Source organism: Salvelinus alpinus, chromosome 10 (assembly GCF_045679555.1).
Source record: "Salvelinus alpinus chromosome 10, SLU_Salpinus.1, whole genome shotgun sequence".
In the NCBI taxonomy this organism is placed as follows: Eukaryota; Metazoa; Chordata; class Actinopteri; order Salmoniformes; family Salmonidae; genus Salvelinus; species Salvelinus alpinus.
The window spans coordinates 54,716,280-54,860,458 of NC_092095.1; the positions used below are offsets into that span (position 1 = coordinate 54,716,280).

General features: G+C 43.5%; 2 protein-coding genes across 6 annotated transcripts; one reads left to right on the forward strand and one right to left on the reverse strand.

Moving 5' to 3' along the window:
• The first annotated feature begins 5,519 nt into the window (after positions 1-5,519).
• On the forward strand, positions 5,520-12,257 carry LOC139532266 (grancalcin-like). Its single transcript, XM_071329670.1, has 8 exons — positions 5,520-5,707; positions 8,283-8,465; positions 9,116-9,185; positions 9,366-9,409; positions 10,089-10,236; positions 10,619-10,732; positions 11,057-11,115; positions 11,369-12,257. The coding sequence occupies exons 1-8, from the start codon at positions 5,684-5,686 to the stop codon at positions 11,393-11,395; spliced, it is 669 nt and encodes a 222-aa protein (XP_071185771.1). The 5' UTR covers positions 5,520-5,683; the 3' UTR covers positions 11,396-12,257.
• LOC139532265 (voltage-gated inwardly rectifying potassium channel KCNH7-like) lies at positions 12,249-108,211 on the reverse strand. 5 transcript variants are annotated; one of them, XM_071329667.1, is made up of 17 exons: positions 107,715-108,210; positions 106,788-107,018; positions 79,523-79,678; positions 61,166-61,636; positions 59,163-59,186; positions 58,063-58,277; positions 50,414-50,839; positions 46,164-46,402; positions 45,512-45,672; positions 45,072-45,271; positions 42,178-42,421; positions 23,286-23,491; positions 23,072-23,171; positions 21,759-22,037; positions 19,094-19,259; positions 16,434-16,632; positions 12,249-15,555 (listed from the first exon to the last, which is right to left on the reverse strand). In XM_071329667.1, the coding sequence occupies exons 1-17, from the start codon at positions 107,788-107,790 to the stop codon at positions 15,277-15,279; spliced, it is 3,672 nt and encodes a 1,223-aa protein (XP_071185768.1). In that variant the 5' UTR covers positions 107,791-108,210; the 3' UTR covers positions 12,249-15,276. The 5 variants fall into 5 exon arrangements, with proteins under 5 accessions (XP_071185768.1, XP_071185766.1, XP_071185767.1 ...); XM_071329665.1 differs by having other exon boundaries at positions 42,178-42,430; XM_071329666.1 differs by lacking the exon at positions 59,163-59,186 and adding an exon at positions 60,554-60,574 and having other exon boundaries at positions 42,178-42,430.
• Positions 108,212-144,179: the final 35,968 nt, after the last annotated feature.

A 144,179-nucleotide genomic window follows, 5' to 3' on the forward strand; every position in this document is an offset into this window, starting at 1 on the left:
AGCTCTAGGAAGAGTCTTGGTGGTTCCAAACTTCTTCCATTTAAGAATGATGGAGGCCACTGTGTTCTTGGGGAACTTCAAGGCTATTGAAATGTGTTGGTACCTTTCCCCATATCTAAGCCTCGACACAATCCCGTCTCGGAGCTCTACGGACAATTCCTTCAACCTCATGGCTTGGTTTTTGCTCTGACATGCACTGTCAACTGTAGGACCTTATATAGACAGGTGTGTGCCTTTCCAATCATGTGCAATCAATTGAATTTACCACAGGTAAATTGTAGATCAAGTTGTAGAAACATCTCAAGGATGATCAATGGAAACATGATGCACCTGAGCTCAATTTCTAGTCTCATAGCAAAAGGTTCGTCTTTTATTTTTAATAAGGCTGAAACGTAACAAAAGGTGGAAAAAGTCAATGGGTCTGATTACTTTCCGAATGCACTGTATATATCAATACTGGTTGTTCGATCATAAACATTCCTCTCATCATTTGGTTTTGAAGGAATGCTTATCTTATTTTTCAACAGTCTAATTGTACACCCATCGTATGTATTGTGTTTTTGCTCATCTGAGACATTGGGATGTTGGATCACTAGGATAAAGACATATTTGGCTAGAGATTTATCTGAGGGTAAATAGAGCTGAATATATTGATTAAAGTCACCTTGTCCTAGAGAGATTTACACGGTTATAAAAACGTCACACCAGGGTAAGCCTACATGAAATGGCCTTAAAAGCTGCATCTTGGGTACCCTCTTGTGGTGACTATTGACTATTGTGTGAAGAAGATAGTGGTCTTTTTGACTCTGTGTAGTTCTTATTGGGGAATGTAAATGCTTATTCATAATAGGCCAGTAAGTTTTAGATCAGATTGTTGTGCAGGAAAAAAACAAGCATCCGATAGCTTTTCCTATTGTAATGACTTGACTAGATCATAAAGGAACAATTGTCCAGACAGAGGTTTGAGTTTACGAATTTACGGTTTATTAACCCAACTCCACACAGGCTACTGTTTGGCCGTAGCCCACGCCAAATAAATGAAGGATACCCTATAAAACAACCGTGACCTTCTCTTGTGAAGCCCAGACGTAAGAGAGAGAACAATGGCTAAACCTGGTCTTAACTTCCAATGCTCCATCCCCCTGCCCAACCCCCCTCCACGCCACTCCGCCAACCACCAGGATGCCCGGCATCCGAACATTCCAGGCATTCCCATGATTGGCAGATAGCAGGTTGATTGGCATGTCGTACCCCGCGAACACTGGTACTGGTAAGTACAACACAATCATAACACACAGCTGTCTGTGCAGGTCGCTACACAGCCCCCCCACCACAAAGTCCCTCATCCCTGAGGGAACAAACAAAGTCTCTGAAGCAACCCGGAGGTCTCCTTTGCTTGCGTGGCCGTGATGGTCGCAGAGTGTCCAGATGTGAAACAGAGGGCTCCATCCATGGCATTGGGCTGCCCCTCTGGGACCCATGGGATGAAGGCAGGGATATGGGGGACAAGGAAGCGGGAACGGGGAATACAGTCCGTGGCTCCGGGGAACCACGCGGTGACACAGGGAGGGAGACAGGGGGAGTGGGCTGTCTGGAGCCTTGTCTGCGGCTCCTGGGGTTGGTGCCTGGAGAATGTCATTGCCAGAGAGGGGAATTGTGGGGGTACCTGGGGTTTGGGGAGAAGAGGCCACTCTGTATGGGGCTAACCTGTCCCGGTGCAGTGCCACCTTTCTCCCCCTGGGAGCAAGCTGCACCCGGTAAACAACCTCCCCTACCCTCTCCAGGACGCTGCAGGGTCCCACCCAGTGACTGTCCAACTTGGGGCATCTGCCTTTTTTTCTTAGGGGGCTGTAGACCCAGACCAGCTCCCCAGCCACAAAGTGCCTTCCCCGGGTGTGCACGTCATAGTTCCTCTTCTGCCTCACACCTGCATTCACCAGCTGCTCTCTGGCAAAGGTGTGGGCTGGAGTCTCCGGGCATACTCCGGCCCCGGGGGAACATGAGGGCTATCCAGAGGCCGACCAAACGCCATCTCCGCAGGAGTGCGGATCTCTCGCCCCAGCATGAAGAGCGCAGGCGTGCAGGAGGTGAAGTCTTGGACAGCAGAGCGGCATGCCATGAGGACCATAGGCAGGTGCTTGTCCCAGTCACGCTGGTGTTTGGAAGAGACGATGGCCAGCAGCTGTCCAAGCGTTTTGTTGAAGCGCTCCACAAGGCCATCACTTTGAGGATAGAGAGGAGTAGTGCGGGTCTTGTGCATACCCAGCCTCTCACACATGGTGGCGAACACACGGGACTCAAAGTTTCTGCCTTGGTCGCTGTGGATGGACTCTGCAGCTCCAAACCTGCTGAACATCCCCGCTGTCAGGGCGTCGACGATGGTCTCTGCCTCCTGGTCAGGCAGAGCATAGGCCTCGGGCCATTTTGTGAAATAGTCCATGGCCGTGAGCACCCAGCGGTTTCCACTGTGTGGTGGGGAACGGCCCAACTACATCCACTCCCACCCTCTCCATGGGAGCCCCCACTGGGAACTATTGGAGCTGAGCATGAGAGCGGCCTGGGGGGCCCTTTCTCGCTGTGCAGTTGTCACAGCGGCGGCAAAACTCCTCCACATCCCTCTTGTGCTGCCCCCAGTAAAAGCCCTGATGGAGGCGGCGCAGTGTTTTTGTGACCCCAAAGTGTCCAGTCCCCACCCCCCCATGAGTACTCTGGAGCACAGCCTCCCGCAATGCTTTTGGGATCACCACCTGCCACCTCTCCTCTCCCGTAGCTGACTCCTTCCATGCCCGCTGTAGCACGCCATCAGCCAGCAGCAGTCTCTCAAACTTTGATCACAACTCTTTGGTCGCGAGTGAGAGCGCTGTCACCTCTTCCCACGGTGGCCTCACCTGCGCCTCTACCCACTGTAGCACTGGCTGTAGGTCTGTGTCCCGTCCCTGCTGCTGCCCCCATTTAGCCACGTCGACAGTCTGCAGCTCACAGCAGACAGGCCCACTCGCCCGACACACTGTGGCACAGACCCCCTCCTCTGCAGACAGCTATCTCTCACATCCCTCTCTCCGCTCACAGTGGCAGCAGCCCTGCAGTACAGGGCCGACGGGACTTGGCGTTGGAGTGGCGTGCCCCTGCCCTGTGCACCACTGTGAAGTCATGCGGCTGAAGCTCCTCCAACCAGCGAGCCACCTGCCCCTCTAGCTCTTTGAAAGACATGAGCCACTGGAGAGCAGAGTGGTCAGTCCTTACAGTAAAGGGCAGGCTACCCAGGTAGTACTTGAAGTGTTTGTCCGCAGCCACAACAGCCAAGAGCTCCCGGGCCAGCACCTGGTCCCACCTGGGCCAGCACCCCACCCATGCCCACATTGCTCGCGTCTGTGTCCAGAATAAAGGGCAAGGTGAGGTCAGGGGGCGAGCACGGGGGCCTCGATCGGTGCACGTTTCAGGGTGTTGAAGGCCTCCTCACACTACACTGTCCAAGTGAAGGCCTTGTCCTTCGGCAGCAGGCGGTTCAGGGGAGCAGCGACGCTTGAGAAGCCCCGTACAAACCTCCTGTAGTACGAGGCCAGGACCAGGAAGCTCTTCAGCTGACGCTGGTTGTGGGGGTGGGCCAGTCTCGGACAGCCCCCAACTTGTCCTCCATGGTGCTGATCCCCTCCTTCCCCACTCGGTGGCCCAAGAAGGACACCTCTCTCCTCATGAAGTGGCACTTCTCGGGGTGGAGCTTCAGACCTGCGGCAGCCACCCGCTCCAGCACACGCCGTAGCACCCCCAGGGCTGACTGGAAGGAGCTGCCATAGGCCAGGATGTCATCGAGGTATACCAGACACTGCTGTCGGGGGATGCCATCCAGCACCCTGTCCATCAAATGCTCAAAAGTAGCTGGAGCGTTGCACAGGTCGAAGCACAGGACCTTGAACTGCCAGTGTCCTCTGTTAGTGGAGAATGCAGTTTTGACTCTGGCCTCTGGGGAGAGGGGCACCTGCCAGTAGCCACTGAGGAGGTCTAGTGAGGAGAACCAGGAGGACCCCCTAACCAGGTCCAGCGACTCATCGATATGTGGTATGGGGTATGAGTCCTTCCTGGTTACCTCATTCAGCCGCCTGTAGTCTGCACAGAAACTCAGCTTGCCCCCCTTCTTAGGAACCATGACGACTGGCGCCGCCCAGGGGCTGTCTGAGGGTTCGATGAAGTCTGCCCGCTGCATCTCCAACACAGCCTTGTCTGCCGCCTCCTGGCGTGCCAGCGGGATACGGCGGGGACGCATCTTGATGGGTCGAGCATCACCTGTGTCGATCTCATGCTGCACCAGATGAGTCTGACCCACCTCTTCCTCACTCAGCGCAAAGCTGTCTCTGAATTCAAACAGCAACTGCCACAACCGTTCCTGCTGCTCGGGGTCAAGACCAACACAGTTCCTCCCCCATATCTCCCTCACTGCAGACAGTGTCCTCTCCTCTCCCATCTGGGGTAGCTGGGCTGGGGGGGCGCGGCCCGAGCTCACGGAGGGATGTGTCATGGAGGTAGCTGGGGGAATGCAACACACAGCCGTAGGTGACAGGGGGGCTGGGGAAAAGTCACACACATATGTGGGTGGTGGGGGGGGGCAGCCATGAGTCTCTGCTGCTTTAACTGTTGGAGTAAAGGGTTTGTTGGGTTGAGTGAATGTGACATTACGGGGGGCCATGGTGACTGCCGGCCCTCCCTGGAAGCTCAGTGTGCTCCCATTTAGGTCTAACTGGCAGCCTGTGCTCCTAAGAAAGTCCAACCCCAGGATACAAGGGTCCTGCACAGCCGCCACCCACACAGGATGACGCACAGTCCTGCCCCCTACTGTCAGAGTCATTATTCTCTTCCCTTTCATGGGTGCCAGCTCACCTGTGACTGTGCGAAGCTGCACAGTTGTGGGCTCAAACTGAGTCCAACCTGGCACAATATCCGGCCTCACCAGGGTTACTGTGGACCCAGTGTCCACCAGGGCAGAGCAGAGCAGAGCAGGGCAGGGCACCCCCCGCTTGCCCTTGTCTGCTTCTGGGGGAAGTGGAGCCTTGCTTCCCTGTCTGTGCCGGTGGGCTCCTCCTGAAGATGATGGTGGTTGGGAAAGAAAGCCAGGGGTCCACACTTGAACATTCCTCTTTGGATGACTTCTATTCTATTCTATTCTATTTGAATGGCCAGCAGGCCTATCTTCTAGTCAGCGGAGTACCAAGAATGCTGCTGAAGCTAATTGAATGCTGTGAGCTTCCTCATTGGCTATCTTCACTATCAGTCGATTAGCCAATTCGAACTTCCGCCTTCTCGCAACAGTTTCTTGGAAATTATGTTTTCCACTAGATAGCACAGCCACAAAGTCAAAGTTGACTATATCGTAAAAATTTATAAAAATACAAAATAGATTTTTGGTCTTAATTTAAGGTTAGGGTTATGCATAATGTTAGCAATGTGTTTAAGATTAGGGTTAAGATAACGTTTAGGTTTAAAATCACATTTTAAGAAGATAAATTGTAGAAATAGGCGGGGTTTATGATATTGTGGCTGTAGTAACTAGGGACGACCGGAAATTATGTACACATGCCGTTGTCGCAGTGTATTTCAAGTAACAGGTTCGGTTTTGCGTTTACTGACTTTTTTTACATCGAAAAATTTCAGTGCATAGAATCGTTTTGTGGCAATTCTTTATAGTGTACATATGGCGTATCCAGGATATGGCGGGGTGAGTAAACGTGTGTTCTTTTGACTGTGATTTTACAGTAGTCTACATAAGTCAGGAGTTTGGCCTATTTCATTTCCGACAAGGGGAGTGCTCAGATAAGACTCCTAAAATGTATCTTTGTTATGATGAAACATTGTAACACGGTAGGTTGTAAGCACAATCGTTTCAAAGTATCGACATTGAAAGGTTTCGCATCTTTCTAGGCAAGTAACTGTTAGGCTATATCTTGGTTATGAAAAAAGTTGATATTGCCCTCAGTTCTAGCTACTTAGTTTAGACACTAGTTTCAGTATTCATATAAATTGTTATTGTCCCCTTTGGTGAATTCGGAGGGGACAATAACTGTGGATCTGTCTCCCCGTACGTTCTTTCGTACATTAGTCACACACGATATCTCAGACAGCATTGGGCCGATTTTGATGAAACTTGGTTGAATGAATCGTCTTGTCATTGTGATCCGGGAATGTAGAAAATTACGCTGATTGGCCCAAGGTGGGAGCTAAAGTAATTAACTGAAAAAACTCTCACGTGCGAGGCATATTTGCATTTAGATAGAACATTTGGACAGCGTCGGAGCGTCTTGTCATTTTCCTCACAAGGTTAAAGGGGATGTCCTGTGGCTCAATGTAATGCAATGTAATGCAATGGAATTGGAGTCATAGACTAGTCCACACCCTGCTAATATTGTCAGTGAAAATAAATATCCTCACTACATCTAGAAATAGGTCCACAACCTGCTAATTTTGCTTATATTGACAGTGAAAATATTTAGAAATAGGAAACTGGAAAGAATGCACATGACTCAATTATAAACAATCCACCGACTACATCAGATACGTATGACTACTCTGAGGAAGACGTCATGTGATGTTCAAACGTCAGTAATAGTATACCTGTTTGCTTCCCATCAAGGCATCAAGCCTTAGTGTAAGAACAACTACAGTGTCTTCAGAAAGTATTCATGCCCCTTGACTTATTCCACATGTTGGTGTTACAGCCTGAATGCAAAATGGGTGAAAAAAGTATAATTAATTCCATCTACACACAATAACGACTAAGTAAAAACCTGTCTCTAGACTTATTAGCACATTTATTGAAAATGAAATACAGAAATATCTCATTTGTGTAAGTATTCGCACTCGAGTCAATACTTTGTAGAAGCACATTTGGCAGCGACTACAGCTGTGAGTCTTTTGGGGTAAGTCTCTAAGAGCTTTGCACATCTGGCTTGTACAATATTTGCCCCTTTATTCTTAAAAAAAAAATGATTCAAGCTCTTTTCAAGTCTTGCCATAGATTTTCAAGGCAATTTTATGTCTAAACTGTAAGTAGGCCACTCAGGAATATTCAATGTCATCTTGGTAAGAAACTTCAGTGTAGATTTGGCCTTGTGTTTTAGGTTATTGTCCTGCTGAAAGGTGAATTTGCCTCCCGGTGTCTGTTTGAAAGCAGATTGATCTAGCTTTTCCTCTTAAGATTTACCTGTACTTATAGCTGTTTATTTGTATCCTAAAAAACACCCATGTCGATGACAAGCATACCCATAACCTGATGCAACCACCACCATGCTTGAAAATATGAAGAGTGGTACTCGGCCTTGTGTTGGATTTGCCCTATAACACTTTGTATTCATGACAAAAGTGAATTGCTTTGCCATTTTTTTTACAGTATTACTTTAGTGCCTTGTTGCAAACAGGATGCATGTTTTAGAATATTTTTAATCTGTACAGTCTTCCTTTCACTCTGTCATTTAGGTTAATATTGTGGAGTAACTACAATGTTGTTGATCCATCCTCAACCATTAAACTCTGTAACTGCTTTAAAATCACCATTGTCCTCATGGTGAAATCTCTGATCAGTTTCCTTCCTCTCTGGCAATTGAGTTAGGACAGCCACCTGTATATTTGTAGTGACTGGGTGTATTGATACACCATCGAAAGCCTAATTAATTACTTCACCTTGCTCAAAGGTATATTCAGCGTCTGCTTTGTTTATTTTTACACATCTACCGATCGGTGCCCTTTGTGAGTCATTGGAAAAACCTCCCTGGTCTTTGTTGTTGAATATGTGCTTAATTCATTACTTGATTTGAGGTACCTTACAGATACTTGCATGTGTGGGATGCAGATATGGGGTAGTTATTTAGAAATCAAGTTAACCACTATTATTGAACAAGGAATGAGTCCATGCAACTTATTATGTGATTTTTAAGCACGTTTTTACTTCTGAACTTATTTAGGCTTGCCATAACAAAGTTGTTGAATACCTATTGACTCAAGACATTTCATCTTTACATATTTAATTTCAACATTTTCTACAAACAAAATTTCACTGTTATTAAGAGGTATTGTGTGTTGTATCAGTGACACAAAATCAAAATTTAATCGATGTTAAATTCAGACTGTAACACAATTTTTTTGGGGGAAAAGTCGAGGGGTGTGAGTACTTTCTTTAGGCACTGTATATAGCTGCTTGTTTTTTGAGTGCTCCAATCTGTTTTATGTTGAATTAGTCATTTTGGGAAGTTTTCCTTAAGTCCAGTTACTTGATGACTGTATTCTCCTTTTCTTATCAGTATGGAGGACCAATGCAAGGCATGCAACTCCAGGGTATGCCCATGCAGGGTGGACCCATGGGAGGCCCACCCCAGGCAGGCTACCCCCAGAATGGTGGAGGCTACCCTGGGACCTTTGCTGCTCCTCCTCAGCAGCCTGTTAATGACCCCATGTGGGGGTACTTTACTACCATAGCAGGACAGGTGAGTGATCAATGCTTTCATTTAAATTCATGATCATTGGTACAGTAAATATTCCTCTTTGGATAGAATGCAACATTACTGGCTTCCTGAGTGGTGTAGTGGTCTAAGGCACTGCATCACAGTGCTTGAGGTGTCACTACAGACCCAGGTTCGATCCCACAACCGGCTGTGACCGGGTGTCCCATAGGGCGGTGCACAATTTGGCCCTGCGTCGTCCGGGTTAGGCTGGGGGGGCTTTACTTGGCTCATCGCGCTCTAGCGACGCCTTTTGGCGGGCCGGGCGCCTGACTTCGGTCGTCAGTTGAAAGGTGTTTCCTCCAACACATTGGTGCAGCTGGCGTCCGGGTTAAGCGTGTTTTGGAGGACGCATGACTCAACCTTTGCCTCTCCTGAGCCCGTTGGGGAGTTGCAGCGACGAGATCGCAATTGGATATCATAAAATTGGGGAGAAAAAGTGGGTTAAAAATACAACAACAAAAAATAATGCAACATTACTGGTACATGCTTTATGTGATGATGTCATGGTTACCCCACAAAGTGATCTCAAGACATTCAAGTCACTTAAAAAAAAGAAATGTATATATTAAATTCACCGCACAGTAATAAGTTGTTGTTGGAGAGTAATCTTACAGGGATATTCCTCTGTGCAGGATGGTGAGATTGATGCAGAGGAGCTTCAAAGTTGTCTTACACAGACTGGTATCAGTGGCACCTATACTCGTAAGTTCACACCCAGTCCCACCATCCAAGGTTCACTCTGTGGTTCATAAATGATCCAATTATATGATGTGTGTTTTATGATTTGAGTATCCCGCATTAACATAGCCTTTGCAAAGACTTGTCACAGGTTTTCTGATTGGTATTGTCATTGTGTGATCGTGGTTTCTCTTCTCCCAACAGCCTTCAGTTTGGAGACATGTAGAATCATGATCGCAATGCTGGATGTATCCTTTCTATGTCAATGCATCTCTTGGACTGGGCCTCTGTCCAGTGTCATTGAAGTTTGTTTGGTATTGCACTTTGCTACGTTGACTTGCTGGTGAAAAATGAATAGAAGTCATAAATGTTAATTAATAAACCCACTGTGTCAGTGCTGAGTTCATCCTTCTCTTTTAACAGTTGTAGAGGTGGGAAAGCTTTGAGCAGTAGGTGGCCGGCTGCAGTATATTTGACTCTTATACAAGGCCTAGTTTACTGGGTCCCATTCAGTATGTATTTGCCAATGAATTTGCAAGACGGAACTTCGCTCATGCTCCATTTGCATCATGCTTGTAGCTCCATTTTCAGAGGTAGAGGCACATTCATGTCCTGTTTCGCTCTGAACATGTTCATCCTCCTTATGGACAGTAATAGACTTTACAACAAGGATGTACAACAGTCAGCATTTGCAGTTTGGGATGTCCTATAACATGTATTCTCTTCAGGTTAAACCCATGATACGCGTGTAAGTGGGCCATATTGAGACAGGATTACTTATGGAATTGATTCAGTCGCAGAAAGGTCTGGTTCTCCCACAACATTTACCACAACTCATCATATCCTGTGTGAGACCAGTTCACATGGCCGTTTTTAGTTTCTCTTTAGCTAAGGAACAGAGTTAACCCTTAACTAACCGCCCACCAGAGAGACATGACCGGAAAGCTGGGCTTCAATGAGTTCAAGGAGCTTTTTGCTGCCTTGAGTGGCTGGAAGCAGAACTTCATGATGTTCGACCAGGACCGGAGTGGCACGGTGGAACCCCATGAGATGACCCAGTCCATCTCCGCTATGGGTGAGTCAGTGCTCTGCCAGGCTAATGATATGGGATAGTCCATTTTGATAGGATGATGACATGGGATAGTCCATTCTGCCATCCAAAGAGGGGCAGCGTTCCAGAGCCTGGTTCAGATGCAGCATCCGAAATGGGTTGGGAGGCTTGACTTCCTTAAATGATTTAAACCATTGATGATAGACTCCTACAATAATCCTAATTTTAGTGTAGCTGGAGATAATTTCAAGGTATTGGTCTGAGAGACCCTTCTTGATACAAAGTAGCTGGACAATTAGGCAAAGGCTGGTGTTTATGATCATTGTCAACTAAATGCAGTGGTGTCGATCCTAATACTATGTTGGCGTATGAATAATTGAATGCATGTTGTGATCTCTTACTACAGGCTACAGGATCAGCCCGCAAGCTCTGAACGCTGTTATCAAACGCTACAGCAAGGCTGGCCGGATCTACTTTGACGACTATGTGGCATGTGCTGTGAAGCTTCGCGCCCTCACAGGTAAGATGCTGACTTGGAGGCGGCACGTGACGATGTTTAACTTCAGTGTTTAAAAAAAAAAAAACTCAACAGCATTTCACATTTCCTCACAATCCAGAGCTATGGGTTTCGTTATAAAATAACACAAATTCTGTCATTCACTGACATTTGACTCATTCAAAGCCATTATCTTTTGTGGTGTAATCTGTCTTGTTTTGTCCTGGTCTCTTTTGTGCATGTACATTCGTAGGCTCATTAGCACAGTGTCTCGCTGGGTATTGTAGTCCAATGAATGGCATTTAAATTTCACCTCTACACTGCCATCTTTACTATGTGTCTCCACAGAGAGCTTCAGGAGGAGAGACCAGATGCAGCAGGGGGCTGTCAACTTCCAATACGATGACGTAAGTGCAATTCAGGGCCGTGTTTAGTAGGCACACAACGGAAGAAAGTACCTCCCCGTTCCAGTGTTATCTGAACATGCATTTTTTAAATTTTCTGTTTCATTTTAAAACAGTGTGGCCTGATGAACACAACCCAGTTTTCCTCTCTCTCATTCCCCAGCCTGTAATGGGATTCCAAATAGCCTGTCCTGACATGCAAGTTATAGTAATTACATCAAAATGAGCTCATTTTCTCTTGATTTTCCTCCTGCAGTTTATCCTGTGTACAATGGCCATCTGAGTGGTGTGGCCTGGCCCGGCCCATCCCGTGCTGGAGTCAGAGGGAGGGGCACTTCAACCGGCAGTCTGGGGCTCGCTGACCACTTCCCCTAAATAATGGGATGGCACCAATCAATATTAGCCAAAAATTCTTAGGTTGAGTCCCATGACCAACTTAAAACGGGGAAGGAGGTTACAACAGAAACTGCTTGCTTGCCATAATGTCTGCCTTTCTTGTACAATGTGCAGATTTGCCAGATATCATATGGCGTGTTTCTAAATGTATCTGCTTGTTGTAAATTCTGTTGCTAACTGACAGTGGTAGATTTGAACAAAGAAAGGGAGAGCAAAGATGTTACTGATCTTTACGATGGTTACTTTTGTGCCATTTACAATCTCTGATCATACGGTTTCCATATTCTTCCCCATCACTGTATATGTTCTGTTTTTATAACCACTATTGTTTTATAACCATTATTTAGGTGTGAACTACATTAAACACTCCGTACATTTAAGTATAGATGTATAATAATATTTTTATTACAAATATACAGTTATGCTGGCTTTGCCTTTTTTAAGGTAACTATATGCATCTCTTGATTTGAATGAAATGTGGCCTAATGCAATACACAAGTTAAACATTAGGGCATCCACAAATATATGAATAACCTGCACTGTGTTGTAAACATGCACTGTTATTCCTTCGCAAAGAAAAGCATGCATTAACTACCACCAACAATTATGTCTACAACTTTTTTTGTGATAACCTGCATTTTCATAGTTCAGGGTGAAATATTTCTCAGACATGTAGTTAAGTGCTTTGTGACCATTGGGGCATTCATCAGTGATATCGGTGTTATTCACAATAAACTCAGTTTGTAGTCCGTATGCATTCTGTTTATTAATTTATACAATTACACAAATGGTTTTCATCAATATATGTACACAATATATTACATTTCTTTAAATACAGTATATTCAAGGACAAACATTCATATCAGCTGTTAAGTGTTGCATTGTATAAAATACAGTGGCAAACATTTTAAAAAATGCATAAAAACAATTGTGAACAGCACTAGATTTAAAAAGTTAAATTTCTCTAGTAAAGCACACATTTTTTTGTTTAATTTCTGTGCAAAAGTGTGACCTTTGAAAAGTTCATTGGGGCACTCTTCAGGTATTGGACATGTCATGTTTCAGCTACTTTGTATAGCATCTGTGCTCTGGAAAGATTATACTCGAAACACCGTAGCTTGTTTTGCCAGGGTTATGTGTGTTTCAGCCCAGCCGTGGTGGGTTTTAAAACAGATCGAGTAGTCGTGGCCACTTAACTGGCATTACAATGACATGGAGCGAAGGACCTGTGCCCTCCGAAAAGGCTTATAGCTGTGTATGGGCACAACTCATAGGATAGGGCCGGTACGATCTGAAATTAAAGGTAGACTCCGCAATATGTCGTATTGCTGAGTCTGCCTTTAATTCAAACCCAACTAAGTACTGCTACAAAACATGCATAGCTATAGTATTCCTAATGAATATGACTTCCCTAGATTCCATTTGCCCTGACAAAGTTATTAGTACATCTGTTAATTGCTACATATGGGAGCATGATATGTGTTTTTCATAATGTATCTCACTCACTTTGTGGGCTGATACACAATTGAACCAAAACACATAAAAAAATTATGGAAAATCAAGTGTTCTCTTATAGAAATAATGGGTCTATTTATTCATGATAAATCACAAACACGTTTTGAAATCTGTTTAAACAAATTGCCAGCTGATGTCGATCCATGCAATACCACATATCTGACTATGTTTGTGTTTGTGTAAAATAAGTCATAAAACTAAAATGACTTAATTTGTGACATGCAGAATCTGTCCATATTCAATACATTTACATTGCTGACTGTTGAATGCATATTATTCAGCTGAATAAATCTGTTTAGGACATTTGTGAAGGCTAATGTAGGTTAGAAAAAACTAAGGCTAACGAGGGTTAAGCTGCTAGCTCGGCCTGAATCTCTACGTTGTCGGTTTCTGACACCGTCTCAGCATTGATTTTGTCACTTGGTTAGACAGTAATAAAATCTGCATTCTTGGAATATAAATGGAAGCCCCTAAACATGCATGGAAAGAAGAGTTGAAGCTTAAAGATTGTGGGGTACAGTACTTATGAAAGGTATTAATTAAAGGTAGACTCAGCGGGTTTACTTCCTGCTTATAGACAACAACAGAATCAAATCTGTCAAACTGCTACTATTGGCTCTTCCTTTGCATGATTGGCAATAGACAATAGTGGCAGATTACAATGTTGTAGTTGATTTCTGAAACGAGGATGTTTGTATGAGGATATACTGCTATGTCTACTGTACCTTTAAATAATTGGTTACATGTAACTACTCAATAACTAGTAAGGAAAATGAAATAGAATTTGGCCTGATTCCTCTTATTACAATTCAAAAAAGATATCTGAGCAATTCATCTTTTGAGAGTTGCTATTCATTGTAGTTTTCTACATCTGAACAGGTAATGTTGCTTTACAACTCCTGTTATACAATGATATGCATTTCGTTAAGTGCAGGCCCTTTCAAGAGAGAAGTGATCCTGCACATCGATTACATATATGAAAAATAATCATTAGTCCACCCTGTTCATGCCTCTTTGTGTGTGTAGTTACAGTAATAAATAGTTTTTAATACAATACCAAAAAACGTACTTTTGTATAGCTCATAAATATGCATACACTTCCCATTAAATTCTTTTTTGACAATATTTTCAATAGTAAAACATATTCAGGGATTCAGGGAGGAAAGTAGCTATATTAAGTGGATAAGTATCTCTTTTGTAAATTCAAATATACAGTAGAGTCCATTTGCATGTATATTTTTTTTTACAAGAATACAGAACTTGAAGTACAGTCTTTTAGTTTCTGTTTTAGTTCATGCCGTACAAGTTTTAAAGACTTTTGGGTATGTACCCGTGCTAATTTCTAGTCATTAATCAAATATGTATATTATTCATGTGTGTAAATTAATGTTTTAATGTTATCGTTATTGCTTTCATGGCCCCATGAAAGAGACTTGTGGTGCAAAGTGATTACAAATAATCTCTCTCAGGAATACTTTAGCAGTGTAAGGGATACTTCGTATAAGAGCTTTCCCAACCATTTAAATCATATTCATTTGCATATCTGTGTATTTATAATCTAATAGAAGATGCATTTTACATAGTGGTTCTTTGTCTCTTCTGATCAGATTACTTTTTGAAAGACAAGTTGACGGTAGGTACTTAGGCACAATATATGATGAAATATTTGTATATATAATGTCGGACGTAGAGATTGTTAATTAGCCAAATACATTACATGGTGTCTGTTTGATAAGGTCATTAATGCGATGAGTTTAAAACTGCACACTTATTTTCAGATTGAAAATGCCTTTGAAAGAGAGTTCCAAGTGGCTTTGTCCCCATCGATTGGGAATAACTATAGAACGGATACTCATTACTCTGAAAGCATGCCGACCTCACACCATGACTGTGCAGTGCATGAGATGGGTTGTGTTTTGACCATGCAACAGAAAACACTTCCAAGACATGCATTTTTCTTGGAAGAACAAACATGTTAGGTGCCTTTGTGTTGCTGGCAGTATGACATCTGAAATATGTACATGGTAGATAATTACAGATAGTAGTAATATACAGTATAAATACCGCTATATAAATGTACTTTATAACACATCTGAATCAGAGATCGGCAGAAAATATTGGAAAAAGAATGGATGGAAGGAAGTCGACAGTATTCTTTGCATATACAGTCTCCTTCTAAGACCCTGAGTCAAACTTCGAGAGAAGCCCTAGTTTTCCGTAGTGAGAAAGAGAGGCGCACGCAGGCGAAAGGGCCTACTTTCCCAGAAGCCCAGGGTCGGATACCGGCCTGTGGAGTCCTGACATTTCTGAATGTTCAGGTGATGCGTCGGGGAGCGAGGCTTGTCTGGCGGAGGGGAAGAGAGCTCTAGGTTGTTGTTTCTCCGGAGAGTCAATTTTGTTTTGTATGTGTCTGGGCTCTGTGTCCTTCTCTAGCAGTCCCGCCTTGAGGTCCTCTTCCAGGGCCATTTCCGTGGGAACCTGGCCTGACATGGATTCTTTGGATTTGTTCAGGTGCTTCTCCATGTCAGGATTCTGTGAAGCAGTAAGCACAACCTGGTCTCAGAGCAAAATGTATTATATTCAAAAAAATCTGTGCCACTCCATTTAGTATGATATGTTACTTTAAGTTAGGTTACATTACATTGGCCGACCAATGTAATATTGGTCGTACAATATAATAAGAATTGTATGACGTATAGTATCCTACATCTTGTTCGCATTTAACCCGTTTGGTATGATATATTATGTTTGCCTGCTTTAGTATGATATGCTACGTTAGGTTCAGGTTAGGAGTTAGGTTATAGGATTAGGGGAAGGGTTATGCTAATTAGTGACAAAGTCTCTAAAAAGTAGTAAATAGTTGCAAAGTTACTAAAATACTAAAGTTGTCTGTGATGAGATTTAAATACGCAATATTTAGGTTGCTAGACTTCCTATGTGCCCAGCCATCCACCCCGACCAACCACCCTCCTTTCGTTTTTGTCAGTTACTGTCCGTACCAAACGTAACATATCATACTAATTTTAGTGTCCCGGATTTACGTTTACTATGTTATGTCTAGTCAATGTAATGTACCTTAACATAAAGTAACATATCACACTAAATGGAGTGGCACGGATTTTAGTAAAATATTATATGTTTTGCTCTGAGACCAGGCTGGTCAGCAAACTGAGAACAAACAACTTCAGGCAGGGATATTGACTTCTGTAGTGTCCAAAACTCACACAGGGAGGATGTAACCATCCGTCAGTATACAGAACAGACAGTGATAATGCACCTATAGACCAGTATATAGACAGGGGAGTGTAATGTGCCTAGCCAGTATATACAGAGCCATTATGTATAACACAGTATATAGCTCTGAGGGCTAGTGTAGACCGTATTCGTTCACCTGGGCTGGTTCAGTATACCTGGGCCAGTGGTGAAGCAGGGTTGAGGCTGTGTTGAGGCTCTCTGATCCTGATGGCAGAAACAGGCTGCACCCTGATGGCAGGCCTCTGGTACTTTGGGCTGGAGGTGACGATGCTGTAGGCCGGGGGAACCACGATGGTCTGCCTCTGCAGCAGCTGGAGGATGGCCTTGATGTCTGACGTCATCTGGGACTCCAGCCTGGATGGTGGGTGGGGAGAGCCAGGGAGACAGCGTCAGGGGTGGGTCCTCGCTTGCGATCCACATAGCGTCACTCACATTTTTTAAATAAATCCGCCACTAACGTCAATGCAGGATTTATGTAAAAGTCTGAGCACCTTAAAATAGGTCCTCAGTGTATTAGCTATGTATGTGCTTTAGCTACTGTAGGTTTTGTTTTATGCATGTGTCTGGGGTTGTATTGGGAGGGCGCAGTCAGTAATACTCAATGCAAACACTAGAGGGAGCCCCAACCCATACAATTCATGTGTGCTTCTCTATTTTGTGAATGATAATTTCTTGATTTTTCTCCAGTTTTGCACACAACACCTTCAAGGTATTGAAAAGACAATATTGAATAATATCACTTTAATTTATTTATTTCCAATGACAAACACACAGACCTGTGTGTACTGTATCTAGACATGACACACCCATACTGCCTTCAGAGCACTGCGGACAGAGAACAAGTCGGTGTTTGTCACAGTTGCTGTTGAGCTGTAAGACAATCTGAGCCGATCAACACCCCCGGCAGGCGTGCTCCAGCTAGATGAGGCAGGGTAGTGTGGCTGCCATGTCTGTTGAGTGGCCAGGCGTCTGCCCATTACCTCCCTAAAGCAGGAGAAATGAGAGCGACGTACGCCTGCAAAGAGCCTGAGGTGGCCAGTCTGTAACCGCCACTTCCAGTGGAAGAAGGGATATGGAGAGGGAAGATACAGTAGAGAGAGAGAGAGAGAAAAAGTGAAAGAGAGCATAGGCTATATGTAGACGGAACACACACACACACACACACACACAGAGAGACAGAGACAGAGAGAGAGAGAAAAAAATAAAAGAGAAAGAATCGGACTGACTCAGAGGCCTCCACCCACGTTTTGGCTGAAGTGACCCCTCCCTCAGTCTGCTGTTGCCCCGCACCACCTCCCAACCCTCCCCTCCAAACTTTACCGTGGCGTCTGCTGTCTGTGTTGCGATTACGTCGCACGGGCGTCAGCTACAAATAGGCGATCCCTTCCATGCAGAACGTATGCAGAAGTCAACTCTCTGTGTTATATAGTGAGCCTTACTTTACAAGCAATGATTCAGTGGACTGTGGATGCGTACGGTAAACCCAGTTGTATTCTGATGGATGTTGTACTGGAAAAACCTTGCTGTGTATCTAGTCTACAGTGCAGTGGGATGTAGTGATAGTTGGGCTGGGGTTATTTGAAGATGGTGTAGTCCAGTGGTCACCAACAGGTCGATCGCCACATTTCTGTAAAAAAAACAACGATAAAGCCTTGTGTTCCAATTTGTTTTTATTAGTCTCTGGCTGTTGGTGGTAGGTGCAGCCAATTCAGCTGCCCTGCGCGCTGGGAAGGCAAACTGTTGCCATTTCATGTGTCTGAAGATATAAACTCTGCCTTCCCGGTGGGCCTGGAGAGGAAATCAAGTGCACTATAGGCATACCGCTGGCCAATCAGATTGCTCAGATGACCGAGTCTGCAGTAATTTAGCAGGCATGAAAGAAAGCTACGGAAAAATTTATACAGTCAGATTTCAAAACGTTTAAAACCATGACTAGAGGGAGACTGTCAACGAATATAGGAAAGAGCTTCTGTTTTTATGAGTGAGTTCATGTTTAATAAATTCTTACTTAGCACTGTCAACACTTTGTATTCAAGACTTTTATAAGCCATAAAATGCGCGTTCTTCCTATTTCTACTCAGCGCTACAACAAGCAGTGCAGCAGTAATGAATGAGTAGGAAAGTGTATCTATAGGCTTGCGTTGTTGTTATTATAAACGGCTTGGGTCTTTTTTAATATCGAGGAATATTTCACTTTCTCTGTTCATAGGAGTAACAACATGAATTTGTGCACGAGGCAGTAATAATGTGGTGCGACTCGAGTTTCGCCATCAGCTGGAAGACTGTGTCCCTTTTTGGTCAGTGTCAGTGGAGGAAAGGGAGAGACTGACCATCAAATGCAGGCACCATCAGCCCAGTAAAATAAAAAGCAAATTATTTAAATGTATGCTCACTCAGCTGTGCCTCACAAGTAATACAACAATGGATCTATTACCGGTGTGATCATATAGCATACCTCAAATTTGGAAATATATATATTTTTAAATGTCCAGAACAACAATGCATTGGCAGGTAAATTCAAGCAAAGCCAGTATGCGGTGATAATGTATTGGTCATAAAGCTTACTGCACAGCCTCATTTCTACAGTACTGTTTTTAATTGGTTATTGTTGCATAGGCTTACATTTTTTAAGTCATGTTAATAAAAAATCAGAGCGTTAGATCTCAGCATGCATTTTGACTCAGAAAGTGATCTTGACTCAGAAAAGGTTGGTGACCACTGGTGTAGTCTGTTTGCCACCAGAACGGCTTGGTTAAAGTTGTGCTTTTTTTATGGCGATTTACTATCAGAAATTCCCCTCGCCCCTTCCACTCACCTGTTTAGGTGCTCTTGCAGCAGGTCCAGACGTTGCTCCACCTCTCCGTAGGTGATGTCCGGCTCACTGTCCTCCTCTACGACCCCACTTCGGGAGTCCTGGGCCTGGGCCGACTCCTCCAGGACCTCTCTGGGCTGCACGCACCCCCACTCCTCCCCACGCAGGTCTAGACACACACATGCAAAAACACATTTATGTACCATTATCAACCTATGAAACAACTGAATCACAGCACCAATCATTTCCCACAGAACATTGAATCCTTTTTAGTTAAGAATGATTCACAGGCCTTTGCCAACAATATTGTCTGATAACCGTAGTGTTTTGAGAAGGTACAGAGCACTATCCACTAACACTGACTAGATAGCGGTCCCTCATCCACACCAGTCCTGTCAAAGGCTACCATTTTATTGATCAATGGCCACATTTGGCCCCACTATATAACCAGCAGTTATAGCATCAGTCAGTCTCTCACTCACATTATTCCCTGGCTGTTAGAAACTGTAATAGCAGCACTGTGTCCAGAATCATTTCTCCCTCAGGCACAAAAAAGTTGGTCTAGTCTTTTACTGCTACTGAGTGGGTGTCGATAGGAATAGAACACACCTGACAGATGCCTGCCACAGTGTTATATCGCTATAATGCCAACAATGTTCTTCAGTCCTAGTACTGTGGACCCACAGGGGTGTACCGTTTTGTTCTAGCCCAGCACTGATATAGAAATAAATACCGCAATCATCCAGTCCTTGATTCTTAAATCAGGTGTGTTAGTGCAGGGCTAGAAGTAAAACCTGCACCTTTGTTGGTTCAAATTCCAGTCCTCGGGTACCCCAAAAGGTTGCACATGTTTGTTGTAGCCCAGCAGTAAAACAACCAATTCAACTAACCAACGGCTAGATATGTAGATGTGCTACTGCTGGCCTAGAACAAATATGTACTCTAACCTTAACCCAGTGCAAGGCTAGAGAAACACTGGATTGCCACTAGAAACCTCAGCCACAATGTCAACATTGGCTATGTCGTAACAATTAATGAAAACAAAAATTTGCTTTTTGGTCTTAATTTAAGGTTAGGGTTAGGCATTTGTTTGAGCAGTGTGGTTAGGGTTAAGGTTAGGTTTAACATCAGATTTTAAGTAGAGAAATTGTAGAAATAGGCGGGGGTTTATGAATTTGTGGCTGTGGTAACTAGTGACGACCGAAGCACTGCACTAGACTCAGTGATTGAGTTGATCATGCTTGGAAGATAGCTTTTACAGTAATGAAAGACGTCAAGAACAGAAGCCACCATTTATATTGCCTCCATGCTGGGGTGATTACAGGAATCAATATCCAGCGGGCCACACCGCCTGCCTCCTACTCAAACCAGGAATCATCATCATCCGCTTAAGAACTGAATTACAGCATATTACTCTCAAATCACCACATGCCGACAGGAATGTTCATTGCGGAGCGCAATACTCTGGAGACGCGAATAGAAACGTGTCATTTAATTTAGCCTATTGTTACAGTGGCTACGGGCATGTCGAGGCAGTTTGAATATTTTTTACCACATCATTGATGTTAACATGTTAGAAAAGTAGTTGAGGATTTTACAATGAAAGTAGTTATGTTAGGGATAATTATTTGTGAAAGTCGTGTTTGGGGGAGTAGAGAGAACGAGGCTGTGTGTGTGTGTGTGTGTGTCTGTGTATCTGTGTGTGTGTCGTAGGTGTGTAGGGCTGATAAACAAAGCATAAACAAACAAGCTAAGCTCGTGATCTCTTTCACAAGCTGGTCACCATAGGTCATGCCATCTCTAATGCCAATCAGGCATCAACAAGATACTGAGCTGGCATCTGCTGGCAAATTGGCAAGGGATAAAACAGAGGATTATCCAACAAACATGTAAGAGTGCCAGGTCTTAAATTAACCTATGGCCTGTAAGAAGCCAGCCTCACCAGTCCTTCTGTCTTCTTACTCACTGGAAAAAAATGGTTTGGGATCAGTGCTAGGATTTACCATGTAGGGCCTGAGGTTTTCCTGACCATGTTTCCTAACCAGGGAAAACTCCTGGCCCCAGGCACTTTATTCTATTTTCATAGCTCGTTTACCTCCTGTTTTGCTTGGTTTTAGATGATGCCTTAACACTGTGCTAGAACAGTACAACAATAGATACTGTGTCCGTCGAGGCACTCTGCTTTAATATTAGCATTGGTGCATTTTCTACCACTGAATAACAGCATATACACCGTAAATGAAAACATCTAACAGAGTTTGTTCGAAACCCTGCATTTCCAGACCAATGACCCTGGTTGGTTGTCGGATATAAATAATCCTTTTATAATGGTAGTTGCCGTGGCGATGAGCCCTAATCCTTGTTTGGATTTTTAATATGTGTAACATCCTGCTCCAGTGGCCCAGGGTAATTTCCTTTTTCCCAAATTAATTACAGTACACTTACTCAATATTCTGTAGAAAATGGCTTGAAAAGACATGTCTTGTCGTGTGACCATTGGTTGTTTTGTGCTCTCTGGCTTCCGTGCTGTGCTACCCATACACTGTTATGTTGATATTTTAATGCATATGGAGCTCATTTGAATTGGTGTGTCAGCTTTTGGTCCAGCCAAAATGGCCTAGTCATTAAAAGCATTGTTGTAGGGATCTTTAGAGGCTTCTAACTGTACCTTTATAAGACTGGTTCCTCTCCACATTGTCTCCTCCTCCCGACGCGTCCGGAACAACGTCCCCCGGCCTAAATCCCAAGGTGTGGTCCCTCACTAAGGGGTAACCCTGCCCCCCCGAGCACAGAGGCCTCTGCTCCTCCCCCACCCCTCCCTCCTCCTCTTCTTCCTCTTCCCTCTCCTCTGAGTCTCTCCTCTCCTCCACCACGGTGGCTACAGCCTGGGAGGAGGGGTAGAGCTCACCACCATCGCAGAACACCGACGTCTCTTTGATCTGGGTCCCTGTGGGGAAGGAGGAGGGCAATCAGGGTGGATGTGTCTGTGTGTGCGTGTGGGTATGCATGCATGTGTGTGTAGGATCTTATGTGTGTGTGTGTGTGCGTGCGTGGGGGCATCCATCCGTGTCTGTGTGTGTGTGCGTGCATGAGCGTGTGTTGGAGGAACACTGGGTTCTTTGTTACAGACAGCTCCTCTGGGAGGCAGCAGCTCGGCAGATCAAACAATAGGAAGGTGTCGCGCTCTAAACGGTCCCCACCAGATCTGCTGCTGCCTCAGAGCCTTGCTGCCGTAAAAATACTTCATACATTTCATTGTGTGCTTGCAACTTTGCCTTTACAGAAGCAGAGGGAAGGTAAGCAGAGAGGGAAACTGTCAGTAAATGTGAAGGAAAATAGAAAGTACAGGAGAGATAACATCCAACGGCATGCTTTGAAGGATATGATATGGCTTAAAATGTATAACATCAATTGCCATACTTTTAATGTGGTATAATCTGTCTGAATTAGACAAAAACACATTTGGACAATCTACAGTACAGGTCAACATGACATGGTGGGAGAGGGGCTTATTTTAGGAGATGGAACTGTATTCTGAAAAACCGTAACCATGGTGACCAATTTAATTAGTTTGAATGGATACCAAACTGTTGAGTGGTGTGTTGCAACAATGCCTCCCAACTTACAGAGCCCTTAGAGGCCATATTAAAACTATTCCCTGTGTAGGAATACAGTCTTCTCAAACTTGGAGACACTTCCATGAAAGCAGGTATCCTAGCGGTAAGTGTTGGGCCAGTACCTGAAAGGTCGCTGGTTCGAATCCCAGAGCCAACAAGCTGTTTTTTTCTTATTTTCTTCTCAATGTGCCCTTGAGCAAGGCACTTACCCGTAACCCTATTTAACCATAATTGCTCCTTTAAGTCACTCTGGATAAGAGTGTCTCCTAAATAACTAAAATGCATGATATTGTATAAAACAGGCTGGCTCAGTTGAAATGAACTGCTTTGAAAAAGAGTAGCCGTAAAAACCACCTCAACTCACCTGCGGAAGATTTCCTCTTGTTAGTGAGCCTTCTTCTGCATTTGATGTCATCCCCATCAGAATCACTGGGGTAGGGGTAGACTGACTCTGCATTCTGAGGCTGCGTACAAGAAAATACACCCCTTACAATTGCATCTGTACTGCCTAACGATCGCATGGTCCATCCGTCCTCATTCATCCATCTGTTTCTGTCTGTCCGTCCGTCTGTATTTACCTTGCCGCTCTCGTCTCGGAGGTTAAAGGTCAGCTCCAGATTGCTGAGGAAGTAGTCGGCGAACTCGGGGTACATGTCAAGCACCTCCAGGATCTCCTCCCTGTGGATGGTGTGCAGGTCACAGTAGCTGAGCGCCCGCACGTCCGCGTTGGCCTTCCCCGGCTTGGCGTACAGGTGGATCATCTCCCCAAAGATGTCATTCTTCCCTGGAAGAGAGAGAGAATGAGGAGAGAGGGGGGGAGAATGTGGGAGGAAGATAGAGAGAGGGGGGAGAGAGGGAGGTAGAGAGATAAAGGGGGAGAGGGAGATGGAAGGGAGAGAGAAAGAGAAAGAAAGATAAAGGTTTGATAAACATGGTGAAATATAACATGCACATAATGACACTCTATGCAATGACACGCATATGCCTTGACCCACAAACAGCTAAATCACCTGGTGTATTTCCCCATAATGCAGCTCAGCTGTCTTTTGAGGTCATCTAACAGCGCATTTAGAAAGCCTTTAAACCCCTTCACTTTTTCCACATTTTGTTATGTTACAGCCTTATTCTAAAATATATATATTTTAAATCACATTAATCTACACACAATACTCCGTAATGACAAAGCAAAAACAGGTTTTTAGAAATTTTAGCAAATGTATTAAAAATAAAAAACAGATACCTTATTTACATAAATATTCAAACCCTTTGCTATTAGACTTGAAATTGAGCTCAGTTGCATCCTGTTTCCATTGATCATCCTTGAGATATTTCTACATCTTGATTGGAGTCCACCTGTGGTAAATTCAATTGATTAGACATGATTTGGAAAGGCACACACCTGTCTATATAAGGTCCCACAGTTGACAGTGCATGTCAGAGCAAAAACTAAGCCATGAGGTTGAAGGAATTGTCCGTAGAGCTCCGAGACAGGATTGTGTCCAGGCACAGATCTGGAGAAGGGTACCAAAACATTTCTGCAGCATTGAAGGTGCCCAAGAACACAGTGGCCTCCATCATTCTTAAATGGAATAAGTTTGGAACCACCAAGACTCTTCCTAGAGCTGGCTGCCCGGCCAAACTGAGCAATCGGGGGTGAAGGGCCTTAGTCAGGGAAGTGATCAAGAACCCGATGGTCACTCTGACAGAGCTCCAGAGTTCCTCTGTGGAGATGGGAGAACCTTCCAGAAGGACAACCATCTCTGCAGAACTCCACCAATAAGGGCTTTATGGTAGAGTGGCCAGATGGAAGCCACTCCTCAGTAAAAAGCACATGATAGCCCACTTTGCCAAAAGGCATCTAAAGGACTCAGACAATGAGAAACAAGATTCTCGGGCCTGATGAAACCAAGATTGAACTCTTTGGCCTGAATGCCAAGCGTCACGTCTGGAGGAAACCAGGCACCGCTCATCACCTGGCCAATACCATCCCTACGTGGAAGCATGGTGGTGGCAATATCATATTTTGGGGATGTTTTTCAGTGGCAGGGACTGGGAGACTAGTCAGGATCGAGGGAAATATTAATGGAGCAAAGTACAGAGATCCTTGACGAAAACCTGGTCCAGAGCTCTCAGAACCTCAGACTGGTGCGTAGGTTCAACTTCCAACAGGACAACAAACCTAAGCACACAGCCAAGACAATGCAGGAGTGGCTTCGAGACAAGGCTTTGAATGTCCTTGAGTTACCCGGACTTGCACCTGATCAAACATTTCTGGAAAGACACGAAAATAGCTGTGCAGTAATGCTCCCCATCCAACCTGACAGAGCTTGAGAGGATCTGCAGAGAAGAATGGGAGAAACTCCCCAAATACAGGTGTGCAAGCATGTAGCGTCATACACAAGACGACTCGAGGCTGTAATCGCTGCCAAAGGTGTTTCAACAAAGTACTGAGTAAAGGGTCTGAATACTAATGTAAATGTGTGGTTTTGTAACTTGTGCGCTGGGAGTGGGGAGCAAGTTCAGGGAGTGAATTATTTAATCAATAAAAGAAACATAATACAAAACAAGAAACACAAACAACGCACAGAAACAAGGAACAATAACGCCTGGGGAAGGAACCAAAGGGAGTGACATAAATAGGGCAGGTAATCAAGAAGGTGATGGAGTTCAGGTGATTGTCATTAGGCGCTGATGCATGTGACAGGTGTGCGCAATAGTAAGCAGCCTGGTGGCCTAGAGGCCAGAGGGGGACAACACGGGACATGTTTCAGTTTTTTTATTTTAAATACATTAGCAAACATGTCATTATGGTGTAATTTGTAGATTGATGATGTAAAAAAACGATTTAATCCATTTTAGACTAAGGTTGTAATGTAACAACATGCAGAAAAAGTGAAGGCGTCTGAATAATTTCCAAATGCACTGTTAAGGTTATACCTGTCCTTCGGCCACCTCCTTATAGGACAACATGGAGGTAGTGTGAATGTCTATAGGGCTGATTATATGACAACATGGAGGTGGTGTGAATGTCTATAGGGCTGACTATATGACAACATGGAGGCAGTGTGAATGTCTATAGGGCTGATTATATGACAACATGGAGGTGGTGTGAATGTCTATAGGGCTGACTATATGACAACATGGAGGTAGTGTGAATGTCTATAGGGCTGACTATATGACAACAGGGAGGCAGTGTGAATGTCTATAGGGCTGACTATATGACAACATGGAGGTAGTGTGAATGTCTATAGGGCTGATTATATGACAACATGGAGGTAGTGTGAATGTCTATAGGGCTGACTATATGACAACATGGAGGCAGTGTGAATGTCTATAGGGCTGATTATATGACAACATGGAGGTAGTGTGAATGTTTATAGGGCTGACTATATGACAACATGGAGGCAGTGTGAATGTCTATAGGGCTGATTATAGGACAACATGGAGGCAGTGTGAATGTTTATAGGGCTGACTATAGGACAACATGGAGGTAGTGTGAATGTCTATAGGGCTGATTATAGGACAACATGGAGGCAGTGTGAATGTCTATAGTGCTGATTATAGGACAACATGGAGGTAATGTGAATGTTTATAGGGCTGATTATAGGACAACATGGAGGTAGTGTGAATGTTTATAGGGCTGATTATATGACAACATGGAGGTAGTGTGAATGTCTATAGGGCTGATTATATGACAACATGGAGGTAGTGTGAATGTCTATAGGGCTGACTATATGACAACATGGAGGTAGTGTGAATGTCTATAGTGCTGACTATAGGAAAACATGGAGGTAGTGTGAATGTCTATAGTGCTGACTATATGACAACATGGAGGTAGTGTGAATGTTTATAGGGCTGACTATATGACAACAGGGAGGTAGTGTGAATGTTTATAGGGCTGACTATAGGACAACATGGAGGTAGTGTGAATGTCTATAGTGCTGACTATATGACAACATGGAGGTAGTGTGAATGTCTATAGGGCTGACTATATGACAACAGGGAGGCAGTGTGAATGTCTATAGGGCTGATTATATGACAACAGGGAGGTAGTGTGAATGTTTATAGGGCTGACTATAGGACAACATGGAGGTAGTGTGAATGTTTATAGGGCTGATTATATGACAACAGGGAGGCAGTGTGAATGTTTATAGGGCTGATTATAGGACAACAGGGAGGTAGTGTGAATGTTTATAGGGCTGACTATATGACAACAGGGAGGTAGTGTGAATGTTTATAGGGCTGATTATAGGACAACATGGAGGTAGTGTGAATGTCTATAGGGCTGACTATAGGACAACATGGAGGTAGTGTGAATGTCTATAGGGCTGACTATAGGACAACATGGAGGTAGTGTGAATGTCTATAGGGCTGATTATAGGACAACATGGAGGTAGTGTGAATGTCTATAGGGCTGACTATAGGACAACATGGAGGTAGTGTGAATGTCTATAGGGCTGATTATAGGACAACATGGAGGTAGTGTGAATGTCTATAGGGCTGATTATAGGACAACAGGGAGGTAGTGTGAATGTCTATAGGGCTGGCTATAGGACAACATGGAGGTAGTGTGAATGTCTATAGGGCTGATTATAGGACAACATGGAGGCAGTGTGAATGTCTATAGGGCTGATTATAGGACAACATGGAGGCAGTGTGAATGTTTATAGGGCTGATTATAGGACAACATGGAGGTAGTGTGAATGTCTATAGGGCTGACTATATGACAACATGGAGGTAGTGTGAATGTCTATAGGGCTGATTATATGACAACATGGAGGTAGTGTGAATGTCTATAGGGCTGACTATATGACAACATGGAGGCAGTGTGAATGTCTATAGGGCTGATTATATGACAACATGGAGGTAGTGTGAATGTTTATAGGGCTGACTATATGACAACATGGAGGCAGTGTGAATGTCTATAGGGCTGATTATAGGACAACATGGAGGCAGTGTGAATGTTTATAGGGCTGACTATAGGACAACATGGAGGTAGTGTGAATGTCTATAGGGCTGATTATAGGACAACATGGAGGCAGTGTGAATGTCTATAGTGCTGATTATAAGACAACATGGAGGTAATGTGAATGTTTATAGGGCTGATTATAGGACAACATGGAGGTAGTGTGAATGTTTATAGGGCTGATTATATGACAACATGGAGGTAGTGTGAATGTCTATAGGGCTGATTATATGACAACATGGAGGTAGTGTGAATGTCTATAGGGCTGACTATATGACAACATGGAGGTAGTGTGAATGTTTATAGGGCTGACTATATGACAACATGGAGGTAGTGTGAATGTCTATAGGGCTGACTATAGGAAAACATGGAGGTAGTGTGAATGTCTATAGGGCTGACTATATGACAACAGGGAGGTAGTGTGAATGTTTATAGGGCTGACTATAGGACAACATGGAGGTAGTGTGAATGTCTATAGTGCTGACTATATGACAACATGGAGGTAGTGTGAATGTCTATAGGGCTGACTATATGACAACAGGGAGGCAGTGTGAATGTCTATAGGGCTGATTATATGACAACAGGGAGGTAGTGTGAATGTTTATAGGGCTGACTATAGGACAACATGGAGGTAGTGTGAATGTTTATAGGGCTGATTATATGACAACAGGGAGGCAGTGTGAATGTTTATAGGGCTTATTATAGGACAACAGGGAGGTAGTGTGAATGTTTATAGGGCTGACTATATGACAACAGGGAGGTAGTGTGAATGTTTATAGGGCTGATTATAGGACAACATGGAGGTAGTGTGAATGTCTATAGGGCTGACTATAGGACAACATGGAGGTAGTGTGAATGTCTATAGGGCTGACTATATGACAACATGGAGGTAGTGTGAATGTCTATAGGGCTGATTATAGGACAACATGGAGGTAGTGTGAATGTCTATAGGGCTGACTATAGGACAACATGGAGGTAGTGTGAATGTCTATAGGGCTGACTATATGACAACATGGAGGTAGTGTGAATGTTTATAGGGCTGATTATATGACAACATGGAGGTAGTGTGAATGTTTATAGGGCTGACTATATGACAACATGGAGGCAGTGTGAATGTCTATAGGGCTGATTATAGGACAACATGGAGGCAGTGTGAATGTTTATAGGGCTGACTATAGGACAACATGGAGGTAGTGTGAATGTCTATAGGGCTGATTATAGGACAACATGGAGGCAGTGTGAATGTCTATAGTGCTGATTATAGGACAACATGGAGGTAGTGTGAATGTTTATAGGGCTGATTATAGGACAACATGGAGGTAGTGTGAATGTTTATAGGGCTGATTATATGACAACATGGAGGTAGTGTGAATGTCTATAGGGCTGATTATATGACAACATGGAGGTAGTGTGAATGTCTATAGTGCTGATTATAGGACAACATGGAGGTAATGTGAATGTTTATAGGGCTGATTATAGGACAACATGGAGGTAGTGTGAATGTTTATAGGGCTGATTATATGACAACATGGAGGTAGTGTGAATGTCTATAGGGCTGATTATATGACAACATGGAGGTAGTGTGAATGTCTATAGGGCTGACTATATGACAACATGGAGGTAGTGTGAATGTCTATAGTGCTGACTATATGACAACATGGAGGTAGTGTGAATGTTTATAGGGCTGACTATATGACAACAGGGAGGTAGTGTGAATGTTTATAGGGCTGACTATAGGACAACATGGAGGTAGTGTGAATGTCTATAGTGCTGACTATATGACAACATGGAGGTAGTGTGAATGTTTATAGGGCTGACTATATGACAACAGGGAGGTAGTGTGAATGTTTATAGGGCTGACTATAGGACAACATGGAGGTAGTGTGAATGTCTATAGTGCTGACTATATGACAACAGGGAGGCAGTGTGAATGTCTATAGGGCTGATTATAGTAGTGTGAATGTCTATAGGGCTGACTATATGACAACATGGAGGTAGTGTGAATGTCTATAGGGCTGATTATATGACAACAGGGAGGCAGTGTGAATGTCTATAGGGCTGATTATAGGACAACAGGGAGGTAGTGTGAATGTTTATAGGGCTGACTATATGACAACAGGGAGGATGTGAATGTTTAGGGCTGATTATAGGACAACATGGAGGTAGTGTGAATGTCTATAGGGCTGATTATAGGACAACATGGAGGTAGTGTGAATGTCTATAGGGCTGACTATAGGACAACATGGAGGTAGTGTGAATGTCTATAGGGCTGATTATATGACAACATGGAGGTAGTGTGAATGTCTATAGGGCTGACTATATGACAACATGGAGGTAGTGTGAATGTCTATAGGGCTGATTATATGACAACATGGAGGTAGTGTGAATGTTTATAGGGCTGACTATATGACAACATGGAGGCAGTGTGAATGTCTATAGGGCTGATTATAGGACAACATGGAGGCAGTGTGAATGTTTATAGGGCTGACTATAGGACAACATGGAGGTAGTGTGAATGTCTATAGGGCTGATTATAGGACAACATGGAGGCAGTGTGAATGTCTATAGTGCTGATTATAGGACAACATGGAGGTAATGTGAATGTTTATAGGGCTGATTATAGGACAACATGGAGGTAGTGTGAATGTTTATAGGGCTGATTATATGACAACATGGAGGTAGTGTGAATGTCTATAGGGCTGATTATATGACAACATGGAGGTAGTGTGAATGTCTATAGGGCTGACTATATGACAACATGGAGGTAGTGTGAATGTTTATAGGGCTGACTATATGACAACATGGAGGTAGTGTGAATGTCTATAGGGCTGACTATATGACAACATGGAGGTAAGTGTGAATGTCTATAGGGCTGACTATATGACAACAGGGAGGTAGTGTGAATGTTTATAGGGCTGACTATAGGACAACATGGAGGTAGTGTGAATGTCTATAGTGCTGACTATATGACAACATGGAGGTAGTGTGAATGTCTATAGGGCTGACTATATGACAACAGGGAGGCAGTGTGAATGTCTATAGGGCTGATTATATGACAACAGGGAGGTAGTGTGAATGTTTATAGGGCTGACTATAGGACAACATGGAGGTAGTGTGAATGTTTATAGTGCTGATATATGACAACATGGAGGTAGTGTGAATGTCTATAGGGCTGACTATATGACAACAGGGAGGCAGTGTGAATGTCTATAGGGCTGATTATATGACAACAGGGAGGTAGTGTGAATGTTTATAGGGCTGACTATAGGACAACATGGAGGTAGTGTGAATGTTTATAGGGCTGATTATAGGACAACAGGGAGGTAGTGTGAATGTTTATAGGGCTGACTATATGACAACAGGGAGGTAGTGTGAATGTTTATAGGGCTGATTATAGGACAACATGGAGGTAGTGTGAATGTCTATAGGGCTGACTATAGGACAACATGGAGGTAGTGTGAATGTCTATAGGGCTGACTATATGACAACATGGAGGTAGTGTGAATGTCTATAGGGCTGATTATAGGACAACATGGAGGTAGTGTGAATGTCTATAGGGCTGACTATAGGACAACATGGAGGTAGTGTGAATGTCTATAGGGCTGATTATAGGACAACATGGAGGTAGTGTGAATGTCTATAGGGCTGATTATAGGACAACAGGGAGGTAGTGTGAATGTCTATAGGGCTGGCTATAGGACAACATGGAGGTAGTGTGAATGTCTATAGGGCTGATTATAGGACAACATGGAGGCAGTGTGAATGTCTATAGGGCTGATTATAGGACAACATGGAGGCAGTGTGAATGTTTATAGGGCTGATTATAGGACAACATGGAGGTAGTGTGAATGTCTATAGGGCTGACTATATGACAACATGGAGGTAGTGTGAATGTCTATAGGGCTGATTATAGGACAACATGGAGGCAGTGTGAATGTCTATAGGGCTGATTATAGGACAACATGGAGGCAGTGTGAATGTTTATAGGGCTGATTATAGGACAACATGGAGGTAGTGTGAATGTCTATAGGGCTGATTATAGGACAACATGGAGGTAGTGTGAATGTCTATAGTGCTGATTATAGGACAACATGGAGGTAGTGTGAATGTCTATAGGGCTGACTATATGACAACATGGAGGTAGTGTGAATGTCTATAGGGCTGACTATATGACAACATGGAGGTAGTGTGAATGTCTATAGGGCTGATTATAGGACAACATGGAGGTAGTGTGAATGTCTATAGTGCTGATTATAGGACAACATGGAGGTAATGTGAATGTCTAAAGTGCTGATTATAGGACAACATGGAGGTAATGTGAATGTCTATAGTGCTGACTATAGGACAACAGGGAGGCAGTGTGAATGTCTATAGTGCTGACTATAGGACAACATGGAGGTAGTGTGAATGTCTATAGGGCTGACTATATGACAACATGGAAGTAGTGTGAATGTCTATAGGGCTGACTATATGACAACATGGAGGTAGTGTGAATGTCTATAGGGCTGATTATATGACAACAGGGAGGCAGTGTGAATGTCTATAGGGCTGATTATATGACAACAGGGAGGTAGTGTGAATGTTTATAGGGCTGACTATATGACAACAGGGAGGTAGTGTGAATGTTTATAGGGCTGATTATAGGACAACATGGAGGTAGTGTGAATGTCTATAGGGCTGACTATAGGACAACATGGAGGTAGTGTGAATGTCTATAGGGCTGACTATATGACAACATGGAGGTAGTGTGAATGTCTATAGGGCTGATTATAGGACAACATGGAGGTAGTGTGAATGTCTATAGGGCTGACTATAGGACAACATGGAGGTAGTGTGAATGTCTATAGGGCTGATTATAGGACAACATGGAGGTAGTGTGAATGTCTATAGGGCTGATTATAGGACAACAGGGAGGTAGTGTGAATGTCTATAGGGCTGACTATAGGACAACATGGAGGTAGTGTGAATGTCTATAGGGCTGATTATAGGACAACATGGAGGTAGTGTGAATGTCTATAGGGCTGATTATATGACAACATGGAGGTAGTGTGAATGTCTATAGGGCTGACTATATGACAACATGGAGGTAGTGTGAATGTTTATAGGGCTGACTATATGACAACATGGAGGTAGTGTGAATGTCTATAGGGCTGACTATATGACAACATGGAGGTAGTGTGAATGTTTATAGGGCTGACTATATGACAACAGGGAGGTAGTGTGAATGTTTATAGGGCTGACTATAGGACAACATGGAGGTAGTGTGAATGTCTATAGTGCTGACTATAGGACAACATGGAGGTAGTGTGAATGTCTATAGGGCTGACTATATGACAACATGGAGGTAGTGTGAATGTTTATAGGGCTGACTATATGACAACAGGGAGGTAGTGTGAATGTTTATAGGGCTGACTATAGGACAACATGGAGGTAGTGTGAATGTCTATAGTGCTGACTATATGACAACATGGAGGTAGTGTGAATGTCTATAGGGCTGACTATATGACAACAGGGAGGCAGTGTGAATGTCTATAGGGCTGATTATATGACAACAGGGAGGTAGTGTGAATGTTTATAGGGCTGACTATAGGACAACATGGAGGTAGTGTGAATGTTTATAGGGCTGATTATAGGACAACAGGGAGGTAGTGTGAATGTTTATAGGGCTGACTATATGACAACAGGGAGGTAGTGTGAATGTTTATAGGGCTGATTATAGGACAACATGGAGGTAGTGTGAATGTCTATAGGGCTGACTATAGGACAACATGGAGGTAGTGTGAATGTCTATAGGGCTGACTATATGACAACATGGAGGTAGTGTGAATGTCTATAGGGCTGATTATAGGACAACATGGAGGTAGTGTGAATGTCTATAGGGCTGACTATAGGACAACATGGAGGTAGTGTGAATGTCTATAGGGCTGATTATAGGACAACATGGAGGTAGTGTGAATGTCTATAGGGCTGATTATAGGACAACATGGAGGCAGTGTGAATGTCTATAGGGCTGATTATAGGACAACATGGAGGCAGTGTGAATGTTTATAGGGCTGATTATAGGACAACATGGAGGTAGTGTGAATGTCTATAGGGCTGATTATAGGACAACATGGAGGTAGTGTGAATGTCTATAGTGCTGATTATAGGACAACATGGAGGTAGTGTGAATGTCTATAGGGCTGACTATATGACAACATGGAGGTAGTGTGAATGTCTATAGGGCTGACTATATGACAACATGGAGGTAGTGTGAATGTCTATAGGGCTGATTATAGGACAACATGGAGGTAGTGTGAATGTCTATAGTGCTGATTATAGGACAACATGGAGGTAATGTGAATGTCTATAGTGCTGATTATAGGACAACATGGAGGTAATGTGAATGTCTATAGTGCTGACTATAGGACAACAGGGAGGCAGTGTGAATGTCTATAGTGCTGATTATCTGACAACAGGGAGGCAGTGTGAATGTCTATAGGGCTGATTATATGACAACAGGGAGGTAGTGTGAATGTTTATAGGGCTGACTATAGGACAACATGGAGGTAGTGTGAATGTCTATAGGGCTGATTATAGGACAACATGGAGGTAGTGTGAATGTCTATAGGGCTGATTATAGGACAACATGGAGGCAGTGTGAATGTCTATAGGGCTGATTATAGGACAACATGGAGGCAGTGTGAATGTTTATAGGGCTGATTATAGGACAACATGGAGGTAGTGTGAATGTCTATAGGGCTGATTATAGGACAACATGGAGGTAGTGTGAATGTCTATAGTGCTGATTATAGGACAACATGGAGGTAGTGTGAATGTCTATAGGGCTGACTATATGACAACAGGGAGGTAGTGTGAATGTTTATAGGGCTGACTATAGGACAACATGGAGGTAGTGTGAATGTCTATAGGGCTGACTATATGACAACATGGAGGTAGTGTGAATGTCTATAGGGCTGATTATATGACAACATGGAGGCAGTGTGAATGTTTATAGGGCTGATTATATGACAACAGGGAGGTAGTGTGAATGTTTATAGGGCTGACTATATGACAACAGGGAGGTAGTGTGAATGTTTATAGGGCTGATTATATGACAACATGGAGGCAGTGTGAATGTTTATAGGGCTGATTATATGACAACAGGGAAGTAGTGTGAATGTCTATAGGGCTGATTATATGACAACAGGGAGGTAGTGTGAATGTCTATAGGGCTGACTATAGGACAACATGGAGGTAGTGTGAATGTCTATAGGGCTGATTATAGGACAACATGGAGGCAGTGTGAATGTCTATAGGGCTTATTATAGGACAACATGGAGGCAGTGTGAATGTTTATAGGGCTGATTATAGGACAACATGGAGGTAGTGTGAATGTCTATAGTGCTGATTATAGGACAACATGGAGGTAGTGTGAATGTCTATAGGGCTGACTATATGACAACATGGAGGTAGTGTGAATGTCTATAGGGCTGATTATAGGACAACATGGAGGTAGTGTGAATGTCTATAGGGCTGACTATAGGACAACATGGAGGTAGTGTGAATGTCTATAGGGCTGATTATAGGACAACATGGAGGTAGTGTGAATGTCTATAGGGCTGATTATAGGACAACAGGGAGGTAGTGTGAATGTCTATAGGGCTGACTATAGGACAACATGGAGGTAGTGTGAATGTCTATAGGGCTGATTATAGGACAACATGGAGGCAGTGTGAATGTCTATAGGGCTGATTATAGGACAACATGGAGGCAGTGTGAATGTTTATAGGGCTGATTATAGGACAACATGGAGGTAGTGTGAATGTCTATAGGGCTGACTATATGACAACATGGAGGTAGTGTGAATGTCTATAGGGCTGATTATAGGACAACATGGAGGCAGTGTGAATGTCTATAGGGCTTATTATAGGACAACATGGAGGCAGTGTGAATGTTTATAGGGCTGATTATAGGACAACATGGAGGTAGTGTGAATGTCTATAGTGCTGATTATAGGACAACATGGAGGTAGTGTGAATGTCTATAGGGCTGACTATATGACAACATGGAGGTAGTGTGAATGTCTATAGGGCTGACTATATGACAACATGGAGGTAGTGTGAATGTCTATAGGGCTGATTATAGGACAACATGGAGGTAGTGTGAATGTCTATAGTGCTGATTATAGGACAACATGGAGGTAATGTGAATGTCTATAGTGCTGACTATAGGACAACAGGGAGGCAGTGTGAATGTCTATAGTGCTGACTATAGGACAACATGGAGGTAGTGTGAATGTCTATAGTGCTGATTATAGGACAACATGGAGGTAATGTGAATGTCTATAGTGCTGACTATAGGACAACAGGGAGGCAGTGTGAATGTCTATAGGGCTGATTATATGACAACAGGGAGGTAGTGTGAATGTTTATAGGGCTGACTATAGGACAACATGGAGGTAGTGTGAATGTCTATAGGGCTGACTATATGACAACATGGAGGTAGTGTGAATGTCTATAGGGCTGATTATATGACAACATGGAGGCAGTGTGAATGTTTATAGGGCTGATTATATGACAACAGGGAGGTAGTGTGAATGTTTATAGGGCTGACTATATGACAACAGGGAGGTAGTGTGAATGTTTATAGGGCTGATTATATGACAACATGGAGGCAGTGTGAATGTTTATAGGGCTGATTATATGACAACAGGGAAGTAGTGTGAATGTCTATAGGGCTGATTATATGACAACAGGGAGGTAGTGTGAATGTTTATAGGGCTGACTATAGGACAACATGGAGGTAGTGTGAATGTTTATAGGGCTGATTATATGACAACAGGGAGGTAGTGTGAATGTTTATAGGGCTGACTATAGGACAACAGGGAGGTAGTGTGAATGTTTATAGGGCTGACTATAGGACAACATGGAGGTAGTGTGAATGTTTATAGGGCTGATTATATGACAACAGGGAGGTAGTGTGAATGTTTATAGGGCTGATTATATGACAACAGGGAGGTAGTGTGAATGTTTATAGGGCTGACTATAGGACAACATGGAGGTAGTGTGAATGTTTATAGGGCTGACTATATGACAACAGGGAGGTAGTGTGAATGTTTATAGGGCTGACTATATGACAACAGGGAGGTAGTGTGAATGTTTATAGGGCTGATTATAGGACAACATGGAGGTAGTGTGAATGTCTATAGGGCTGACTATAGGACAACATGGAGGTAGTGTGAATGTCTATAGGGCTGACTATATGACAACATGGAGGTAGTGTGAATGTCTATAGGGCTGACTATAGGACAACATGGAGGTAGTGTGAATGTCTATAGGGCTGACTATAGGACAACATGGAGGTAGTGTGAATGTCTATAGGGCTGACTATAGGACAACATGGAGGTAGTGTGAATGTTTATAGGGCTGATTATAGGACAACATGGAGGTAGTGTGAATGTCTATAGGGCTGACTATAGGACAACATGGAGGTAGTGTGAATGTCTATAGGGCTGACTATATGACAACATGGAGGTAGTGTGAATGTTTATAGGGCTGACTATATGACAACAGGGAGGTAGTGTGAATGTTTATAGGGCTGATTATAGGACAACATGGAGGTAGTGTGAATGTCTATAGGGCTGACTATAGGACAACATGGAGGTAGTGTGAATGTCTATAGGGCTGACTATATGACAACATGGAGGTAGTGTGAATGTCTATAGGGCTGACTATATGACAACATGGAGGTAGTGTGAATGTCTATAGGGCTGATTATAGGACAACATGGAGGTAGTGTGAATGTCTATAGGGCTGACTATATGACAACATGGAGGTAGTGTGAATGTTTATAGGGCTGACTATATGACAACATGGAGGTAGTGTGAATGTCTATAGGGCTGATTATATGACAACATGGAGGTAGTGTGAATGTCTATAGGGCTGATTATAGGACAACATGGAGGTAGTGTGAATGTCTATAGTGCTGATTATAGGACAACATGGAGGTAATGTGAATGTCTATAGGGCTGACTATATGACAACATGGAGGTAGTGTGAATGTCTATAGGGCTGACTATATGACAACATGGAGGTAGTGTGAATGTCTATAGGGCTGATTATAGGACAACATGGAGGTAATGTGAATGTTTATAGGGCTGATTATAGGACAACATGGAGGTAGTGTGAATGTCTATAGTGCTGATTATAGGACAACATGGAGGTAATGTGAATGTCTATAGGGCTGACTATATGACAACATGGAGGTAATGTGAATGTTTATAGGGCTGACTATATGACAACATGGAGGTAGTGTGAATGTCTATAGGGCTGATTATAGGACAACATGGAGGTAATGTGAATGTTTATAGGGCTGATTATAGTACAACATGGAGGTAGTGTGAATGTCTATAGTGCTGATTATAGGACAACATGGAGGTAGTGTGAATGTCTATAGGGCTGACCTGGAACGACCAAGAGGCTCAGTCATATCATTATTTTACAGCTGACTTCCCTTTGTGCAGACCTGTCAGTTTACGGTGTTGGTATGGCAGTGATAGCCTGTCCTGTCACCTCCAGAGATACCAACGCGCGCGTGTGTGTGTGTGTGTGTGTGTGTGTGTGTGTGTGTGTGTGTGTGTGTGTGTGTGTGTGTGTGTGTGTGTGTGTGTGTGTGTGTGTGTGTGTGTGTGTGTGTGTGTGTGTGTGTGTGTGTGTGTGTGTGTGTGTGTGTGTGTGTGTGTGCGTGCGTGCAGAAATACGTGACTGCGATAAATTGATCAATAAGTGTTTGTGTAACTTTACCGTTGGTGAACGTGCTGAGTCTTTATTAACCCATCTCTTTCAACACACCTGTGGTTTTCCCCTGCTCAGACGTTGCATGCGTCAACCAATGGTTGCCTGCCATGTCATCAGCTGTAACGTCAGGCATCAGATTGCTATAACATACTGTATGATGTGGTTAGCTGATGCGCAAAATACTTATCCAGGCGTTGTAAGATCTGGCATGCATCAGCAATGTCTGAGCAGGGGAACACGACCGCCGTCTTCCCATGACCCTATTGTGTCGCTGCGTTTTGCTGAAGCTCATTGGCTGAGTGAAAAATGAGCAGTTTATACAATGCTTAGCCTGTAACACTTGCTGGGCTGACGCCGAGAGAGAGAAAGAGAGAGAGAAAGAGAGAATGAAAGAGAGAGAAAACAAGAAAGAGAGAGCGAGAGAGAAAGAGAAAGAGAGAGCGAGAGAGAGAAAGAAAGAAAGAAAGAGAGAGAAAGAGAGAGAGAAAGGGAACGAGAGAAAGAGAACGAGAGAAAGAGAGAGAGAGATTTATTCTGATTACATCCCAGGGACGTCAATATCTCCTGCGAGCAGCGACTGCTAACACCACAAACACTCCATCACCCTCAGCTGGCAATTAGATACCATAATAAATGATCCAATAAACCACCCTCCGTTCCCCTCTCTCCATCTCTCCCTCCACCCACTCTACTCTCTCTCTCCTCATCTCTCCCTCCACCCTCTCTACTCTCTCTCTCCATCTCTCCCTCCACCCACTATACTCTCTCTCTCATCATCTCTCCCTCCACCCTCTCTACTCTCTCTCTCTCTCCATCTCTCCCTCCACCCTCTCTACTCTCTCTCTCCATCTCTCCCTCCATCCACTCTACTCTCTCTCTCCTCATCTCTCCCTCCACCCTCTCTACTCTCTCTCTCTCCATCTCTCCCTCCACCCTCTCTACTCTCTCTCTCCATCTCTCCCTCCACCCACTCTCTACTCTCTCTCTCTGTCTCTCCCTCCGCCCACTCTACTCTCTCTCTCCATCTCTCCCTCCACCCACTCTCTACTCTCTCTCTCTCCATCTCTCCCTCCACCCACTCTCTACTCTCGCTCTCTCTCCTCATCTCTCCCCACACTCTTTATCTTCCCCTCTCTCCATCTCTCCCTCCACCCACTCTCTACTCTCTCTCCATCTCTCCCTCCACCCACTCTCTACTCTCTCTCTCTCTCTCCATCTCTCCCTCCACCCACTCTCTACTCTATCTCCATCTCTCCCTCCACCCACTCTCTACTCTCTCTCTGTCTCTCCCTCCACCCACTCTACTCTCTCTCTCCATCTCTCCCTCCCTCCACCCACTCTCTACTCTCTCTCTCTCCATCTCTCCCTCCACCCACTCTCTCCTCTCTCTCTCTCCATCTCTCCCTCCACCCACTCTCTACTCTCTCTCTCTGTCTCTCCCTCCGCCCACTCTACTCTCTCTCTCCATCTCTCCCTCCCTCCACCCACTCTCTACTCTCTCTCTCTCCATCTCTCCCTCCACCCACTCTCTACTCTCTCTCTCTCCTCATCTCTCCCCACACTCTTTATCTTCCCCTCTCTCCATCTCTTCCTCCACCCACTCTCTACTCTCTCTCTCTCCCGCCACCCACTCTCTACTCTCTCTCTCTCTCCTCATCTCTCCCTCCCTCCACCCACTCTCTACTCTCTCTCTCTCCATCTCTCCCTCCACCCACTCTCTACTCTCTCTCTCTCCATCTCTCCCTCCACCCACTCTCTACTCTCTCTCTCTGTCTCTCCCTCCGCCCACTACTCTCTCTCTCCATCTCTCCCTCCACCCACTCTCTACTCTCTCTCTCTCCATCTCTCCCTCCACCCACTCTCTATTCTCTCTCTCTCCTCATCTCTCCCCACACTCTTTATCTCCCCCTCTCTCCATCTCTCCCTCCACCCACTCTCTACTCTCTCTCCATCTCTTCCTCCACCCACTCTCTACTCTCTCTCTCTCTCTCTCTCTCCATCTCTCCCTCCACCCACTCTCTACTCTCTCTCCATCTCTCCATCTCTCCCTCCACCAACTCTCTACTCTCTCTCCATCTCTCCCTCCACCCACTCTCTACTCTCTCTCCATCTCTCCCTCCACCCACTCTCTCTCTCTCTCCATCTCTCCCTCCACCCACTCTCTCTCTCTCCTCATCTCTCCCTCCACCCACTCTCTACTCTCTCTCTCCTCATCTCTCCCCCACTTTTTATCTTCCCCTCTCTCCATCTCTCCCTCCACCCACTCTCTACTCTCTCTCTCTCCTCATCTCTCCCTCCATCCACTCTCTACTCTCTCTCTCCTCATCTCTCCCTCCACCCACACTCTTTATCTTCCCCTCTCTCCATCTCTCCCTCCACCCACTCTCTACTCTCTCTCTCTCTCTCCTCATCTCTCCCTACACTCTTTATCTTCCCCTCTCTCCATCTCTCCCTCCACCCACTCTCTACTCTCTCTCTCTCCTCATCTCTCCCCCCACTCTTTATCTTCCCCTCTCTCCATCTCTCCCTCCACCCACTCTCTACTCTCTATCTCTCCTCATCTCTCCCTCCACCCACTCTCTACTCTCTATCTCTCCTCATCTCTCCCTCCACCCACTCTCTACTCTCTCTCTCTCCTCATCTCTCCCTCCACCCACTCTCTACTCTCTCTCTCTCCTCATCTCTCCCCACACTCTTTATCTTCCCCTCTCTCCATCTCTCCCTCCACCCACTCTCTACTCTCTCTCTCCTCATCTCTCCCCACACTCTTTATCCTCCCCTCTCTCCATCTCTCCCTCCACCCACTCTCTACTCTCTCTCTCCTCATCTCTCCCCACACTCTTTATCTTCCCCTCTCTCCATCTCTCCCTCCACCCACTCTCTACTCTCTCTCTCCTCATCTCCCCCCCCCACTCTTTATCTTCCCCTCTATCACTCTCTCCTTCATCCTCTACCTCTCTCTCTCTCTTCTCCCAGCCATAAAACCTTCCTATACAGCGCTAGTGTCTATCACAGTGTGTTCTTGGAGGCATGAAAATCTTGGAGCCATGAGAATCTGTGCTCATTAGAGATGTCAGCTTCCCACCCAGGCATTGCAGAATAGCGAGACCAGCCTCTTATAAACAGTACACAGAGGATATACAGACACACACAGAGAGGCAAGAGACACACACACACACACACACTTTGATGAGAAGTGACACCTGAACTGTACTGTGTTACTATTCATTCCCAGTACCGCTTGAACTGTTTAGAGACAAAAACAGTCTTTGAAAGTGTGCCTGCAGTGCTGCTGTTCTAAGATTGTTTCTCTTCCAAACAGCCTGATTAAGCTGACCTTCAGGCAGAGGGAAATCATTAGGAGGTGTTTGAGTAGTGTGAACATCCTGTAATGAAGTATTCACACAGCCATAGGTAACCAATTCTTCAGGATATCAATTTACTGGAGAGCAGCACACCTTCCACAGCCCGACATGAATAAAAAAGACGAGTCATTGTTGCAGTGACTAGTGTCTAGCGTATATTTTGGTTCGGGACTTTTTCACAAAGCACAAAATACATCTGAAATGTCAAATGAAGTTTACAATGAAACTTGGTTTTAATTGCAACCTTTCATCAGGTTGTTATTGTGAAATAGTGTATTAAATAACCTACCAGGTTAAATAAAGATAATATTAATAGACAATGTGAAACAATAAACCACATCAACATTTGAGTAGCGCATACCCAAAATGGCCACCACGATGTCATCCTTGAGGATTTCGATGGACCCTCGTGACAAGAAGTAGAGGGCAGTAAGCACGTCTCCACAGTGGACCAGTGTGTCGCCCGGTGGGGAGTGAGTGGTCTTGAACCTCATGGCCAGGGCCCTCAGGCAGCCCTTAGTAGCCCCTTGGAATGCCTTGCAGCCCTGGAGCAGACTCGCGTTGAGGTGGAGGCAGATATCAGCCTGGAGACACTCAGGGAAACCCTTTAGGACCTGGGGGCGTGAAAAGACAGGCCACAGCAATAGGAGAATGGTCAGATAGGACTGGGATGGATTTGTCTGTGGTGTTGTCAGAGATGTGCTGTCAAACTAACTCGAGATGTCTTTGGGTGTGGGTCTGGTTTGAGTTTGCGAGTCAGATATGGTTTGGAATCCAGAGTGGGTTGATACAATTGCCAATTGTGTTTTGGGTCTTCTTCTCAAAATCGAAATACTGCATTGTCATATGTGACTGTTTGAGGGGGGGTATTTTTATGGCATCTTTCCATAGTCTTTAATCAGAGTACTAGCAGGTGGGGGTAAACAGATGGATATCCAACACTGCTATACAAGACACAACAAACTAGGAAAACATGGAAACAAACATGGAAACACATCTTCCCTTTGATTAACAAATAATTAGCACAAGTGTGCTCATGAGGGAGCTTTCTATCTTAGTGGGGTATCATTAGTGTCTGTGATTCAGATTTATCATAAAAATTAGTAAATAAAAGACTTACCTCAACTGAATTAACCTGTTATGTCATTTAGAGTTTAAGGATCAGAGTGACACAAGTATTTCAACTACTTAAATTACTACATGCTTAAATGCATATAGTTTCAATGGAAAAAATGTCACCTAAATTATTCAGTATCATGATATTAATGCCCACAATTGGAAAACAAGTAATTTGCCTGGGACTGAACACCACACTCGGTTACAGGTTAAAGGTCATGAGATGACTGTAAATAGAGGAGAAAATCTTGAACTGTGACATCACAGGGGACCAAAGGGCAAGGGAAGGCTTCAAACACACAAAAGGGGAAAATGAAACAATGAAACATTCTTACTCTATATTACATACAAAATCTAAATTTCTTGAAAAAGAGAGGCTATTTTTCATTAGTTGGGGAAAAAATCATAGCAGAAGATTTTGGAAAGGAGAGATTGAACAACATTTGGCAAGTGCAGGTACAATATCGCTGGACATGTGTGCCAAGCCTCCCACATTGAGGGAAACCTGGCAGTGCCAAGCTGTCTGTGCCTCTCCCATTGGCAGTATTCACAGCTTGGTAACTACCAGATAAAATTATGTGATTGTGTTTGAATACACAGATTTCATGCAAACGGCGACCTTGTGGCAAGCCACATGCAAGTCAGTCCGTGATGGACAATATGGGCTGCTAGAAGCACTGAGGGTTATACTACTGGCTGGCATGCAATGTGGAAGTCAGTATGTACACTGAGTGTACAAAACATTAAGAACATCTGCTCTTTCCAGGTGAAAGCTATGATCCCTTATTGATGTCACTTGTTAAATCCACTTCAGTCAGTGTAGATGAAGGGGAGTAGACAGGTTCAAGAAGGATTTTTAAGCCTTGAGACAATTGAGACATGGATTGTGTATGTATGCCATTCAGAGGGTGAATGGGCAACACAAAATATTTAAGTGCCTCTGAACAGGGGTATGGCAGTAGGTGCCAGGCGCACCGGTTTGAGTGTGCCAAGAACTGCAACACTGCTGGGTTTTTCACGCTCAACAGTTTCTCGTGTGTACCAAGAATGGTCCACCACGCAAAGGACATCCAGCCAACTTGACACAACTATGGGACGCATTGGAGTCAACATGGGCCAGCATCCCTGTGGAAAGCTTTCGACACCTTGTAGTCCATGTCCCGACGAATTGAGGCTGTTCTGAGGGCCACAGGGGGGTTGCAACTCAATATTAGGAAGGTGTTCTTAATGTTTTCTATACTCAGTGTACATGACATGATCTAGAGAAGGCTACAGTATTTAAAAGTAACTGGGGAGCATGCCTTCAAATGAACATGCTGTTTTTTCTAGACTATAAAGGCGAAGTTATGGATTTTATGGATAAATGTATTCTTTGATTTACATCTTGGTCTACGATTTTACTACACTCTGCCATTTTTGAAAACAACACGTTTCAGAGGGAAATAAGTTAACACTATTATCTGTGAACATAGTACCTCCTGCTCTTACCAGAGTGGTGAAGTCATTCCATTTGACATGACGCAGACATGGAAAAGACACATTTCTATAAGTACAGTTAACATCACCAGGGGAAAAGCCGGTTTACATACAGTATCCATGGCTTTCATTCTAGAGTTTAGAATCCTAATCAAGATCATAATAATGTCATATAACCATGTCGCTAAGGGAACACACTAGGCTTTGTGTTAATGGTAAGAACCGTCTTGGAGACAAGGTTGTTTAACGTCAGAAAAAACATTGAACAGCTTCACAGAGAAGCTAAGTACTGTAGGAGAAACACAGCAATGCAGTAACATAACCGCATCGTCAAACTGTGGGGCTGAACATTAAACACCTATTGAAGGACAACAGCAATCTGAATCAGCAATCTGAGACTTAACCATTATGCATACCCTTATCCCACCATAAGAATAACGCTAACACACACACACACACACACACACACACACACACACACACACACACACACACACACACACACACACACACACACACACACACACACACACACACACACACACACATACACATACACACACAGACACAAACGCGCACACTCACAGCTTCCCAACCAATTACACCCACACCCACCCCCACCCTCCTCCCCACACAACCCCCACACACTCCCCCTATTCGCACCATATTCATGTCGATGCCGTTGGTGTAGTTCCAGGCATGTTGGAAGTACTCCTCCAGGCGTTGCCTCAGTGGGTTGGGGATCTGGTGGAAGCGGATGAATTCTTTGACCCGGAGCATCTGCAGATGGTACCGCGCCGTACCGGAGTACAACCGCTGGATGATGGCCGACACATTACCAAAGATACTGGCGTACATCAGGGCTGCGAGAGGGAGAATCACACCAGACAGGAGATCATCATGTCGTCATCACTGTTAGCAATATTCTAATTTCCCTTAATTAATCAGTAGCTAGGAATATAGTAGTACAATAACTTATAGAGTAGTACTACTTGGCTTTACAGTAATAGTGATTCATTGTAGAAATATGTATAATGTATTCATTTGTTTGTTCGTTCATTGATTCCATCTGTTTTCAGTCCTAGTACAGTCTACACACTCACAGCCAATCAGCATGACACAGATGGAGAAGATCTTCTCGGAGTTGGTGTTGGGGGAGACGTTGCCAAAGCCCACGCTGGTCAGGCTACTGAAGGTAAAATAGAGGGCCGTGACGTATTTGTCCTTGATGGACGGGCCAGAGCTGGGGTCACTGTAGTTGTACCTAGGTGGTGAGACGGTACACTCAGTTCATGGTTCAATACATTTCGTGGTATTTTTCCTACAGTATTATCCCAACATAATTTTGTGGAAAGTATCATTTTTTCATTGAACCTTTATTTAACTAGGCAAGTCAGATTAAGAACAAATTCTTATTTACAATGACCAAACCCAGACGACGCTGGGCCAATTGTGCGCCGCCCTATGGGACTCCCTATCACGGCCGGTTGTGATACAGCCTGGAATTGAACCAAGGTGTCTGTAGTGACGTCTCAAGCACTGAGATGCAGTGCCTTAGACCGCTGCGCCACTTGGTTTTACCAATATTTCTTAGTTGAATTAACAAATCATGACGTTCTTTCCTATCATTCAACTGCATCGTTATTAAAGAGTCATGTGATACAGTAAATAGTATTGGGGTACATTGAGGCACAAGTCCATGGTACATATTGTTACGATATTCAGTAATTCAGTATATTTTATCTTGCCTAGTACCTCTTTCCAATGGACACGCCCAGGTTATCCAGCCAGCCAATCTTGTGCTCCAGATAGGGCTTCTCCACATTGCCGATGGCGTACCAGATGCAGGCCAGCCAATGGGCAATGAGGGCGAAGATGCACATGAGGAGCATAAGGACGGCGGCGCCGTACTCTGAATATCGGTCCAGCTTACGGGCCACGCGAACTAGTCGGAGCAACCGGGCGGTCTTCAGCAGGCCAATCAGAGTGGTGGTCTGAGGGGACATAGAAGTAAACAGAGCTGTGATTGGCTGGGGGTTTGAGTGTTGCAGTATAGTGCAGACACGTTATTTGTTAATTGGATGCACCACAACAGGAAGCAATTTGTTGTTATTAGAGGTACCCTTAAGGTCACTGTTACAATCAAGCTTGGCTGAATGACCACAATCCAGTTTCTTATTCCAGTTTCTAAATCACTGAATATGACAGTGGGTCAATGGAAGTGACCTCTGCAAAAAAATAGACTGCTGTCTAAACCAGCAGAGAGCAGTGGCAATAATATAAATTATAATATAACATATTTCCATCACTCTAAAATGTTGTTATGAGGAGTGAGGAGGATTTATCAAGCCTACATACTGATACTAAGATGACTGCAGAAAAAAATATGTTCCTAAAGAACAATAAAGAAAATGACAGAGAACGTCCAAGTCTTCCAGCCAGGCAGCATGAAGCAAACACCACGTCTCTTCTGTCCTCCCACCCCTCCTGCCTTCTGTTCACTTTCATTTAAACAGCCTTAATCCTGGCATCTCTCCATCTCTGTTCCTGCCCAGCTAAATTAACACGGTGACCAAAAAATAAATAAACGACCACGGCCTGCCATGAGATAAGAGCGGATTTATTGGCGTCACACAGTCTGCAAACAGCATAAGTGAGTCTTAGGGAAACGCTAATAGTTTGTTCCCCATCTCATCAGGACTGACGATTATAGTAATATCCTGAGGGATGTCATTACTACTACTCCACAGTCATTACTACTACTCCACAGTCACCCAGGTCTCTGCACCTGTATACATTTATTTACAGGGGGCTTCTCTCGTTTACACATGAGACTCAATTTGACAGTGACTATGGTTCCTTGTCTCATAGAAGGGGGTCTGATTTATGGCGCAACACTGACTCGACTCTGTCACAGGTGAATGTGCTCTGCTGAGGGACACGGATGCTGCTGCTGAGGCTCTGAAAGCTCCATTACAAACTGCCCGGCCCATCCACCCAAATCTTCCCCCTAAATCGCTGCAATCATTTACAGCAGCTTTTGTCTCCTATACTCTTAGAAGAAAAGGTGTTATCTAGAACCTAAAAGGGTTCTTTGGTTGTCCCCTAAGGAGAACTCTTTGAAGAACCCTTTTGGTTCCAGGTAGAACCCTTTTGGGTTCCATGTAGAACTCTGGAACCAAAAAGGGTTCTCTTATGGGGACAGCCAAAGAACCCTTTTGGAACCCTTTTTTCTAAGAGTGTGCTTCCCAACCGGGAAGAGAAATCAGTCTCAGACAGACAGGGCATATCCTAAATCAATCAGAAATTCTTTCCATGTTTTTAGAATTTATCGTAACTGTTGATCTTGACTGGAATGTCGGATGTGCAGAGTGACTGAGGGGTTTGTGTGCAAAAAGGGGTGGTTTAGTAGGGTATATTAGTTGATGGTTGATTAAAATACTTGCTCAAGTCTGCAGTGCTTGTGAGTTGAAGAGTGGAGAGCTAAAGCTTCTCCCTAACGACCCTGGTGGTAAATGAAATGTGTCCGGGATGGGGTTGGCTAGTCATCTGTGTTGGCCTGTCCACTCTACACAACCCCTGATAGGCAGACAGCACATGACGGTTTATGTTCAACCACTGTCTGAAATAGAAGACATAATCCCATAGGCTACCGGCTACAACAGGGTTTTCTAACTACGCTCATGGGCCCCGATCCCGATTTAGGAATTGATGCCTTTCCTACGATCGATGCCTTTCCTACACACGCCTTTCCTACGCACTCATCAGTATTTGATATACAGACCTACCTTATTTAGTTGCGTAACACGCCCTGCAGGTGTGGCTACCTTGCACACTCTGTATAAATGTAATTCAACCGCTGAAAACCCTCACACTTGCTGGCCAACAGATTTTCTCATGGAGTTTTCATTCTATGGGGTTTTCAGTACATATGTATATCCCTTTAGATAAGGTTTTAATTACAATTTTGTCGACAGACTCAACAGAAAACATTAAGAGAACCGGTTCAGAATATGGGGATCAATGAAAGAACGCCATCTATGCATATTGTTCTCCGTTTCAGCACCAATTAGATTAAAAAATACTCTCGTAGATTATTTAGGCAAATTTTTGGGTTATGAAAGTATGTATGAATCATAAAAAAAAATGTTTGGAGAGTCTTCACGCACTAAATACTGTATATCGATGAATAAAAATACAGTGGTTTGATTCATCCTGAAAGCTGTCATACTCAAGTTCAATTCATGAAATATTGGAAGTTATATAACCTAGAAGTATAACCTGTATAAATATAACCGAATTCTCACTAATCATGGAAGTGTATGACAACGGTCCAGTCACCGTGAACCGTGCGCCAGGCTCCAGGTTTAACCTGCTACGTGTGTTCTGAGTTCCATAATGATTCAAATAGGCTTCATGTCCCAAATTATTGCACAACGTTAGCCAGATATGATCCACTAATGCTAGCGACCCTCAAGAAAATGAATGATGCAAAAATAAATGCATGTGGGTATTACTGACGGTGGCTCCTGGTAGTGGCTAATATTTAACATGATACAAATTGTAAAATAAATCAGAGAAAAGCCTGGGCATATAATCAAAACATTATAAAGCGCATGCATCAACTCGGTAGGTCCAGCCCTACAGAAGCCTATGGGCTTGGGTCTCCACACTTCATCCGTGCAAATTATGAGGGCACACAATAAACATTCTGAATAACGCCACAGCGATTTATATCCTATTTCACTGTGAACAATCATATACATTCCATGTTGATATGATTTTCAGTTTGCTTCCATATGGCTGGTCTCATATTCGTCTCCAGGGACCATAAGGAAAAATCATCTAAAACAATGGCTGTGTATTTACAATCCCCTTCTCCAAACGGATTACTCATTTACCTAGCTCTTATCGATAGATCCTATGAAGTTGTAAATTACAGTGCACGGAAAATTGCATTATTTCTATCAGAAAAAACTAAGTAGATGCTTTTTCCACTTGGAACCGGTAAATTCGCTAGACCTTATTCATGGTTTCATCGTGGTAAAGGTCAGAATTCGATGTATCTGTAGACACATCTCCTCCACACCTTCATTTATTCTAGCTCCACCTCAAACAAATAGAGGGTGAATAGCATGCTATTCTCATGTTTAAATTTAATAAGGTAAGACTACGCATAGACAGAAAAGCCCATCAAAAGGGAATTACGTTGCATTTACGCAAATCTGTGTCCTGTAGAACTACTGTCTGGGTATGCAGGCTTTTGTTTCAGCCCAGCACTGACACACCTGGTTCAAATGATCAACAAATTCAATTCAGACCTCAATTGGATGAATTGGTTGTCGCTGCAGGACTTACACAAAAACCTGTACATGTTATCATAAAATGTAGCCTCTGCTGCTTTTTTCCTGAAAAGTGAGAGACGCTATATTACATGGACACACGCTGTGGCATGTCACCACTCGTCTGTCTGTTCCGCTTCCTCTTCCTGCCATTCACTGACAGCCCCAGACTTAGGGCAACTCTCCAGTACAAGACACCTGATGGTAAATAATGACTCGACAAATCACTGCTCTGACACACCACTGCTCCCTACACATGCTCACTTGTCATCATTTTGCAGGAGACATCTATTTTTTTCTGGAACATCATGTACCCTGTCCTGTCCCGCTCTGTGATGTGCCAGCAAGGGACACACTTAGCAGTCGCTGCTCGGCTGAGATATTGACATCCTGTGGGTGTAATCAGAGTAGATAAATCTTCTCTCTCTCTTCCTCTGTCCCTCTCATACGCAGGAACACATCTCTCCCTCTCACTGCAGTCCAACAATCGTTCTTTTGACCTGCATCTTTCTTGCTCTGTCTTTCCCTCCCTCCTTTTCTAGAGTTGAGAACTTGGAAAGCTACTGTTCCACCTGATGGGCCAACACAGCACAGTACAGCTCGGTTTGACTCAGATTCAGCTCGGCTTAGCAGTGTAAAAAGGGTCTAAGCGTTTTCCCTTACTTCATCCGATCCCGAGCCGAAGATGAGCAGATCAAAGGGGATGGCAGCCACCATGTCGATGAGGAACCAGCCCTTGAAATAGTGGATGGCTATCTTCGCCGGGTGGCTGACCACCTCCTCGTTGAGATTCACATAGGTTGTCCTGAAGTTGATCAATATGTCCACGATGAACATGATGTCCACCATGAGGTCGACCACGTTGAGCGGCGAGCACGAGTAGCCGCACTCCCTCCTCTTCTGCTCCTCTAGGTCGTTGAGGAGGAAGGCGGCGGAGTAGGGCGTGAAGATGGCCGTGTAGATGACCAGCAGCAGGATGAGCCAGTCCCACACCGCTTTGAAGGGGCTGTAGTGGAGGATGGTTAACTTGTCCATGCGCGGCACCTGGAGCTTGTACTCGGGAAGCACATCTGCGCCCAGGGATAGCACCTGAGGAGGAAGGAGGGAGGAGTTAAGAGGAAGTAAAGTGAAGACATGAAGAAAATGGTGGCTTGGATCAATGTATTAGAAGAGCGAATGAATCCTATAGAATCCTAAGGAAATACTTTGAAATTCAAGCTGAAGTCAGTGGGATGTAAATATTGTATAGGGGCCTACTGCAAAAGCCACGATGCTAATGTTGCATTCAAATATTATCTAACACTATTTAAAACGAATGTATATAACAGCCTATATGTAGCCTATTATGGATGCATACTGTACATGTATATGGTCTATACTGTATATAACATTAAGTTAATTCTATGGATGAAAATACACAAAGGTTAACATCATCAGCTTGCCCCTTGTGCTTGGCTGTAGGGAGGATAACTATACATTTATATACAGGTCGCTTAACCTCCTCAGGCATACTATTCATTCTTTATGAGTCGATCACTGGACACTAAACACCGCTGAACTCCCAAGAGGATATCAGTCACGTGGAAATATTGATGGAAGAACAGTGTCTTAACCATCCTTCCAGAACTACAGTACCCATTAGCCACATACACATACTTAAAGAAGTACATGTTCGTTTAGTATCTTACTGTATTAGCCAGCAAATTGCAAACAAGTAATATGACGGGAATGTCCTTGTAGGGGCTTCTACATAGGAAACACCCTATTTAAGGAATGTTTAATCGCATCAATATCCCCACTATTCCAGTTAGAGTATGGCCTGTCCCTGGATAACTTTTAACATCAATATCACAGAGCAGATAATAGTCTCAATGACACTAAGGTGATTATCGTGGTAGGAGGTGGTGGGATATAGTCATTCATTCTGCAGCTTGACACTTCAATGCCAGGGAAGACATTTCTGCCTCTGCTCCTCATGGCTGATTATCACTGTGGCGACACCCAAGGGCAGAGAAGTAATCATTGTAGATGGAGAGAAGAGCAAGCTGAAATAGAGCCTTGGAAATGGAATTAGGGCTCCATTTCGGTCGCCTTCGACATAGAACTAGAATTACTAGAATGGCAATCCCCATTCAAGTCAATGTTCCATGATGGTCCATTCAAGTCATTATTTCCACTATTTCCAATTATTTCCTCCACCATCTAGGCCTACTCCTAGTCGCACCCTGGCAGGGATCGCCTCGGCGACCCCTGTGATTGAGTGGGATGAAGGGCAGAGGGCTTAAGTGATTATAATGAAATTGGTTATTAGATGTCTTCTGTCCCCTCCCCTGTGTGATTACAGGTCAATAGAACAACCCTCCACTATATCACACCCTTTAAAGCAAATCACCAAATAAAGGGCAGAGAGAGAAAAAGCTTTTTCATTATTCATGTCCAGCTACAGTAGTTATCTTCATTGAAAGTTTTGGTAATTAGGCCACAGGCAGTTTTATTTCTTTCATCAAACTGCCCTTTGCTCAAAGTGGAAAAGAAGCACAAGGCAGTGATTGTCATGAGAAACCTCTTTTTGAATGAACGTGTTGTTTTGTGACTCTTGATGACATACCACCTAAATCAGGCAGAATCACATACCATGTGGATAGATTAGTCGATGTGGCCTACTGGGCTACTTCCACTTGTAGGGAGTTGGTAAAAGGAGTACCTAATCTCTGATCCAGGGTCAGATGTTTCTAGGCCTATATGATCCGGTTAATCAATGTTGGGTCGGTAAATCTGATCCTGTATCTGTGATTAGTGGCAACATCTAATTTGAGCCATATGGTAACATAGGTAAACTGTCTCTGAGCCTGCTGGCAAGCCCAGGGAGGAGCCAATTTGCAGAATGAGAGCTCAGTTGAGCACGTTGCTCCCCCTGATCTGTTACTAAATAAACTATTCAGACATAATTATTTAATGCACCTAGTGTGGATTCATTTGCTATTGTGCAAATTAACTCTCTCATCTGGAATAACTGTATGCAAATGAGTGGTCTGTTCATTTCACCCTCTCACGTTATTTGTTTGTATTGTTGGAGGATTTGGAATACCAGAGTGTCATTTCCTGTCTTGGCCAGTGCTGCTTTGTCACGTGACCCACAACATTTATTGTTGACAATAATGAAAAAAATGGGCAAAACTGAAGCAAAGCCATGACATAACGACTGGTAAAACTGAAGCAAACCCATCCAAACCTGGAGAAATAATACCTCATAGAACGAACATTAACTTCTTATGGCTGGGGGCAGTATTGAGTAGCTTGGATGAATAAGGTGCCCAGAGTAAACTGCCTGCTACTCAGGCCCAGAAGCTAAGTAGATTTGGATAGAAAACACTCTGAAGTTTCTAAAACTGTTTGAATGATGTCTGTGAGTATAACAGAACTCATATGGCAGGCAAAAACCTGAGAAAAAAATCTAACCAGGAAGTGGGAAATCTGAGGTTTGTAGGTTTGCCTATCCAATATAAGGGTCATATGGGGTCATATTGCACTTCCTAAGGCTTCCACTAGATGTCAACAGTCTTTAGAACCGTGTTTCAGGCTTCTACTGTGCATGATGAGGGAATGAGAGCTGTTTGAGTCAGGGGTCTGGCAGAGTGCCACGAGCTCACTCAGGCGCGCCCCCGTGAGAGGTAGCTGCGTTCCTTTACCTTTCTAAAGACAAAGGAATTCTCCGGTTGAAACATTATTGAAGATTTATGTAAAAAACATCCTAAAGATTGATTCTATACATCTTTTGACATGTTTCTACGAACTTTAATGACATTTTTAGACTTTTCGTCTGTCCTGCGCGTCATGAATTTGGATTTTTGAACTAAACGCGCTAACAAAAAGGAGGTATTTGGACATAAACTATGGACTTTATCGAACAAAACAAACATTTATTGTGGAACTGGGATTCCTGGGAGTGCATTCTGATGAAGATCATCAAAGGTAAGTGCATATTTATAATTCTATTTCTGACTTCTGTTGACTCCACAACATGGCGGGTACCTGTATGGCTTGTTTCTGTGTCTGAGCGCCGTACTCAGATTATTGCATGGTGTGCTTTTTCCGGAAAGTTTTTTTGAAATCTGACACAGCGGTTGCATTTTTAATTTTTTTATTTATTTCACCTTTATTTAACCAGGTAGGCAAGTTGAAGCCGGAGGACAGCTAGCTTCTGTCCTCTGAGTACGTTGACTTCAATACAACACCTAGGAGACTCTTGGTTCTCACCCCATTACATAGACTTACACAGTAATTATAACAACTTCTGGAGGATGTCCCCCAACCTATCAGAGCTCTTGCAGCATGAACTGACATGCTGTCCACCCAATCAAAGGATCAGAGAATTAATCTAGTACTGAAAGCATAAGCTACAGCTAGCTAGCACTGCAATGTATAAAATGTGGTGAGTAGTTGTCTTAAAGAGAAAGACATTAGTTTTGAACAAATTAATTTCTTCCAAAATTAAGGAGAAGCAAGAGAGACGAGAGCGAGAGATAGCTATATTTGGTTGTATTTTTTTTAAACGTTCACTTTCACTTAGCTAGCAAATGCAGCTAGCTAGTTTAGCCTACTCAAACACCCGGCTCAAACAGAGAGGGATGCTATGTTAGCTAGCTGGCTATAGCTATCCAACACTGGAACTCTTCCAAGTCAAGGTAAGCTTTGGTTTTATTAATGTATTGCCACCGGGGCACGCCAGTGTAACTGGTAAAATGCTTTCTGACTACATTGTACTGCATGATTGTAGCGAGTTTACTAACGTGTTAGTTCTAGTTGACTATGATGTGACAACAATGTAGGCTGTGTGTAGAGGTAAGCAGTCATGATATGAAGGTTTGGCTTGGAAAGGTTTTTTGCCTGGTCACAGACAGCTGATGTGTTGTGCACTGAAGTCCACAAGCGAAGGGAAAAGGTGAGAGGGGGAGAGAGCGTAGATAGTTGCGAGAAGGAATTATAAACTCAGCAAAAAAAGAAACAGCCCTTTTTCAGGACCCTGTCTTTCAAAGATAATTCGTAGAAATCCAAATAACTTCACAGATCTTCATTGTAAAGGGTTTTAACACTGTTTCCCATGCTTGTTCAATGAACCATCAACAATTAATGAACATGCACCCGTGGAATGATCGTTAAGACACTAACAGCTTACAGACGGTAGGCAATTAAGGTCACAGTTATGAAAATTTAGGACACCAAAGAGACCTTTCTACTGACTCTGAAAAACATCAAAAGAAAGATGCCCAGGGTCCCTGCTCATCTGCGTGAACGTGCCTTAGGCATGCTGCTAGGAGGCATGAGGACTGCAGATGTGGCCAGGGCAATAAATTGCAATGTCCGTACTGTGAGACGCCTAAGACAGCGCTACAGGGAGACAGGACGGACAGCTGATCGTCCTCGCAGTGGCAGAACACGTTTAACAACATCTGCACAGGATCGGTACATCCGAACATCACACCTGCGGGACAGGTACAGGATGGCAACAACAACTGCCCGAGTTACACCAGGAAAGCACAATCCCTCCATCAGTGCTCAGACTGTCCGCAATAGGCTGAGAGAGGCTGTACTGAGGGCTTATAGGCCTGTTGTAAGGCAGGTCCTCACCAGACATCACCGGCAACAACATCGCCTATGGGCACAAACCCACCGTCGCTGGACCAGACAGGACTGGCAAAAAGTGCTCTTCACTGACGAGTCGCAATTTTGTCCCACCAGGGCTGATGGTCGGATTTGCGTTTATCGTCGAAGGAATGAGCGTTACACCGAGGCCTGTACTCTGGAGCGGGATCGATTTGGAGGTGGAGGGTCCGTCATGGTCTGGGGCGGTGTGTCACAGCATCATCGGACTGAGCTTGTTGTCATTGCAGGCAATCTCAACACTGTGCGTTACAAGGAAGACATCCTCCTCCCTCATGTGGTACCCTTCCTGCAGGCTCATCCTGACATGAACCTCCAGCATGACAATACCACCAGCCATACTGCTCGTTCTGTGTGTGATTTCCTGCAAGACAGGAATGTCAGTGTTCTGTCATGGCCAGTGAAGAGCCCGGATCTCAATCCCATTGAGCACATCTGGGACCTGTTGGATCGGAGTGTGAGGGCTAGGGTCATTCTCCCCAGAAATGTCCGGGAACTTACAGGTGCCTTGGTGGAAGAGTGGGGTAACATCTCACAGCAAGAACTGGCAAATCTGGTGCAGTCCATGAGGAGGAGATGCACTGCAGTACTTAATGCAGCTGGTGGCCACACCAGATACTGACTGTTCTTTTTGATTTTGACCCCCCCTTTGTTCAGGGACACATTATTAAATTTCTGTTAGTCACATGTCTGTGGAACTTGTTCAGTTTATGGCTCAGTTGTTAAATCTTGTTATGTTCATACAAATATTTACACATGTTAAGTTTGCTGAAAATAAACGCAGTTGACAGTGAGAAGAGATTTCTTTTTTTGCTGAGTTTATATACAACAAGCAAAAATCATGATGTTTTTATGTGGCTGCTACGAAAGTGAACTGTTTGCGTGTGATCAGGTGTGTATTCATTCCACCGATTCTGTTGAAAAACGTCTCATAAACGGAACAAAATGGGGATAAACGTACCTGAATTTGTCCAACAGAAACTCTCATTTGCATTTGCTGGACTAATGACTACACCCTAGATTAGCTAGCTGTAGGCAAGAGTTTGCAAGGCGGTATTGAATGTGTCACTGTCTGTCACCTTGATTACTCAAAATTCTCTCGGCCTATGCACCTACGTTGTGAACTTGAGTTCATCGGCTAGGTTGTAGCAACCTCATGATGGGTACAGTATCATGTAGTAGCCTAAACTTATCGATGTTACATTGAACTGGGTGAATGGAATATGAATGACAGTCATCCAATATGCTGTAATAGAAATAAGGCCATGCTCATTAAAAAAAGAATCATCCTCCCCCATCTTAAATGGTACCAACCGCCACTGGTATACACATTATCAGTAGAACAGCAACATCCTTGTCTGTTCTGAACAAAGTGGCCCTGACAGATCTTAAAGGTCAACCAGCTCTGCCATAGCGACACACAGACGCACGCACATACAGACAGGCAAGCACGCAGGCAGGAGTACACACAGGCATCCTGGTTTCCCTCATCCTCCCCCATAGGGACCAACACAAGGAGGCGTTGGTGTACTGCGCACACACACTCTCCACGGGGAGGACAGACAGACAGGCAGACAGGATGGTGAGGATGACCTCTAACCTGTGTGTAACTAGAGTGTATCCCTGAGCCCTGGTAAGAGAATCTGTCCTGATCCCCCCCCTACGGGTGATATACACCTTCACCGGTTTACTTATTAAAACAAGCCCCTTGAGTTTCAGCCTAGTGGTAATATCGTTGGACCAGTAACCGAAAGCTAACAAGGTAAAAATCTGTCATTCTGCCCCTGAGCAAGGCAGTTACCCCACTGTTTCCCGGGCGCCGTGGATGCTGATTAAGGCAGCCCCCCCCCCCCGCACCTCTCTGATTCAGAGGGGTTGGGTTAAATGCGGAAGACACATTTCATTTGAAGGCATTCAGTTGTACAACTGACTAGGTATCCCCCCTTTCCCTTTCAATGAATTAGGTAACGTCAGACAGTAACAACAGGGCAGCGTGTACAGACACTGTGTTCTGACCTGGTGGTGTTCCGTGTGTGTTTTGTGTGTGTGTGTGTGTGTGGGGTAGGGGATAATTACCGCTCTCTAATGTATAACATTGGGGCAGATGACTATTCATGTGATTATTCAATGAGGTAATAGTACATCGAGCTACAGCACACTATACATCTGTAACTGTCTGTACAGAACAAACACACAGAAAAGACATGTCCCCTGTACGGAACAGATTCTATAGAATGGATTCTAACTCCAACATTATACTTGATTGAGTGAAGCTCCAACATCTTTTTATTTCTTTTTATTTCACCTTTATTTAACCAGGTAGGCGAGTTGAGAACAAGTTCTCATTTACAATTGCGACCTGGCCAAGATAAAGCAAAGCAGTTCGACACATACAACAACACAGAGTTACACATGGAGTAAAACAAACATACAGTCAATAATACAGTAGAAAAATAAGTCTATATACAATGTGAGCAAATGAGGTGAAAAAAGGCCATGGTGGCGAAGTAAATACAATATAGCAAGTAAAACACTGGAATGGTAGATTTGCAGTGGAAGAATGTGCAAAGTAGAGATATAAATAATGGGGTGCAAAGGAGCAAAATAAATAAATACAGTAGAGGGGCACAGGGCCTTTCATGACCTCTTACCTGTGTGACCTTATCGGTGACGTTGTGTGTTCGGTCCTTGACCTTTGGGGCTATGATGGTTTTCTCGGAGGACGAAGGGGAGGGGCACTTCTTGTCATTGTTGGCCTCTGAGAAGTTGAGCGTGATGAGGGGGATCTTGTTGATGGTGCTGTATCTGTTGAGGTGGGAGTCAGACGTGGAGCCCAGAAGACTGGATTTGATCTGGTTGAAGGGTCCTGGAGGAGAATTTAATGGAGAGAGAGGTTTGGAAATGGCTAGCGCTGTGATGCTAGGCTAGAGCGGCGATGCTATACTAGGCTAGCGCGGTGATGCTAGGCTATGCTAGCACGTGTGGCCTGGTACAGCTTGACGGTTTGACGGTATGCTAATGGCTAAAAGGAGACCTCAAGTGTGGTTCATGTGGTAGGTGTGTCAATAGGCTGCCGTGTCTATTTGTTATGTGTGGGAGCGTGAGTATGGAACTGTTTTTTTCTCTTGAGTGAACTCAATTGCTGTCACAAGACAAGTGAACAACCACAGGACAACAGTGGAAATACAACTGTCAAACAGATCCACCCTAGCCCTCTGCTTGATCAGGTTGCCTTCTATTCAACAGCTGTAGAAATGACAAACTTGGTGTAATGAACAATTTTAGTGAAACATTGATGTCCACAAACAAAGGAAATGTATACTTATATCTGTCATGAGGTTTTTGACTCAATGATACCATATGGATATGGCTTTCATGATTCATACATCCACAAATACTCTGCGTTACTATGCGAAAATACAGTACAACACTGCCATACAACCTCACCACGTTGAACAACACTCACACTGTCACACGCATATCTACTGTAGGCAATATGGAAAAGAGAGGGAACGTGTCAACTGTTGATCCAAAAGGAGAAGATGGAGGGATGACTCATTATGCCTTTCTCACAAACGAGTGTTGAGAAAACAGTGAGTGATACTTTCACACACAATAGACATGCGCAGCTGGAATACGTAGTGATACTTACACATACAAAAGACATGCGCAGCTTGAATACATGCTACAGCAGCATTGTACATTACAGTATGTGTGCATTACAGACATATAGGAAAAGCTCAAGCCATACCCCCAGCCATCCAGGACCGAGACGCTAGCGAATCAGGAGAGAGAGAGAGAGGGAGGGAGGTAGAGAGCAGCGTAAAGAGGAAGTGACCTCAGAGAGAGGGACGGGGTCAAAGGTCAGGATAATTCTGCAGGCACTTCCTGAGTGTCATGTTACATTTATTTGAGCAACATCAGAGTGATTTTTTTTTAGTAGAGGTAAAGAAATCTGGCCACTATGTTATGGTAATTAAAAATATCCCGGAAATCGGAGACATAAGGTCTAAAGTTAAGAATACAAACAATAGCTGATAACATTATCAGATGCTCCTCCAAATCTTTCCATATTCAATGGAGTAGGTATCAGTGGAGGCTGGTGGGAGGAGCTATAGGAGGACGGGCTCATTGTAAATGGAATATTGGAACAATATCAAATACATCAAAGCTATGGAAACCACATGTCTGACTCCATTTCATTAATTCCATTCCAGCCATTACAATGAGCCCGTCCGTCTACAACTCCTCCCAACAGCCTCCTCTGGTAGGTATTGATCCGGAATGCACTTTAAGGCTAGTAAAGAGATTGATTTCAGAGGAAAGTACAGTCATTTAATTCATTTCTGGAGGTTAAAAGGCTCTCAGACATTTGATAACATTACAGTGACGTAGAATTCAGTGGAGGCTGCTGAAGGGAGGACGGCTCATAATAATGGCTAGAACGGCGGAAATTGAATGGTATCAAACACATGGTTTCACTAATTCCACTCCAGCCATTACAACGAGCCCGTCCTCCTCAATTAAGGTGCCACCAATCTCCTGTGGTAGAATTACTTACAGTATCATTACATTTTTGATCTATAATAGTAGTATTCCATAACCAGTAAAGTAGTCATGGATCGGAATACTTTTTTGGTAAAGCGGAGACAAAATGGAGGACGTTATTCAAGAAAACAGACAAACCATCACTCTATTCCCTTTGACTGTACTGGCACAGGTCAAAGGAAATAGCCCATCAGTTGTCTTTGGTAAAAGGAACTATTGGCAGCAGGCGAAGACAACTATTATTATGATTCATTGATTATTATAGATTTCCTGTTCTATGGAAATGAGAGGCAAGATTTGTTTTCATTCAGGCGCGCGGCAGGTCAAAAGTCAGCCTGATTTTCCCGAACTATCAGAAGGGATCTGCAAGCTTGCAGGGCACTCACAGGTCACTTCTTACTACAGCATGAATAATGCTACTACTATGCCGTGCAAGCCTCTCTGGCATTCTCAGAGGAATTCACAAATGTGTCAATCCAGCACTAGCATTCATCACAGGCTTATGTTGTTGTTGAGTTGAAAAATCCATGCAGCAAGCAGTTCAAGCCATATATTCTATATCCGTGCTATGTTCAAGGAGCGTGTGGTTGTTACCTTTGATATTACGACCATTGTCTGCGATTGCATAGTGTTGAGCGAGAGAGAGGGGGATGGGAGGAAGGTGGAGGAGTGAGAGGAGATTCCAGATCTGTACGTAGCTAGCTAGTGATGGAAGACGACCCACATAAAAGCCCTATCGCCGTCGCACCATTCATTATCATGAAGTAGACGTATTACAGTGTCAACCGCAGGGGCCCTTTGAATGAGAAATGCAGATTCAATGGTGTAGGGAGGGATAGAAATATTAGCTGGGTACAGAGACAGGGAGAGTCTGGGGCTGTACTGTACCCCCCATGTTGACTGTGGGTGGAAAGGTGATCTGTGATTCAGGAGTCAGGATAGATGTGGTAATTCAGGAGTCAGGATAGATGTGGCGCTGCCTGATGACTAAGAGTAGGTACAGTTGAGGTGGGGGACTACCCCCATTCACTGATCCAAGGTCAGATTTGATTTGTACCACATGATAACAATGGTTGGGATTGGGAGCAAATCTACTGCGTAAGAACAGCAAGGCTAAATTGATTTAATATAGCATAACATCTCAGGGTGAGGCGGATGGATGGTAACAAGCATTTCCGACCATGGAGGTGGTGTTGACTTACATACCTTCACTTGCGTGTCGGTCCCTGAAGGCCATCTTGGAGTTGGAGCCAAAACCCTCCATGTCCTGTGCAGAGGAGGCCCTCCGGATACTACACACACTCTCCCTGGACACGGTGGGGGTCAGGCCTGAGATGGAGGGGGCCAGAGTGCCCACAGTCTGAGGCTGGGCCTGGGGAACCGCTTGGGGAACCAGCCTGTTCCAGACTGGCCCCTTGGGGGATGAGTGGTCCAGGGGTCCCGACACAGGGGTGGAGCAGTGGCTGGGACCGATGAGGGCTCTCGTGTCGTTGGTGTAGGAGGGGCTGCAGCTCTCCCGGGTGGGCAGTGACCGGAAGTCGCGGGTGGCCACCGACTCTTCGCTGCGGCGGGGCGAGTCGATCATGACGGCGTCAGGGTCCTCCTGAGGGAGGGACTGCTTACTGATGCCCAGGAGGTGTAAGGCTGGGAGCCGGAAACAAAAGAATCTACCTTTCCCTGGAGAGAGAAAAAAGAGAGGGAGAGTTAGAGAGAGTACAATTGTTCAACAGCAATGCTTGGAATATTTTCAACAATAAGAGAAATAGTTTTTGCAAAACTCTGCCCTTTTCAGAGTGGTTCATCATGACTTCATTCATTGTGGAGGAATTCTTAATTTGATCGTGACTAGGTAGAAACAAGTAGGGGAAGATGGCGCACTGGATAGATGCTCTGTAGCTCATGCTAGTCCTTGGAGTGAAAACCATACCCTCAGTTTCCAGCTCACTCCCCAGATATCAAGCAGTGAGTGCCAATATTGTTCAAAAGGAGCTAGCCAACAGTTATTTCAAAAAGAGCAGCAAGATCAAAACAAATGCCTCTCATCCCAACGGCCTAGCTTCCATCTTCAGCTTCCTTCAATTATTCAGACATTTGATGAAATAAAGTAACCACCATTAATATATTAGAGTCCCATAAAATATCAAATTACAACAGGTTTCCTATGATTGATTAAAACCCTTGGAGAGAGGAGAAAGAGATCATCTTTGTCCAAATGATGTTACCAATGAATCTGTCAATGCATTATGAGGGCGACTTTAAACCTTGTGGTTATAGTTCCGTTTCTAGGAAGTCTGAAGTGGAGGCATCTTGTATTCAAGGACTTTGGGGGCCTTGTCAGAGGATCTCATTTCAAATGTATAACATGTTCCGGGTGACCTAACAAACACACTGGTATACAGTGGCTATACACACAAACATGCACAGGTGCACGCACGTACACATGAACACACACATACATGCACGCTCTTGTTTGAAACTACAATCCCAGTCAGAACTATGAGGCATGCGTGTTTTCTCCTCCTAGTCTGTAGAAACATGCCATCATTAGTCTGTGCACACAGTTAACATGTTACAGTACATGTGTCGTATGTGAACACGACACCGCACCATGGCAACAGAACATACATTGATGATGCCAGATCGTTCCAGCTAAGGGCCAATTGAGTTTCCTGAAGCATTCTTTCCTGGAACAAAGATCATGTGTTATTCCCAGTGGGCTACGTCTTCTCAGCCTCATCCAGGCACCATTACAGAAGCTTACCTAACACTGAGTAATGGAAAAGGGGAAAAAGGACAACCTATATACTGCTGGAGACATTGACGTCTTTATTTCTGTAATTAAAACAGTACATTTGAAGTAAAAACGGAAAACATAAGTGAAGAATTTCATAAAATAACACAATTTCCAAAAGTCATTTTCCTGTTGCAGTATTACTTTATTCTATACATCTAAAAGCTAATAAAAAAACAAGCATAAACTTATGAAAAAAAAACACTCTCCACTCCATATCCCTCTGGATTTTTGTGCTTCAGGGAGCTAACGTGCCTGCTACATCACATTACACATGCCTTTGTCTTGTTCCAGGTTGAACTGTTAAAGGCAGTGTGGGGAATAGCAGAGAGATGATTGACAATGTTCATCAATGTTCTTCTGCTGTGCTCATAGCTCGTTTTTCTTTCGTTGACACTCATGACGAGGAATAGGAAACCAATTTTAGACGCTGTCACGTGTACACTTACTTTGAAGGTGTTAATGCATCAGTGCATCAGTGGGAATGCATCAGGTTCTTGGTATTTTCATTTGTCAATGACTTAGTTGTATCCGTCCCTATCATCTAAATGAATGAAGAAGTGCATAATCAATATATTAATGGAAATATAGGAAAGGCAACACGTCTACCTCACCATAAGCATATCACCTTATGCCCCTCTCCACACACACGGCAGGGTAGCCTAGTGGTTAGAGTGTAGGACTACTAACTGAAAGGTTGCAAGTTCGAATCCCTGAGCTGACAAGGTAAAAATCTGTCGTTCTGCCCCTGAGCAAGGCAGTTAACCCACTGTTCCTAGGCCGTCATTGAAAATAAGAATTTGTTCTTAACTGACTTGCCTAGTTAAATAAAGGTAAAATAAACACACAGAAAACATAAATTGCTTTTAAGCAATCAATTTCTTAATTGTATAGCAAATTAAGCATGCCGTCTGACAATATCCTATTGCATTTGCGGTAAAAATAAATGACATTGGCCTGTTACTATTTTTAAAAGGTGACATTAGCGCTGAGTGGAACTCATGCAACGCCGAGTTCCAATGTAGCCCTTTCCTGCAGTCAAATGGCCCTTTAGTGGCCTCATGGGTGAAATGTTATTCATATTTTTAATAATTTCATAAATTCTAAACTTTATTTTTTTTAAACTTGCCAAAAATCTGGTGTTTCTATGTCAAACAGTTTTATTATATTTCAGTCTTCTGTGATGTGTAATATTGGGATGCAAACTCAAAATGTAATACATTTCAACTCTATATGTGACATGGTACAGGTGCAAGAAAGCAAAGGTAACTGAACTAAATGACTATCGCCCCGTAGTACTCATTTCTGTCATCATGAAGTGCTTTGAGAGACTAGTCAAGGATCATATCACCTCTACCTTACCTGACACCCTAGACCCACTTCAATTTGCTTACCGCCCCAATAGATCCACAGACGATGCAATCGCCATCGCACTGCACACTGCCCTAACCCATCTGGACAAGAGGAATACCTATGTAAGAATGCTGTTCATTGACTATAGCTCAGCATTCAACACCATAGTACCCTCCAAGCTCATCATTAAGCTTGAGTGCCTGGGTCTGAACCCCGCCCTGTGTAACTGGGTCATGGACTTCCTGATGGACCGCCCCCAGGTGGTGAAGGTAGGAAACAACACCTCCACTTCGCTGATCCTCAATACTGTGGCCCCACAAGGGTGCGTGCTCAGCCCCCTTCTGTACTCCCTGTTCACCCATGACTGTTTGGCCATGCACACCTCCAAACCAATCGTCAAGTTTGCAGACTACACAACAGTAGTAGGCCTGATTACCAAGAATGACGAGACAGCCTACAGGGAGGAGGTGAGGGCCCTGGGAGTGTGGTGCCAGGAAAATAACATCTCACTCAACGTCAACAAAACAAAGGAGCTGATCGTGGACTTCAGGAAACAGCTGAGGGTGCACCCCCCTATCCACTTCGACAGGACCGCAGTGGAGAAGGTGGTAAGCTTCAAGTTCTTTGGCATACACATCACTGACAGACAGTGTGGTGAAGAAGGCGCAACAGCTGAAGAAATTTGTCTTGGCACCTAAAACCCTCACAAACTTTTGCAGATGCACAATTGAGAACATCCTGTCGGGCTGTATCACCGCCTGGTACGGCAACTGCACCGCCCGCAACCGCAGGGCTCTCCAGAGGGTGGTGCTGTCTGCCCAACGCATCACCGGGGGCAAACTACCTGCCCTCCAAGACACCTACAGCACCCAATGTCACAGGAAGGCTAAAAAGATCATCAAGGACAACAACCACCCGAGCCACTGCCTGTTCACCTCGCTATTATCCAGATGGCGAGGTCAGTACAGGTGCATCGAAGCTGGGACCGAGAGACTGACAAACAGCTTCTATCTTAAGGCCATCAGACTGTTAAATAGCCATCACTAGCACATTAGAGGTTGCTGCCCTACATACATACACTTGAAATCACTGGCCACTTTAATAATAATGGAACACTACTCACTTTAATAGCATTTAAATATTTTGCTTTACTCATCTCATATGTATTTACTGTATTTTGTTCTATTCTACTGTATCTTAGTCTATGCCACTCTGACATTGCTCGTCCAAATATTTATATATTCTTAATTCCATTCCTTTACTTAGATTTGTGTGAATTGTGTGTATTGTTGTGAAATTGTTAGATATTACTTGTTAGATATTACTGCACTGATGGAGCTAGAAACACAAGCATTTCGCTACACCCGCAATAACATCTGCTTAACACGTGTATGTGACCAACAAAATTTGTTTTGATTTGAAGCCCATAACCATGTGTGTATACTTTTGTTTCAAAGTAGATTTGTTTAATACCAACAAGAAACACTCTGTGTGACCCTGATTTAGCCCACTGCAGTAAAAGTACACGCAGGGAGCATGGCACTCTCTCTTCAAACACACACAGATAACACTGCACAGCAGCCAGTGCATGCACAAACACCATCCCTCGTTGCTATGATACCAGACAGTAGTAATATTTGCATTGCATATTAAATGGAACTCGGATCCCCCAGTCCTGAAGTGAAATGGTGACTTTATAATGAAATAATAATTTGGATGAAGTAAAGAGAGAGAGGGATATCTAGAGATATGGTTCCAATCCTCACTGAGGCAGAATAGAAAGCATAACAAAAATATAAAAAATATTCTCCCTCAAGCTGTGATTCTGCTGAAGATGGATGGTTTAATGTGAATATGCAGTCGTGCAGTTTAGGTGCTTAGTGCACTCATTCTGATTTCCACACAGTCTCTCCTTTTGGAGGATGTACACTGCCCCTTGGATTTCAGACCACTAGATTTCTTCACATTTTATTGTGTTACAAAGTGGGATTAAAATGGATTATATTTTTGGCCAACAATCTACACAAAACACTCTGTAATGTCAATGTTTTATAGAGTAATACAAATAAATAAAATAGAGTCATTGCATAAGTACTCAGCTCCCTGAGTCCATACATGTTAGAAACACCTTTGGCAGCGATTACAGCTGTGAGTCTTATTTGGTAAGTCTCTAAGAGCTTTACACACCTGGATTGTGCAATATTTTCCTATTATTCTTTTCAAAATTCTTCAAGCTCTGTCAAGATATTGAGGATCATGGCTAGACAGCTATTTTTATAAGTCTTGCCATACTATATCAAGCAGATTTAAGTCAAAACTGTAACTTGGCCACTTGGGAACATTCACTGTCTTATTGGTAAGCAACTCCAGTGTAGATTTGGCCTTGTGTTGTAGGTTATTGTCCTGCTGAAAGATGCTTAGCCCTATCCATTTCTTTTTATCCTGAAAATCTCCCCAGTATTTGCCGATGTCAAGCATACCCATACCATGATGCTTCCACCACCATGCTTGAAAATTAGGAGGGAGTTACTCCGTGATGTGTTGTCGTGAAAGTGAAAGTGTATTCCTTTGCCATGTTTTACTACTTTAGTGGCTTGTTGCATACAAAATGCATGTTTTGAAATATTTCACTTTTGTATATTTGTGTTCTTCTTTTCACTCTGTCATTTAAGTCATTATTGTGGAGTCACTACAATGTTGATCCATCTTCAATTTTCTCCCATCACAGCCATTAAACTCTGTATCTGTTTTAAAATCACCAATGGCCTCATGGTAACATCCCAGAGCAGTTTCATTCCTGTCTTGCAGCTCAGTCTTGAAATGCAATACTTGACTGAGGGGTCTTTACAGATAATGTATGTACAGTATGTGGGACAGAGGAAGGGTTAGTCATTTCAAAATCATGTCAACACTTATTATTTCACACAGAGTGAGTCCATGTAACTTTTAATGTAATTTATTAAGCCAAATTTTACTCCTGAACTAATTTAGGCTTGCCTAAACAAAGGGGCTGAATACTTATGCGTCGATAATATTTTATATTTTGTTTCCACTGAGCGAAAGGGTAGAGCTGCTGCTTTCAAGGAGCGGGACTCTAACCCGGACGCTTATAAGAAATCCCGCTATGCCCCCAGACAAACCATCAAACAGGTAAAGCGTCCATACAGGACTAAGATTGAATCCTACTACACCGGCTACGACGCTTGTCAGACTACAAAGGGAAGCACAGGCTGTCCAGTGACACAAGCCTACTAGACAAGCTAAATTACTTCTATGTGCGCTTCGAAGCAAGAAACACAGAAGCATGCATGAGAGCACCAGCTGTTCCCGGCGACTGTGTGATCACGCTCTCTGCAGCCGATGTGAGTAAAACCTTTAAACAGGTCAACATTCACAAGGCCGCAGGGCCAGGTGGATTACCAGGATGTCTACTCTGAGCATGCGCTGACCAACTGGCAAGTGTCTTCACTGACATTTTCAACCTGTCCCTGACCGAGTCTGTTTCAAGCAGACCACCATAGTCCCTGTGACCAAGAACACCAAGGTAACCTGCCTAAATGACTACCGACACGTAGCACTCACGTCTGTAGTCATGTGCTTTGAAAGGCTGGTAATGGCTCACATCATCACCATTATCCCAGAAACCCTAGACCCATTCCAATTTGCATACCGCCCCAACAGATCATTGGATGACGCAATCTCTATTGCACTCCACACTGCCCTTTCCCACCTGGAAAAAAGGAACACCTACGTGAGAATGCTATTCATTGACTACAGCTCAGTGTTCAACACCATAGAGCCCTATAAGCTCATCACTAAGCTAAGGACCCTGGGACTGAACACCTCCCTCTGCAGCTGGATCCTGGACTTCCTGATGGGCCGCCCCCGGGTGGTGAGGGTAGGTAACAACACATTTGTGACATCTGCTGATGTAAAAAGGACTTTATAAATACATTTGATTGAACACCATCATTAAGTTTGCCGACGACATAACAGTGGTAGGCCTGATCACTGACAACGATGAGACAGCCTATAGAGAGGAGGTGAGAGACCTGGCAATGTGGTGCCAGAACAACAACCTCTCCCTCAACGTGACCAAGACAAAGGAGATGATCGTGGACTAGAGGGCCGAGCACGCCCACATTCCTATTCTCATTGACGGGGCTGTAGTGGAGCAAGTTGAGAGCTTCAAGTTCCTTGGTGTCCACATCACCAACAAACTATCATGGTCCAAACACACCAAGACAGTCGTGTAGAGGGCAAGACATCGCCTATTCCCCCTCAGGAGACTGTAAAGATTTGGCATGGGTCCTCAGATGCACCATCGAGAGCATCCTGACTGGTTGCATCACTGCCTGGTATGGCAACTGCTCAGCATCCGACCGCAAGACGCTACAGAGGGTAATGCACACGGCCCAGTACATCACTGGGGCCAAGCTTCCTGCCATCCAGGCCCTCTATAACAGGCAGTGTCAGAGGAAGGCCCTAAGAATTGCCAAAGGCTCCAGCCACCCTAGTCATAGACTGTTCTCTCTGCTACCGCACGGCAAGCGGTACCAGAGCGCCAAGTCTAGGTCAAAAAAGCATCTTAACACCTTCTACCCTCAAGCTATAAGACTCCTGAACAGCTAATCAAATGGCTACACAGACTATTTGCATTGACCCCCCCCATTTTTACGCTGCTGCTACTCTCTGTTTATTATTTATGTATAGTCACTTTACCTCTACCTACAGTGGGGCAAAAAAGTATTTAGTCAGCCACCAATTGTGCAAGTTCTCCCACTTAAAAAGATGTGAGAGGCCTGTAATTTTCATCATAGGTACACTTCAACTATGACAGACAAAATGAGAAAAAAAATCCAGAAAATCACATTGTAGGATTTTTTATGAATTTATTTGCAAATTATGGTGGAAAATATGTATTTGGTCACCTACAAACAAGCAAGATTTCTGGCTCTCACAGACCTGTAACTTCTTCTTTAAGAGGCTCCTCTGTCCTCCACTCGTTACCTGTATTAATGGCACCTGTTTGAACTTGTTATCAGTATAAAAGACACCTGTCCACAACCTCAAACAGTCACACTCCAAACTTCACTATGGCCAAGACCAAAGAGCTGTCAAAGGACACCAGAAACAAAATTGTAGACCTGCACCAGGCTGGGAAGACTGAATCTGCAATAGGTAAGCAGCTTGGTTTGAAGAAATCAACTGTGGGAGCAATTATTAGGAAATGGAAGACATACAAGACCACTGATAATCTCCCTCGATCTGGGGCTCCACGCAAGATCTCACCCCGTGGGGTCGAAATGATCACAAGAACAGTGAGCAAAAATCCCAGAACCACACGGGGGGAACTAGTGAATGACCTGCAGAGAGCTGGGACCAAAGTAACAAAGCCTACCATCAGTAACACACTACGCCGCCAGGGACTCAAATCCTGCAGTGCCAGACGTGTCCCCCTGCTTAAGCCAGTACATGTCCAGGCCCGTCTGAAGTTTGCTAGAGAGCATTTGGATGATCCAGAAGAAGATTGGGAGAATGTCATATGGTCAGATGAAACCAAAATATAACTTTTTGGTAAAAACTCAACTCGTCGTGTTTGGAGGACAAAGAATGCTGAGTTGCATCCAAAGAACACCATACCTACTGTGAAGCATGGGGGTGGAAACATCATGCTTTGGGGCTGTTTTTCTGCAAAGGGACCAGGACGACTGTTCCGTGTAAAGGAAAGAATGAATGGGGCCATGTATCGTGAGATTTTGAGTGAAAACCTCCTTCCATCAGCAAGGGCATTGAAGATGAAACGTGGCTGGGTCTTTCAGCATGACAATGATCCCAAACACACTGCCCGGGCAACGAAGGAGTGGCTTCGTAAGAAGCATTTCAAGGTCCTGGAGTGGCCTAGCCAGTCTCCAGATCTCAACCCCATAGAAAATCTTTGGAGGGAGTTGAAAGTCCGTGTTGCCCAGCAACAGCCCCAAAACATCACTGCTCTAGAGGAGATCTGCATGGAGGAATGGGCCAAAATACCAGCAACAGTGTGTGAAAACCTTGTGAAGACTTACAGAAAACGTTTGACCTCTGTCATTGCCAACAAAGGGTATATAACAAAGTATTGAGATAAACTTTTGTTATCGACCAAATACTTATTTTCCACCATAATTTGCAAATAAATTCATTAAAAATCCTACAATGTGATTTTCTGGATTTTTTTTCTCATTTTGTCTGTCATAGTTGAAGTGTACCTATGATGAGAATTACAGGCCTCTCTCATCTTTTTAAGTGGGAGAACTTGCACAATTGGTGGCTGACTAAATACTTTTTTGCCCCACTGTACATGTACATATTACCTCTATTACCTCTGTATATAGCCTCGTTACTGTTATTTTATTGTTGCTCTTTTATATATATTTTTTAAATCCTTTGTTTTTGTCTTTTTGCCTCCATTTATTTAGTAAATACTTTCTTAATACTTATTTTTCTTAAAACTGCATTGTTGGTTCAGGGCTTGTAAGTAAGAATTTCACTGTAAGGTCTACTACACCTGTTGTATTCGGCACATGTGACAAATAACATTTTATTCAAAAAAATTTCATTTAAAAAAAATATATATACAATTTCTTCCACTTAGACATTACAGAGTATTTTGTGTGTATTGTTGAAGAAAAATGAAAATGAAATCAATTTTAATCCCACTTTGTAACACAAAACAATTTGAAGAAATCCAAGGTGTCTGAATACTTTTGCTAATAGCCAGGTCCCTTTTCTCCCACTAATCACACCTGTTCAGCAGGCTCACAGTGCAATAACAATGTTGTTACTATCGACACCAGTCTACTGTTATTTATCAATTATGGCTGGTACACTCTTAGAAAAAAGGTTGTACGTAGAAGCATATAGGGTTTTTCAGCTTGCTTCCACAGGGGAACCCCTTTTTGTGTGGTGTCTTCATAGAACCCTCTGTATATGGTTCTACCTAGAACCCTCTATGAATTGCTCTACCAAGAACACTTTCATTATCTGAATGTTCTTCCGAGAACTATTTTATCGTTGAAGGTTTCTTCCTAGAACCCTCTATGAACAGTTCTACCAATAATAATTGTATATTTGAATACTTATTAGCCTTTAAAATTAAACTATTTATGATGATACATATCCGCCTGAGACCCAGCAATTCATTTTTGTCTTCTCTAATGGACATTTGTTTTTGGTCTGTATCTCTAAGGCCATACATGTCACTTTGTTAGGTCCTGTTGTACCATTGAGAGGACATTCTGGGCTTTCACATGTGTGGCGGTGTCACCGTGATAATATTTTTTTCTGGTTCTTCAAAATGGCTACCATCAGATTGATGGTAAGTGTGTGTAATTGTGTAATTATCATTTTTGTGAGTTTGATATTCAAATGATTTCTAATAGGTAAATATCCTAGGGAAAATGTTTTGCACATGAAATAAAAACGAAATAAGAGCTTGTTAAGAAATGTCTTCTGTGGTGGACATCAGGACATGCTAACTATGTTTTTTTACCTTCTGTCCCTGTTTACTGTAATGTTACATTTGTTCATGTTTATTATTAGCCGAATCCTAATGGCCAATACATAGCACATACAATAAAAACTACTTTTTTTGTAACACCCAAAATAAATAAACAACCCAAAAACGTTGTTTTGCTGGTCTCAGGAGGATAAATCAAAAACAGTGGTGTTAGGAAACTCCTGGTTTACAGGTCACATCAGGCCTGCAAGTCACATTACGCTGGCTTGAAAGGTGGTATGTAATTCTTATTGGAATCCAGTCAGAGTGAGGATATCCAACAAATCACCAACAACATGCATTCAGAATGACTGCAAGGGTAGGCTAGATTGATTGATGAGACTTCGAAATCATCAAAACCGGAACAAACATCTCAGTAACAGGTGCAATAAATCCAACTACAAACTGATTGGATTCGTTTAGAAAAATATACTGTATGTTGTTGATCTTTGTGTAGCATAAGATGAATCAACCATTCAATGTACGTGCAAAACCACAGATATTTAAACAAACAATTCTGAAAATTAACCTGTAATAGAGCATGCTGGGAAATATGCTAATGGTGGGTGTTGTTTTGAGTTCTTTGCTCTACACGGAGTAAATTCACATAACTAATCACACTCAACTCTGGGTATTAACATTCATTATTTCACACCACTGAGTGTTAAGTTAATTTAACTCCTGAATCAACACTATAAATGTTACACTGAAAAATCTACACTTGGTAAAACTGGCCAATTTGCTGTACCATACAATACACTGCTGGTTCACTCACACTCCCTTCTATTCTCCTGCTCTCGGCTCAGTAAAATCACAGAAAATACTAATTTGAAAGACAAAAGTCATGGAAAAGATATCAACTATGTCAGTACCGTACATGTAAAATGATTAAGGGAATACCAGATACGTGCACAAATATTCCCATTATAGGTACAGTTCAAAACATTCTCAGACCTATCTTTTTAAACCTATAAGATTACTCAAACTCCTGATGTTAAAGTGTAAACGCTGAGGTAAACACTCATGCGCAGAAATAAAGAAACATATATTACAATGAAAAAGCTTATTCAGATTCAGACGGGTTTTTTATGTAGAAACCTTCTTGCACTTCAAATAATCATCAAATAACTCTTCCTTACAAAAATGGTTCTTAGTGTGAAAAAGGTTCTTGGTAGAACCCTTTGCCTTACAAAGAACCCTCATCTTCCAAGAAGGGTTCTTCAGGTGAAAACGGTTATTAGAACTGTTAGTAGAACTGCTCCCGAGTGGCGCAGCGGTCTAAGGCACTGCATCTCAGTCCAAGAGGTGTCACTACAGTCCCTGGTTTAAATCCAGGCTGAATCACATCCGGCCGTGATTAGGAGTGCCATAGGGCGGCGGACAATTGGCCCCGGGTTTGGCCGGGGTAGGCCGTCATTGTGGAGCGTTGCCTTTTTAACGTCCAAAAGCGGAAGACGTGCCACAGGCTCCCTTTCCATTGCATCTGTTTTTTTACGACCCCACAGAGGGTGATGCAATGCAGAATTTTGTATTGGACCAGGTCTAATTGTGGTCTTTAATTATGCAGGGACCGCTATGAGTCATGACCATCATCTATCTGCTAACAGAGGAACAGGAACAATTCCTCTGGAAGAATGAGGAAAAAATGATGTCCTGAAATGTACAAGGGCTAAATGTTCCAACCTAAATCGCCAAAGTGCGAAACGATCATTTCCCTGTACCAGTTTAAAAGAGGCTTTGAGAGAAGGAGAGAGCCAAGGTAGTTGAGCAGAGCAAGACTCCAACTTGTAAATTAATCAGTCTGACAGCAGAATTCACACTGCCAGGCTGTTTAGAAATTCGGATAGGCCTGAATCGTTTTTTATTCATGCCCCATTCAATTATGGGACCGCCCGCCCCACACTTTCGGCAGAGGAGCTTTTGAGGAACTGGGACTCAGACCCTTATAAGCATAGCCGCTATAAAAATATTTTTTCGACAAAATTATATTTCTCCTGTCTGAACCAACATACAGTTGAAGTCGGAAGTTTACATACACCTTAGCCAAATACATTTAAACTCAGTTTTTCACAATTCTTGACATTTAATCCAAGTAAAATTTCCTGTTTTAGGTCAGTTAGGATCACCACTTTATTTTAAGAATGTGAAATGTCAGAATAATAGTTGAGAGAATGATTTATTTCAGCTTTTATTTCTTTCATCACATTCCCAGTGGGTCAGAAGTTTACATACACTCAATTAGTATTTGGTAGCATTGCCTTTAAATTGTTTAACTTGGGTCAAACGTTTCGGGTAGACTTCCATAAGCTTCCCACAATAAGTTGGGTGAATTTTGTCCCATTCCTCCTGACAGAGCTGGTATAACTGAGTCGGGTTTGTAGGCCTCGTTGCTCGCACACGCTATTTCAGTTCTGACCACAAATTTTCTATAGTTTTGAGGTCAGGGCTTTGTGATGGCCACTCCAGTACCTTGATTTTGTTGTCCTTAAGCCATTTTGCCACAACTTTGGAAGTATGCTTGGGGTCATTGTCCATTTGGAAGACCCATTTGCGACCAAGCTTTAACTTCCTGACTGATGTCTTGAGATGTTGCTTTAATATAGCCACATAATTTTCCTGCCTCATAATGCCATCTATTTTGTGAAGTGCACCAGTCCCTCCTGCAGCAAAGCACCCCCACAACATGATGCTGCCTCCCCTGTGCTTCACGGTTTGGATAGTGTTCTTCGGCTTGCAAGCCTCAGCCTTTTTCCTCCAAACATAACGATGGTCATTATGGCCAAACAGTTCAATTCTTGTTTCATCAGACCAGAGGACATTTCTCCAAAAAGTACGATCTTTGTCCCCATGTGCAGTTGCAAACCGTAGTCTGTCTTTTTTTTATGGAGGTACACCTCCAATTGACTCAAATGATGTCAATTAGTCTATCAGAAGCTTCTAAAGCCATGACATCATTTTCTGGAAATTTCCAAGCTGTTTAAAGGCACAGTCAACTTAGTGTATGTAAACTTCTGACCCACTGGAAATATGATACAGTGAATTATAAGTGAAATAGTCTGTCTGTAAACAATTGTTGGAAAAATTACTTCTGTCATGGACAAAGTAGATATCCTAACCGACTTGCCCAAACTATAGTTTGTTAACAAGAAATTTGTGGAGTGATTAAAAAATTAATTTTAATGACTGCAACCTAAGTGTATGTAAACTTCCGACTTAAACTGTACATAAAATAAATCAAAATACTAGAGAGCATAACATAGCTACAGAGGATCAACAGCATCTAAAAAATAGCTGGGGATTACGTTTTATCACAAGCACTTACAGCTGGGAAGGCTGAAATTTGGTCTGCACGCACGCCAAATAAAGAACAGCTTGTTGTGTTGTGGCCATAGATATAATCCTTTGAAGGATTTTGGAACCTCTAATCCTGGCACTTGACTGTTAAACTCATGAGTACACAAGCTATGGCTGCCAGACCTGACTTGAATGGGAACCGCCATCTATGGATTATATTTTTATGATTGGTTGCGGCTGTCAGTTTGCCTTTTGCAAATTTCAAAATACAAACACGAGAAAAAAACGCAAGCCTACCATTTCCAAATCAAATGCCTACTGCTGAAAAGAGAAGACTAATCTGAAGCTAACAAAAAACATTTTCAACAACTTTTAAGCGATTCTGAGCAAACAGCCCTGTAAGTAGCTTAACTGAGATATTGGTACGAGCACATGGGCCATCACAGATGAGTAGCCAATGCTTAATCTTCATCATTGGACGAGTCAGTGTTACTGGAAAGTTTATTTTGTACCCTATACTATATATATATACACTATACAGTACCTTTGGAAAGTATTCAGACCCCTTGACTTTTTCCAAATGTTGTTACATTACAGCCTTATTCTAAAATGGATTAAACAAAAAAAATCCTCAGAAATCTACACACAATACCCCATAATGACAAAGCAAAAACAGGTTTTTAGAAATTTTTGCAAATGTATTAAATATAAAAAACAGAAACCTTTACATAAGCATTCAAACCCTTTTCTATGAGACTCAAAATTGAGCTCAGGTGAATCCTCTTCCCATTGATCATCCTTGAGATGTTGCTACAACTTGATTGGAGTGCACCTGTGGTAAAGTCGATTGATTGGACATTATTTGGAAAGGAACACACTTGTCTATATAAGGTCCCACAGTTGACAGAGCATGTCAGAGCAAAAACCAAGCCATGAGTCTAAGAAATTGTTCGTAGAGCTCCAAGACAGCATTGTGTCCAGGCACAGATCTGGGGAAGGGTACCAAAAAATGTCAGCATTGAAGGTCCCCAAGAACACAGTGGCCTCCATCATTCTTAAATTGAAGAAGTTTGGAACCACCAAGACTCTCCTAGAGCTGGCCTCCAAACTGAGGAATCAGGGGAGAAGGGCCTTGGTCAGGTTGACCAAGAACCCGATGGTCACTCTGACAGCGCTCCAGAGTTCCTCTGTGGAGATGACATAACCTTCCATAAGGACAACCATCTCTGCAGCACTCCACCAATTAGGCCTTTACGGTAGAGTGGCCAGATGGAAGCCACTCCTCAGTAAAAGGCTCATGACAGCTCGCTTGGAGTTTGCCAAAATGCACCTAAAGACTCTCATACCATGAGAAACACGATTCTCTGGTCTGATGAAACCAAGATTGAACTCTTTGGCCTGAATGACAAGCTTTACATATGGAGGAAACTTAGCATGAAGAATGGTGGTGTTGGCAGCATCATGCTGTGGGGATGTTTTTCAGCAGCAGGGACTGGGAGACTAGTCAGGATCGAAGCAAAGATGAACAGAGCAAAGTACAGAGAGAGCCTTAATGCTCCAGAGTGCTCAGGACCTCAGACTGGGACAAAGTTTCACCTTCCAACAGGACAATGACCATAAGCACACAACCAAGACAACACAGGAGTGGCTTCGGGACAAGTCTCTGAATGTCCTTGAGTGGCCCAGCCAGAGCCCGGAATTGAACCCAATCTAACATCTCTGGAGTGACCTGTAAATAGCTGGGTAGCAACGCTCCCCATCCAACCTGACAGAGCTCGAGAGGATCTGCAGAGAAGAATGGGAGAAACTCCCCAAATACAGGTGTGCCAAGCTTGTAGCATCATACCCAAGAAGACTTGAGGCTGTTATCACTGCCAAAGGTGCTTCAACATATATACAGTTGAAGTCGGAAGTTTACATACACTTAGGTTGGAGTCATAAAAACTCGTTTTTTCAACCACTCCACAAATTTCCTGTTAACAAACTATAGTTTTGGCATGTTGGTTAGGACATCTACTTTGTGCATGAAACAAGTAATTTTTCCAACAATTGTTTACAGACTGTCACGTTCCTGACCTTATTTCCCTTGTTTTGTATTTATTTAGTATGGTCAGGGCGTGAGTTGGGGTGAGTTGTCTATGTGTGTTTTCTATGTTGGGATTTTGTGTTCGGCCTGGTATGATTCTCAATCAGAGGCAGCTGTCAATCGTTGTCCCTGATTGAGAATCATACTTAGGCAGCTGAGGTTTCACGTTTGGTTTGGGGGTGTTTGTTTCCTGTGTCAGTGTTTGTGCCACACGGGACTGTTACGGTTAGTTTGTTTGTTTATTTTGTATCGTGTCTTGTTTTCGTGTTATTAAAATCATGGAAACTTACCACTCTGTACATTGGTCCTCCGATCCTGAGGAGGACGAAATAGACTGCCGTTACACAGACAGATTATTTCACTTATAATTCACTGTATCACAATTCCAGTGGGTCAGAAGTTTACATACACTAAGTGCCTTTAAACAGCTTGGAAAATTCCAGAAAATGATGTTATGGCTTTAGAAGCTTCTGATAGGCTAATTGACATCATGTGAGTCAATTGGAGGTGTACCTGTGGATGTATTTCAAGGCCTACCTTCAAACTCAGTGCCTCTTTGCTTGCCATCATGGGGAAATCAAAAGAAGTCAGCCAAGACCTAAGAATTTTTTTTTTAGACCTCCACAAGTCTGGTTCATCCTTGGTAGCTATTTCCAAACGCCTGAAGGTACCACGTTCATCTGTACAAACAATAGTACGCAAGTATAAACATCATGGGACCACCCAGCCGTCATACCGCTCAGGAAGGAGACGCGTTCTGTCTCCTAGAGATGAACGCACTTTGGTGCGAAAAGTGTAAATCAATCCCACAACAACAGCAAATGACCTTGTGAAGATGCTGGAGGAAACAGGTACAAATGTATCTATATCCACAGTAAAACGAGTCCTATATCGACATAACCTGAAAAGCTGCCCAGCAAGGAAGAAGCCACTCCTCCAAAACCGCCATAAAAAAGCCAGACTACAGTTTGCAACTGCACATGGGGACAAAGATCGTACTTTTTGGAGAAATGTCCTCTGGTCTGATGAAACAAAAATAGAACTGTTTGGCCATAAAGACCATCGTTATGTTCAGAAGAAAAAGGGGGAGGCTTTCAAGCCAAAGAACACCATACCAACCGTGAAGCACGGGGGTGGCTGCATCATGTTGTGGGGGTGCTTTGCTGCAGGAGGGACTGGTGCACTTCACAAAATAAATGGCATCATGAGGCAGGACAATTATGTGGATATATTGAAGCAACATCTCAAGACATCAGTCAGGAAGATAAAGCTTGGTCGCAAATGGGTCTTCCAAATGGACAATGACCCCAAGCATACTTCCAAAGTTGTGGCAAAATGGCTTAAGGACAACAAAGTCAAGGTATTGGAGTGGCCATCACAAAGCCCTGACCTCAATCCCATAGAAAATTTGTGGGCAGAACTGAAAAAGCGTGTGCGAGCAAGGAGGCCTACAAACCTGACTCAGTTACACCAGCTCTGTCAGGAGGAATGGGCCAAAATCAACAAAATTCACCCCAACTTCAACTGTATATATAGGACAAAACACACATCACGACAAGAGAGACAACACAACACTACATAAAGAGAGACCTAAGACAACAACACAGCATGGTCGCAACACAACATGACAACAACATGGTAGCAACACAACATGGCAGCAGAACAACATGGTAGCAGCACACAACATGGTACAAACATTATTGGGCACAGACAACAGCACAAAGGGCAAGAAGGTAGAGATAACAATACATCACGCAAAGCAGCCACAACTGTCAGTAAGAGTGTCCATGATTGAGTGTTTGAATGAAGAAATTTAGATAAAACTGTCCAGTTTGAGAGTTTGTTGCAGCTCGTTCCAGTCGCTAGCTGCAGCGAACTGAAAAAACAAGAGACCCAGGGATGTCTGTGCTTTGGGGACTTTTAACAGAATGTGACTGGCAGAACGGGTGTTGTATGTGGAGAATGAGGGCTGCAGTAGATATCTCAGATAGGGGGGAGTGAGGCCTAAGAGGGTTTTATAAATAAGCATCAACCAGTGGGTCTTGCGATGGGTAAACAGAGATGACCAGTTTACAGAAGAATATAGAGTGCAGTGATGTGTCCTGTAAGGAGCATTGGTGGGAATCTCATGGCCAAATGGTAAAGAACATCTAGCTGCTCGAGAGCACCCTTACGTCTCCGTAATCTAGCATGGGTAGGATGGTCATCTGAATCAGGGTTAGTTTTCACAATGTCTTTAAGCATACTCGCGTACCGGCTTCAGCACCTTGGCTTTAAAATGGCCAAGGGGAAACTGTCTGAAGCTGTACTCATGAACGGAACTTGAAAGACTAAAGTTCCATTCCATTGTTTAGTTCTACTGAGGATATAATATTGTGCTACTACTATACAGCCACTACACTGTGTGTAGAGTGACAGAGACATTCAGTCCCTTTTCTGTAAAGTTTCATTTGAATGTAGGGTTTTAGCCGACTGAGCTAAAGCTTGCGTTGATAGGTTACTCACTTGGTTCAGCTTTGGCAGGAGACGTGTGGTTGAGTCCCTCCAGAGAGTCACTGCTGTCCTCCTCTAGGATGTAGTCAAAGTTGAGGATGAACATCATGACCATGCCCTCCTCGTTCTTCACTGGGATGATGTGGGTGTTACACAGGAAGTCAGAGCCTACGGGACAGGAAACAGGAAAAAGAGACACAGGTTTCACACTAGAGTTGATGCTCATTGACATTTAGGTATCTTTGCCCAAGTAGGATGGTTTGGATAAAGGAAGGTGGGGAAAAAAGAGAACAGAAGGGAAAGAGAGAACTGTTTCTGCTGTATGATCTTCTCAAATATTTCTATACATCTTTTGAAAAATGTCCTCATTTGGGAAACATTGTTTTTTTACAAACTCAAAGTATTTAGTAAGAAGCCCTATACGAATTCAATCCATTATTATCAGCAGTATGCCGAGGCTGGTAAAACATTCTTACTGTTAACATTGTACTATCCTAAGAGATTCTCATTGTCAAATGCATTCAGTCCTCCGCCCTAATTCTTAGTCCCTTCCTGTGGATAAGCGATAACTAAAACCCCCAAAATGGATTGCGTTAATACCAATTATGGTTCACTGCAATCAGCCTAATCCCTGTCTCATTAATGACATTCAAGTCATCGACGGGACTAAAATAAACGAGACGACGTCACCCCTTAAAGTGTAATTAACATGTGTTAATGTTCCACATTCATCACAAGGCAGCATCGCCCCCAGAGTTAGCGGTGGTTTGTGATCGAAGCCCAGTGGGCAGGGTATGGCCGGCGCATCCCGTATGAAAAAGGAAAACGATGCACTTCAAACACTCGGGGTTATATTGAGATTGAAATAGCGAACAACAACACTAAAATAGTCCCACAGGTGTATTTCAAGCACACTGAAAACCTTGAATGTGCATTGCAAATGATAAGCCATGCAGGACTTGTACGCTTGCATTGGTCACTGTGTCAAAATGAATGAGGGACACTGAGAGATGAGAGTGAAGACAAATAGATGATGTTTAACGTATCCTCTGCCTACAATTGAGGTGAATCTCTGTCATTACTGTGATGGCCTCTGTCACAGGCTTATGTTTTATATATAGATCACATGGCATCTCTTCTCTTAAAGTGCTTCTCTCTCAAGCGCATGCAGATCAAAGTCCTGCTGTCACCGCCAGCCTATTAATAGCTCAGCATGGTCCCACGAGACAACCAGCCCTGCCAGTTTTACACCATGAACAACACACATTACCACCAGGAAACATTTACATTTCAGCAGACACTCAGAGCGACTTACAGTAGTGAGTGCATACGTTTTAATACTCTTTACGTACTGGTCCCCCATGGGAATCGAACCCAAGCGCCATGCTCTACCAACTGAGCTACAAAACAAACACACACACAACACCAACAAACACGCACTTACAACACACACACACACACACACACACACACACACACACACACACACACACACACACACACACACACACACACACACACACACACACACACACACACACACACACACACACACACACACACACACACACAAACAAGCAAGCAAACACATACACGCACACACTACCAAGAAACACCCGCACACACACATCGCCACAGTCCCTGTGCCCTCCTGTCTGTATCACCAAACAACAACAACAACACCAGCGACCAACCAACCATCCAGTTGTTCTCCCCTCACAGGGGCTTCATGATTCTATTTGGGGCCCCAGAATTCTCTAGGCCCTAATAATATATCAGTGCCAGCAATATTGGACAGAGCCATAAATTAAAGCGGAAACACATGCAGGGCTGCACTATATCCACATTAGAATAACCCACTGGAGCAGGGGGACAGAAAGCAAGAGAAGCATTTAGCAATTTAAGCTTAAGGGAAGGATTTACGACACAGCCCTTGTGTTATATCGGCGGGTAGCGTTTGTACAGTATAAATGAATCCAGAGGGACAAACCAGTCCAGTAAACCCCTACAATATTAGAAAGATACAGAGCAAAATCCAAGACTTAAGAGCTGGGTTTTTAGAGACTGAATTCTTTGCCAAACAGTTGAATTTCACAGTTAAATAAATTGCTAATCCACCACCACAACAGCAACCCCCTACTACTACTATAGCCTACAACCCTTTACCCTATCCTTCTAGCTACCCCCCACACCTCCACTCTGCACAGCGCTCTTCAGCTCTGTCAATGTAAACCTGTGTGTGTGTGTGTGTGTGTGTGTGTGTGTGTGTGTGTGTGTGTGTGTGTGTGTGTGTGTGTGTGTGTGTGTGTGTGTGTGTGTGTGTGTGTGTGTGTGTGTGTGTGTGTGTGCGCATGACAAAATGTATCTGTCTGAATCTATCAACATCAATTATTCAGCAATTACTATGTTGTAGGAAGTAGAATGACGTGTTATGGTTGTGCAGGGCTGTGTATGGAGGCTGTGGTGTGTATGGAGGCTGGGGCGTGTATGGAGGCTGGGGCGTGTATGGAGGCTGGGTTGTGTATGGAGGCTGTGGTGTGTATGGAGGCTGGGGTGTGTATGGAAGCTGAGGTGTGTATGGAGGCTGGGGTGTGTATGGAGGCTGGGGTGTGTATGGAGGCTGTGGTGTGTATGGAGGCTGGGGTGTGTATGGAAGCTGAGGTGTGTATGGAGAATGGGGTGTGTATGGAGGCTGTGGTGTTTATGGAGGCTGGGGTGTGTATTTAGGCTGTGGTGTGTATGGAGGCTGGGGTGTGTATGGAAGCTGGGATGTGTATGGAGGCTGTGGTGTGTATGGAGGCTGTGGTGTGTATGGAGGCTGTGGTGTGTATGGAGGCTGTGGTGTTTATGGAGGCTGGGGTGTGTATTTAGGCTGTGGTGTGTATGGAGGCTGGGGTGTGTATAGAGGCTGGGGTGTGTGTGGAGCTGGGGTGTGTGTGGAGGCTGGGGTGTGTATGGAGGCTGGGGTGTGTATTTAGGGTGGGGTGTGTATGGAGGCTGGGGTGTGTATTTAGGCTGTGGTGTGTATGGAGGCTGGGGTGTGTATGGAGGCTGTGGTGTTTATGGAGGCTGGGTGTATATTTAGGCTGTGGTGTGTATGGAGGCTGGGGTGTGTATTTAGGGTGGGGTGTGTATGGAGGCTGGGGTGTGTATAGAGGCTGGGGTGTGTGTGGAGCTGGGGTGTGTGTGGAGGCTGGGGTGTGTGTGGAGGCTGGGGTGTTATGGAGGCTGGGGTGTGTGTGGAGGATGGGGTGTTATGGAGGCTGGGGTGTGTGTGGAGCCTGGGGTGGGTGTGGAGGCTGGGATGGGTGTGGAGGCTGGGGTGTGTATGGAAGCTGGGGTGTGTGTGGAGGCTGGGATGGGTGTGGAGGCTGGGGTGTGTATGGAAGCTGGGGTGTTATGGAGGCTGGGATATATGTGGAGGCTGGGGTGTTTGTGTTGTGAGGGTGGAGGGATGGTGGAGTTGTGTGTGATGATAATGATGGTGCTTTATAAACATTACATCGTGTAATCTGGACTGACCTTGGTGACACTAGATTTGCATGTCTGCCTTTGCATGTGGGAGTGCTTCTGTGTGTGTCTGAGTGTGTGGGTTGAATCAATCTCTCTCAAATTCAAATTATTCAAATGAGAGTTATTATCACGAAGGAGTCATGAATGGAGCAATCCCATATGTAGCACTGCAGAAATCCCATATCAATCACGAGATACAAATGCATCTATCTATCTATCTATCTATCTATCTATCTATCTATCTATCTATCTATCTATCTATCTATCTATCTATCTATCTATCTATCTATCTATCTATCTATTCAATTCAATTCAATTCAAGGGGCTTTATTGGCATGGGAAACATGTGTTAACATTGCCAAAGCAAGTGAGGTAGGTAATATACAAAAGTCAAATAAACAATAAAAATGAACAGTAAACATTACACATACAGAAGTTTCAAAACAATAAAGACATTACAAATGTCATATTATATATATGCAGTGTTGTAACAATGTACAAATGGTTAAAGCACACAAGTTAAAATAAATAAACATAAATATGGGTTGTATTTACAGTGGTGTTTGTTCTTCACTGGTTGCCCTTTTCTTGTGGCAGACAGGTCACAAGATCTTGCTGCTGTGATGGCACACTGCTGGAATTTCACCCAGTAGATATGGGAGTTTATCAAAATTGGATTTGTTTTCGAATTCTTTGTGGATCTGTGTACATCTGCAGGGACACATATGTCTCTCTAATATGGTCATACATTGGGCAGGAGGTTAGGACAGTGCAGCTCAGTTTCCACCTCATTTTGTGGGCAGTGTGCACATAGCACTGTCTTCTCTTGAGAGCACATGTCTGCACTACGGCAGCACTTTCTCACATAGCACAGGCTATGCTCACTGAGTCTGTACATAGTCAAAGCTTTCCTTACAGTTTGGGTCAGTCACAGTGGTCAGGTATTCTGCACACTGTGTACTCTCTGTTTAGGGCCAAATAGCATTCTAGTTTGCTCTGTTTTTTTGTTAATTCTTTCCAATGTGTCAAGTAATTATCTTTTTGTTTTCTCATGATTTGGTTGGGTCTAATTGTGCTGTTGTCCTGGGGCTCTGTGGGGTGTGTTTGTGTTTGTGAACAGAGCCCTAGGACCAGCTTGCTTAGGGGACTCTTCTCCAGGTTCATCTCTCTGTAGGTGATGGCTTTGTTATGGAAGGTTTGGGAATCGCTTCCTTTTAGGTGGTTGTAGAATTTAACGGCTCTTTTCTGGATTTTGATAATTAGTGGGTATCGGCCTAATTCTGCTCTGCATGCATTATTTGGTGTTCTACGTTGTACACGGAGGATATTTTTGCAGAATTCTGCATGCAGAGTCTCAATTTGGTGTTTGTCCCATTTTGTGAAATCTTGGTTGGTGAGCGGACCCCAGACCTCACAACCATAAAGGGCAATGGGCTCTATGACTGATTCAAGTATTTTTAGCCAGATCCTAATTGGTATGTTGAAATTTATGTTCCTTTTGATGGCATAGAAGGCCCTTCTTGCCTTGTCTCTCAGATCGTTCACAGCTTTGTGGAAGTTACCTGTGGTGCTGATGTTTAGGCCGAGGTATGTATAGTTTTTTGTGTGCTCTAGGGCAACGGTGTCTAGATGGAATTTGTGGTCCTGGTGACTGGACCTTTTTTGGAACACCATTATTTTGGTCTTACTGAGATTTACTGTCAGGGCCCAGGTCTGACAGAATCTGTGCAGAAGATCTAGGTGCTGCTGTAGGCCCTCCTTGGTTGGTGACAGAAGCACCAGGCGGACTTACAGTGAGTGATGGCCAAACGCACCGGAACACGCTGACTTACAGTGAGTGATGACCAAACGCACCGGAACACGCTGACTTACAGTGAGTGATGACCAAACGCACCGGAACACGCTGACTTACAGTGAGTGATGGCCAAACGCACCGGAACACGCTGACTTACAGTGAGTGAAGGCCAAACGCACCGGAACACGCTGACTTACAGTGAGTGATGGCCAAACGCACCGGAACACGCTGACTTACAGTGAGTGATGGCCAAACGCACCGGAACACGCTGACTTACAGTGAGTGAAAACCAAATTCACCGGAACACGCTGACTTACAGTGAGTGACGACCAAATGCACCGGAACACGCTGACTTACAGTGAGTGATGGCCAAACGCACCGGAACACGCTGACTTACAGTGAGTGATGGCCAAACGCACCGGAACACGCTGACTTACAGTGAGTGATGTACATTCAAGACCCACATTGGCTACCTGACACTGGTGAAAAAAGCATAGCACTCTGGCATATTAAAAAATGAGCATAACTGATCTAATCAAATGTAGAGTACCATCTCGAATTACTCTGCATTATTAAATCTGACCTGTGAAAGGTTCCATATGACTTATTACTGGCCATAGCTTATTAGGACTAGCCATAGCTTATTAGGACTAGCCATAGCTTATTAGGACTAGCCATAGCTTATTAGGACTAGCCATAGCTTATTAGGACTAGCCATGGCTTATTAGGACTAGCCATAGCTTATTAGGACTAGCCATAGCTTATTAAGACTAGCCATAGCTTATTAGGACTAGCCATATCTTATTAGGACTAGCCATAGCTTATTAGGACTAGCCATAGCTTATTAGGACTAGCCATAGCTTATTAGGACTAGCCATAGCTTATTAGGACTAGCCATAGCTTATTTAGAGAGGGAATTCCCATTAAGCTGAACTGTTTGTGTTGCCACATGCCAACAACGCTCTATGTTGGAAACAACTAAGTCGGTTTAATGAAAAATGCATTAGAATATCCAAGTTCACAAGAAACAAAAAGAGAAACTATTCATGTGTGGGTCAATACAGGCTCATCGAAACATACATACACACACACAAATCATACTGTATAAAACCAACACGTAAACAGCAAATACCTTCTCACACTTTAGTCAGAGCAGAACGCAAACAGGCCAATACGTTGCCCACATTGCTACGTACGTGTGTGTGTGTGTGTGTGTGTGTGTGTGTGTGTGTGTGTGTGCGTGCGTGCGTGCGTGCGTGCGTGCGTGCGTGCGTGCGTGCGTGCGTGCGTGCGTGCGTGCGTGCGTGTGAGAGAGAGAAAGTCTGACCCTAAGCCCCAGGAGGATGTGGTGGGTCTGAACGATTTAAACATGTTCCACTCGGCTTAATTTCATCTCCAGACTAGCTACCTAGATTATCGAGACTACCAGGAAATCCTGAAAATATGTAATCTCACAGAAAGTGGGGAAGGATTCAGCTGCCTGCTGGCTGGTGGCATGGAATATGTTATGGCTATACATGCCACAGCAGGTGTAAATGACAGGAAGAGAGAAAAGACGTATGTGTTTTCATTCAAATTACATTGAAGGTAGTTAATTGAAAAGCAACAATGATCTCACATATTCAAGATACATTCAGATGTTTCTCCAACTGTAGATACCAGCATTCGTCACATCGAGAAAAGTTAAGGAAAAGGACGACTCCTAATACTTTACGTTATTTCTCCTGTCCCAGTCAAGTTTTCGACGTCTAGTTGAAATGAGTCAGAAACATTTTCAACTGCTACTGTAGTGACCGATGCCTTGAAATCCATTTGATGAACAACAGGGGGTTTGGGAGTGTGTTCCATTATTCTGAGTTGAAAGGTGTGTGTGTGTGTGTGTGTGTGTGTGTGTGTGTGTGTGTGTGTGTGTGTGTGTGTGTGTGTGTGTGTGTGTGTGTGTGTGTGTGTGTGTGTGTGTGTGTGTGTGTGTGTGTGTGTGTGTGTGTGTGTGTGTGTGTGAATACACAACAACGGGTCCTATGTGTGCTTACTGCTCATAAATAAATAAATATAGCATTTGGGGAAATTTCCATTTCAAGATGCTGGAAAATGTCATTAGATTCTATTTCCAATATTAATAATTAAAACAATGGTGTTTATCAAGAGGCTCCATCTCAGCAGCTGAAGCACACAGGCAGTCAGTCCCTGTTCCCAAAAGAGAGAATCATCAACCCTTTCAAGTCATCTTCTTGGATACTCTCTCTCTCTCTCTCTCTCTCTCTCTCTCTCTCTCTCTCTCTCTCTCTCTCTCTCTCTCTCTCTCTCTCTCTCTCTCTCTCTCTCTCTCTCTCTCTCTCTCTCTCTCTCTCTCTCACTCTCACTCACTCTCACTCTCACTCTCACTCTCACTCTCACTCTCACTCTCACTCTCACTCTCCGTCTCTGTCTGTCTGTCTGTCTGTCTGTCTGTCAGTCTCTCTCTCTGCCCCCCCCACTGACTTCCTCTCCCCCTCCATCTCTGCCAGTTCCACAGCTTCTACCATCTACACTACAGTACAACAACCCACCTAGGAGATAATTGCGTATGGATAGTTCTTGACAGATGGTTCCATAGATAGGTATATACTGTGAACGTCTCTGCAGTGGGAGTCATTTTAGATTGCGCTCTCAGAGGACAGTGGACGGTGGTGGGAAGTTAGAGTAGAGGGACGTAGGGAAGTGACACTGATGAGAGCTGATGCGTGCAGCAATGGGGGAGCTAGCTGATGGGTGGTACCGTATTGGCCTGAGGGCAGAAACCACAGTAGAAGCTAATTCCTGACAGCTGTCAGTGCAGGGGAGAGGGAGAGAGCTGTTTCAGGAGCTGCTCGGGACGAGATTATTTCACCTCCGGAGTGAGAATTGCAGTCCCACTTCCAGTTACAGTACCGCACTTCAATTCCAAGTGGTCGTCGGGTTTAGATGTTTTTAATTCAATTGACAAGGAAAGGAGGAAGGAGAATCCACATGCTTCTTGGTCCTTTTTTATTTGTGTTATAATTTCCTGCTCCAGCACCCGCGTGTTGGATCTGCATGTTCTTCCTTTCTCTCTTTCAAATTGTCAAAGCTTCCTTAATGGTCGACTAGACGCTTTCCGCCCACCTTCAGAGAGAGAGACACTCAAGCAGCCCAGTCTTTTTCTAACAGTTAGCATGGAGGCTCCAGAATTGTAATCCACCCTCCAGGGGACATTTAAAAACACAAAGAGCGGAGAGCAACTGATCCTGGAGGGAAGGGAAAGCGCTACTCTACCCCAGGGTTTCCCATGTCCTAACTCCATTAGGCGGGCCCCTTCCATGCAGCTCTGTGGTCCTTGCTCTGGTTTTGTATTTCTTTAACGCACAACGCTTCAAGTAGTTGCTCCCTGTTTCAGTCCATTTTTCTTTTGTTTGGTGCCTGGTGAATACAACCCTGTCCATGTCCTGAATCGATTGATGAGGTGATGCTACTTTTGTTTTTGTTCCGTCTGTTGGATGCATTCAGCACCATACAGTGTCCCTGCGTTTGCAAATGGCCGACTCGTCAAGAAAACAATGGAGAGTGATTGAAGGCTCAGTGGGTTCTAGAAAGAGCCGAGCTCTGAGTGGAGCAAGAAATACACAAAGTATACAAAACATTAAGAACGTGACATAGACTGACCAGGTGAATCCAGGTGAAAACTATGATCACTCATTGATGTCGCTTGTTTAATCCACTTCAATCAGTGGAGATGAAGGGGAGGAGACAGGTTAAAGATGGATTTTTAAGCCTTGACACAATTAAGACATGGATTGTGTGTGTGTGTGTGCCATTCAGCAGGTGAATAGGTAAGACAACAGATTGAAGTTCCCTTGAACGGTGTATGGTAGTAGGTAGCCAGGCACACCGGTTTTTGTCAAGAACTGCAACGCTGCTGTGTTTTTCACACTCAACAGTTTCCTGTGTGTATCAAGAATGGTCCACCACCCAAAGGACATCCAGCCAACTTGACACAATTGTGGGAAGCATTGGAGTCAACATGGGCCAGCAACTCAATATTAGGAAGGTGTTACCAATGTCTGGATATGCTCAGTGTATACAGTATATCATGACACTCCAGACAAAATCAGACTAGACATATGCTGGCGCTACATAGGCGTTGCATAAAGCATAAGCTACCATCGTCTTTCCAAAGAGGCTGATTTACACTTGAGTAGGCTTCAACATACGACATGCTCATTTCAGTATTTTACCGATGTTGAAATGTAGAGGACACCTGCTGAAATGTGTTGGCAGCTAGCTGTTTGTACCTAACACATACAGTATCTTTTTCATTCAATGTCACTTCTTCCCCGTTTGTCCAAGTCCAAACTTTCAAGTCCCGTGTGGCTCAGTTGGTAGAGCATGGCGCTTGCAACGCCAGGGTTGTGGGTTCATTCCCCACGGGGGGACCAGGATGAATATGTATGAACTTTCCAATTTGTAAGTCGCTCTGGATAAGAGCGTCTGCTAAATGACTTAAATGTAAATGTAAATGTAAGTAGGAAAAGTCTATGGCAGTGTCCGAATACCCGTACTTGTCCACTGAAACACGGTTATCATACAGCCCATAGTCTTCCTTTGGAGAGTAACACTTGATGCAGATTCAAATGGACAGAAATGAGGAGAAATAGCAAGCAGTAAATGTCAGCGTTTTGCCAATGCAAATGTGCTTTGATAATCTGGGCGTCAACTCTAATGGAGAAGAATGGCAGAGACGAGGAAGGGATGAAATAGGTCGGTGTGCCCGGGGCGTTCTCTTATGGCATTGGAGGGTTGGCTGATTCAATCTCCGTCAAAGGCCGTCCTTGGGCTGTGCTAAAGTGTGGATGCCAGCTTGGCATTAAGCAATAGTAATGGGCTGGTGAGTTCCTGGGAGGCGAGCCCACGGTTGGGTAAGTTACCATCTAAATGTAATCCGTTACAGTTACCTGTCCAAAATTGTAATCAGCAACGTAACTTTTGGATTACCCAAACTCAGTAACGTAGTCTGATTACATTCAGTTACTTTTAGATGACTTTCCCCTGAAGAGGCATCAGAAGAAGACACAAATGTATGTTACCAATTGAGCCACATCTATTGCAGGATAAATCAATGTTAAAGTTTACACAGCTGGCCATATATGGATGTTACATTTTACTTTATGGGTTGGTTATGTAGGCTTCTTCTAACCCATCGCTTTCTCATGTACTACATATAATGATATGATTAAATTATATCTTTACATTAAAAACCAAAGTCTATCAGAATTCCAGTCATTCCAATAAATGTTATACTCCTTGATCTTCAAGAATAGGACTTGGAAATATGTCAGTATAGATTAGCCAATTTTTTTTTTACCTGGGCATAACTCCAAAACTAAGGACTAATTAGCAAAGCCTTACTCGGTTTATGATGTTGTTGTCATGGAGGACTGATTGGGCTCATTGGTTCGAGTTGAAGAATAAATGCTGCGCTCATGGAATGGCATGCTTTGAGCACTACTGAGAAGTGCTATTTACATGTGAAAATGAATGCCATATGCTGCATTTGCTTTAGGCGTGTTGTTTACCTTTTTGTTGGTGACACCTTGATATCTTGATAACATGCAGCTGTTTAAAGGGCAAGTCCACAGATGAAACAATAACCAAATGGCTCCCCAACCTCTGTTTTGGTAAAAAACTGAGGGATGGGCCTGGAGAAATGTAACCACTCTCAGGTTAATAGACAGAACTATGGGTGCAAGGACTGACCATCCATGATATCAAAAGTATTGTTTTAACCATGTTATGAGGCTATACAGTGTGTGTTAACATTTACAATGTTGAAAATGTAGAAAAACAAGCTTATATTTTGGTTTCTCATGGAGTGTGACAGTTGAACTAAGCTCATAAGTTATATTCTTCAAAAATCAACGGATCTATATAAATACAGTTGAAGTCAGAAGTTCACATACACTTAGGTTGGAGTCATTAAAACTCGTTTTTCAACCACTCCACAAATTTCTTGCTAACAAACTATAGTTTTGGCAGTTTGGTTAGGACATCTTCTTTGTGCGTGACACAAGTAATTTTTCCAACAATTGTTTACAGACAGATTATATAATTTCACTTATAATTCACTGTATCACAATTCCAGTGGGTCAGAAGTTTACATACACTAGGTTGACTGTGCCTTTAAACAGCTTGGAAAATTCCAGAAAATGATGTCATGGCTTTAGAAGCTTCTGATAGGCTAATTGACATCATTTGAGTCAATTGGAGGTGTACCTGTGGATGTATTTCAAGGCCTACCTTCAAACCCAGTGCCTCTTTGCTTAAAATCATGGGAAAATCAAAAGAAATCAGCCAAGACCTCAGAAAAAAAATTGTAAACCTCCACAAGTCTGATTCATCCTTGAGAGCAATTGCCAAACGCCTGAAGGTACCACGTTCATCTGTACAAACAATAGTACGCAAGTATAAACCCCATGGGACCACGCAGCCATCATACCGCTCAGGAAGGAGACGCGTTCTGTCTCCTAGAGATGAACGTACTTTAGTGCGAAAAGTGCAAATCAATCCCAGAACACCAGCAAAGGACCTTGTGAAGATACTGCAGGAAACAGATACAAAAGTAACGAGTCCTATATCGACACAACCTGAAACAAGGAAGATGCCACTGCTCCAAAACCGCCATAAAATAGCCAGACTACGGTTTGCAACTGCACATGGGGACAAAAATTGTACTTTTTGGTCCTCTGGTCTGATGAAACAAAAATAGAACTGTTTGGCCATAATGACCATCGTTATGTTTGGAGGAAAAAGGGGGAGGCTTGTAAGCAGAAGAACACCATCCCATCCGTGAAGCACGGGGGTGGCAGCATCATGTTGTGAGGGTGCTTTGCTGCAGGAGGGACTGGTGCACTTCACAAAATAGATGGCATCATGAGGTAGGAAAAGTATGTGGTTATATTGAAGCAACATCTCAAGACAAATGGACAATGACCCCAAGCATACTTCCAAAGTTGTGGCAAAATTGCTTAAGGACAACAAAATCAAGGTACTGGAGTGGCCATCACAAAGCCCTGACCTCAATCCTGTAGAAGATTTGTGGTCAGAACTGAAAAAGCCTGTGCGAGCAAGGAGGCCTACAAACCTGACTCAGTTACACCAGCTCTGTCAGGAGGAATGTGCCAAAATCCACCCAACTTATTGTGGGAAGCTTGTGGAAGTCTACCTGAAACATTTGACCAAAGTTAAACAATTTAAAGGCAATGCTACCAAATACTAATTGAGTGTTTGTTAACTTCTGACCCACTGGGGATGTGATGAAAGAAATAACAGCAGAAGTAAATAATTCTCTCTACTATTATTCTGACATTTCACATTCTTAAAAGAAAGTGGTGATCCTAACTGACCTAAGACAGGGAAATGTTACTAGGATTAAATGTCAGGAATTGTGAAAAACTGAATTTAAATGTATTTGGCTAAGGTGTATGTAAACTTCTGACTTCAACTGTATATATATATATACAGATATATACACTACCGTTCAAACGTTTGGGGTCACTTAGACATTTCCTTGTTTTTGAAAGAAAAGCTAATTTTTGTACATTAAAATAACATCAAATTGATCAGAAATACAGTGTAGACATTGTTAATGTTGTAAATGACTACTTTAGCTGGAAACGGCTGATTTTTTTTATGGAATATCTACATAGGCGTACAGAGGCCCATTATCAGTAACCATCACTCATGTGTTCCAATGGCACGTTGTGTTAGCTAATCATTTTTAGTTTAGTTTACTGTTTTAAAAGGCTAATTGATCATTAGAAAACCCCTTTGCAATTATGTTAGCACAGCTGAAAACTGTTGTTCTGATTAAAGAAGCAATAAAACTGGCCTTCATTAGTCTAGTTGAGTATCTAGAGCATCAGCATTTGTGGGTTCGATTACAGGCTCAAAATGGCCAGAAACAAAGACTTTCTTCTGAAACTGATCAGTCTATTCTTGTTCTGAGAAATGAAGGATATTCCATGTGAGAAATTGCCAAGAAACTGAAGATCCTGTACAACACTGTGTACTACTCCCTTCACAGAACAGCGCAAACTGGCTCTAACCAGAATAGAAAGAGGAGTGGGAGGCCCCAGTTCACAACTGAGCAAGAGGACAAGTACATTACAGTGTCTAGTTTGAGAAACAGACGCCTCACAAGTCCTCAACTGGCAGCTTCATTAAACAGTACCTGTAAAACACCAGTCTCAACGTCAACAGTGAAAAGGCAATTCCGGCATACTGGCCTTCTAGGCAGAGTTCCTCTGTCCAGTGTCTGTGTTCTTTTGCCCATCTTAATCTTTTCTTTTTATTGGCCAGTCTGAGATATGGCTTTTTCTTTGCAACTCTGCCTGACTGCCCCGAAGGGCATTTTTATTTTTAATCCCAGCCCCAGTCCCCGCAGGAGACCTTTTTCCTTTTGGTAGGCCGTCATTGTAAATAAGAATTAGTTCTTAACTGATTTGCCTAGTTCAATGAAGGTTAAATAAAATACAATAAAATGTGTTTTTCATTAATAAGTCTATTATCTCTTGAACCATGTGGTCTATCTACTGGAAACTCGTGGACAATATGGACGCAGATATAGCAAATTAATACTATATGAATACATTTTCAAGTATAAATGGCCAAAGTTACGATAGATTGCCATAGATTTTCCGTTAATTACCAAAATTACTGAAGATTCCGGTAACTTTGGTAAATTACCGGTAGAGAGAGGGAGTAACCAAAACTAGCTCAGACTCATCCACTATCTTCAATCTTTAAATGCATTGAAAATAACTTTCATATTAAACAATCTCAAGAAACATTTTGTGATTAAATGTTTTTTTTTCTCTCACTTTAATTCAATAAATGTCCAGAAAACTTGAAACTCATCAAAGGATCCCATCAATATATCAAGGAACTGTAGAAGTATCAGCCTCATTGAATACACAATACACAAACAACCATGATTGGACCAACACAATCAACAGTCAACAACAGTAGCGAATGAAATAATCATGAAGGACTGTTCATTCACAGATAGACTGTTCATTCACAGATAGACTGTTCATTCACAGATAGACTGTTCATTCACAGGTAGACTGTCCACACATGTAAATCCATGAATGATGCAAGTGAAGGGATCCGGGGTGAAATTCCATCATGCCAGATAATAATGGCCACAGAATCACAAATGTATCAATAAAGTGTACACCTATGCCTATATGCGTTGCACTGACAACCCTAAGAGGAGATATCTAAGCTCATTTGGAAATATTGATTTCCTTATGTGGAATATATATCCAAATGGAGAGTGTATAACCTATCAAATATGTTTCTTATCCCTGCCAATGTGTAATTTGGCTGATCTTCTTTGACGGTAGCTAGCTGGGCTGGATGTTGTTTTGCAGGGATCTGGTGCACTGCTAGGATCTGGAGAAGCTAGCCTCTAGGACTGTAGCCATATGGGGAGGGGATGGAGGGAAAATAGGAGGTGAGAAAAGAGGGGGGAGGGTGGGAAGAGAGAGGAGGAGAGGGAAGGGTGAAGAATACCGCCTGGCTGGCTATTTTGTTTGCTGTTTGGAGGCCGTTGTAATGCCATCAAGTCAGTCAATCAGTCAGTCAATCAGTCAGTTAATCAGTCAGTCAGTCAGTCAGTCAAAGCAATACATAGATTTTGTTCCTGTTCAGAAGTAACACACCTGTTTCAAAAATAAAACAAATCAACAAAGATCTCATTCGTTGATTCAGGTGTTTCAAAGACTGAACACCCTGCTCTACATTCATCCATACTCAACCAGGCATGGCATACCCTAGGGTAGAGTTCTGGCATCAGGTTGGATACCCATGGTTCCCCACGGGTGACATTTGTGGAGATAAAATATAGGAGTGTCTACAGATGTAAGATCTTAATTTGATCACCCTGTTGCAAGATAACTTTCTTCTAGTGTATTTTTTGGTTAACAAAGGCTTCTAAAGTTTGTTATTTCCACTTTGAAAACTATTTTTTTTATCAACCCCTACAAAATTTCCATTAATTAGAATCCACATAATAATTCACATTTCACGTTGCAGCTGGATTCTTTTCCTGCTGTAGCAAACAGGCCCAAATTAAGATCCTACATCTGTATATAGTGTCTTATATGGGCATGGCCCTACAGGATGTAGACTACCCTATGGCTAAGTCTTAGGCATATCCAGTATCACAACTAGGGCACTAATGACAATTAACAGAATGAACTTCTTTTGACAAAACGTCTCATTGAACATCCCATAATCCCTTGAACTGCACGAACAGCTCGACTCAGCAATCTGCCCATCTCGTGAGAATGGAATTGACAATCGTCATGGCTACAGTGAGCTCCAGTGCTTCAGGTGCTGGTGGAGACATGCCATGATAGATTAGAGAAGAGAACAAGATAATACATGTCGGCTGGTTCCATCCTCCATCTGTTGCTATGACAACACTATGCGGTAACTCTGTGACTAAAACAATCTCTGTTTTAGGGGTACATGAGTAGGGGGAGGGGCACAATAGGCAAGAGAGAAATTCATTGTGAACTGAAACTGATTTCCAAATGGTCATGCAAAGCCTGAAATAAATTATTTGACTGTTTCATTCTACACCCAATGTAGGGAGTGCTTATATTTGTCCTGTTTCACACAATGTATTGTCATACATAACCAACCAATGCAAGAGTTTGCTTATTGCTTCAACATGCGAGCTGCCGTCTCTCCAACACACCTACCAACAGGCTAGGACGTCATGAACTTTGACAGTAGTGCAAATCTAACGGGTGCACAATGAAAACCTATCCACAACAACACAGCTATTCATCCCTGTCATATTGTATGCAATATATACAAAAGTGCGTGGACACCCCTTCAAATTAGTGGACTTGGCTATTTCAGCCACACCCGTTGCTCACAGGTGTATCATCAATTTTCTGCCCTGCTAGAGCTGCCCCAGTCAACTGTAAGTGCTGTTATTGTGAAGTGGAAACGTCGAGGAGCAACAACGGCTCAGCCGCAAAGTGGTAGGCCACACAAGCTCACAGAACAGGACCGCCGAGTGCTGAAGCGTGCAGCGCGTAAAAATCATCTGTCCTCGGTTGCAACACTCACTACCGAGTTCTAAACTGCCTCTGGAAGCAACGTCAGCACAATAACTGTTCATGGGGAGCTTCACCATGTGCAATGCCAAGCGTCGGCTGGAGTGGTGTAAAGCTCGTCAGCATTGGACTCTGGAGCAGTGGAAATGCGTTCTCTGGAGTGATGAATCACGCTTCATCATCTGGTAGTTCCAAGGTGGCTTAGCAGTTCAGACGTCTTTTTCTGTTCCGTATTGTTCGTGTCCTGTATATATATATATTTACACCTTTCTTCGCATATCTTTTATCTATTTTATTATCCAAGAACTCAACTACAAAAGCTTTCCTGCAAAAGCTTTCCTGCAACCCGCTTCACCAATTACAAAAAGTATTACTTACCTCAATCTGAAAATCCATCGTGGAAGCTAGCCAGGGGCTAATTCAGAAGCTAGCCTGAAGGCTTAACCAGAAGCTACTCCGATAGCTAGCCAGAAGCTAATCTGCAGCTGCCCCGAAATTAGCCGGTTTGCTGGCTAGCGTTGGTGTTTCAGCTGCCCACGTTTAGTGGTCATCAGCTATTCCTTTAGCTCGATAATCTACCGGCACTTTTGTGCAACGCGACTCGGACCGGAGCATTCCGGGACTCTTTTTTTTTCTCTCAGTTTCCCCGGATTCCAGCCGCAGGCTCTGGACACTTGTACCTTGATTTCGCAGCTAGCTAGCTGCAAACCGTGTGACTATTGGCTTACGTCGACCCCGGAGCAAACTCTAATCATTCTGGAGCTAGCCAGCTGAGGAGTTCCATCACCATCCGGACCCGTTTCTTTTGTTGCTGCTGCAGATACGGAACCCCACCGGGCCTTCACGACTGACTGCCGCGACTGACTGCCGACGTTATCTGCCCGAGGGATTTATCCAACTGGCACCTCCGTCCCGACGTTACCTGAACGCTCATCTGAGGCCCGCTAATCGTTAGCTGTCTTATCGGCTGCTATTTGAACAAGTATATTGGACAACTATTATTATTATTATTATTTATTTATTTTATTTTTTCCTTGGGTCACTATATCTATTTTGCCAATTTGGATTGATCCCCTCTACCACACGGAACCCCACTACACGGAACCCCACTAACCTACCGACGGAAACGCACGAGGTATCTACAAACAGACCTCCATCCTATGCTGCTACCGATAGCCATATACCCGGCCAGCTGTCTGGATCGCCACGACCCCAACCAACCTCTACTCACTGGACCCTTATTGATCACTCGATTAGCATGCCTCTCCTTAATGTAAATATGCCTTGTCCATTGCTGTTCTGGTTAGTGTTTATTGGCTTATTTCACTGTAGAGACTCTAGCCCTGCTCTCTATACCATATCCAACCTCTCAGTTCCACCACCCACATATGCGATGACATCACCTGGTTTCAATGATGTTTCTAGAGACAATATCTCTCTCATCATCACTCAATACCTAGGTTTACCTCCACTGTATTCACATCCTACCATACCTTTGTCTGTACATTATTCCTTTAAACTATTTTATCGCCCCCAGAAACCTCCTTTTACTCTCTGCTCTAGTAGCTCTAGGCGACCAATTCTCATAGCTTTTAGCCGTACCCTTATCCTACTCCTCCTCTGTTCCTCTGGTGATGTAGAGGTGAATCCAGGCCCTGCAGTACCTGGCTCCACTCCTATTCCCCAGGCGCTCTCTTTTGATGACTTCTGTAACCGTAATAGCCTTGGCTTCATGCATGTTAACATTAGAAGCCTCCTCCCTAAGTTTGTTTTGTTCACTGCTTTAGCACACTCTGCCAACCCGGATGTTTTAGCCGTGTCTGAATCCTGGCTTAGAAAGACCACCAAAAATTCAGACATTTTCATCCCCAATTACAAGATTTTCAGACAAGATAGAACGGCCAAAGGGGGCGGTGTTGCAATCTACTGCAAAGACTGCCTGCAGAGTTCTGTTATACTATCCAGGTCTGTTCCCAAACAATTTGAACTTCTACTTTTAAAAATCCACCTCTCTAAAAACAAGTCTCTCACCGTTGCCGCCTGCTATAGACCACCCTCTGCCCCCAGCTGTGCTCTGGACACTATATGTGAACTGATTGCCCCCCATCTATCTTCAGAGCTCGTGCTGCTAGGCGACCTAAATTTGAACATGCTCAACACCCCAGCCACCCTACAATCTAAGCTTGATGCCCTCAATCTCACACAAATTATAAATGAACCTACCAGGTACCACCCCAATTCCGTAAACACGGGTACCCTCATAGATATCATCCTAACAAACTTGCCCTCCAAATACACCTCTGCTGTTTTCAACCAAGATCTCAGCGATCACTGCCTCATTGCCTGCATCCGTAATGGGTCAGCGGTCAAACGACCTCCACTCATCACTGTCAAACGCTCCCTGAAACACTTCAGCGAGCAGGCCTTTCTAATCGACCTGGCCGGGGTATCCTGGAAGGATATTGATCTCATCCCGTCAGTAGAGGATGCCTGGTCATTTTTTTAAAATGCCTTCCTCACCATCTTGAATAAGCATGCCCCATTCAAGAAATTTAGAACCAGGAACAGATATAGCCCTTGGTTCTCTCCTGACCTGACTGCCCTTAACCAACAGAAAAACATCCTATGGCGTTCTGCATTAGCATCGAACAGCCCCCGTGATATGCAACTTTTCAGGGAAGCCAGAAACCAATATACACAGGCAGTTAGAACAGCCAAGGCTAGCTATTTCAAGCAGAAATTTGCTTCCTGCAACACAAATTCAAAAAAGTTCTGGGACACCGTAAAGTCCATGGAGAATAAGAACACCTCCTCCCAGCTTCCAACCGCTCTGAAGATAGGAAACACTGTCACCACCGACAAATCCACTATAATTGAGAATTTCAATAAGCATTTTTCTACGGCTGGCCATGCTTTCCACCTGGCTACCCCCACCCCGGACAACAGCACTGCCCTCCCCTCTGCTACTCGCCCAAGCCTTCCCCATTTCTCTTTCTCCCAAATACAGTCAGCTGATGTTCTAAATGAGCTGCAAAATCTGGACCCTTACAAATCAGCCGGGCTAGATAATCTGGACCCTTTCTTTCTAAAACTATCTGCTGAAATTGTTGCCACCCCTATTACTAGCCTCTTCAACCTCTCTTTCGTGTCGTCTGAGATCCCCAAAGATTGGAAAGCAGCTGCGGTTATCCCCCTCTTCAAAGGGGGGGACACCCTTGACCCTAACTGCTACAAACCTATATCTATCCTACCCTGCCTTTCTAAGGTCTTCGAAAGCCAAGTCAACAAACAGATTACCGACCATTTCGAATCCCACCACACCTTCTCCGCAATGCAATCTGGTTTCAGAGCTGGTCATGGGTGCACCTCAGCCACGCTCAAGGTCATAAACGATATCGTAACCGCCATCGATAGGAAACAATACTGTGCAGCCGTATTCATTGACCTGGCCAAGGCCTTTGACTCTGTCAATCACCACATCCTCATTGGCAGACTCGACAGCCTTGGTTTCTCTAATGATTGCCTCGCCTGGTTCACCAACTACTTCTCTGATCGAGTTCAGTGTGTCAAATCGGAGGGTCTGTTGTCCGGGCCTCTGGCAGTCTCTATGGGGGTGCCACAGGGTTCAATTCTTGGACCGACTCTCTTCTCTGTTTACATCAATGATGTCGCTCTTGCTGCTGGTGATTCTCTGATCCACCTCTACGCAGACGACACTATTCTGTATACTTCTGGCCCTTCTTTTGACACTGTGTTAACAACCCTCCAGGCGAGCTTCAATGCCATACAACTCTCCTTCCGTGGCCTCCAACTGCTCTTAAATACAAGTAAAACCAAATGCATGCTCTTCAACCGATCGCTGCCTGCTCCTGCCCGCCTGTCCAACATCACTACTTTGGACGGCTCTGACTTAGAATATGTGGACACCTACAAATACCTAGGTGTCTGGTTAGACTGTAAACTCTCCTTCCAGACTCACATCAAACATCTCCAATCCAAAGTCAAATCTAGAATTGGCTTCCTATTCCGCAACAAAGCATCCTTTACTCATGCTGCCAAACATACCCTTGTAAAACTGACCATCCTACCAATCCTCGACTTCGGTGATGTCATTTACAAAATAGCCTCCAAAACCCTACTCAATAAATTGGATGCAGTCTATCACAGTGCCATCCGTTTTGTCACCAAAGCCCCATATACTACCCACCACTGCGACCTGTACACTCTCGTTGGCTGGCCCTCGCTTCATACTCGTCGCCAAACCCACTGGTTCCAGGTCATCTACAAGACCCTGCTAGGTAAAGTCCCCCCTTATCTCAGCTCGCTGGTCACCATAGCAGCACCTACCTGTAGCACGCGCTCCAGCAGGTATATCTCTCTAGTCACCCCCAAAACCAATTCTTCCTTTGGACGCCTCTCCTTCCAGTTCTCTGCTGCCAATGACTGGAACGAACTACAAAAATCTCTGAAACTGGAAACACCTATCTCCCTCACTAGCTTTAAGCACCAGCTGTCAGTGCAGCTCATAGATTACTGCACCTGTACATAACCCATCTACAATTTAGCCCAAACAACTACCTCTTTACCTACTGTATTTATTTATTAATTTATTTTGCTCCTTTGCACCCCATTATTTCTGTCTCTACTTTGCACTTTCTTCCACTGCAAACCAACCATTCCATTGTTTTTTTAGTTTTTATTTTACTTGCTGTGTTGTACTCACTTCGCCTCCATGGCCTTTTATATTTTTATTTATTTATACATATATTTGTTTGCCTTCACCTCCCTTATCTCACCTCACTTGCTCACATTGTATATAGACTTATTTTTTTTTCACTGTATTATTGACTATATGTTTGTTTTACTCCATGTGTAACTATGTGTTGTTGTATGTGTCGAACTGCTTTGCTTTATCTTGGCCAGGTCGCAATTGTAAATGAGAACGTGTTCTCAATTTGCCTACCTGGTTAAATAAAGGTTAAATAAAAAAAAATAAAAAAAAAAGTCTGACAGACAAATCTGGGTTTGGTGGATGCCAGGAGAACGCTCCCTGACCAAATGCATATATGTCAACTGTAAAGTTTGGTGGAGGATGAATAATGGTATGGAGCTCTTTTTCATGGTTCGGGTTAGGCCCCTTAGTTCCAGTGAAGGGCAATCTTAACGCTACAGCATACAATGACATTCTAGACGATTCTGTGCTTCCAACTTTGTGGAAACAGTTTGGCAAAGGCCCTTTTCTGTTTCAGCATGACAATACCCCTGTGCAAAGTGAGCTCCATACAGAAATGACTTGTCAAGATTGGTGCAGAAGAACTTTACTGGTCTGTACAGAGCCCTGACCTCAACCCCATCGAACACCTTTGGGATGAATTGGAATGCCAACTGCAAGCAAGGCCTAATCGCCCAACATCAGTGCCCGACCTCACTAATGCTCTTGTGGCTGAAAGGAATCAAGTCCCCACAACAATGTTCCAACATCTAGTGCAAAGCCTTCCCAGAAGAGAGGAGGCTGTTATGGCAGCAAAGGAGTGACCAACTCCATATTAATGCCCATGATTTTGGAATGAGATGTTCGACAAGCAGGTGTCCACATACTTTTTGTCATGTAGTGTATCTATTACCTTTAGAGTTGCAGCGGGGCCCTGTCGTCATAGATACGCATATACTGTACTAATGTGAGACTGAGTCCCACTGTGAACACACTGCAGTAGAAGAGGATACCTCCAGGACTTGGCTGGACTCGTGGGAGTCCAGCCACTCTCTGGGAGAGAAAGCTAGAGAGAGAGGGAGAGATATAGAAAGATGGGGAAAAGAGAGGGAGAGAGAGAGAGAGAGAGCGAGAGAAAGATGGGGAAAAGAGAGGGAGAGAGAGAGAGACAGAGAGAGAGAGAGAGCGAGAGAGACAGACTGGTGCCAGGCTCATCTATAATTGAGACAGGCTGCTCAGATGAGCTTGAATTAAATTCAAGAGGGTGTCCCCGTGATGGAAATATCCAGCACCTGAATTCTCCTCCCTCTCACTCACTGTATCTCTCTCCCTCTCTATTTTGATCCCTCCCTCTTTCCTTTCTCCATCTCTCCTTCTCCCTCCCTCTTTCTGCCTCCTCTTTCTTTTCCCTCTTTCAATCTCTGTTGCTTCAGTAGCATATGCACTGTTGGTGACATTACCTCAGTCTTCTCTCCTGATTCTGTGAGACTGTGGAACCTGATATAGCAGATTTGACTACAGGCCATACTGCAGAGAGATTATCTTGTTTGCACAGCAAATCCACATAAAAATGACATTCCACTCTCTGCTCTCGAATGTCATTCAGTTCAATAGATGGCTTTATGCACATAGCATCACTTTGCATACTACTGCAGGTTGGTACTTTGTCATTCCAATGGTGACAGAGAGCTTCGCTTCATGCTAGTTAGATGTGTTCAGTGCCTATGGTGGAAACCCAGAGTGAATGATAGGGACTTTAATGTAGCCAATGAATGCAAATGATTGTCTCACTGATATTATAAGTACCAAACAAAACTGAAGAAAGACAATAACTAAACAGATTGGACATAAAAACACACACACACACACACACACACACACACACACACACACACACACACACACACACACACACACACACACACACACACACACACACACACACACACACACACACACACACACACACACACACACACACACACACACACACATAGCTTCATATTTCATATTTCATATGAAGGATGAGACTGGTAGTCAATGTAATGTTTTGTTTTTAAAATGCCACTGATTGGAACGAGTCATTATTGTGGCACCTACATATCTAGACAGACAGTGCAACAGAGAGAGATAGAGAGCGAAAACAAACCCGATTTTGATTAACTCCCATATCTACTGGGTGAAATACCACAGTGTGCAATCACAGCAGCAATATTTGTGACCTGTTGCCAAAAGAAAATGTCAACCAGTGAAGAACAAACACCATTGTAAATACAACCCTTATTTATACGTATTTATTTTCCCAACACTCTATATATACATAATATGACATCTGTAATGTCTTTATTATTTTGGAACTTCTGTGAGTGTAATGTTTACTGTTAATTTTTATTGTTTATTTCACTTTTGTATATTATCTACTCCACTTTCTTTGGCAATGTTAACATATGTTTCCCATGCCAATAAAGCCCATTGAATTGAATTGAGAGAGAAAGTGAGCGAGATAGAGGGGGGAGAGAGCAAGCAGAGAGAAAGAGAGCATGGAGCAGAAAGAGTGAGCATGGAGAGAGAGAGAGAGAGAGAGAGAGAGAGAGAGAGAGAGAGAGAGAGAGAGAGAGAGAGAGAGAGAGAGAGAGAGAGAGAGAGAGAGAGAGAGAGAGAGAGAGAGAGAGAGAGAGAGAGAGAGAGAGTGCAGAGAGAACTAGAGATAGAGCATGGAGATAGAGAGAGAGAGATAGAGAGAGAGAACAGAGAGAGAGATAGAGAGAGAGAGACAGAGAGGGAGAGAGAGCATGGTGAGAGAGAGAGAGAGAGAGAGAGAGAGAGTAAAAGTGAGTGTTTGTGTTGAATCAGGTATGCAAAACCCTGAAATGCTACAGTCACCAACTCGTTGGTCCTCTCTCTCTCTGTTTACCTAATGTGTTTGTGTTTGGGCATGTCTGACCCTCTGGTCTAGATGGAATGTTGACTTACCCTCGTGTGTGTCACCCTCGTGACCTGCCCAGCACACAATAAAAATATGGGCCCAATAAACCCTATGGGCCCTCGTCAAAAGCAGTGGACTAAATGAGGAATAAGGAGTAATTTGGGATGCAGATCAGGATGTTTATGCATGAGAGATGGTGATTGGCCACACAGCATGTATGGGTTTCTCTACTCACCCAATCCCCACAGTCTGCTCTGCATAATAGAGGTTAAGGCTGTTTGATTATTCCATTTGAATATATGAATACGTTGAGAAATTCAAATTGAGAAATGATGTATTATAGTGGTGAATACACACACACACACACACACACACACACACACACACACACACACACACACACACACACACACACACACACACACACACACACACACACACACACACACACACACACACACACACACACACACACACACACACACACACACACACAACACCGACTACATTCAACTGAACTGGCATTCGATTCAATAGAATAGTCTGCGTGTAATAGGATAGGTTTAGATTAAGCATTTGTAAAACATGATGTTGTTGTGTGACAGAATTTTCACGACTGTCATTACACTACTTCAGCAGAGTGAGAGACATGGAAGGAAAACAGAAGAGAACTCTACAGCGAGCGTTCATCAGACCAACCTGAAACACGGATGAATGTGAAGACTGTAAATGGATCCCATCGCAGCACAGAGGCATCAAGCTCTGGTTTCCTCTTGATTCAATTTTAAAAAGGGACCGAATCGGAACGAGTGACGTCACCACGCACGCACTACATGATGTATAGTGATTACAATAAGATTGTCTTGTTCCATCTCCAAAAGAACAAGCCACCTGCATGGCCTTAAGTGTTTCTGCTGTTGTAGTATTCAGGACACGCAGAGAGACAGCAGGGAACTGAAAGACAACTGAAATGTGCCACTTTGGATGGTACATTTGAAAGAAGTCAAGATTGGTAGTATAATACAGATGGTGTGAAGATCATTACAATGTTGCATCACACTAGGCACCTCTATACTGTATGATGCGAGGTAAGCAGACATTTTGGTTCCTTGAATGCACAGCAGTTCCGAGCGAGAGGCATAACTCACTTACTAAAGGACTACGCAATACCTAATGTCTGATGGGAGCACAGGAAATGGTTCGAGGAGGACTTTGTGCTGTAACTTTATAATAGAACCAAGCTTGAAGAGGAACACCAAAGGTTCCCCGAAAGGACACGATGTCAACCCATAATAGATTCATCTGCCTGACAAAATTCTGCTGAGGCAAGAAAATCCTTCACAGTTTGTAAAGGACAGAGACCGGTTGTCAGGACCACAGGTCAGGGGATTACTGTAAATTGGAGGAGATTGGCCTGCAGGCTCCAAGTGGTCCATCGGAGAATCACCCACGCCACAATCACATCTCCCTCTGCAACACAATATCAGAGAGAAATCGGATTTCCACCCAGGCCCAACCATGCCTATGCCCCTGATGTGTATACCAGCCATGTCGTTTTACCATGCTTAAACCCACAATATGAGTATTTTATAATGTAACGCCTATGATCAAATTAATTGTTATAAGGAGGTGAAAATCCTCTCTGTGTTATGAGAGGTTTGTGACCCTCCCTAGACGGCTCATGGTCTGAGTCCCAAATAGCACCATATTCCCTACTTGTATACTACTTTTCACCACAGCCCTATAGGTCCTGGTCAAAAGGAGTGCACTATATAGGGAAAAGGGTGCCCTTTGGAACACAACTTATGGAGTCAGGAAGTTTAGACACTGAGGTAATTAGAGCCTTACAGCTCCAGCAACGATAATGAGGACCCCTCTCTCTCTACCCCTCCAATCTTTCTTTTCATCCCTTCATCCCAACTCTAGGGGCCGGCCTGGCCAGCGAAAGATAGCAGGACAGACACTATTGATTCATTCTCCCAACACGGCAGGTTTGAAGATCAATGCAACATGAAGGTATTTGTGTCCTCATTAAGCGATCGAAGCCTGTGAGGCCTCTCCTATGTTGGGAAAACACACTGCAGAGTTGGTCCATTCGGAGGCTTTGGAGCACTGATATGAGTTTGTGGTAATGAGGTGTTTATTGCCATGGCCACATCACAACCCATGTATTCATCCTCACCTCTATACCTAGCTAAATCACTTTATCAGACGCCCAGACCTAGACAAGCCAACTACGTCCTGGCGTAGTAACAGTACAAGTCCCTAGTTCCCTCAAACATTCTCCCACGTCGTCCTCTCTTTCTTCACCTTCATACCTCCGTCATCCATCTCTCCAGTACTGTCCTCCACCCTACCTGTCCACATCCCCCTATCCACATGCAGGGTTCTCCCCAGGATTTCTTTAACAAGGTGTAAATATCGTGTCAGCACACAGCAACCCATGTTTCATGACCAGTCACAAACTTTAACCCCGCTTCAACCAGCTCTTATAAAACTGTTCATCCCTTGTAGGTGGAAATGTCAGCTAGGCCAGCGATTACAAACACCTTGACCATTACGCAACTGCCACAAGCTTAGTCATCTGGATAGGAAGGAATATCATTGTTAGAGGGCACAGCATGCACCCTGGGTGACTCTGGTTATTGGATATGGGAGAGGCGGTTTAAACTTTCACTCTGCCACTCGCTAAGCATGTGACCCATCAAAACAATAGCAGCTGTCATGCCAACTCATAATCTCCATGGAAAATTCAGAAGCGGCTTAAACTACACGACTCATTCAATTATATGTCACCTTTTCATGTATTTAGCCAAGAGGCAATGGAATTGACCAGTTTATTTTTGTTTCTAGGTTTGTGCAAGATTCAATTTCCTATTCCGTGAATGGAGATGCAATTGTCTTCACAAATAGATACTGTGTTTTTCTACTTCAAAAGCTCCAGACAGAAACCCCCCCATCTGAGCGGCAATAAATGAGATGTCATACATACACCTCTGTCAGTGTTTTTGTTCAACACAAATGACCTACTGAAGTGTTTACTTCAGAAAAGTCCCTTGTCATGCCAAGCCCATTCCATTTCCTGTCTCTCCTGCATTATTCTGTCACTATTCACTGACCCTTATTTTGCTTCAATTTTCTCATATAAATACAAAAGCATGAGCAACAAGCCCAGTGGGGAGGACTCCGTAGTCCGTACTCACCATCCTTGCGGTGGTAGGTGATCTCCACCTTGCGCTCCTCAGACCCCATCAGAGCCTGGGCTACCTGGGCGATGGCATGCCTGTTGGTGAACTCTCCATGGAGGAAGTCACAGGTGCACGGCCTCTGCATCACGTCCGGCCGCGAGAAGCCGGTCATCTCACAGAAGCCATCGTTGCAGTAGATGATGGCGCAGTTCTGAACCCGGGCATTGGCTATAATGAATTTTTTATCTGTGAAGGTATAGAAGGGTGTATGATCATAGTGGGGTTAGGATGGGTAGGTTAACACATTCATGGTAGCATCAGAGGTATGTGATATAATACCACTCTGCATGATGCTTTATATACAGAAGAAAATATACACTGTATTATAAATCACTCAAAAATATATAGATGATCAATTAAACATTTCTCTTTCAGTCCTATCATGGCTAAGGGTGCATTGCTTCAGTATTTGTTAATGGAGGTGTGTGCTCCATTCTGCTTGATTAATGTTCATGCCATAGCCATACTATAAAACAGAGAGATCCACATTTAATAACTGCCACCTAACCACCTGACCCTAACCATTTCAAATGTGGGAGTATTTGAAAAAGGTTATGTATGTTATATTGGATACTACTTATTGCCATGTAATCTTGTGGAGAAACATAAGTTGTTGCTACTTCGAAGTACCTCAATGACATCCCATATTTAAATGATTTTAACCTCAACTCTCCCACTTCTTAAGTATCACAAGCGCAACAATATTAGCTCTACTCTTACTGATTGTTAAAAAATGTGTTGTCGAAATACCAATATTCAGATAAAAAATATTAACTTCATTTATTTTGTACGTGTGCAAGCAAGGAAAACACATTTTCCCACCATTATGAATATTGTGAATTTAAAGATACATTATTGTGAAAACACAAAGATAATACTCACTTTGTCCCTCAAATTTCTTTATAATTATCCCCAAAAAGGTGTTTTGTGGCGCAACATGACCTCTCCGAACAGGCATGATTATTCCCAAAAATAAGAAAGATTCCGCTGTCCAAGTAGGAACGCACCTTTCTCCTGAGACTCAAGTTCTAGTGGCTCCAACCGCTAAAGTCTGAATGCCTCCCCTTTGTCTACACTCATTCTTAGGAAATCTCCCCCTCTTAGCTCTTCCGACCTTTTCCTTATTTCAACATAAATATGGTCCGGCTAGGGCGCATTTTGAAGCCTTCAAAGTGCACTTCGACAGCATTGACTCTGGAGTAAAATGTTGTTGCACAGCGTAGTTTCTCCAACATTTCAAAACGATCATGTGAGGGACCCTGCCGCCGCTCTATAGCGTTGCGCTCGCTGCTACTGCTGCTGTTGTGGAGAATGATGCCCGCCGTGCCACCGACAGTGACGTTACCCCGCTCAGGCAGCGCTCAGCTCGTGCACCTCGCGATCAAGGCTGTGGAGGAAAGCATATATCCATGCGTTAAGAAGGAGCTATGGGTGACGCCAGGCCAGGGCAATAAAGCTGTATCGTTTATTTTTTACATTGACCCATGGAAAACACGTGGGTTTATGTCTCACGTTGACTGTGGCATGCCTGTAACTGCCAATGCATATAATGCATAAGATGACTGCATGAGTTTTAGACATACTGTAGTTGTTTATCAGATACAGAGAAAGATACCGTTCCACAAATGAATCAATGGAAACAGGCTACTGCACTAATGATTCTTTGAAACACAGGCTACTGCACTAATGATTCTTTGAAACACAGGCTACTGCACTAATGATTCTTTGAAACACAGGCTACTGCACTAATGATTCTTTGAAACACAGGCTACTGCACTAATGATTCTTTGAAACACAGGCTACTGCACTAATGATTCTTTGAAACACAGGCTACAGCACGAATGATTCTTTGAAACACAGGCTACAGCACTAATGATTATTTCAAGTTACAAAGAGGGGGAAAACGTTGTAGATGTGGTTCCCTGTCCATGGTGCTGAAGTTGTAACAAAACTCCTTTTAGAAGGACTCACACGCACAAGCTCCCTCTTAAAACATCTGTCTCAGAATCTCTGCACAACCTCACCATCCATCTGGTCCACTGAGAAAACAATACAATAGCCAGGCTGCAGGGCAAGATACTAAGGCGCACAAAGCAGAGAGAAAGTCAGGATTTAGAACCTTTGCGTCCCTCAATGATTACCATACGGAGCAGTCATTCCGATGAGTCTCTCTACACTGTAAGACTTGTCTGTCATTTCAACAGTAAAACACTGTAGAATGCACAGTAAAATGCTGCACATGTGTTTTACTGCGTTAAAGTTGTAGATTGCACTGCATTATGGGTAAAATGCAGAAAAATACTGTTATTAACTGTTATTTGAAGCCTCCTGTAAAAGCTTATAGCTACTGTCGATTCAAAGTTTCAGTTTCAGACGCCAACCTCATACTGTCGGGTGAGACACGTGAAGCTCAGACTATTTTAGTAAATATCTTCTAGCAGTGGTGAAGTGAAAAAATATTTGTATCACATGCTGGTTTGGTACTGCACCTGACTTGTTTATAAGTATCTTTACTGATAGCCAACTTTGAAACCTGCATGTTTTCTTAGCTAACCATATGTGTTAACTTTTGCACTGTTAGTTAGAGCCTGTAAGTAAGCATTTCACTGTAAGGTTTACGCTACACCTGTGGTTTTCGGCGCACGTGACAAATACACGTTGATTTGATTTGATTTGTTACTTCTATTGTCAATTATATTGTTAATTGTTTTTTTATGTTGTTACTAATTTGAATAAATGTATTTTATGTGCAAATGTATTGTTGTTTTTTGTACTGTAAATCTACAGCATTATACTGGCACCAGAGTTGCCAGCTTAATACTGTAATTTTGCTTTATAGAAGCAATGCTGTAATATATTTGACAGAGCAATTTTCCCGACTGTAAAACATATTACAGCATTCCTGCTGTACATTTAATATTTATTTGTAAAAGTATAAATTACTAAAGTTACAATTGATTACCTGTTAATTACCAAAATTAAGTCCAATTCCGGTAACGCTGGTAAATTACGGGTAGATTTGCAAACCTACGTTTACTTAACTGAAGTTCATTTGAAAAAGTAGTTCACTACATCCAAACTACTTAGTCATAAATTACAATCACACACACACGCACGCACGCACGCACGCACGCACGCACACACACACACACACACACACACACACACACGCACACACACACACACACACACGCACACACGCACGCACACGCGCACACACACACACACACACACAAATTGCTGAAAAGGGCATGACTGTCCCACAGTCTGAATCACATTAAGGGCCGGTGTGACAGCCTTTTATGAACTGTGCTTATTTCACACACCCAACTCACTGATTAGACTGGCACTGTTTTGGCACCGCCACACAATCTGTCACAGCATTCACAGGGTGAAACAGGAGACAGAGAACAAGATTTGAGTGTGGATAAGAATAAATTGTCCTTTCCGACAACAATCTGAATGAAGCACCATAACATCTGAGCTTCTGAGCCAAAAACATTCTAAGAAGCAGCAAAAACAGACAAAAGGCGTCTGAATCCTAGCATTCTACCTCAATGAAATGGCAGTCTGCATACTGTATGTTGTTGATTATTTTTGCTATCTGTTCAGACACGTGGATGTGGGAAATATAGTTCACATCGAGAGGTTATTTCCATGTATTGAAAGCTGCAGTGATCCCTACGACTATACATGAAGTGGACCAACAGGAATGTGTTCTACTGTCATCTATATCACCAGCAAGACAATAAGCCTGGGAACAGTTTCTCTCTATCTTATTTGCATGCGAGAGACCCGTAGACTGCAGCTGTGACGGCAGATAGTGCTTACTGAAGTTACCCACAAAATGATTTCTCTGGGCAAAAGTAAAAGACGTGTAGCGAGCTACAATTCTGAGAGACATTTCCCCCTGACGCTTGTCCATGATAGCTGTTACAGCATTTATTAAAAATTAACACAGCTTGGTGTAATCCTTCTCTCAGGAGTCACGTTCGACTCATTCATGAGTGAAATGCAGAGAGAGAGGGCAGTGGCTGAATATGTTCGAATGAGATAGGGAGGGAGGGAGGGAGGGAGGGAGGGAGGGAGGGAGGGAGGGAGGGAGGGAGGGAGGGAGGGAGGGAGGGAGGGAGGGAGGGAGGGATTAAAAGGAGAGATAGAGGCTGTGTTCCATTCACCCAAATACCCACAGTGCATTATTTAGGTGGAGAAATAGAAAGGGCGATGGAACGGAAAAAAGGGAGGGAGCGGTTAAAAAGGGAGGGAGCGGTTAAAAAGGGAGGGAGCGGTTAAAAAGGGAGGGAGCGGTTAAAAAGGGAGGGAGCAGTTAAAAAGAGATGAGGAGAGATAATCTTTTGTAATTCTAAGTTTTCATTGATACAGTCTGGCTTGTTTTACACAATGTTACAAAATATTTGTTCAATATTTACGACATACTAATCATGAGAAGAAAAGGCTTACGCTGCATATGCAGATGTAGGATTTTAATTTGAGCACCAAATAATCCTGCAGCAACAGGATTTGAACGTTTAGTTCATAATGTTGCTTGATCGGTGGTTAGGTTATTAGTTGGCAGTGGTGTAAAGTACTTAATTAAAAATACTTGAAAGTACTACTTTTGTACTACGTTTTTTGGGGTGTCTGTACTTTACTTTACTATTTATATTTTTGAAAACTTTTACTTTTACTTCACCACATTCCTAAAGAAAATAATGAATTTTCTACTCCATACATTTTCCCTGACACCCAAAAGTACTTGTTACATTTTGAATGATTAGCAGGACAGAAAAATTGTCCAATTCACGCTCTTAACCCTTGTGTGGTGTTCGGGTCTGTGGGACCCATTTTCAATGTTTACTAAAATAAAAATTATACAATTCATTATTTTTTCAACCTGAGACTTGGTTCATTCAGCCAGCCCCAGGACCAGCCCGTCAGCAACCTGCAGGAGGAGAAATATGTATGTCAAAAATTGTTTCAATTGTCTTCTTGCCCAAGGAATGAGCCAACCCGCATGGCTGCCAATGTGATAAGGATGCAACCAGGGTCGACGCAGTTGGCGGTTACTCCTTTGCAGGACATAAAGTCTTCTTTTGAACTCTTCAACCCAGACACCATCCAGAAAATAATTATGGACTGCTCTAATTTGGAGGCAAGGCGTGTTTTTGGAGAAGAGATGGAAGGAGATGGACCAAACATGCATACTTTGGGGTTCTTATCCTTGCTGGTGTTATCAGATCCAATGGGGAATCCACAGAATCCCTGTAGGATGCAGAAACTGGGAGAGAACTTTTCCCGTGCAACAATGTCTCTGTAAAACTTCCACATTATTTTCAGGATTATCCTCTTTGATTACCGAGACACCAGACCAGCTCGGCGGCAGAGAGAGAAGCTAGATGCAATCAGGTCAGTGTGGGACAAGTGGGTGGACCGCCTTCCCCTGTTTTACAACCCTGGGCCCAACGTTACTGCTGATGAGCAGCTTATGCCATTTAGGGGCCGCTGCCCCTTCAGGCAGTACATACCATTCTAAACCCACAAAATATGGAATCAAGATCTGGTCTGCTTCATCATATGTGTGGAACATGCAAGTGTATATGGGGAAGCCAGATGGAGAAGCCCCTGAGAAGAACCAAGGGATGCGGGTTGTCCTGGAAGTGACACAGGGGCTCCGTGGCCACAACATCACATGCAATAACTTTTTTACTTTGCACAAGCGGTGACAGGAGCTCGTCAAGAGGAAGCTGACGATGGTTGGAACAGTACGAAAAAACAAGCCAGAGCTCTCAACTCAAGCTGTTGAATGCACGGAACAGGCCTATCAATTCCTCTAAGTTTGTGTTCACGGCCGACACGTCCCTAGTGTCCTACATGCCAAAGAAAGACAAAAATGTGGTACCCATGAGTACGCTGCATAGGGATGGGAGAATCTGTGGCCAGGAACATCAAAAAACTGAAATCATAATGGATTACAATGCCACAAATGGAGGGGTGGACAATTTAGACAAGCTGGTGACTGGCTGCAGCTGCAAAAGAAGAACCCTACACTGGCCACTTGTGATATTCTTCAACATCTTGGACATCTTGGCATTCAACGCGTTTGTCATCTGGATGGCGTTGAACCCAGATTGGAACAGAGGGAAGCTCCAGAGGAGACGCCTCTTTCTCGAGGAGCTGGGCAAGGCATTGGTAAGACCTCAAATCCAGAGCAGGCAACATATCCCAAGGACCCCAGCTTCTGCAGCCATCATGAGGAGGATTCAGGAGGAGGATGCTGGTGCCCCATCCGCCCATCCGTCCGACCCACAGAACCAACAACTCCAATACCGGAAGTAAATATTAGTGATGTTGTTGTATGTGTGTGTGTCTGACTCTCCTACCTTGGCCTGCTGTAACTATATATGTGAGTGAGTAAGTGAGTGAATGAGTGAGTGAGTGAGTGAGTGAGTGAAGGAGTGAAGGAGTGAAGGAGTGAAGGAGTGAAGGAGTGAAGGAGTGAAGGAGTGAATGAGTGAATGAGTGAATGAGTGAATGAGTGAATGAGTGAGATGTTAGTAAAATCCCTGAACTAAGTGTTTTCATCATTCTAGATTGCAGCCGGTAGCAACAAGAAGAAGAGCTGCGATGTGTGTGGACCCAAAAAAGTACAGGAAGACACAGTGCACATGCATCAAGTGCAAGAAATACATTTGCAACACACACACAGTAAAACTCTGTCCCTTATGTGGTGTATGGACCAGCCTTAATTTGTGTTCAATGTGGCTCATTTATCATTTCCATAAAATACTGTATGTAAAATTTGTCCTTCCAGTTTGTTCAGTTCAAAGCAATAAACATCAATAGTGATGAAAACCTAGTTTCATTTATATTTGTTCAAGATCAACATGATTTATTCCACCCATGTCTTGATTATAATGGATTTTTGTTTACAAAAAATCAAATTTTATCCCAAAAAACAAAGAGCATTTTTATTGATAAATGTGATCTAGCAGAGGTAAATGGCAAATATTAACCATGTATGCTGTTTATATTGCTCGTAATTGACTTAAGTCAACATCTAAGTATTAAGTATTAAGTATTTTTATGTAAATTGATATGGCTGTATTGTTAAAAAAAAACAATAATGTTGTTGGTCCATCAGACCAGCGAACATTGGGTGGATAACAAAAACATGAACACCACACAAGGTTTAAAGAGAAAATCCCATGTCATCCCTACTGCATCTGATCTGGCAGACTCACGAAACACAAATGCTTAATTTTTAAATTATGTCTGAGTGTTGGGATGTGTAAATATCCGGCTATCCGTAAATAAAAAAAACAAGAAGATTGTGCCATCTGGTTTGCTTAATATAAGACATTTGAAATGATTTATACTTTTACTACTGATACTTAAGTATATTTTACCAATTACATTTACTTTGATACTTAAGTATATTTAAAATCAAATACTTTTACACTTTTACTCAATAAATATTTTATTTCACTTTTACTTGAGTCATTTTCCAGTACTGTATCTTTACTTTTTCTCAAGTATGACAATTGGGTACTTTTCCCACCACTGTTAGTTAGATATATAAAAAATGCAATACTGTTAATTTAACTGTGTGTAAGTGTGGTTTTTCAGTGAATTTATTTAACTCATGAAAGCTCATCTGCATTTAACTTCCGGGTGTCCGCCGGTTTGTTTTCTGAAACGAGAATATCCAATCATAAGTTTGCATCTGTCTCTCTGTCAGCCCATTCATTTTTAGTGAATCTGTTGTCAGTATGTGGAGCAATTTAGAAACAGCAGCCAAGGCCTTTAATCCACAGATCACACCAGGGCAAATGCCTCGCTGCTCCCAGGAATGACTCATTCCTCCTCTTTTTCTCACTCAATCTATTGCTCTATCTCTCTCTCTCTCTCTCTCCTTCCCTCTCTCTCTCTCTATCGCTCTGTGGATATTAACACATGTGCACATGTTTAGGTTTTGGCACATCTTTATATTGGGCTCCCGAGTGGCACAGGGGTCTAAGGCACTGCATCTCAGTGCTAGAGGCGTCACTACAGACCCTGGTTAGATTCCAGGCTGTATCACAACCGGCCGTGATTGGGAGTCCCATAGGGTGGCGCACAATTGGCCCAGCGTCGTCCGGGTTTGGCCGGGGTAGGCCGTCATTGCAAATAAGAATTTGTTCTTAACTGACTTGCCTAGTCAATTAAAGGTCAAATAAATAACATAAATATTAATGCTCATATTTAGCCTAGTAAATAGCTTTCAAAGGTCAAATCTACAGGTAACTGCTAAAATAAAGGAAGAACCAACATAAAGTGTCTTAATTAATAGGTTGTTGGGCCAACACAAGCCAGAACAGCTTCAATGAGGCTTGGTATGGATTCTACAAGTGTCTGGAACAAGCTGTTGTAACCTTTTTGTGCCCCACACATTTTCCACCGCTTTCTCCACTTTGGGTACAGGGTTGATGGGAAAGGATTGCTGCAGCCCAGGGGCCAAGGTGTTGGAATGGCAGTGATAGCCTGTCCTGTCATCTCCAGAGATACCAACGTGTGTGTGTGTGTGCGTGCGTGCGTGCGTGCGTGCGTGCGTGTGTGTGTGTGTGTGTGTGTGTGTGTGTGTGTGTGTGTGTGTGTGTGTGTGTGTGTGTGTGTGTGTGTGTGTGTGTGTGTGTGTGTATCTGAATCCTTGTCTTCTGTCACTGTCACCATCCAGGCTAACAGGCCTTCCATGGGTCATCACCAGAGCAAGAAGTGTCACCCCCCCCATTCCTCAGATGTATCACCCGGAACACTGCACTGTACCTTGTTTCAATCACCACACACCCAACACTCTGGGCCAAACGCTGTGGGTGTCTGGCAGGGTGAGAGTGAGGGGAATGTGGAGACATAGGATGTTCTCCTTGTGTAAAAATGTGTCGCCTCATAAGATGTTGAAAGGTACATGAAAAGTACATTGTAGAATTGAATGAACAGGACACTTTTAGGACAATGTGTTAAGTGGGTTTATTAGTTTCCTATTATAAGTATCAGACAGTTTGGGCCTGCCTAATTTCTCAGTAAAAAGCTGTACAACGTGTTGAGAGGAGGCATGGCTTAGAACCCTAATCATGAACATGTCCTCTAGGGGGGAAAAACATATGTAAGCACTTGGGAAGCCTGCTGCTGGTAGAATACTAAACGAGTGATACGCCTTATCTTATCTAATAGATGTGGACTCACAAAGAACTATCTAATGAATAGGTTTATTATGCAACACACACAGGTGGTGATGACTTAATCTGTCAAATTAAATAGCTGGAGAATGTTCTATAACAACATAATAAGGAATTGAAGAATGTCTTGCAATCCACTGAAACGTAATCTTGATCTTAGTTCTTTTGAGCTTGCTGGTTAATTCCATGGCCTTTTGTCTAAATCGTTTCGATCTATGTTTAATACAAATGTGGACAATAGTCATGAATGTCTCTCAAAGACATTCTATCATCTCACTCTGAACTCGTACGTTTGCTGCTATTCTTCAGGTACAGCATACTGCACAAGTGCATCTTTGGAACTTCAGATCGCACAGAAAAGTCATAACTGAGAGTGGATGAAGGAATTCAAAGAAATGAAACAGTAATACCAAAATGTATTACATACTGTGGACAACATCATCCCTAGCCTATTTCTAATGGGCCTTTTTGCTGTATTGAGTCTATAATGGATGTCTCGGACACTCAAATAATGAAAGAGGATACAGATATGGCCCATTCTGACCACATAAATAAATGGATGAACCACAGGCTGGACGTTAGATGGACAATACTACCGGATTAGTGTAGTCATACAGCACACTCACATGGGCAAGGTATTTTTAGATGTTGTTTACACGGCAAATGATTCCATTCCTTGTAATCCCCTGTCTTTTGTCTGGCCGTCGGTAGCTAGAGAGAGTACCCAGACAATTATACAAAGGTACCGTTTATACTGACTTTATAGAAGATTTATAAGATCCATCTTAATCATTTATAAATTACTTGTTTTGTTCAATGCTACAGTAGCTACAGTGTTTAGAATGCTCATATGTATTTATGTCATCATACATGCTAACTGCGGTCCAGTGAGTCGACTGTGGCTATGATAGTCATCAAGTATGGAGATGATGCACCTGTCCCAAATGGAACCCTATTCCCTTTATAGTGCACTTCTTTTGACCAGGGCCGATAAAAGTAGCGCACTATAAAGGGAATAGGGTGCCATTTGGGACACGATACGAAACATTTGAAACATTTGCGGCTCCTTCACATTTATCAAAAAATACACTGTTACTTCTATCTCTCCTGTGTCTTTAAGAGTGCCAAATGTAAAAACAATTGTCTAGTGGTCATTCCAGAAGATTTTGGCTCATTTCAGTGATATGCAAATAAGTCCAAATCTTTGTGGAATTAGTTTTTCTGTTGACAATGATTGCTGATGACACGAGAGCTAGGAGCTGCTTGAGAGCTGCGTTCAAGGACATGGGTAGTCCCAATACACAGGGGTGTATAGTGTGTGTGTGTGTGTGTGTGTGTGTGTGTGTATGTGTACAATCATCCTTGTCATCACATACAGTTTCGGGTTGCCTTGTCTATTGGAGGGTCTCTATGGAGACAGACTCATCACCCCCACCCATTCCCAAAACCCCCCTTACTCTCCCCCTCACCCTCCTAGCGTTCATTAGGCCCTGTTTTCTTGTCAAACCTCTGGCAGCTCTCCAACCCACCGAGTCAACCCACTATCTCGTCTCCCTCTGCCTGCTCCAGCCAGTCTGGGTGATCAGAGGTTGCCGTGGCAACTCTTCCTGTCCCTGTCTGGATCATCCCAAGATCCCCCCCCCTTACTCTCATCCCACCCTACCTCCCTCCCTCCCTCTATTATAATAAGAATGTTCCTCTAAGAGACTAATGCTTTCTGATCTCTCTCCCTCTCCCTCCTCCTATCTTGTATGCGTTCTCTCTCTTTCTTTCCCTTTCTCCCCCTTTCTCTCTCTTACTCTCTCACTCTCTCTGTCTCTCCCCTCCATTCTCTCTTTCACCCCGTCAGTCAGAGTAGGAGCCAAGCCAGATCTGGGATCAGTGTTAAGACAGCTGCTGCTGGCCTCTAGGTGGTTTGTGTGGTCTGTCTGTAGCAGACAGGGAGGGAACCCAAGCCTTTATCAATGGCAGTTAAGACTGGAGCTTTAGAATCAGCCATAATGCAGCATGGGGTTTCCCATCATATGTCCTTTGTACAGATATTAGTTTGAATCCATTCCTTGGCACTAGGTCGGATGGATGGTTGAAGAGGGATTGCCTGTTCTAAACGATGAAGACTGATAGAAAATCTCCTCTCTCCTGGTTTGCCTGGTAGTCATAGCTCTCTCTTCAGTATTTCAAGCTTTCATGCACACACGCACACGCACACAAAAGACAACCGTCATCAACCATCGTTAAACAAAGGACTTCAGAATGACAGTGCGGTTGGAATGATTTCTAAAAACGATCAATTCAGAGCTTGACAAGGTTTCATTCATTTGGAGACAGAGGAGGCTATTGACCTAGGCCCAACTTGATTTATATCTGTGGACACAGACGGATGAACACAAATGGCTACTATATAGTTAGCGCTATCAAATGATAAATGGAGGGGGAAATTGGACATCTCTCTCACTCATCTCTTTTATTAACATATTAGAATTGATACGGTAGTAAAGGATTATATTCATTTTTTTATTGATTATTTATATTAACTAGTTATAAACCCTATATAGATGGAATCTGGATGTAAAATGTTACCCGATATTCAGTCTGAGGGTGAATCATGATTACACAATCACTGTACTGGAGAGAGTAAGCTTGCCTGCTGGCTGTATAGTTACGTTTATTTGGATCCCCATTAGCTATTGAAAATGCAGCAGCTACTCTTCCTGGAGTCCACATTAAATGTACAAATACATGACAATGTAGAGAACAGTGATACACAAGAACAACATAAGACATTCAATTAAAATTCAAATAAAATAACAGTTATATATTGGAAAGACACCAAAAGACAACAAAAATACTATTTACACATTCATATTCTTATATACAGCACCAGTCAAAAATTTGGACACACCTACTCATTCAAGGGTTTTTGTTTATTTTTGCTATTTTCTACATTGTAATAACACATATGGAATCATGTAGTAACAAAAAAAGTGTTAAACAAATATATATATATATATTTGTGATTCACTAAAGTTGACACCCTTTGCCTCGATGACAGCTTTGCACACTCTTGGCATTCTCTCAACCAGCTTCACCTGGAATGCTTTTCCAACAGTCTTGAGGGGGTTCCCACATATGCTAAGCACTTTTTGGATGCTTTTCCTTCACTCTGTGGTCCAACTCATCCCAGACCATCTCAATTGGGTTGAGGTCGGGTGATTGTGGAGGCAAGGTCACTTGATGCAGCACTCCATCACTCTCCTTCTTGGTCAAATAGCCCTTACACAGCCTGGCGGTGTGTTGGGTCATTGTCCTGTTGAAAAACAAATTATAGTCCCACTAAGCGCAAACCAGATGAGATGCTGTGGTAGTCATGCTGGTTAAGTGTGCCTTGAATTCTAAGTAAATCCCTGACAGTGTCACCAGTAAAGCACCTCCACACTATCACACATCCTCCTCCATGCTTCTATAAGGGCACAAGGCGAGACCCAGATGCAGACAGGGGAGGCAGATGGTTTGAGTCTTGATATTTATTAAACAATCCAAAAGGGGTAGGCAAGAGAATGGTTGTGGACAGGCAAAAGGTCAAAACCAGTTCAGAGTCCAGGAGGTACAGAGTGGCAGGCACGCTCGAGATCATGGCAGGCAGAATGGTCAGGCAGGTGGGTACGGAGTCCAGAAAACAGACATGGGTCAAAAACCGGGAGGACTAGCAAAAGAGAATAGAAGCAGGAGTACTGGAAAAATGCTGGTTGACTTGAAAAACTTAACAGACGAACTGGCACAGAGAGACAGGAAACACAGGGATATATCCACAAGGGATAATAAGCGACACCTGGAGGGGGTGGAGACAATCACAAGACAGTAGAAACAGATCAGGGTGTGACAGTAACCCCCCCCTAGTGGCGCCACCTGGTGTCCTACCTGGGCGCATACCTGATTGACCGGGGTGTAGGAGGTGGAAGATGAGGGCTGGATCGAGGATGTCTCTAGCGGGAACCCAGCATCTGTCCTCCGGGCAGTAACCCTCCCAGTCAACCAGGTACTGGAAACCCCTGCCCCGTGGTCGAACACCCAGCAGACGTTTCACCGTGTATGCCGGATGGCCATCAATGACACGGGAAGGGGGGTGGGCCTGGGGACAGAAGACACAGGTGAATACGGAGGGCACAGGATAACAAGAGACGGACAGCACTGGAACTAAGGACTCAGAGATGGGAAACGGACCAATGAAACGAGGGGACATACCCTCTGCCCAATGCGATAGTGGGGAGCTGGAGTCCGGCGGCGGTCAACTTGTTGACAATACCTGGAGTTGGTCTTGAGAAGTGCTACCTGAGCTCTTCTCCAGGTACGTCGACAGCGGCGGACGAACATCTGGGCCGAGGGTACGTTGACTTCCAGTTCTTGTTCTGGGAAGAGTGGAGGTTGATACCCCATGTTCTGGGAAGAGTGGAGGTTGATACCCCATGGAGCACTCAAAGCGAGTCCCGTGGCTGAACAGGGAAGGGTGTTCCGGGCATACTCCACCCAGACCAGTTGTCGGTCCAGGTAGTGGGGTTGGTTGAGACCAGGCATCGTAGGGTGTTCTCCAGGTCCTGGCCGTTCGACTGGGGATGGAACCCGGAGGATAGGCTGGCCGACGCCCCAATAAGGGTGCAGAACGCCTTCCAAAACTGAGACTAGAACTGAGGACCCCGGTCGAAAACCATATCCACCGGGAGTCCATGGATCCTGAAGATGTGCTGCACCATGAGCTGGGCCATTTCCTTGGCAGACGGAAGTTTGGGGAGAGGGAGGAAATGAGCAGCCTTTGAGAAACGATCCAACACTGTCAGAATGACGGTGTTGCCATCAGACGGGGGTAGCTCAGTGACAAAATCCAGAGAGATATGAGACCAGGGACGATGAGGGACCAGTAGTGGCTGAAGAAGGCCAGAAGGAGCTTGCCGTGGAGTCTTGTTCTGGGCACACACCATGCACGCGGCGACGAAGGCAGAGACGTCAGGAACCATTGTGGGCCACAAAAAACGTTGTCGGAGGAATGCTAGGGTACAGCGGGAACCAGGATGACAGGTCAGCCTGGAGGAATGAGCCCATTCCAGGACCCATGACCAGACTGAGTTAGGGACAAACAGCCGGTTAGCCGGGCCATCTTCAGGTCCAGGCTGGGAACAGTGTGCCTTGCGAACCAGGGTCTCAATACCCCAACCCAATGAGGCTGCAAGGCATGAGGTAGGCAGAATGGTTTCGGAGACTGAGGGTTTGGCAGAGGAACTGTATAGGCGGGAGAGGGCATCAGGCTTCACATTCTTGAACCCTGGACGGTAGGAAATGGTGATGTTAAATATTGTAAACAGTAGAGCCCACCGGGCCTGCCTGGAGTTAAGGCGCTTTGCTGTATGGAGATATTCCAAATTTGTATGGTCGGTCCAGACCAGGAATGGCTGTTCTGCTCCTTCCAGACAGAGCCTCCACTCTTCTAATGCCATCTTGACCGCCAGGAGTTCTCGATTGCCTACATTGTAGTTCCTCTCTGCAGGATTGAGACGATGGGACAGGAAGCCACAGGGATGAAGCTTTTGGTCCTGGGCAGATCGCTGGGACAAGATGGCCCCCACTCCACCATCAGAAGCATCGATCTCTACCACAAAATGACGGGACAGATCCGGATGGATGAGGATGGGTGCTGTGGTGAACCGATGCTTCAGGTCCACAAAGGCTCTGTTCGACAGCTGGAGACCATGTGAACGGTACTTTGGGAGAGATGAGTGCAGAGAGGGGGGCCACCAGGGTGTTGTAACCCCGAATGAAATGGCGGAAGAAGTTAGGAAAACCCAGGAAACGTTGCAACTGCACCCTGGACATAGGTTGAGGCCAATCCACCACTGCATTCACCTTTCCAGGACCACCTGAACATTTCCCTCAGTGATGACATATCCCAGAAAGGAGATTGTAGAGCGGTGGAACTCACACTTCTCGGCTTTCACAAACAATTGGTTCTCCAGGAGGCGCTGAAGAACCTGTTTGAAATGAAGAACATGTTTTTGAAAAAAACATGGATGTTGTCAAGGTAGACAAACACAAAATGGTTTAGCATGTCCCGGGGCACATCGTTTACCAGAGCCTGGAAGACAGTTGGTGAGTCCAAACGGCATAACCTGGTACTCATAATGTCTGCTGGCTGTGTTGAATGCTGTCTTCCACTCATCTCCTTCGCTTATCCGAACCAGGTGGTAGGCATTCTGAAGGTCCAGCTTGGAAAAAATGGTGCCCCCCTGGAGAGGTTCAAAAGCCGAGGAGAGGAGTGGTAGAGGGTAATGATTCTTAATCTTAATGTCATTTAGATCCCGGTAGTCAATTTACCTTCTTGACCTTCTTCTCCACAAAGAAAAAACGTGCACCAGCAGGAGATGCAGATGGACGGACGGCCCCAGTAGCCAGAGACTCCTCTATGTACTCCTCCATGGCCTTGGTCTCCGGCCCGGATAGAGAATATAGCCTACCACGAGGTGGTGTGGTATCTGGGAGGAGATCAATGGCACAATTATATGGACAGTGCTGGGGAAGAGAAGTAGCCAGTGCCTTGCTGAAGACCTCCAGGGGGTTGTGGTACTCTGTGGGGACAGCAGAGAAATCCGAGACTTGACTTAAGCCCTGAGGAGACAGTCTCGGGGAAGGGTGAACTGCTTTGAGGCAATGGGAATGGCAGAACGGACTCCAACCAAGGGTTGAACTTGTGGTCCAGTCAATAACGGGGTTGTGTTTTTTGAGCCAAGAAAATCCCAAAACAACAGGAACATGGGGAGACAAAACAAGGAGAAGCTGTATAGCCTCACTGTGATTTCCTGAAACCTGTAGATTATCAGGAACAGTGCTGTGGGTAACTCTACCAATGGAGCGGCCATCCAGTGCTCTAGCGTCCATGGGAACAGAGAGGAGTTGAGTGGGGATACCTAATTCAGAAACTAGGGTACCATCCATAAAACTATCATCCGCCCCAGAGTCAATGAGCACCCGGAGAGATTTAGACTGGTCTCCCCACAGCAGTATAACAAAAAAAGGAGTGTGGTTGATGGGATTTAGAGGATTCCCAGTCTGGCCCACCAGAGTACTTGTACCTACTATAGAAATAGGTCTCTTAACTGGGCAGGTGGCTATATAATGTCCTGCAGCACCACAGTACAGACAACTCTTGGAACTTAGCCTATGTGAACGTTCCCTAGGCGATAACCTAGCTCTGTCCAGTTGCATAGGTTCCGGAGTATCTGACTCACCCATCGCCGATGATTCTTGAGGGAGCTCGGGTGGCTTCGGATCCTCTCGGAAAAACAGCCTTCGGGGACTTCCGGATTCCTTTGAAAGTGAGTGAGCCACTGCGTACCCTTAGACGTCCATGAATTCTAATAGTGACGGCGATGAGGGAATCAAGGTACACCGGTAATTCCAGAGCAGCTAAAAGAAGGTATCAAAAAGAGATTCCGGATTCCAGGCACTCTCGGTGGCCAATGTGCGAAATTCAACAGCATAGTCTGCCACACTACGGGAGTCTTGACGTAATTCAGTAAGTTTTCGGGACACCTCTTTCCCGGATACCGGAGAATCGAACACCTTCCTCACCTATGCCAACAAATCCTCCAGACGACAACAAATGTCGGATTGTTGCTCCCAAACTGCCTTAGCCCAGGAGTGCGCCCTTCCGGACATTAGCGTTATAATATACGCTATCTTCGAACGGTCCGAAGGAAACGAAGATGGCTGTAGCTCAAAAATAAGAGAGCACTGAGAAAGGAACCACACATGCAGAGATCATCTGTTCACCTACTCTGCGTCTCTACTCTGCGGAACCAAACATCTCAGATTTGGACTCATCAGACTAAAGGACAGATTTTCACTGGTCTATTGTTCATTGCTCGTGTTTCTTGGCCCAAGCAAGTCCCAAGTTATTGGTGTCCTTTAGTAGTGTTTTTTTTGTGCAGAAATTCTACCATGAAGGCCTGATTCACGTAGTCTCCTCTGAACAGTTGATGTTGAGATGTGTCTGTTACCTGAACTCTGTGAAGCATTTATTTGGGCTGCAATTTCTAGGCTGGTAACTCTAATGAACTTGTCCTCAGCAGCACAGGTTACTCTGGGTCTTCCCTTCCTGTGGCGGTCCTCATGAGAGCCAGTTTCATCATAGCGCTTTATAGTTTTTGTGATTGCACTTGAAGAAACTTTCAAAGTTCTTGATGTTTTCCGCATCGACTGACCTTCATGTCTTAAAGTAATGATGGACTTTCATTTCTCTTTGCTTATTTGAGCTGGTCTTGCCATAATATGGACTTGGTCTTTTACCAAATAGGACTATCTTCTGTATACCACCCCTACCTTGTCACAACACAACTGATTCGCTCAAAAAATTAAGAAATTCCACAAATTAACTTTTAAGAAGGCACACCTGTTAATTGAAATGCATTCCAGGTGACTACCTCATGAAGCTGGTTGAGAGAATGCAAGAGTGTGCAAAGCTGTCATCAAGGCAAGGGTCGCTACTTTGAAGAATCTCAAATATAAAATATATTTTGATTTGCTTAACACTTTTTTGGTTACTACATGATTCCATATGTGTTATTTCATAGTGTTGATGTCTTCACTGTTATTCTACAATCTAGAAAATAGTCAAAATAAAGAAAAACCCTGATATTAGTAGGTGTGACCAAACTTTTTACTGGTACTGTACATTATAGTTAAATTAGGCACTTTGAAAGAGCAGAGGCGCTGTGATACAAGTTTTGACGCTAAACTTGCTTTTTGCCTGAGTAACCTCTGGTGGCAGAGCATTCCACGATGACATGGTTCTATACATAACTGAGTGACTCATTAAATCTGTTTTTGTTTTGGGTACCGTGAAGAAACCCACAGTGGCGTGCCTAGTGGGGTATGTATGTCTGTTTGAAGTGTATGCAAATAGGTTATACAAGTGGTAATGCATTTTCAACACATAAATGTTTCTTAAAAAGACTAGAAGAGGAATAGTACATTTCTCCTCAACCCACAACCATGAAAGACTATCATGCATGTTGTTAGTGTTAGTTCTGTATGTGCAGTTAAGGGCAAGGTGTGCTGATCTGTTTTGAACCAACTTCAACTTTGCTTGGTGTTCTTTGCTGCACTTGACCATATTACCGGACAGTAATCAAGCTGGGACAAGATCAGAGCCTGAGCATCTAGTACTGTCATTTTTGTGTCAAAAACGCAGAATATCTTTTTATAACAGACAGACATCTCCCCATCTTCACAACAGCAACTTCGTCAATATGACTTGACCATGATAACTGATCATCCAATGTTACTTCTAGGAGCTCAACTTCTTCAACTTGTTCAATGGTCACACCCTTTATGCACATCTCCAGTTGTGGTTAAGGTCTAAGAGAATGCTTTGAACCAGATGCAATGCTTTTGGCTTTAGATGTACAGTTGAAGTTGGAAGTTTACATACACCTTAGCCAAATACATTTAAACTCCGTTTTTCACAATTCCTGACATTTAATCCTTGTAAAAAATCCCTGTTTTAGGGCAATTAGGATCACCACTTTATTTTAAGAATGTGAAATGTCAGAATAATAGAAGAGAGAATTATTTATTTCAGCTGTTATTTCTTTCATCACATTCCCAGTGGGTCAGAAGTTTACATACAGTCAATTAATATTTGGTAGCATTGACTTTAAGTTGATTAACTTGGGTCAAATGTTTCGGATATCCTTCCACAAGCTTCCCACAATAAGTTGGGTGAATTTTGGCCCATTCCTCCTGACAGAGCTGGTGAAACTGAGTCAGGTTTGTAGGCCTCCTTGCTCGCACACAATTTTTCAGTTCTGCCCACAAATTTTCTATAGGATTGAGGTCAGGGCTTTGTGATGGTCACTCCAATACCTTGACTTTGTTGTCCTCAAGCCATTTTGCCAAAACTTTAGAAGTATGCTTGGGGTCATTGTTCATGTGGAAGACCCATTTGCGACCAAGCTTTAACTTCCTGACTAATGTCTTGAGATGTTGCTTCAATATATCCACATACTTTTCCTGCCTCATGATGCCATCTATTTTGTGAAGTGCACCAGTCCCTCCTGCGGCCAAGCACCCCCACAACATGATGCTGCCACCCCCGTGCTTCAAGTTGGGATGGTGTTCTTCGGCTTGCAAGCATCCCCCTTTTTCCTCCAAACATAACGATGGTCACTATGGCCAAACAGTTCTAATTCTGTTTCATCAGACCAGTGGACATTTCTCCAAAAAGTATGATCTTTGTCCCCATGTGCAGTTGCAAACCGTAGTCTGGCTTTTTATGGCGGTTTTGGAGCAGTGTCTTCTTCCTTGCTGAGTGGCCTTTCAGGTTATGTCGAAATAGAACTCGTTTTACTGTGGATATAGATACTTTTGTACCTGTTTCCTCCAACATCTTCACAAGGTCCTTTGCTGTTGTTCTGGGATTGATTTGCACCAAAGTACGTTCATCTCTAGGAGACAGAACGCGTCTCCTTCCTGAGCGGTATGACGGCTGCGTGGTCCCATGGTGTTAATACTTATGTACTATTGTTTGTACAGCTGAACTTGTTACCTTCAGGAGTTTGAAATTACTCCGAAGGATGAACAAGACTTGTGGAGGTCTACAATTTTATTTCTGAGGTCTTAGTTGATTTCTTTTGATTTTCCCATGATGTCAAGCAAAGAGGCACTGAGTTTGAAGGTTGGCCTTGAAATATTTCCACAGGTACACCTCCAATTGACTCAAATTATGTCAATTAGGCTATCAGAAGCTTCTAAAGCCATGACATCACTTTCTGGAATGTTCCAAGTTGTTTAAAGGCACAGTCAACTTAGTGTATGTAAACCTCTGACCCACTGGAATTGTGATACAGTGAATTATAAGTGAAATAATCTGTCTGTAAACAATTGTTGGAAAAATGACTTGTGTCATGCACAAAGAAGATGTCCTAACCGACTTGACAAAACTATAGTTTGTTAACAAGAAATTTGTGGAGTGGTTGAAAAACCAGTTTTAATGACTCCAACCTAAGTCCATGTAAACTTCCGACTTCAACTATATTCAAGACCAGTTTATTGTTGATTACCCATTCTGATTCTGACTGTAACTCCTTGCTAAGAGTCTCAGTGAGCTCACGCGCTGTAGGTGCTGATGTGTAGTATGCAATCATCAGCATACTGTACATAGTCATTTTAGCTTCTTGTAAGAAAAGTTGAAAATCTTTTTTAAATAGAGATGATTAACGGCCCAAGGCAACTGCCCTGAGGTATACCGCACCATACATTGTCTTGACGATGCACATTTGAGGCTCATTCTTAGCCTACAATACAAGGAATACGGAAGAAAAACTGAAGTGTTGCTGGTGGGAGGAGCTATAGGGGAACTGGCACATAGTCATGTCTGGAATGAAATAAATAGAACGGTATCAAATACATTAAACATATGGAAACCACATGTTTGACTCCGTCCGATTTATTCCCTTCCAGCCATTACGATGAGCCCGTTTTCCTGTAGCTTTTCCCACTAGCTTCCTCTGCATCGTATTGACTGAGCAGGTTGGTAGGGACATTGTGAGTGCACATTTATTGACTCAAATGGATCTATCTATGCCTTTCTATGTGTGTTTTAATTGAGACTAATTTGGTTGTACATTTTGTCCCGTACCCTCAAGGGACAAATATATTGCAAACTGCTCCTTTACCCTTTGTAGGGGGTTCTTCTATGCTTCTATGGTACAGCAATGCTACAGTCAAACTCTCTATGGGGATGTCATCAAACAGATTCAATTGGAGCATTCAAACAGGGTACTCCTTAGTTAGACAAGACGAGAGAGCCATGCTAGTGAAACCGGAGCCCAGGCCTGTTGGGTACTGAGGGCAGAGGTGCCCGATAATAGAAGTTCCCGATAATCTTACACAATGACTGGTATTGGTGAGAAGGATTCAGTTTCCCTTATAGGGCACTCAGCCAAAGCATGGCCCCATTCTAAGACCATAGGGTAATGTGATATCTTGCCCAGGTGGCAACATGAAAATCATTGAAAAGACCTGTACTATACTGAGATTTTATAACTTGTTGGACTTGTGGAGCAACTTATTGTATGGCGTACATTGTCCTCACCATAACTCAATTATTTATTCACTTTCGTACAAGGAAAGGGAGGGAGGAACACAGTGGGAACATATGGCATGAGAAGTATCTGGGCAACTCAGCAGTCTTCAAATATGAGCTGCAGAAATTTGCGAATGATCATCAATGAATTCTCGTTGTGGCCTTGACTTGATATTGAACTCATCAAATTGGGTTTCAATGACTATGTTGGAGTAATTCAGTTCCAATAGATTGAGAGATGTCCTAATGCTATCTGACATAAACATATGAAAGTTAGTATCACCCTCTAGTGGGGATTGTGACTAAACACACTTCAACCATGCTACTGTACATATAGAGAGACCTTTCTTTCCTCCCTTTGGTCTCATATTGCTCTCAGCGCAATCCAGTAAACAGACTGGCATAAGGACATAAGAGGATCATTAGAGGAACATGTTGTCATCTTAGAGCAGTCAACACTCTTCCTCTACCAATCACATCGCCTCTCCCTCTGGATCCACAGTAAACAAATGGCGTAGGCCCAATCCCCCAATTTGCATGTCACTTGTTGCATCCCAAACAAGTTCATTATATAGTAGCCCTACAGACTCTGGTCAAAATATATATGGAATAGGGTGTCATTTGGGACCAATGCCACTGTCTCCTTGTCCCCCCTTCCCTTCCTAAATCTTTAATCTGGGTGTCACTTGATCAATGTTGGCATGGTTACTTTGCCAAAAGCTTTGTGACACCACAACTCATTAGTGTCATAATCATGGCACCTGGAGCGGCCATTCATTTGAAATTAATTCGGACATCTCACAGAATAATTTCACCCGCAAGTAATCCTGAAGAAAAACGGGCCAATAACGTGTCAGTCGTCAGTCTGTATTATTACCCAGAGAGCCATTCCAAAAAGACACCTATCACCAGAAAGGGGGGTTTAAAACAGTGAAATGAAGCCCTGGCTTGGACGTTAATTAAGCTAAAGGCTCTAATTTAAAGTTAATTGCGATCATTTACCTGGTTTTGTTTCCAAGAGGAAACACAATACGTAATTCTACAAGTCATTTGAAAGGAGAGCTCCAGCTTGTCCTTTAAATGTCCTTGTTGACTGGTTGAATAAAGATATGGTATGCTAATTGCTAAAAGACAGAGATAAGGAAAGCTGAAGTTGACCATGGCCTTTTCCTCACTGTAGCCACTTGAGAGTTGATATTCAAATGGACATTAATACCATCTATCAATCATGTATCATATCAAATTAAACTTGGGATACTGTTTCGTTGACATTCCGTTGTACCTGAGCAGACTCTTGGTAAGCATAGATGTCCACCACAAAACCACAAAATGACATGCAACATAAATCAGCTATGCTAGTGCTGGGCTAGAACAAAAACATGCACCTTATGGATTGCCCATGCGAATCACTGTTGAGAATCAATTCTATAGATAATATACTAAAAAACTCCACTCTCTGTTAGAAGCCCTAGGTCGTGTCCGATTCTCGACCGTTGGATTGGCAACTAAACCGCTTAGAGGATGAACAAGAGGCTGAACTCCTCAGACACCCAGCCACAGCATTTTGCTGAGCGTATAAGAGCCCAGATTCCTCTGTTTGTGTGGAGATAGCAGGTAAGTGGCCTGTTAGTTCATCCTATCTCAAACCTCTTCAAGCATGGTTCCCATGAGCCTCTTACAGAGGATCCCTTCCTCAAAAGCAGCTGAGCTAAGAGAAACACATTTGTCATGCGGCTAAGCTTTACGTATAATGCCGTATCAACGCTGTTACAACAACATACAGTCCATCCACCACTATATACAGTAAAAGGCTCATGGAAGGAGCTAGAGTAAGAAGCTGTACCACAGCTTTTAAGCAAGAATACCTGCCTACCATTTCTCCAAACCATCATCGAAACAAGTTCACCATAGACTGAGTGAACCCATTATCCTAACATACTGTTGTGCATTTGTAACTCACTGTAAGCCATTAAATGAAGTACTGCAATTCAAAGGTCAAAGCTTTTTAGCAGGTCAATGAATAGCGTTCACTTGGAAAAGTGACGTCCCTCTTGCTCCAGTTGGAAGGTGCTTTTGATCCCCGTATCATGTGTGAGGAGAGCTCGGCTTTAGACAGGGCTCTAGGCCGACATAGTAGGGACACTGATACCACAAGGTCGCCCCAATGTGGCCAAGGGTAAAAGATCTCACAGGGGTGAGGTGCAATATGCATGGAAACGACTCTATAGTCTGTAGACTGGACAGTGTTCAGGGCGAGAATAGCCATGTTCCCCTGTCAATTAAACTCACAGTGTGACGTTGGTGGAATGGAGCTGGGTGCTGGAATAATTGAGATAAGACAGAGATGAAAGGCAACTCAAGATGCCTATTTGTGCCTGGATTGTTTAGCCTTAGACACAGACTGTTGGTATCATCTCAGCTTCCAGATTGAGTAAAAGACATGTCGTCCATATTAGGACTGTTTCCGCTGAAACTGAGGATGTCCTAATATGGACACCGTACATTGTGAGAAATAAATAATGGAATTAGAGAAAAGCCCAATGTACATTACCAATACTTTAATGACAAATTCTCCAAGGCCAATGTTTTTATTAGGTTAAGTAAACATGAATATACATCCCCATGTTTTACTGTGGGCTATACCTAGAAAGCATATTTGAATGTTTTTCCTCTTACTTGGTTCCATTCCATTGCTTTTTAAATATTGATGCAGTCCACAGATCTTTAGAGACCTTATACAGGGAGAAAATGCAATAGTAACTTTCCATCAGTCACCCATTATCAATGAAACACTCTATTGATCAAATGACAACATTACTTAAACAGAGTGTACAGTGCTAGCAATTATACGCCTAATCAAACCAAGGTTGGAGTGTCTCGGTAACATCAATTAATTTAGCCTATATTGCGTGTCACCGCTGTCTACCTTGGAAAGGTGTATCAAGTATTTGGCACATGTGACAAATATAACATTTGATTTGATTTGATATATTTTTTTTCATTCATGCATTATCACAACTCATACTAAGCTCACAGTATTTCCTGGTTAGATTACATACTGAGGAAAAACCTCAAGGCATTATGTAACAGGAGTGACAATGGGGGTAGGCATACAGTCATCATTCATGTTCCTCTTTATGCACAGTACACTATGATATTCAGTAGATGTAATTATGAACTTCGGGTTTGGCGTTACAGTGGTCCTAATTATTAGGATTTAGGATCCCCATTAGCTCTATGATTACGTATGATTTGACTGATCATACTGTAATACTCATCCTACCAGTGATAGGACAGTTCACTATAGATCCAGCAGAGGGCAGATGTTTAGCACAATACCACCAGGACAGTCTAGTATAGTACACTGTTAGAAAAAAAGGGTTGTAAAAGGGTTCTTTGACTGTCCCAATAGGACAACCCTTTTTGGTTCCCTGTAGAACCCTCCGTGGTTAGGGGTCTACGTGGAACCGAAAAGGGTTCTGCCTGGAACCAAAAAGGTATTTTGAAAGGATTCTCCTATGGGGACAGCCAAAGAACCCTTTTGCGTTCTAGATAGCACCTTTTTTTCTAAGAGTGTAGTCCACCAACCTGACCACCCACACCAGAACACTACCCATGATAATACCGATGTTCTGATGTCATGTCATATGTAAAATATGTCAAATTTCATAAGTAAAATGTATGCACCCATGACTGTAAGTCACTTTGGATATAAGTGTCTGCTAAATGGCATAAATATATATATATTATTATCATTATAATTATAATATATTATGTCATCATACTCTCATTCAGCTGGTATGAATTTGTTATTCGTGTATGGAGTTGTACATAATTACGGAAGAACAATGCATGAGCAACTTAAAAAAAGTAATATTTGGACTAATATAATATATTATAAATATTTCACAGGTTTAGTGCTAGTTTAGATTGGGTTATAATATCTACCAGGCCATAGACATGGATTTTAGAATGCATGTAGCAGTACGTATACAGTATGTCATAGCAATCTAAAATAGTCCTCACTGAGGAGTCTTTCTTCACAGACTTGAGGTAGAAGTAGACGTTAAGTAACAGATCTAGAACCACCCTCAACCCTAACCTTAACCATTAGGAGGATGAAGACAGGTCTGATCGTGGACCAGTCGTTTTTAAACTCACTCACTCGCTTATCACAGGTTCTGAAACGTCACAAATCTCCACTAGTTTCCACTAGATGGCGATACACTTAGAGGAAAAACCAACACACTCCACCTCCGTGAGGCCCAGTTCCTCTCCTGAGGAACATCTTTCTCCCTCTTTTGCAATTAACCAGAGGATGAATTAAAGCGCTCTTAATGCTTCCAGTAAATGATACCTTTTTAATATCTCCTTAAACCACCCTCACTGGCGTGAGTGATAGAGGCGTCTTTGAAGGGAAATGTCACCAAATCCAACCGTCCCATCATTTGAATTATACATTTGAGGAGAGCACCAGACAATTTTTTTTTAGAAGAAGCTAATGAATATTTGAAGAGCAGAGTTTACAGACCAGCGTTTTGACAATAGAGGAATACTAATCATCCTCTTGGCTCTCTGATAAGAGGTTGAGCAGAAGAACAGCAACGTTAGGCCAGACACTCATTACCATTTCATCTTTCTCACTCGGTGAGTCATTCGGCTTTACCTCCAAAGTGACGTGATTCAATGGAAGCAAAAATGTACATTTTGACAAATCGTTATCGTCATTATCGTCATCAAGTTTTGAAACTAGTCAGTACCTATACGGTCCTTTTTAGATTTTTGTCAATCTTTACTCATAACTAATACCAGTGATCAAACATGTTATCAGGCCGAGGCAATGATTACATATTTCCCTGAATAGTCAAGCCGATTGCAGTGTACAGGTGATGTGAGAACCAGCTCATCTCTCTGACATGCTGCTGTCCTCCATCAGTGTTAATGTGAAGCCATACAGGTGGATATTCTCTCTCTCTCTCTCTCTCTCTCTCTCTCTCTCTCTCTCTCTCTCTCTCTCTCTCTCTCTCTCTCTCTCTCTCTCTCTCTCTCTCTCTCTCTCTCTCTCTCTCTCTCTCTCTCTCTCCTTCTGGCTCTCCCTCTCCCTCTATCTCTCTCTCTCAGGGCATTGGAGGAGTGCGCTCTAAGGTAGCTAAATCAATATGATGTGAATTATTAAGAGTGAACTACTGTCATGCACCAAGGATTGGTTCTCAGAGTCTGGAGGCTATAGCAAGGTACTGTAGATACTGTACTCAGCTGCCAGTCTTACTCTCTCTCTCTCTCTCTCTCTCTCTCCCTCTCCCTCTCTCTCTCTCTCTCTCTCTCTCTCTCTCTCTCTCTCTCTCTCTCTCTCTCTCTCTCTCTCTCAGTAAATCACACTTCATCTCAGCACACTACATTTTTGAGTGAGCACACACCTCATGCACTCTCTTACTCTTTCTCTCTATCACACACACACACACACACACACACACACACACACACACACACACACACACACACACACACACACACACACACACACACACACACACACACACACACACACACACACACACACACACACACACACACACACACACACACACACACACACACACACACACACACACACACACACACTGACCGGGTCCTACAGCTCACCATTGTCAGAGAGCTCATTAGTCAGTGCAGTGATGCAGAGTAGCCTGTCATTAGCTGAGGGGTTTCTGTCCTCTTTTCTCATCCATCTTTACCACATATCCCCCTTTCTCCATCTCTTTCTCTAGCCCTTTCTCCATCTCTTTCTCTAGCTTCTCATCCTGCTGTCCAGAAGCATCATAAAAGGTCTACATGACAGTGGGGGTCTCGCTTCTCTATAAGGTTTCTTAAGACCTCGTATTCCTTATCTTATCAACTGATTTGGGAGGAGTATTTCACTACAATTCCCACAATGCACCCGTAACAGAGGATGCCGGTTGGTGTCGACATAATATGTGCGGCTGAGCGCCATTCCGTTCAACACACAACCCCAGGGAGTCCCCTCCCCCACGCACCTCCTCCCATTCCGACAGAAAACAGCATCTCTGTCTCACAAATCAATCCAACAGGGTTGACTTTTACCACTTCCTACCCACTACCACCAGCTTCTCCCCTCTCTCTTAACATGAATAATGTGACACTGATACATGTTAGTTCTGTTTAACCCAGCCCATTGATGAATCCTTAAGCCGGGGGAGAGAGATCCGTTTACTCGTTCAGACTCCTCCTCAGGCCTTCATTTGTCTGCTGGGAGAAGAGGCTGACACACTGAGACTGATGGGATAGCCTGTCGTACTCCGCCTCGACCTATCAGTCTTCCGGCTACCCGCCTTGTTGTGTTGTCTCTCATCTATTCTAGCTTGTTGAGGCGTCTGCCGTTGGCGAAGCAATCAGTAATACACATCCCTGAGCCGGGGTAGAGAGACGCCTAATGAAAGTGTGTGTGGTTGCGCTATCAATCTACATGGTTTGAGAGAAAGGGAACTATCAGTCCACATCGGTTTGAGAGAAAGGGAAGTATCAGTCCACATCGGTTTATGAGAGAAAGGGAAGTATCAGTCCACATCAGTTTGAGAGAAAGGGAAGTATCAGTCCACATCGGTTTGAGAGAAAGGGAAGTATCAGTCCACATCGGTTTGAGAGAAAGGGAAGTATCAGTCCACATCGGTTTGAGAGAAAGGGAAGTATCAGTCCACAACGGTTTGAGAGAAAGGGAAGTATCAGTCCACATCGGTTTGAGAGAAAGGGAAGTATCAGTCCACATCGGTTTGAGAGAAAGGGAAGTATCAGTCCACATCGGTTTGAGAGAAAGGGAAGTATCAGTCCACATCGATTTGAGAGAAAGGGAAGTATCAGTCCACATCGATTTGAGAGAAAGGGTAGTATCAGTCCACATCGGTTTGAGAGAAAGGGAAGTATCAGTCCACATCGATTTGAGAGAAAGGGAAGTATCAGTCCACATCGATTTGAGAGAAAGGGTAGTATCAGTCCACATCGGTTTGAGAGAAAGGGAAGTATCAGTCCACATCGATTTGAGAGAAAGGGAAGTATCAGTCCACATTGGTTTGAGAGAAAGGGTAGTATCAGTCCACATCGGTTTGAGAGAAAGGGAAGTATCAGTCCACATTGGTACGAGAGAAAGGGAAGTATCAGTCCACATCGGTTTGAGAGAAAGGGAAGTATCAGTCCACATCGGTTTGAGAGAAAGGGAAGTATCAGTCCACATCGATTTGAGAGAAAGGGAAGTATCAGTCCACATCGATTTGAGAGAAAGGGAAGTATCAGTCCACATCGGTTTGAGAGAAAGGGAAGTATCAGTCCACATCGGTTTGAGAGAAAGGGAAGTATCAGTCCACATCGATTTGAGAGAAAGGGAAGTATCAGTCCACATCGATTTGAGAGAAAGGGTAGTATCAGTCCACATCGGTTTGAGAGAAAGGGAAGTATCAGTCCACATCGGTTTGAGAGAAAGGGAAGTATATCAGTCCACATCGGTTTGAGAGAAAGGGAAGTATCAGTCCACATCGGTTTGAGAGAAAGGGTAGTATCAGTCCACATCGGTTTGAGAGAAAGGGAAGTATCAGTCCACATCGGTTTGAGAGAAAGGGAAGTATCAGTCCACATCGGTTTGAGAGAAAAGGAAGTATCAGTCCACATCGGTTTGAGAGAAAGGGAAGTATCAGTCCACATCGGTTTGAGAGAAAGGGAAGTATCAGTCCACATCGGTTTGAGAGAAAGTATGTGGAGTACAGTAAGTGTGTTGGCCAATGTGTCTATAAGGCTGGTGTGAGAGGCTGGTGTGAGAGTTTTCATGAAAGATTTTTTGTCAACTTGTATGTCTGAACCAGTGTGTGTCTCCCTTGTTTCAATTAATGCTCCAGATCTCCTGATTGTCGCCTGACTTTGTTACTCACATTTCATTTCACTAGAGCTAATTGATTGATGTTCTGACAATAACATTTAAATATGCCCATGCCTGCATTACTGAGTCGAACATCACCCACACAGCACATCATTTAGCTAATGTCTCTCTTGCCGCTTTGCACATCCTCCAAATTTACCACCATAATCTTGGTGACAGACGACATTAATTACAGCTCTCTCCTCACATCATCTCTGATTACAATTTCACACGTTTCAATGGAGCTCTCACTGTGTTGCTACACGGAGCGGCTCCGAGACGCCACCACAGCCCGCCGTCGACCAATGACTTGGGGATTTAGTAATTCCTCAGAGACTCGCGGAAGCAGAAAATGTCGACTTGTGATGTGCGACAGCAGAGTCAAAGCCCAAAGTGCTCAAGCAAAATGCTTTAATTGCGGCGCGTAATGGCAATAAATCTCAACGGCATCTTCATTAGGACAGTGTCGTTGGTCCTAAATGAAGGGACAATGAAGTGCTCCTCGCTGGATACACGCATTCACATTTCACATTTGCCAAGTTTAATTAAGCAATAGATGATGTTTTAAAAGGGGCGTTCGATGTGATGAAATCCCTTGAGTGGTCATAAACACTAGAATAGGCTCAGTACTTCAACGTCCAATCGGTTTGGAAATATCTTTAAATGGTCTAGACTAGCTTATATTGCCATCAGTCTTTGGCACATCATCAAGTTGATAACGATGTTGAGGCAGTTGGGGAGTTGTCTGACTCATTTGTACTCTTCCTCACACTATTCACGTTATGATCCTTGTATGCTATAGTTTGCTAGAGTTTTCTTTTATGAACAATTATTTTTGTTCATAAACAAGTCTTATGAATTAATATATTATCTCTACAGCTTATCAGCGTACACACAATATGTTCCCTGTCACGCCCTGACCATAGTTTGCTTTGTATGTTTCTATGTTTTGTTTGGTCAGGGTGTGATCTGAGTGGGCATTCTATGTTGTATGTCTAGTTTGTCTATTTCTATGTGTTGGCCTGATAAGGTTCTCAATCAGAGGCAGGTGTTAGTTGTTGTCTCTGATTGGGAACCATATTTAGGTAGCCTGTTTTGTATTGTGGGATGTGGGTGATTGTTCCTGTTCGTGTGTTCCTGTGTTGTCACCATACGGGACAGTTTCGTCTTCGTTTATTTTGTCAGTTTATTGTTTTTTGTTCTTTATGTTCAAGTATCCTTATTAAAATGGATACTTACCACGCTGCACCTTGGTCCTTCTCTCTTTCTCCTAACGATGGGCGTTACATTCCCCCTGTTGATGATGCTTATTATGGTTGAACCAAAAGATTACATGTAACAAATATTTAATGAAATTGGAAACAATTAAACATACAGTACCAGGCAAAAGTTTGGACACACCTGCTCATTCAAGGGTTTTTCTTTATTTTTAAAAACTATTTTCTACATTGAAGAATAAGAGTGAAGACATCAAAACTATGAAATAACACATATGGAATCATGTAGTAACCAAAAAAAGTGTTAACAAGTCAATATATATATATTCGATTTTTGAAAGTAGCCACCCTTTGCCTTGATGACAGCTTTGCACACTCTTGGCATTCTCTCAACCAGCTTCACCTGGAATGCTTTTCCGACAGTCTTGAAGGAGTTTCAACATAGGCTGAGCACTTGTTGGCTGTTTTTCCTTCACTCTGCGGTCCAACTCATCCCAAACCATCTCAATTAGGTTGAGGTTGGGTGATTGTGGAGGCCAGTTCATCTGATGCATCTCACTCTTCTTCTTGGTCAAATAGCCATTACACAGCCTGGAGGTGTGTTAGGTCATTGTCCTGTTGAAAAACAAATTATAATCCCACTAAGTGCAAACCAGATGGGAAGACGAATCACTGCAGAATGCTGTGGTAGCCATGCTGGTTAAGTGTGCCTTGAATTCTAAATAAATCACAGACAGTGTCAGCAGCAAAGCACCCCCGCACCATCACACCTCCTCCTCCATGCTTCCCGGTGGGAACCACACATGCGGAGATCATCCGTTCACCTACTCTGCGTCTCACAAAGACATGGCGGTTGGAACCAGTTTGGACTCATCAGACCAAAGGACATACAGTTGAAGTCGGAAGTTTACATATACCTTACATACACCAAATACATTTAAACTCAGTTTTTCACAAGTCCTGACATTTAATCCTTGTAAAAATTCCCTGTCTTAGGTCAGTTAGGATCACCACTTGATTTTAAGAATGTGAAATGTCAGAATAATAGTAGAGAGAATGATTTATTTCAGCTGTTATTTCTTTCATCACATTCCCAGTGGGTCAGTGTCTTGCTCGGCTCAGAGTACTCTCACACCCGCCTTCCTGCCCATATCTGAATCTCCCTTCCCTCCCGGCTGTCTCTGTTCTCTTTTCATGTCTCATCCCTCTATGTATTTATTATTTATCATCACTTTTTTTTAACATACACTCAATTTGTATTTGGTAGCACTACCTTTAAATTGTTTAACTTGGGTCAAAATTGTCGGGTAACCTTCCACAAGCTTCCCACAATAAGTTGGGTGAATTTTGGCCAATTCTGCCTGACAGAGCTGGTGTAACTGTGTCAGGTTTGTAGGCCTCCTTGCTCGCACACGCTTTTTCAGTTCTGCCCACAAATCTTCTACAGGATTTGAGGTCAGGGGCTTTGTGATGGCTCCAATACCTTGACTTTGTTGTCCTTAAGCCATTTTCCACAACTTTGGAAGTATGCTTGGGGTCATTGTCCATTTGGAAGACCCATTTGCGACCAAGCTTTAACTTCCTGACTAATGTCTTGAGATGTTGCTTCAATATATCCACATCATTTTCCTACCTCATGATGCCATCTATTTTGTGAAGTGCACCAGTCCCTCCTGCAGCAAAGCACCCCCACAACATGATGCTGCCTCCCCCGTGCTTCAAGGATGGGATGAGGTTCTTCGGCTTGCAAGCCTCCCCCTTTTTCCTCCAAACATAACAATGGTCATTGAGGCCAAACAGTTCTATTTTTTGTTTCATCAGACTAGAGGACATTTCTCCAAAAAGTCCAATCTTTGTCCACATTTGTGCAGTTGCAATCCGTAGTCTGTTTTTTTATGGCGGTTTTGGAGCAGTGGCTTCTTCCTTGCTGAGCGGCCTTTCAGGTTGTGTTGATATAGGACTCGTTTTACTGTGGATATAGATACTTTTGTACCTGTTTCCTCCAGCATCTTCACAAGGTCCTTTGCTGTTGTTCTGGGATTGATTTGCACTTTTCGCACCAAATACGTTTATCTCTAGGAGACAGAACACGTCTCCTTCCTGAGCAGTATTTTTATTTTTTATTTTTTTATTTTTTTATTTCGCCTTTATTTAACCAGGTAGGCCAGTTGAGAACAAGTTCTCATTTACAACTGCGACCTGGCCAAGATAGAGCAAAGCAGTGCGACAAAAACAACATGGAATTACACATGGGATAAACAAATGAACAGTCAATAACACATTGGAAAAATCTATATATAGAGTGTGCAAATGAAGTAAGATTAGGGAGGTAAGGCAATAAATAAGCCATCGTGGCAAATAATTACAATTTAGCAATTAAACACTGGAGTGATAGATGTGCAGAAGATTAATGTGCAAGTAGAGATACTGGAATGCAAAGGAGCAAAAAATAAATAACAATATGGGGATGAGGTAGTTGGGTGGGCTATTTACAGATGGGCTATGTACAGGTCCAATGATCGGTAAGTTGCTCTGACAGCTGATGCTTGAAGTTAGTGAGGGAGATATAAGTCCCCAGCTTCAGTGATTTTTGCAATTCGTTCCAGTCATTGGCAGCAGAGAACTGGAAGGAAAGGCGGCCAAAGGAGGAATTGGCTTTGGGGGTGACCATTGAAATTTACCTGCTGGAGCGTGTGCTATGGGTGGGTGTTGCTATGGTGACCAGTGAGCTGAAATAAGGCTGGGCTTTACCTAGAAAAGACTTATAGATGACCTGGAGCCAGTGGGTTTGGCGACGAATATGATGCAAGGGCCAGCCAACGAGAGCATACAGGTCGCAGTGGTGTGTAGTATATTGGGCTTTGGTGACAAAACGGATGGCACTGTGATAGACTACATCCAAGTTGCTGAGTGGAGTGTTGGAGGCTATTTTGTAAATGACATCGCCGAAGTCAAGGATCGGTAGGATAGTCAGTTTTACGAGGGTATGTTTGGCAGCATGAGTGAAGGATGCTTTGTTGCAAAATAGGAAGCCGATTCTAGATTTAATTTTGGATTGGAGATGCTTAATGTGAGTCTGGAAGGAGAGTTTACAGTCTAACCAGACACTTAGGTATTTGTAGATGTCCACATATTCCAAGTCAGAACCGCCAAGAGTAGTGATGCTATTCGGGCGGTTGGGTGCGGGCAGCGATCGGTTGAAGAGCATGCATTTAGTTTTACTTGCATTTAAGAGCTGTTGGAGGCCACGGAAGGAGTGTTGTTTGGCATTGAAGTTTGTCTGGAGGTTTGTTAACACAGTGTCCAAAGAAGGGCCAGAGGTATACAGAATGGTGTTGTCTGCATAGAGTTGGATCAGAGAATCACCAGCAGCAAAAGCGACATCATTGATGTATACAGTGAAAAGAGTCAGCCCGAGAATTTAACCCTGTGACACCCCCATAGAGACTGCCAGAAGTCTGTACAACAGGCCCTCCGATTTGACACACTGAACTCTATCTGAGAAGTAGTTGGTCAACCAGGCGAGGCAGTCATTTGAGAAACCAAGGCTGTTGAGTCTGCCGATAAGAATGCGATGATTGACAGAGCCGAAAGCCTTGGCCAGGTCGATGAATACGGCTGCACAGTATTGTCTTTTATTGATGGCAGTCATGATGTTGTTTAGAACCTTGAGCGTGGCTGAGGTGCACCCATGACCAGCTGCGAAACCAGAATGCATATCGGAGAAAGTACGGTGGGATTCGAAATGGACGGTGATCTGTTTGTTAACTTGGCTTTCGAAGACTTTATAATTTATATTTAAGGATCGGCCGTCCCGTCAATGGGACAGATGTAAATCATGCAGCGCGTTATGTCAAGATCGCAGAATTTAGAGAAACAACAAATGTCGGTACATATAAGTAAGTGTCTTATATCTTATATGAAATTCTTGTTAATATAACTGCACTGTCCAATTTACAGTAGCTACTGTGAAAAAAATGCCATGCTATTGTTTGAAGAGAGCTCCTAACAACAATAGACTTTTTTCATGGCGATAGGTTTGAAAATTTCACCTCTGAATTCTGAAATGTTGCTCTGATTTATCATCCAAAGGGTCCTAGAGATAACATAAAGAGTAGTTTTGTTAGATAAAATAATTTTTAAATATCATAAAAAGGTCCATATAGCACACACGATCAATTTTTGTTATTTCCACTCGTTCAATTTGCAAAGAAAGGAATCTGTAAAAAATCTGACCCTAAACGTTGTTTCAACGAGTCAAATCACATTTGTATGTGTTCCTCAGAGATCCTAGAAGGTAACAAGACTCCACTATATCATTAGGGGTGTAGTATATCCTATAGGACACCATATTTGGTCAGAGAGCTACTCCTTCATGGCACGCCGATGATGCGGGCGGCCATCACTTGAACCTAGCAAAGACTTATAGATGTCTCTTTGTCAAATAAGCACCAATCGGGGTCAAACAAAGCTAGCTAGATAGCCAATGAGCTGGGCTTTACGGGAGTATCCGGAAACCATGTATATGTTGTAAAATGTAGCTACTAACCTTGTACGACAGCATGTCTTTTCATTTTGGACAAAAATTATAAGGATATTCCTCGTTATGAAGTTATGAAAACTGGTTGTTTTGCAAATGTTGAAATTATAATATGGCTACAAAATACTTGGAAAGCTAAATCAAAGTCCAAGTATACAGATTTGACGATATCCTTGCAGAAAAACGTAATATGAATGCAAAGGGCTCCTTCACGATTTGCCCAAATGTACCTGGGGACTTTACACTAAAAGTCTTGTAGTTCACTCATACTTAAAGTTATTCAGCTGAAACTTTGCACACGCACTGCTGCCATCTCGTGGACACGATCGGAATTACAACGAGAGTGATGGCTAGAACAGTGACCTTTCTGTTGCATTTCAAAGATGGTGGTGGTATTTTCTTCTACCAGATCTATTGTGTTATATTCTCCTACATTCAATTCACATTTCCACAAACTTCAAAGTGTTTCCTTTCAAATGGTACCAAGAATATGCATATCCTTGCTTCAGGGCCTGAGCTACAGGCAGTTAGATTTGGGTATGTCATTTAGGCAAAAAATGAAAAAGTTATAATGCATTTGTGCTAAAGACGACTACCCTCGAAGGACTCCAGATGAATTGCAAGAGACAGCTGTTGTGAATCAAATATTGAATAGTATCTGTCTATCAACTCATTTTCAGTATAATTTCATTTGTAAATCATATCCCTGAACAAATTTGGCATAGGAAAAAGCATGAAGTAACACCATTTGGGCTTAATTTAAATCCTTACCAAAAAAACACAATACCACAATTTCAAAGTTATCCTTCATTGCGGATTTGACTTTTGTTTTGATTCTATTTCTGAGCATAATCAGACACAGCTTTAGTGTTTATAAACAAATGAACTGTAAATGAATGCTTCTCTCTCTCTAAAAAGGGTTTACAGATTTCCGGCAACATTTTTTGATGTTGTGTCTGGAATCCTCTTTGACCTTCTCACCCTTATTATGGGCTGCCTGTTGCTAGCCCGTTGCGCAGTTACACCAGGTTGAATGGAGTCCTGGCCCGCCTATTTGCACTAATGCCCTTGTCTGACATTCAGAGCAATTCAGTGAGATTCCAGGGAGTATGTGTGCTTTGTTTCATGGTTTTAAGGGTAAATATCCACCGCTATTGGGTAGCATGAGGGCAATGCGTACAGCGATTACCAGGCAGTTAAATACAGTTAAATCAACTAATTAGCCATTACAATATTTCCAATTACGATATTGTAGACCGTAAAGCAACATGTGATAACATGAAACTACACATGTGATCTCATGTGAAGTGTTCCAAAACATGTTTTCATGTGTTTTTTCTCTAAAGTTACAAGTCTGCAACATTTGCCTGTCGAGGGTCAACACAAAAATAATGATTAGTCTCTTGCCCCTTTGTTTTAAAATGATACCTTCTTTATCTTGAATAACGACTGAAACAACAAACGGTGCTATGCGAGACATTTGGCACTCCACCTCTCCTCCACTCCTACACTCCACCACTCCACCTCTCCTCCACTCCACCACTCTACCACTCCTCTTCTCCTCCACTCCACCTCTCATCCTCTCCTCTCCTCCACTCCACCACTCCTCCTCTCCTCTCCTCTCCTACATTCCACCTCTCCTCCTCTCCTCCACTCCACCACTCCTCCTCTCCTCCTCTCCACCACTCCTCCTCTCCTCCACTCCACCACTCATCCACTCCACCACTCCTCTCCTCCACTCGACAACTCATCCACTCCACCACTCCTCCTCTCCTCCTCTGCAGTCTCTCTCTGTCTGTTGGATTCACATCAGGAACTTTTCTTTCCGAGTTTCACCTGTGAACCCGGCTGCGTTGAGCAGTTAGATTTTTCTACTATGTGCCTCGGAGCTAAGTTGTGAACCTTCAAAGGGCTGGCTCACTTCGTAAAGCCTCTGTGAGACTCAGAGCGGGAGCGGGATCTAAGCCCCCGGCCGTCGAGTGCTCCGGAGCGTTCCGAGGAACTGGAGGATTCAGGAAGCTGATGGGGATTGACAAGGCCACTTGGACGAGGAGGGAGAGAGGGAGAGGAGGGGAAGAGAGACGCTACACGGACGAGGAGGGAGAGGGAGAGGAGGGGAAGAGAGACGCTACCCGGACGAGGAGGGAGAGAGGGAGAGGAGGGGAAGAGAGACGCTACCTGGACGAGGAGGGAGAGAGGGAGAGGAGGGGAAGAGAGACGCTACCCGGACGAGGAGGGAGAGAGGGAGAGGAGGGGAAGAGAGACACTACCTGGACGAGGAGGGAGAGAGGGAGAGGAGGGGAAGAGAGACGCTACCTGGACGAGGA

Excerpts from the sequence above, each read along its gene's own strand:
- LOC139532266 (XM_071329670.1), top strand. The coding sequence starts at position 5,684 with ATGGCGTATCCAGGATATGGCGGG. Across the intron at positions 8,466-9,115 it reads TTACTACCATAGCAGGACAG|GATGGTGAGATTGATGCAGA; the intron begins GTGAGTGATCAA and ends TCCTCTGTGCAG. Across the intron at positions 10,733-11,056 it reads GAAGCTTCGCGCCCTCACAG|AGAGCTTCAGGAGGAGAGAC; the intron begins GTAAGATGCTGA and ends GTGTCTCCACAG.
- LOC139532265 (XM_071329665.1), bottom strand. The coding sequence starts at position 107,790 with ATGCCTGTTCGGAGAGGTCATGTTGCGCCACAAAACACCTTTTTGGGG. Across the intron at positions 23,492-42,177 it reads CATCGTGGTGGCCATTTTGG|GGAAGAATGACATCTTTGGG; the intron begins GTATGCGCTACT and ends TCTCTCTTCCAG. Across the intron at positions 15,556-16,433 it reads CTGCTTCACCACTGGCCCAG|AATCCTGACATGGAGAAGCA; the intron begins GTATACTGAACC and ends ACTGCTTCACAG.